Genomic DNA, 144,179 nt, shown 5'->3' with positions numbered 1-144,179 from the left:
TGGGGAATTTAGGGGAACACAGTGAGAGTTTATTTAGAAATAGAGGACTGGGGAATTTAGGCGAACACAGTGAGTGTTTAAGTAGAAATAGAGAACTGGGGAATGTAGTGGAACACAGTGAGTGTTTAATTAGAAATAGAGAACTGGGGAATTTAGGGGAACACAGTAGAGTTTAATTAGAAATAGAGAACTGGGGAATTTAGGGGAACACAGTGAGAGTTTAATTAGAAATAGAGAACTGGGGAATTTAGGGGAACACAGTGAGAGTTTAATTAGGAATAGAGGACTGGGGCATTTAGGGGAACACATTGAGTGTTCAATTAGAAATAGAGGACTGGGGAATTTAGGAGAAAACAGTGAGAGATTAATTAGAAATGGAGCACTGGGGAATTTAGGGGAACACAGTGAGAGTTTAATTAGAAATAGAGGACTGGGGAATTTAGGTGAACACAGTGAGTGATTAATTAGAAATACAGCACTGGGGAATTTAGGGGAACACAGTGAGAGTTTAATTAGAAATAGAGGACTGGGGAAATTAGGGGAACACAGTGAGTGTTTAATTAGAAATAGAGGACTGAGGAATTTAGGGGAACACAGTGAGTGTTTAATTAGAAATAGAAGACTGAGGAATTTAGGGGAACACAGTGAGTGTTTAATTAGAAATAGAGGACTGAGGAATTTAGGGGAACACAGTGAGTATTTAATTAGAAATAGAGGACTGAGGAATTTAGGGGAACACAGTGAGTATTTAATTAGAAATAGAGGACTGGGGAATTTAGGGGAACACAGTGAGAGTTTATTTAGAAATAGAGGACTGGGGAATTTAGGGGAACACAGTGAGTGTTTAATTAGAAATAGAGAACTGGGGAATTTAGGGGAACACAGTGAGAGTTTAATTAGAAATAGAGGACTGGGGAATTTAGGGGAACACAGTGAGTATTTAATTAGAAATAGAGGACTGGGGAATTTAGGGGAACATAGTGAGTATTTAATTAGAAATAGAGGACTGGGGAATTTAGGTGAACACAGTGAGAGTTTATTTAGAAATAGAGGACTGGGGAATTTAGGCGAACACAGTGAGTGTTTAATTAGAAATAGAGGACTGGGGAATTTAGGGGAACACAGTGAGAGTTTTATTAGAAATAGAGCACTGGGGAATTTAGGGGAACACAGTGAGAGTTTAATTAGAAATAGAGGACTGGGCAATTTAGGTGAACACAGTGAGTGTTTAATTAGAAATACAGCACTGGGGAATTTAGGGGAACACAGTGAGAGCTTAATTAGAAATAGAAAACTGGTGAATTTAGGGGAACTCAGTGAGAGTTTAATAAGAAATAGAGAACAGGGGAATTTAGGGGAACACAGTGAGAGTTCAATTAGAAATGTAGGACTGGGACATTTAGGGGAACACAGTGAGTGTTTAATGCGATATAGAGAACTGGGGAATTTAGGGGAACACAGTGATAGTTTAATTAGAAATAGAGAACTGGGGAATTTAGGGGCACACAGTGAGTGTTTAATTAGAAATAGAGGACTGGGGAATTTAGGGGAACACAGTGAGTGTTTAATTAGAAATAGGGAACTGGGGAATTTAGGGGAACACAGTGAGTGTTTAAATAGAAATAGAGGACTGGGGAATTTAGGGGAACACTGAGTGTTTAATTAGAAATAGAGGACTGGGGAATTTAGAGGAACACAGTGAGTGTTTAATTAGAAATAGAGGACTGGGGAATTTAGGGGAACACAGTGAGTGTTGAATTAGAAATAGAGGACTGAGGAATTTAGGGGAACACAGTGAGTATTTAATTAGAAATAGAGGACTGGGGAATTTCGGGGAACACAGTGAGAGTTTAATTAGAAATAGAGGACTGGGGAATTTAGGGGAACACAGTGAGTGTTTAATTAGAAATAGAGGACTGGGGAATTTAGGGGAACACAGTGAGAGTTTAATTAGAAATAGAGGACTCGGGAATTTAGAGGAACACAGTGAGAGTTTAATTAGAAATAGAGGACTGAGGAATTTAGGGGAACACATTGAGTGTTTAATTAGATATAGAGGACTGGGGAATTTAGGGGAACACAGTGAGAGCTTAATTAGAAATAGAGAACTGGGGAATTTAGGGGAACACAGTGAGAGTTTAATTAGAAATAGAGAACTGGGGAATTTAGGGGAACATAGTGAGTATTTAATTAGAAATAGAGGACTGGGGAATTTAGGGGAACACAGTGAGAGCTTAATGAGAAATAGAGAACTGGGGAATTTAGGGGAACACAGTGAGAGTTTAATTAGAAATAGAGAACTGGGGAATTTAGGGGAACACAGTGCGAGTTTTAATTAGAAATAGAGAACTGCCGAATTTAGGGGAACATAGTGAGTATTTAATTAGAAATAGAGGACTGGGGAATTTAGGCGAACACAGTGAGTGTTAAGTAGAAATAAAGAACTGGGGAATTTAGGGGAACACAGTGAGTGTTTAATTAGAAATAGAGGACATGGGAATTTAGGGAAACACAGTGAGTGTTTAATTAGAAATAGAGAACTGGGGAATTTAGGGGAACACAGTAGAGTTTAATTAGAAATAGAGAACTGGGGAATTAAGAGAACACAGTGAGAGTTTAATTAGAAATAGAGAACTGGGGAATTTAGGGGAACACAGTGAGAGTTTAATTAGAAATAGAGAACTGGGGAATTTAGGGGAACACAGTGAGAGTTTAATTAGAAATAGAGAACTGGGGAATTTAGGGGAACACAGTGAGAGCTTAATGAGAAATAGATAACTGGTGAATTTAGGGGAACACAGTGAGAGTTTAATTAGATATAGAAGACTGGGGAATTTAGGGGAACACAGTGAGTGTGTAATTAGAAATAGAGGACTGAGGAATTTAGGGGAACACAGTGAGTATTTAATTAGAAATAGAGGACTGGGGAATTTAGGGGAACATAGTGACTATTTAATTAGAAATAGAGGACTGGGGAATTTAGGGGAACACAGTGAGAGTTTATTTAGAAATAAAGGGCTGGGGAATTTAGGCGAACACAGTGAGAGTTTAATTAGAAATAGAGAACTGGGGAATTTAGGGGAACACAGTGAGTGTTTAAATAGAAATAGAGGACTGGGGAATTTAGGTGAACACAGTGAGTGTTTAATTCGATATAGAGAACTGGGGAATTTAGGGGAACACAGTGAGAGTTTAATTAGAAATAGAGAACTGGGGAATTTAGGGGAACACAGTGAGAGTTTAATTAGAAATAGAGCACTGGGGAATTTAGGGGAACACAGTGAGAGTTTAATTAGAAATAGAGGACTGGGGAATTTAGGTGAACACAGTGAGTGTTTAGTTAGAAATACAGCACTGGGGAATTTAGGGGAACACAGTGAGAGCTTAATTAGAAATAGAGAACTGGTGAATTTAGGGGAACACAGTGAGAGTTTAATTAGAAATAGAGAACTGGGGAATTTAGGGGAACACAGTGAGAGTTTAATTAGAAATAGAGGACTGGGGAATTTAGGGGAACACAGTGAGAGTTTATTTAGAAATAAAGGACTGGGGAATTTAGGCGAACACAGTGAGAGTTTAATTAGAAATAGAGAACTGGGGAATTTAGGGGAACACAGTGAGTGTTTAATTAGAAATAGGGAACTGGGGAATTTAGGGGCACACAGTGAGTGTTTAATTAGAAATAGAGGACTGGGGAATTTAGGGGAACACAGTGAGTGTTTAATTAGAAATAGGGAACTGGGGAATTTAGGGGAACACAGTGAGAGTTTAAATAGAAATAGAGGACTGGGGAATTTAGGGGAACACTGAGTGTTTAATAAGAAATAGAGGACTGGGGAATTTAGAGGAACACAGTGAGTGTTTAATTAGAAATAGAGGACTGGGGAATTTAGGGGAACACAGTGAGTGTTTAATTAGAAATAGAGGACTGAGGAATTTAGGGGAACACAGTGAGTATTTAATTAGAAATAGAGGACTGGGGAATTTAGGGGAACACAGTGAGAGTTTAATTAGAAATAGAGAACTGGGGAATTTAGGGGAACACAGTGAGAGTTTAATTAGAAATAGAGAACTGGGGAATTTAGGGGAACACAGTGAGAGTTTAATTAGAAATAGAGAACTGGGGAATTTAGGGGAACACAGTGAGAGTTTAATTAGGAATAGAGGACTGGGGAATATAGGGGAACACAGTGAGTGTTCAATTAGAAATAGAGGACTGGGGAATTTAGGGGAACACAGTGAGAGCTTAATAAGAAATAGATAACTGGTGAATTTAGGGGAACACAGTGAGAGTTTAATTAGAAATAGAGGACTGGGGAATTTAGGGAAACATAGTGAGTATTTAATTAGAAATAGAGGACTGGGGAATTTAGGGGAACACAGTGAGAGTTTATTTAGAAATAAAGGACTGGGGAATTTAGGCGAATACAGTGAGAGTTTAATTAGAAATAGAGAACTGGGGAATTTAGTGGAACACAGTGAGTGTTTAATTAGAAATAGGGAACTGGGGAATTTAGGGGAACACAGTGAGAGTTTAAATAGAAATAGAGGACTGGGGAATTTAGGTGAATACAGTGAGTGTTCAATTAGAAATAGAGAACTGGGGAATTTAGGGGAACACAGTGAGAGTTTAATTAGAAATAGAGCACTGGGGAATTTAGGGGAACACAGTGAGAGTTTAATTAGAAATAGAGCACTAGGGAATTTAGGGGAACACAGTGAGAGTTTAATTAGAAATAGAGAACTGGGGAATTTAGGGGAACACAGTGAGAGTTTAATTAGAAATAGAGCACTGGGGAATTTAGGGGAACACAGTGAGAGTTTAATTAGAAGTAGAGGACTGGGGAATTTAGGTGAACACAGTGAGTGTTTAATTAGAAATACAGCACTGGGGAATTTAGGGGAAGACAGTGAGAGCTTAATTAGATATAGGGAACTGGGGAATTTAGGGGAACACAGTGAGAGTTTAAATAGAAATAGAGGACTGGGGAATTTAGGGGAACACTGAGTGTTTAATAAGAAATAGAGGACTGGGGAATTTAGAGGAACACAGTGAGTGTTTAATTAGAAATAGAGGACTGGGGAATTTAGGGGAACACAGTGAGTGTTTAATTAGAAATAGAGGACTGAGGAATTTAGGGGAACACAGTGAGTATTTAATTAGAAATAGAGGACTGGGGAATTTAGGGGAACACAGTGAGAGTTTAATTAGAAATAGAGAACTGGGGAATTTAGGGGAACACAGTGAGAGTTTAATTAGAAATAGAGAACTGGGGAATTTAGGGGAACACAGTGAGAGTTTAATTAGAAATAGAGAACTGGGGAATTTAGGGGAACACAGTGAGAGTTTAATTAGGAATAGAGGACTGGGGAATTTAGTGGAACACAGTGAGTGTTTAATTAGATATAGGGAACTGGGGAATTTAGGGGAACACAGTGAGAGTTTAAATAGAAATAGAGGACTGGGGAATTTAGGTGAATACAGTGAGTGTTTAATTAGAAATAGAGAACTGGGGAATTTAGGGGAACACAGTGAGAGTTTAATTAGAAATAGAGCACTGGGGAATTTAGGGGAACACAGTGAGAGTTTAATTAGAAATAGAGGACTGGGGAATTTAGGCGAACACAGTGAGAGTTTAATTAGAAATAGAGAACTGGGGAATTTAGTGGAACACAGTGAGTGTTTAATTAGATATAGGGAACTGGGGAATTTAGGGGAACACAGTGAGAGTTTAAATAGAAATAGAGGACTGGGGAATTTAGGTGAATACAGTGAGTGTTTAATTAGAAATAGAGAACTGGGGAATTTAGGGGAACACAGTGAGATTTTAATTAGAAATAGAGCACTGGGGAATTTAGGGGAACACAGTGAGAGTTTAATTAGAAATAGAGCACTAGGGAATTTAGGGGAACACAGTGAGTGTTTAATTAGAAATAGAGAACTGGGGAATTTAGGGGAACACAGTGAGAGTTTAATTAGAAATAGAGCACTGGGGAATTTAGGGGAACACAGTGAGAGTTTAATTAGAAATAGAGCACTAGGGAATTTAGGGGAACACAGTGAGTGTTTAATTAGAAATAGAGGACTGGGGAATTTAGGGGAACAGAGTGAGTGTTTAATTAGAAATACAGCACGGGAATTTAGGGGAACACAGTGAGAGCTTAATTAGATATAGAGAACTGGTGAATTTAGGGGAACACAGTGAGTGTTTAATTAGAAATAGAGGACTGTGGAATTTAGGGGAACAGAGTGAGTGTTTAATTAGAAAAAAGGACTGGGGAATTTAGGGGAACACAGTGAGAGTTTAATTAGAAATAGAGCACTGGTGAATTTAGGGGAACACAGTGAGTTTTTAATTAGAAATAGAGGACTGGGGAATTTAGGGGAACACAGTGAGAGTTTAATTAGAAATAGAGGACTGGGGAATTTAGGGGAACACAGTGAGAGTTTACTTAGAAATAGAGAACTGGGGAATTTAGGGGCACACAGTGAGTGTTTAATTAGAAATAGAGGACTGGGGAATTTAGGGGAACACAGTGAGTGTTTAATTAGAAATAGGGAACTGGGGAATTTAGGGGAACACAGTGAGAGTTTAAATAGAAATAGAGGACTGGGGAATTTAGGGGAACACAGTGAGAGTTTAATTAGAAATAGACGGCTGGGGAATTTAGAGGAACACAGTGAGTGTTTAATTAGAAATAGAGAACTGGGGAATTTAGGGGAACACAGTGAGAGTTTAATTAGAAATAGAGAACTGGGGAATTTAGGGGAACACAGTGAGAGTTTTAATTAGAAATAGAGAACTGGGGAATTTAGGGGAAGACAGTGAGTGTTTAATTAGAAATAGAGGACTGGGGAATTTAGGGGAACACAGTGAGTGTTTAATTAGAAATAGGGAACTGGGGAATTTAGGGGAAAACAGTGAGAGTTTAATTAGAAATAGGGAACTGGGGAATTTAGGGGAACACAGTGAGTGTTTAATTAGAAATAGAGGACTGAGGAATTTAGGGGAACACAGTGAGTATTTATTTAGAAATAGAGGACTGGGGAATTTAGGGGAACACAGTGAGTGTTTAATTAGAAATAGAGGACTGAGGAATTTAGGGGAACACAGTGAGTGTTTAAAGAGAAATAGAGAACTGGGGAATTTAGGGGAACACAGTGAGAGTTTAATTAGAAATAGAGAACTGGGGAATTTAGGGGCACACAGTGAGTGTTTAATTAGAAATAGAGGACTGGGGAATTTAGGGGAACACAGTGAGTGTTTAATTAGAAATAGAGGACTGGGGAATTTAGGGGAACACAGTGAGAGTTTAAATAGAAATAGAGGACTGCGGAATTTAGGGGAACACAGTGAGAGTTTTAATTAGAAATAGAGAACTGGGGAATTTAGGGGAAACAGTGAGTGTTTAATTAGAAATAGAGGACTGGGGAATTTAGGGGAACACAGTGAGTGTTTAATTAGAAATAGAGGACTGAGGAATTTAGGGGAACACAGTGAGTATTTAATTAGAAATAGAGGACTGGGGAATTTAGGGGAACACAGTGAGAGTTTAATTAGAAATAGAGGACTGGGGAATTTAGGGGAACACAGTGAGTGTTTAATTAGAAATAGAGGATTGTGGAATTTAGGGGAACACAGTGAGTGTTTTATTAGAAATAGAGAACTGGGGAATTTAGGGGAACACAGTGAGTGTTTAATTAGAAATAGAGGACTGGGGAATTTAGGGGAACACAGTGAGAGTTTAATTAGAAATAGAGGACTGGGGAATTTAGGGGAACACAGTGAGAGTTTAATTAGAATTAGAGGACTGGGTAATTTTGAGGAACACAGTGAGAGTTTAATTAGAAATAGAGGACTGAGGAATTTAGGGGAACACATTGACTGTTTAATTAGAAATAGAGGACTGGGGAATTTAGGGGAACACAGTGAGTGTTTAATTAGAAATAGAGCACTGGGGAATTTAGGAGAACACAGTGAGAGTTTAATTAGAAATAGAGAACTGGGGAATTTAGGGGAACACAGTGAGAGCTTAATTAGAAATAGAGAACAGGGGAATTTAGGGGAACACAGTGAGAGTTTAATTAGAAATAGAGAACTGGGGAATTTTGGGGAACACAGTGAGAGTTTTAATTAGAAATAGAGAACTGGGGAATTTAGGGGAACAAAGTGAGTATTTAATTAGAAATAGAGGACTGGGGAATTTAGGGGAACACAGTGAGAGTTTATTTAGAAATAGAGGACTGGGGAATTTAGGCGAACACAGTGAGTGTTTAAGTAGAAATAGCGAACTGGGGAATTTAGGGGAACACAGTGAGTGTTTAATTAGAAATAGAGAACTGGGGAATTTAGGGGAACACAGTAGAGTTTAATTAGAAATAGAGAACTGGGGAATTTAGGGGAACACAGTGAGAGTTTAATTAGAAATAGAGAACTGGGGAATTTAGGGGATCACAGTGAGAGTTTAATTAGAAATAGAGGACTGAGGAATTTAGGGGAACACATTGAGTGTTTAATTTGAAATAGAGGACTGGGGAATTTAGGGGAACACAGTGAGTGTTTAATTAGAAATAGAGCACTGGGGAATTTAGGAGAACACAGTGAGAGTTTAATTAGAAATAGAGAACTGGGGAATTTACGGGAACACAGTGAGAGCTTAATTAGAAATAGAGAACTGGGGAATTTAGGGGAACACAGTGAGAGTTTAATTAGAAATAGAGAACTGGGGAATTTAGGGGAACACAGTGAGAGTTTTAATTAGAAATAGAGAACTGGGGAATTTAGGGGAACAAAGTGAGTATTTAATTAGAAATAGAGGACTGGGGAATTTAGGGGAACACAGTGAGAGTTTATTTAGAAATAGAGGACTGGGGAATTTAGGCGAACACAGTGAGTGTTTAAGTAGAAATAGAGAACTGGGGAATTTAGTGGAACACAGTGAGTGTTTAATTAGAAATAGAGAACTGGGGAATTTAGGGGAACACAGTAGAGTTTAATTAGAAATAGAGAACTGGGGAATTTAGGGGAACACAGTGAGAGTTTAATTAGAAATAGAGAACTGGGGAATTTAGGGGAACACAGTGAGAGTTTAATTAGGAATAGAGGACTGGGGCATTTAGGGGAACACAGTGAGTGTTCAATTAGAAATAGAGGACTGGGGAATTTAGGAGAAAACAGTGAGAGATTAATTAGAAATGGAGCACTGGGGAATTTAGGGGAACACAGTGAGAGTTTAATTAGAAATAGAGGACTGGGGAATTTAGGTGAACACAGTGAGTGTTTAATTAGAAATACAGCACTGGGGAATTTAGGGGAACACAGTGAGAGTTTAATTAGAAATAGAGGACTGGGGAAATTAGGGGAACACAGTGAGTGTTTAATTAGAAATAGAGGACTGAGGAATTTAGGGGAACACAGTGAGTGTTTAATTAGAAATAGAAGACTGAGGAATTTAGGGGAACACAGTGAGTGTTTAATTAGAAATAGAGGACTGAGGAATTTAGGGGAACACAGTGAGTATTTAATTAGAAATAGAGGACTGAGGAATTTAGGGGAACACAGTGAGTATTTAATTAGAAATAGAGGACTGGGGAATTTAGGGGAACACAGTGAGAGTTTATTTAGAAATAGAGGACTGGGGAATTTAGGGGAACACAGTGAGTGTTTAATTAGAAATAGAGAACTGGGGAATTTAGGGGAACACAGTGAGAGTTTAATTAGAAATAGAGGACTGGGGAATTTAGGGGAACACAGTGAGTATTTAATTAGAAATAGAGGACTGGGGAATTTAGGGGAACATAGTGAGTATTTAATTAGAAATAGAGGACTGGGGAATTTAGGGGAACACAGTGAGAGTTTAATTAGAAATAGAGAACTGGGGAATTTAGGCGAACACAGTGAGTGTTTAATTAGAAATAGAGGACTGGGGAATTTAGGGGAACACAGTGAGAGTTTTATTAGAAATAGAGCACTGGGGAATTTAGGGGAACACAGTGAGAGTTTAATTAGAAATAGAGGACTGGGCAATTTAGGTGAACACAGTGAGTGTTTAATTAGAAATACAGCACTGGGGAATTTAGGGGAACACAGTGAGAGCTTAATTAGAAATAGAAAACTGGTGAATTTAGGGGAACTCAGTGAGAGTTTAATAAGAAATAGAGAACTGGGGAATTTAGGGGAACACAGTGAGAGTTCAATTAGAAATGTAGGACTGGGACATTTAGGGGAACCCAGTGAGTGTTTCATGAGATATAGAGAACTGGGGAATTTAGGGGAACACAGTGATAGTTTAATTAGAAATAGAGAACTGGGGAATTTAGGGGCACACAGTGAGTGTTTAATTAGAAATAGAGGACTGGGGAATTTAGGGGAACACAGTGAGTGTTTAATTAGAAATAGGGAACTGGGGAATTTAGGGGAACACAGTGAGTGTTTAAATAGAAATAGAGGACTGGGGAATTTAGGGGAACACTGAGTGTTTAATTAGAAATAGAGGACTGGGGAATTTAGAGGAACACAGTGAGTGTTTAATTAGAAATAGAGGACTGGGGAATTTAGGGGAACACAGTGAGTGTTGAATTAGAAATAGAGGACTGGGGAATTTAGGGGAACACAGTGAGTATTTAATTAGAAATAGAGGACTGGGGAATTTCGGGGAACACAGTGAGAGTTTAATTAGAAATAGAGGACTGGGGAATTTAGGGGAACACAGTGAGTGTTTAATTAGAAATAGAGGACTGGGGAATTTAGGGGAACACAGTGAGAGTTTAATTAGAAATAGAGGACTCGGGAATTTAGAGGAACACAGTGAGAGTTTAATTAGAAATAGAGGACTGAGGAATTTAGGGGAACACATTGAGTGTTTAATTAGATATAGAGGACTGGGGAATTTAGGGGAACACAGTGAGAGCTTAATTAGAAATAGAGAACTGGGGAATTTAGGGGAACACAGTGAGAGTTTAATTAGAAATAGAGAACTGGGGAATTTAGGGGAACATAGTGAGTATTTAATTAGAAATAGAGGACTGGGGAATTCAGGGGAACACAGTGAGAGCTTAATTAGAAATAGAGAACTGGGGAATTTAGGGGAACACAGTGAGAGTTTAATTAGAAATAGAGAACTGGGGAATTTAGGGGAACACAGTGCGAGTTTTAATTAGAAATAGAGAACTGCGGAATTTAGGGGAACATAGTGAGTATTTAATTAGAAATAGAGGACTGGGGAATTTAGGCGAACACAGTGAGTGTTAAGTAGAAATAAAGAACTGGGGAATTTAGGGGAACACAGTGAGTGTTTAATTAGAAATAGAGGACTGGGGAATTTAGGGAAACACAGTGAGTGTTTAATTAGAAATAGAGAACTGGGGAATTTAGGGGAACACAGTAGAGTTTAATTAGAAATAGAGAACTGGGGAATTTAGGGGAACACAGTGAGAGTTTAATTAGAAATAGAGAACTGGGGAATTTAGGGGAACACAGTGAGAGTTTAATTAGAAATAGAGAACTGGGGAATTTAGGGGAACACAGTGAGAGTTTAATTAGAAATAGAGAACTGGGGAATTTAGGGGAACACAGTGAGAGCTTAATGAGAAATAGATAACTGGTGAATTTAGGGGAACACAGTGAGAGTTTAATTAGAAATAGAAGACTGGGGAATTTAGGGGAACACAGTGAGTGTGTAATTAGAAATAGAGGACTGAGGAATTTAGGGGAACACAGTGAGTATTTAATTAGAAATAGAGGACTGGGGAATTTAGGGGAACATAGTGACTATTTAATTAGAAATAGAGGACTGGGGAATTTAGGGGAACACAGTGAGAGTTTATTTAGAAATAAAGGGCTGGGGAATTTAGGCGAACACAGTGAGAGTTTAATTAGAAATAGAGAACTGGGGAATTTAGGGGAACACAGTGAGTGTTTAAATAGAAATAGAGGACTGGGGAATTTAGGTGAACACAGTGAGTGTTTAATTCGATATAGAGAACTGGTGAATTTAGGGGAACACAGTGAGAGTTTAATTAGAAATAGAGAACTGGGGAATTTAGGGGAACACAGTGAGAGTTTAATTAGAAATAGAGCACTGGGGAATTTAGGGGAACACAGTGAGAGTTTAATTAGAAATAGAGGACTGGGGAATTTAGGTGAACACAGTGAGTGTTTAATTAGAAATACAGCACTGGGGAATTTAGGGGAACACAGTGAGAGCTTAATTAGAAATAGAGAACTGGTGAATTTAGGGGAACACAGTGAGAGTTTAATTAGAAATAGAGAACTGGGGAATTTAGGGGAACACAGTGAGAGTTTAATTAGAAATAGAGGACTGGGGAATTTAGGGGAACACAGTGAGTGTTTAATTAGAAATAGAGGAATGAGGAATTTAGGGGAACACAGTGAGTGTTTAATTAGAAATAGAGGACTGGGGAATTTAGGGGATCAGAGTGAGAGTTTAATTAGAAATAGAGAACTGGGGAATTTAGGGGAACACAGTGAGAGTTCAATTAGAAATGTAGGACTGGGACATTTAGGGGAACACAGTGAGTGTTTAATGAGATATAGAGAACTGGGGAATTTAGGGGAACACAGTCATAGTTTAATTAGAAATAGAGAACTGGGGAATTTAGGGGCACACAGTGAGTGTTTAATTAGAAATAGAGGACTGGGGAATTTAGGGGAACACAGTGAGTGTTTAATTAGAAATAGGGAACTGGGGAATTTAGGGGAACACAGTGAGAGTTTAAATAGAAATAGAGGACTGGGGAATTTAGGGGAACACTGAGTGTTTAATTAGAAATAGAGGACTTGGGAATTTAGAGGAACACAGTGAGTGTTTAATTAGAAATAGAGGACTGGGGAATTTAGGGGAACACAGGGAGTGTTGAATTAGAAATAGAGGACTGAGGAATTTAGGGGAACACAGTGAGTATTTAATTAGAAATAGAGGACTGGGGAATTTAGGGGAACACAGTGAGAGTTTAATTAGAAATAGAGGACTGGGGAATTTAAGGGAACACAGTGAGTGTTTAATTAGAAATAGAGGACTGGGGAATTTAGGGGAACACAGTGAGAGTTTAATTAGAAATAGAGGACTCGGGAATTTAGAGGAACACAGTGAGAGTTTAATTAGAAATAGAGGACTGAGGAATTTAGGGGAACACATTGAGTGTTTAATTAGATATAGAGGACTGGGGAATTTAAGGGAACACAGTGAGAGCTTAATTAGAAATAGAGAACTGGGGAATTTAGGGGAACACAGTGAGAGCTTAATTAGAAATAGAGAACTGGGGAATTTAGGGGAACACAGTGAGAGTTTAATTAGAAATAGAGAACTGGGGAATTTAGGGGAACACAGTGCGAGTTTTAATTAGAAATAGAGAACTGGGGAATTTAGGGGAACATAGTGAGTATTTAATTAGAAATAGAGGACTGGGGAATTTAGGCGAACACAGTGAGTGTTAAGTAGAAATAGAGAACTGGGGAATTTAGGGGAACACAGTGAGTGTTTAATTAGAAATAGAGGACTGGGGAATTTAGGGAAACACAGTGTGTGTTTAATTAGAAATAGAGAACTGGGGAATTTAGGGGAACACAGTAGAGTTTAATTAGAAATAGAGAACTGGGGAATTTAGGGGAACACAGTGAGAGTTTAATTAGAAATAGAGAACTGGGGAATTTAGGGGAACACAGTGAGAGTTTAATTAGAAATAGAGAACTGGGAAATTTAGGGGAACACAGTGAGAGTTTAATTAGAAATAGAGAACTGGGGAATTTAGGGGAACACAGTGAGAGCTTAATTAGAAATAGATAACTGGTGAATTTAGGGGAACACAGTGAGTGTTAAGTAGAAATAAAGAACTGGGGAATTTAGGGGAACACAGTGAGTGTTTAATTAGAAATAGAGGACTGGGGAATTTAGGGAAACACAGTGAGTGTTTAATTAGAAATAGAGAACTGGGGAATTTAGGGGAACACAGTAGAGTTTAATTCGAAATAGAGAACTGGGGAATTTAGGGGAACATAGTGAGTATTTAATTAGAAATAGAGGACTGGGGAATTTAGGCGAACACAGTGAGTGTTAAGTAGAAATAAAGAACTGGGGAATTTAGGGGAACACAGTGAGTGTTTAATTAGAAATAGAGGACTGGGGAATTTAGGGAAACACAGTGAGTGTTTAATTAGAAATAGAGAACTGGGGAATTTAGGGGAACACAGTAGAGTTTAATTAGAAATAGAGAACTGGGGAATGTAGGGGAACACAGTGAGAGTTTAATTAGAAATAGAGAACTGGGGAATTTAGGGGAACACAGTGAGAGTTTAATAAGAAATAGAGAACTGGGGAATTTAGGGGAACACAGTGAGAGTTTAATTAGAAATAGAGAACTGGGGAATTTAGGGGAACACAGTGAGAGCTTAATTAGAAATAGATAACTGGTGAATTTAGGGGAACACAGTAAGAGTTTAATTAGAAATAGAAGACTGGGGAATTTAGGGGAACACAGTGAGTGTTTAATTAGAAATAGAGGACTGAGGAATTTAGGGGAACACAGTGAGTATTTAATTAGAAATAGAGGACTGGGGAATTTAGGGGAACATAGTGACTATTTAATTAGAAATAGAGGACTGGGGAATTTAGGGGAACACAGTGAGAGTTTATTTAGAAATAAAGGGCTGGGGAATTTAGGCGAACACAGTGAGAGTTTAATTAGAAATACAGCACTGGGGAATTTAGGGGAACACAGTGAGAGCTTAATTAGAAATAGAGAACTGGTGAATTTAGGGGAACACAGTGAGATTTTAATTAGAAATAGAGAACTGGGGAATTTAGGGGAACACAGTGAGAGTTTAATTAGAAATAGAGCACTGGGGAATTTAGGGGAACACAGTGAGAGTTTAATTAGAAATAGAGGACTGGGGAATTTAGGTGAACACAGTGAGTGTTTAATTAGAAATACAGCACTGGGGAATTTAGGGGAACACAGTGAGAGCTTAATTAGAAATAGAGAACTGGTGAATTTAGGGGAACACAGTGAGAGTTTAATTAGAAATAGAGGACTGAGGAATTTAGGGGAACACAGTGAGTGTTTAAAGAGAAATAGAGAACTGGGGAATTTAGGGGAACACAGTGAGAGTTTAATTAGAAATAGAGAACTGGGGAATTTAGGGGAACACAGTGAGTGTTTAATTAGAAATAGAGGACTGGGGAATTTAGGGGAACACAGTGAGTGTTTAATTAGAAATAGAGGACTGGGGAATTTAGGGGAACACAGTGAGAGTTTAAATAGAAATAGAGGACTGGGGAATTTAGGGGAACACAGTAGAGTTTAATTAGAAATAGAGAACTGGGGAATTTAGGGGAACACAGTGAGAGTTTAATTAGAAATAGAGAACTGGGGAATTTAGGGGATCACAGTGAGAGTTTAATTAGAAATAGAGGACTGAGGAATTTAGGGGAACACATTGAGTGTTTAATTAGAAATAGAGGACTGGGGAATTTAGGGGAACACAGTGAGTGTTTAATTAGAAATAGAGCACTGGGGAATTTAGGAGAACACAGTGAGAGTTTAATTAGAAATAGAGAACTGGGGAATTTACGGGAACACAGTGAGAGCTTAATTAGAAATAGAGAACTGGGGAATTTAGGGGAACACAGTGAGAGTTTAATTAGAAATAGAGAACTGGGGAATTTAGGGGAACACAGTGAGAGTTTTAATTAGAAATAGAGAACTGGGGAATTTAGGGGAACAAAGTGAGTATTTAATTAGAAATAGAGGACTGGGGAATTTAGGGGAACACAGTGAGAGTTTATTTAGAAATAGAGGACTGGGGAATTTAGGCGAACACAGTGAGTGTTTAAGTAGAAATAGAGAACTGGGGAATTTAGTGGAACACAGTGAGTGTTTAATTAGAAATAGAGAACTGGGGAATTTAGGGGAACACAGTGAGAGTTTAATTAGAAATAGAGAACTGGGGAATTTAGGGGAACACAGTGAGAGTTTAATTAGGAATAGAGGACTGGGGCATTTAGGGGAACACAGTGAGTGTTTAATTAGAAATAGAGGACTGAGGAATTTAGGGGAACACAGTGAGTGTTTAATTAGAAATAGAAGACTGAGGAATTTAGGGGAACACAGTGAGTGTTTAATTAGAAATAGATGACTGAGGAATTTAGGGGAACACAGTGAGTATTTAATTAGAAATAGAGGACTGAGGAATTTAGGGGAACACAGTGAGTATTTAATTAGAAATAGAGGACTGGGGAATTTAGGGGAACACAGTGAGAGTTTATTTAGAAATAGAGGACTGGGGAATTTAGGGGAACACAGTGAGTGTTTAATTAGAAATAGAGAACTGGGGAATTTAGGGGAACACAGTGAGAGTTTAATTAGAAATAGAGGACTGGGGAATTTAGGGGAACACAGTGAGTATTTAATTAGAAATAGAGGACTGGGGAATTTAGGGGAACATAGTGAGTATTTAATTAGAAATAGAGGACTGGGGAATTTAGGGGAACACAGTGAGAGTTTAATTAGAAATAGAGAACTGGGGAATTTAGGCGAACACAGTGAGTGTTTAATTAGAAATAGAGGACTGGGGAATTTAGGGGAACACAGTGAGAGTTTTATTAGAAATAGAGCACTGGGGAATTTAGGGGAACACAGTGAGAGTTTAATTAGAAATAGAGGACTGGGCAATTTAGGTGAACACAGTGAGTGTTTAATAAGAAATAGAGAACTGGGGAATTTAGGGGAACACAGTGAGAGTTCAATTAGAAATGTAGGACTGGGACATTTAGGGGAACCCAGTGAGTGTTTCATGAGATATAGAGAACTGGGGAATTTAGGGGAACACAGTGATAGTTTAATTAGAAATAGAGAACTGGGGAATTTAGGGGCACACAGTGAGTGTTTAATTAGAAATAGAGGACTGGGGAATTTAGGGGAACACAGTGAGTGTTTAATTAGAAATAGGGAACTGGGGAATTTAGGGGAACACAGTGAGTGTTTAAATAGAAATAGAGGACTGGGGAATTTAGGGGAACACTGAGTGTTTAATTAGAAATAGAGGACTGGGGAATTTCGGGGAACACAGTGAGAGTTTAATTAGAAATAGAGGACTGGGGAATTTAGGGGAACACAGTGAGTGTTTAATTAGAAATAGAGGACTGGGGAATTTAGGGGAACACAGTGAGTGTTGAATTAGAAATAGAGGACTGAGGAATTTAGGGGAACACAGTGATATTTAATTAGAAATAGAGGACTGGGGAATTTCGGGGAACACAGTGAGAGTTTAATTAGAAATAGAGGACTGGGGAATTTAGGGGAACACAGTGAGTGTTTAATTAGAAATAGAGGACTGGGGAATTTAGGGGAACACAGTGAGAGTTTAATTAGAAATAGAGGACTCGGGAATTTAGAGGAACACAGTGAGAGTTTAATTAGAAATAGAGGACTGAGGAATTTAGGGGAACACATTGAGTGTTTAATTAGATATAGAGGACTGGGGAATTTAGGGGAACACAGTGAGAGCTTAATTAGAAATAGAGAACTGGGGAATTTAGGGGAACACAGTGAGAGTTTAATTAGAAATAGAGAACTGGGGAATTTAGGGGAACATAGTGAGTATTTAATTAGAAATAGAGGACTGGGGAATTCAGGGGAACACAGTGAGAGCTTAATTAGAAATAGAGAACTGGGGAATTTAGGGGAACACAGTGAGAGTTTAATTAGAAATAGAGAACTGGGGAATTTAGGGGAACACAGTGCGAGTTTTAATTAGAAATAGAGAACTGCGGAATTTAGGGGAACATAGTGAGTATTTAATTAGAAATAGAGGACTGGGGAATTTAGGCGAACACAGTGAGTGTTAAGTAGAAATAAAGAACTGGGGAATTTAGGGGAACACAGTGAGTGTTTAATTAGAAATAGAGGACTGGGGAATTTAGGGAAACACAGTGAGTGTTTAATTAGAAATAGAGAACTGGGGAATTTAGGGGAACACAGTAGAGTTTAATTAGAAATAGAGAACTGGGGAATTTAGGGGAACACAGTGAGAGTTTAATTAGAAATAGAGAACTGGGGAATTTAGGGGAACACAGTGAGAGTTTAATTAGAAATAGAGAACTGGGGAATTTAGGGGAACACAGTGAGAGTTTAATTAGAAATAGAGAACTGGGGAATTTAGGGGAACACAGTGAGAGCTTAATGAGAAATAGATAACTGGTGAATTTAGGGGAACACAGTGAGAGTTTAATTAGAAATAGAAGACTGGGGAATTTAGGGGAACACAGTGAGTGTGTAATTAGAAATAGAGGACTGAGGAATTTAGGGGAACACAGTGAGTATTTAATTAGAAATAGAGGACAGGGGAATTTAGGGGAACATAGTGACTATTTAATTAGAAATAGAGGACTGGGGAATTTAGGGGAACACAGTGAGAGTTTATTTAGAAATAAAGGGCTGGGGAATTTAGGCGAACACAGTGAGAGTTTAATTAGAAATAGAGAACTGGGGAATTTAGGGGAACACAGTGAGTGTTTAAATAGAAATAGAGGACTGGGGAATTTAGGTGAACACAGTGAGTGTTTAATTCGATATAGAGAACTGGGGAATTTAGGGGAACACAGTGAGAGTTTAATTAGAAATAGAGAACTGGGGAATTTAGGGGAACACAGTGAGAGTTTAATTAGAAATAGAGCACTGGGGAATTTAGGGGAACACAGTGAGAGTTTAATTAGAAATAGAGGACTGGGGAATTTAGGTGAACACAGTGAGTGTTTAATTAGAAATACAGCACTGGGGAATTTAGGGGAACACAGTGAGAGCTTAATTAGAAATAGAGAACTGGTGAATTTAGGGGAACACAGTGAGAGTTTAATTAGAAATAGAGAACTGGGGAATTTAGGGTAACACAGTGAGAGTTTAATTAGAAATAGAGGACTGGGGAATTTAGGGGAACACAGTGAGTGTTTAATTAGAAATAGAGGAATGAGGAATTTAGGGGAACACAGTGAGTGTTTAATTAGAAATAGAGGACTGGGGAATTTAGGGGATCAGAGTGAGAGTTTAATTAGAAATAGAGAACTGGGGAATTTAGGGGAACACAGTGAGAGTTCAATTAGAAATGTAGGACTGGGACATTTAGGGGAACACAGTGAGTGTTTAATGAGATATAGAGAACTGGGGAATTTAGGGGAACACAGTCATAGTTTAATTAGAAATAGAGAACTGGGGAATTTAGGGGCACACAGTGAGTGTTTAATTAGAAATAGAGGACTGGGGAATTTAGGGGAACACAGTGAGTGTTTAATTAGAAATAGGGAACTGGGGAATTTAGGGGAACACAGTGAGAGTTTAAATAGAAATAGAGGACTGGGGAATTTAGGGGAACACTGAGTGTTTAATTAGAAATAGAGGACTTGGGAATTTAGAGGAACACAGTGAGTGTTTAATTAGAAATAGAGGACTGGGGAATTTAGGGGAACACAGGGAGTGTTGAATTAGAAATAGAGGACTGAGGAATTTAGGGGAACACAGTGAGTATTTAATTAGAAATAGAGGACTGGGGAATTTAGGGGAACACAGTGAGAGTTTAATTAGAAATAGAGGACTGGGGAATTTAAGGGAACACAGTGAGTGTTTAATTAGAAATAGAGGACTGGGGAATTTAGGGGAACACAGTGAGAGTTTAATTAGAAATAGAGGACTCGGGAATTTAGAGGAACACAGTGAGAGTTTAATTAGAAATAGAGGACTGAGGAATTTAGGGGAACACATTGAGTGTTTAATTAGATATAGAGGACTGGGGAATTTAAGGGAACACAGTGAGAGCTTAATTAGAAATAGAGAACTGGGGAATTTAGGGGAACACAGTGAGAGCTTAATTAGAAATAGAGAACTGGGGAATTTAGGGGAACACAGTGAGAGTTTAATTAGAAATAGAGAACTGGGGAATTTAGGGGAACACAGTGCGAGTTTTAATTAGAAATAGAGAACTGGGGAATTTAGGGGAACATAGTGAGTATTTAATTAGAAATAGAGGACTGGGGAATTTAGGCGAACACAGTGAGTGTTAAGTAGAAATAGAGAACTGGGGAATTTAGGGGAACACAGTGAGTGTTTAATTAGAAATAGAGGACTGGGGAATTTAGGGAAACACAGTGTGTGTTTAATTAGAAATAGAGAACTGGGGAATTTAGGGGAACACAGTAGAGTTTAATTAGAAATAGAGAACTGGGGAATTTAGGGGAACACAGTGAGAGTTTAATTAGAAATAGAGAACTGGGGAATTTAGGGGAACACAGTGAGAGTTTAATTAGAAATAGAGAACTGGGGAATTTAGGGGAACACAGTGAGAGTTTAATTAGAAATAGAGAACTGGGGAATTTAGGGGAACACAGTGAGAGCTTAATTAGAAATAGATAACTGGTGAATTTAGGGGAACACAGTGAGTGTTAAGTAGAAATAAAGAACTGGGGAATTTAGGGGAACACAGTGAGTGTTTAATTAGAAATAGAGGACTGGGGAATTTAGGGAAACACAGTGAGTGTTTAATTAGAAATAGAGAACTGGGGAATTTAGGGGAACACAGTAGAGTTTAATTCGAAATAGAGAACTGGGGAATTTAGGGGAACATAGTGAGTATTTAATTAGAAATAGAGGACTGGGGAATTTAGGCGAACACAGTGAGTGTTAAGTAGAAATAAAGAACTGGGGAATTTAGGGGAACACAGTGAGTGTTTAATTAGAAATAGAGGACTGGGGAATTTAGGGAAACACAGTGAGTGTTTAATTAGAAATAGAGAACTGGGGAATTTAGGGGAACACAGTAGAGTTTAATTAGAAATAGAGAACTGGGGAATGTAGGGGAACACAGTGAGAGTTTAATTAGAAATAGAGAACTGGGGAATTTAGGGGAACACAGTGAGAGTTTAATAAGAAATAGAGAACTGGGGAATTTAGGGGAACACAGTGAGAGTTTAATTAGAAATAGAGAACTGGGGAATTTAGGGGAACACAGTGAGAGCTTAATTAGAAATAGATAACTGGTGAATTTAGGGGAACACAGTGAGAGTTTAATTAGAAATAGAAGACTGGGGAATTTAGGGGAACACAGTGAGTGTTTAATTAGAAATAGAGGACTGAGGAATTTAGGGGAACACAGTGAGTATTTAATTAGAAATAGAGGACTGGGGAATTTAGGGGAACATAGTGACTATTTAATTAGAAATAGAGGACTGGGGAATTTAGGGGAACACAGTGAGAGTTTATTTAGAAATAAAGGGCTGGGGAATTTAGGCGAACACAGTGAGAGTTTAATTAGAAATACAGCACTGGGGAATTTAGGGGAACACAGTGAGAGCTTAATTAGAAATAGAGAACTGGTGAATTTAGGGGAACACAGTGAGATTTTAATTAGAAATAGAGAACTGGGGAATTTAGGGGAACACAGTGAGAGTTTAATTAGAAATAGAGCACTGGGGAATTTAGGGGAACACAGTGAGAGTTTAATTAGAAATAGAGGACTGGGGAATTTAGGTGAACACAGTGAGTGTTTAATTAGAAATACAGCACTGGGGAATTTAGGGGAACACAGTGAGAGCTTAATTAGAAATAGAGAACTGGTGAATTTAGGGGAACACAGTGAGAGTTTAATTAGAAATAGAGAACTGGGGAATTTAGGGGAACACAGTGAGAGTTTAATTAGAAATAGAGGACTGGGGAATTTAGGGGAACACAGTGAGTGTTTAATTAGAAATAGAGGAATGAGGAATTTAGGGGAACACAGTGAGTGTTTAATTAGAAATAGAGGACTGGGGAATTTAGGGGAACAGAGTGAGAGTTTAATTAGAAATAGAGAACTGGGGAATTTAGGGGAACACAGTGAGAGTTCAATTAGAAATGTAGGACTGGGACATTTAGGGGAACACAGTGAGTGTTTAATGAGATATAGAGAACTGGGGAATTTAGGGGAACACAGTCATAGTTTAATTAGAAATAGAGAACTGGGGAATTTAGGGGCACACAGTGAGTGTTTAATTAGAAATAGAGGACTGGGGAATTTTGGGGAACACAGTGAGTGTTTAATTAGAAATAGGGAACTGGGGAAATTAGGGGAACACAGTGAGAGTTTAAATAGAAATAGAGGACTGGGGAATTTAGGGGAACACTGAGTGTTTAATTAGAAATAGAGGACTGGGGAATTTAGAGGAACACAGTGAGTGTTTAATTAGAAATAGAGGACTGGGGAATTTAGGGGAACACAGTGAGTGTTGAATTAGAAATAGAGGACTGAGGAATTTAGGGGAACACAGTGAGTATTTAATTAGAAATAGAGGAGTGGGGAATTTCGGGGAACACAGTGAGAGTTTAATTAGAAATCGAGAACTGGGGAATTTAGGGGAACACAGTGAGAGTTTAATTAGAAATAGAGAACTGGGGAATTTAGGGGAACACAGTGAGAGTTTAATTAGAAATAGAGAACTGGGGAATTTAGGGGAACACAGTGAGAGCTTAATTAGAAATAGATAACTGGTGAATTTAGGGGAACACAGTGAGAGTTTAATTCGAAATAGAAGACTGGGGAATTTAGGGGAACACAGTGAGTGTTTAATTAGAAATAGAGGACTGAGGAATTTAGGGGAACACAGTGAGTATTTAATTAGAAATAGAGGACTGGGGAATTTAGGGGAACATAGTGACTATTTAATTAGAAATAGAGGACTGGGGAATTTAGGGGAACACAGTGAGAGTTTATTTAGAAATAAAGGGCTGGGGAATTTAGGCGAACACAGTGAGAGTTTAATTAGAAATAGAGAACTGGGGAATTTAGGGGAACACAGTGAGAGTTTAATTAGAAATAGAGCACTGGGGAATTTAGGGGAACACAGTGAGAGTTTAATTAGAAATAGAGGACTGGGGAATTTAGGTGAACACAGTGAGTGTTTAATTAGAAATACAGCACTGGGGAATTTAGGGGAACACAGTGAGAGCTTAATTAGAAATAGAGAACTGGTGAATTTAGGGGAACACAGTGAGAGTTTAATTAGAAATAGAGAACTGGGGAATTTAGGGGCACACAGTGAGTGTTTAATTAGAAATAGAGGACTGGGGAATTTAGGGGAACACAGTGAGTGTTTAATTAGAAATAGGGAACTGGGGAATTTAGGGGAACACAGTGAGAGTTTAAATAGAAATAGAGGACTGGGGAATTTAGGGGAACACTGAGTGTTTAATTAGAAATAGAGGACTGGGGAATTTAGAGGAACACAGTGAGTGTTTAATTAGAAATAGAGGACTGGGGAATTTAGGGGAACACAGTGAGTGTTGAATTAGAAATAGAGGACTGAGGAATTTAGGGGAACACAGTGAGTATTTAATTAGAAATAGAGGACTGGGGAATTTCGGGGAACACAGTGAGAGTTTAATTAGAAATAGAGGACTGGGGAATTTAGGGGAACACAGTGAGTGTTTAATTAGAAATAGAGGACTGGGGAATTTCGGAGAACACAGTGAGAGTTTAATTAGAAATAGAGGACTCGGGAATTTAGAGGAACACAGTGAGAGTTTAATTAGAAATAGAGGACTGAGGAATTTAGGGGAACACATTGAGTGTTTAATTAGATATAGAGGACTGGGGAATTTAGGGGAACACAGTGAGAGCTTAATTAGAAATAGAGAACTGGGGAATTTAGGGGAACACAGTGAGAGTTTAATTAGAAATAGAGAACTTGGGAATTTAGGGGAACATAGTGAGTATTTAATTAGAAATAGAGGACTGGGGAATTTAGGGGAACACAGTGAGAGCTTAATTAGAAATAGATAACTGGGGAATTTAGGGGAACACAGTGAGAGTTTAATTAGAAATAGAGAACTGGGGAATTTAGGGGAACACAGTGCGAGTTTTAATTAGAAATAGAGAACTGGGGAATTTAGGGGAACATAGTGAGTATTTAATTAGAAATAGAGGACTGGGGAATTTAGGCGAACACAGTGAGAGTTTAATTAGAAATAGAAGACTGGGGAATTTAGGGGAACACAGTGAGTGTTTAATTAGAAATAGAGAACTGGGGAATTTAGGGGAACACAGTGAGAGCTTAATTAGAAATAGATAACTGGTGAATTTAGGGGAACACAGTGAGAGTTTAATTAGAAATAGAAGACTGGGGAATTTAGGGGAACACAGTGAGTGTTTAATTAGAAATAGAGGACTGAGGAATTTAGGGGAACACAGTGAGTATTTAATTAGAAATAGAGGACTGGGGAATTTAGGGGAACATAGTGACTATTTAATTAGAAATAGAGGACTGGGGAATTTAGGGGAACACAGTGAGAGTTTATTTAGAAATAAAGGGCTGGGGAATTTAGGCGAACACAGTGAGAGTTTAATTAGAAATAGAGAACTGGGGAATTTAGGGGAACACAGTGAGAGTTTAATTAGAAATAGAGCACTGGGGAATTTAGGGGAACACAGTGAGAGTTTAATTAGAAATAGAGGACTGGGGAATTTAGGTGAACACAGTGAGTGTTTAATTAGAAATACAGCACTGGGGAATTTAGGGGAACACAGTGAGAGCTTAATTAGAAATAGAGAACTGGTGAATTTAGGGGAACACAGTGAGAGTTTAATTAGAAATAGAGAACTGGGGAATTTAGGGGAACACAGTGAGAGTTTAATTAGAAATAGAGGACTGGGGAATTTAGGGGAACACAGTGAGTGTTTAATTAGAAACAGAGGAATGAGGAATTTAGGGGAACACAGTGAGTGTTTAATTAGAAATAGAGGACTGGGGAATTTAGGGGAACAGAGTGAGAGTTTAATTAGAAATAGAGAACTGGGGAATTTAGGGGAACACAGTGAGAGTTCAATTAGAAATGTAGGACTGGGACATTTAGGGGAACACAGTGAGTGTTTAATGAGATATAGAGAACTGGGGAATTTAGGGGAACACAGTCATAGTTTAATTAGAAATAGAGAACTGGGGAATTTAGGGGCACACAGTGAGTGTTTAATTAGAAATAGAGGACTGGGGAATTTAGGGGAACACAGTGAGTGTTTAATTAGAAATAGGGAACTGGGGAATTTAGGGGAACACAGTGAGAGTTTAAATAGAAATAGAGGACTGGGGAATTTAGGGGAACACTGAGTGTTTAATTAGAAATAGAGGACTGGGGAATTTAGAGGAACACAGTGAGTGTTTAATTAGAAATAGAGGACTGGGGAATTTAGGGGAACACAGTGAGTGTTGAATTAGAAATAGAGGACTGAGGAATTTAGGGGAACACAGTGAGTATTTAATTAGAAATAGAGGACTGGGGAATTTCGGGGAACACAGTGAGAGTTTAATTAGAAATAGAGGACTGGGGAATTTAGGGGAACACAGTGAGTGTTTAATTAGAAATAGAGGACTGGGGAATTTAGGAGAACACAGTGAGAGTTTAATTAGAAATAGAGGACTCGGGAATTTAGAGGAACACAGTGAGAGTTTAATTAGAAATAGAGGACTGAGGAATTTAGGGGAACACATTGAGTGTTTAATTAGATATAGAGGACTGGGGAATTTAGGGGAACACAGTGAGAGCTTAATTAGAAATAGAGAACTGGGGAATTTAGGGGAACACAGTGAGAGTTTAATTAGAAATAGAGAACTTGGGAATTTAGGGGAACATAGTGAGTATTTAATTAGAAATAGAGGACTGGGGAATTTAGGGGAACACAGTGAGAGCTTAATTAGAAATAGAGAACTGGGGAATTTAGGGGAACACAGTGAGAGTTTAATTAGAAATAGAGAACTGGGGAATTTAGGGGAACACAGTGCGAGTTTTAATTAGAAATAGAGAACTGGGGAATTTAGGGGAACATAGTGAGTATTTAATTAGAAATAGAGGACTGGGGAATTTAGGCGAACACAGTGAGTGTTAAGTAGAAATAGAGAACTGGGGAATTTAGGGGAACACAGTGAGTGTTTAATTAGAAATAGAGGACTGGGGAATTTAGGGAAACACAGTGTTTGTTTAATTAGAAATAGAGAACTGGGGAATTTAGCGGAACACAGTGAGAGTTTAATTAGAAATAGAGAACTGGGGAATTTAGGGGAACACAGTGAGAGTTTAATTAGAAATAGAGAACTGGGGAATTTAGGGGAACACAGTGAGAGTTTAATTAGAAATAGAGAACTGGGGAATTTAGGGGAACACAGTGAGAGCTTAATTAGAAAAAGATAACTGGTGAATTTAGGGGAACACAGTGAGAGTTTAATTAGAAATAGAAGACTGGGGAATTTAGGGGAACACAGTGAGAGTTTAATTAGAAATAGAAGACTGGGGAATTTAGGGGAACACAGTGAGTGTTTAATTAGAAATAGAGGACTGAGGAATTTAGGGGAACACAGTGAGTATTTAATTAGAAATAGAGGACTGGGGAATTTAGGGGAACATAGTGACTATTTAATTAGAAATAGAGGATTGGGGAATTTAGGGGAACACAGTGAGAGTTTATTTAGAAATAAAGGGCTGGGGAATTTAGGCGAACACAGTGAGAGTTTAATTAGAAAGAGAGCACTGGGGAATTTAGGGGAACACAGTGAGTGCTTAAATAGAAATAGAGGACTGGGGAATTTAGGTGAACACAGTGAGTGTTTAATTAGATATAGAGAACTGGGGAATTTAGGGGAACACAGTGAGATTTTAATTAGAAATAGAGAACTGGGGAATTTAGGGGAACACAGTGAGAGTTTAATTAGAAATAGAGCACTGGGGAATTTAGGGGAACACAGTGAGAGTTTAATTAGAAATAGAGAACTGGGGAATTTAGGGGAACACAGTGAGAGTTTAATTAGAAATAGGGAACTGGGGAATTTAGGGGAACACAGTGAGAGTTTAATTAGAAATAGGGAACTGGGGAATTTAGGGGAACACAGTGAGTGTTTAATTAGAAATAGAGGACTGAGGAATTTAGGGGAACACAGTGAGTGTTTAATTAGAAATAGAGGACTGGGGAATTTAGGGGAACATAGTGAGTATTTAATTAGAAATAGAGGACTGGGGAATTTAGGGGAACACAGTGAGAGTTTATTTAGAAATAGAGGACTGGGGAATTTAGGCGAACACAGTGAGTGTTTAATTACAAATAGAGAACTGGGGAATTTAGGGGAACACAGTGAGAGTTTAATTAGAAATAGAGGACTGGGGAATTTAGGGGAACAGAGTGAGTGTTTAATTAGAAATAGAGGACTGGGGAATTTAGGGGAACACAGTGAGAGTTTAATTAGAAATAGAGCACTGGGGAATTTAGGGGAACACAATGAGAGTTTAATTAGAAATAGAGCACTGGGGAATTTAGGTGAACACAGTGAGAGTTTAAATAGAAATAGAGGACTGCGGAATTTAGGGGAACACTGAGTGTTTAATTAAAAATAGAGGACTGGGGAATTTAGAGGAACACAGTGAGTGTTTAATTAGAAATAGAGAACTGGGGAATTTAGGGGAACTCAGTGAGAGTTTAATTAGAAATAGAGAACTGGGGAATTTAGGGGAACACAGTGAGAGTTTTAATTAGAAATAGAGAACTGGGGAATTTAGGGGAACACAGTGAGTGTTTAATTAAACATAGAGGACTGGGGAATTTAGGGGAACACAGTGAGTGTTTAATTAGAAATAGAGGACTGAGGAATTTAGAGGAACACAGTGAGTATTTAATTAGAAATAGAGGACTGGGGAATTTCGGGGAACACAGTGAGAGTTTAATTAGAAATAGAGGACTGGGGAATTTAGGGGAACACAATGAGTGTTTAATTAGAAATAGAGGACTGTGGAATTTAGGGGAACACAGTGAGTGTTTAATTAGAAATTGTGAACTGGGGAATTTAGGGGAACACAGTGAGTGTTTAATTAGAAATAGAGGACTGGGGAATTTAGGGGAACACAGTGAGAGTTTAATTAGAAATAGAGAACTGGGGAATTTAGGGGAACACAGTGAGAGTTTTAATTAGAAATAGAGAACTGAGGAATTTAGGGGAACATAGTGAGTATTTAATTAGAAATAGAGGACTGGGTAATTTAGGGGAACACAGTGAGAGTTTATTTAGAAATAGAGGACTGGGGAATTTAGGCGAACACAGGTAGTGTTTAAGTAGAAATAGAGAACTGGGGAATTTAGGGGAACACAGTGAGAGTTTAATTAGAAATAGAGGACTGGGGAATTTAGGGAAACACAGTGAGTGTTTAATTAGAAATAGAGAACTGGGGAATTTAGCGAACACAGTAGAGTTTAATTAGAAATAGAGAACTGGGGAATTTAGGGGAACACAGTGAGAGTTTAATTAGAAATAGAGAACTGGGGAATTTAGGGGAACACAGTGAGAGCTTAATTAGAAATAGAGGACTGGGGAATTTAGGGGAACACAGTGAGAGTTTAATTAGAAATAGAGGACTGGGGAATTTAGGCGAACACAGTGAGTGTTAAGTAGAAATAGAGAACTGGGGAATTTAGGGGAACACAGTGAGTGTTTAATTAGAAATAGAGGACTGGGGAATTTAGGGAAACACAGTGTGTGTTTAATTAGAAATAGAGAACTGGTGAATTTAGGGGAACACAGTAGAGTTTAATTAGAAATAGAGAACTGGGGAATTTAGGGGAACACAGTGAGAGTTTAATTAGAAATAGAGAACTGGGGAATTTAGGGGAACACAGTGAGAGTTTAATTAGAAATAGAGAACTGGGGAATTTAGGGGAACACAGTGAGAGTTTAATTAGAAATAGAGAACTGGGGAATTTAGGGGAACACAGTGAGAGCTTAATTAGAAGTAGATAACTGGTGAATTTAGGGGAACACAGTGAGAGTTTAATTAGAAATAGAAGACTGGGGAATTTAGGGGAACACAGTGAGTGTTTAATTAGAAATAGAGGACTGAGGAATTTAGGGGAACACAGTGAGTATTTAATTAGAAATAGAGGACTGGGGAATTTAGGGGAACATAGTGACTATTTAATTAGAAATAGAGTATTGGGGAATTTAGGGGAACACAGTGAGAGTTTATTTAGAAATAAAGGGCTGGGGAATTTAGGCGAACACAGTGAGAGTTTAATTAGAAATAGAGCACTGGGGAATTTAGGGGAACACAGTGAGTGTTTAAATAGAAATAGAGGACTGGGGAATTTAGGTGAACACAGTGAGTGTTTAATTAGATATAGAGAACTGGGGAATTTAGGGGAACACAGTGAGAGTTTAATTAGAAATAGAGAACTGGGGAATTTAGGGGAACACAGTGAGAGTTTAATTAGAAATAGAGCACTGGGGAATTTAGGGGAACACAGTGAGAGTTTAATTAGAAATAGAGAACTGGGGAATTTAGGGGAACACAGTGAGAGTTTAATTAGAAATAGGGAACTGGGGAATTTAGGGGAACACAGTGAGAGTTTAATTAGAAACAGGGAACTGGGGAATTTAGGGGAACACAGTGAGTGTTTAATTAGAAATGGAGGACTGAGGAATTTAGGGGAACACAGTGAGTGTTTAATTAGAAATAGAGGACTGGGGAATTTAGGGGAACATAGTGAGTATTTAATTAGAAATAGAGGACTGGGGAATTTAGGGGAACACAGTGAGAGTTTATTTAGAAATAGAGGACTGGGGAATTTAGGCGAACACAGTGAGTGTTTAATTACAAATAGATAACTGGGGAATTTAGGGGAACACAGTGAGAGTTTAATTAGAAATAGAGGACTGGGGAATTTAGGGGAACAGAGTGAGTGTTTAATTAGAAATAGAGGACTGGGGAATTTAGGGGAACACAGTGAGAGTTTAATTAGAAATAGAGCACTGGGGAATTTAGGGGAACACAATGAGAGTTTAAATAGAAATAGAGGTGAGGGGAATTTAGGGGAACACTGAGTGTTTAATTAAAAATAGAGGACTGGGGAATTTAGAGGAACACAGTGAGTGTTTAATTAGAAATAGAGAACTGGGGAATTTAGGGGAACTCAGTGAGAGTTTAATTAGAAATAGAGAACTGGGGAATTTAGGGGAACACAGTGAGAGTTTTAATTAGAAATAGAGAACTGGGGAATTTAGGGGAACTCAGTGAGAGTTTAATTAGAAATAGAGAACTGGGGAATTTAGGGGAACACAGTGAGAGTTTTAATTAGAAATAGAGAACTGGGGAATTTAGGGGAACACAGTGAGTGTTTAATTAGAAATAGAGAACTGGGGAATTTAGGGGAACACAGTGAGAGTTTAATTAGAAATAGAGAACTGGGGAATTTAGGGGAACACAGTGAGAGCTTAATTAGAAATAGAGAACTGGTGAATTTAGGGGAACACAGTGAGAGTTTAATTAGAAATAGAGGACTGGGGAATTTAGGGGAACACTGAGTGTTTAATTAGAAATAGAGGACTGGGGAATTTAGAGGAACACAGTGAGTGTTTAATTAGAAATAGAGAACTGGGGAATTTAGGGGAACACAGTGAGAGTTTAATTAGAAATAGAGAACTGGGGAATTTAGGGGAACACAGTGAGAGTTTTAATTAGAAATAGAGAACTGGGGAATTTAGGGGAACACAGTGAGTGTTTAATTATAAATAGAGGACTGGAGAATTTAGGGGAACACAGTGAGTGTTTAATTAGAAATAGAGCACTGAGGAATTTAGGGGAACACAGTGAGAGTTTAATTAGAAATAGGGAACTGGGGAATTTAGGGGAACACAGTGAGAGTTTAATTAGAAATAGGGAACTGGGGAATTTAGGGGAACACAGTGAGTGTTTAATTAGAAATAGAGGACTGAGGAATTTAGGGGAACACAGTGAGTGTTTAATTAGAAATAGAGGACTGGGGAATTTAGGGGAACATAGTGAGTATTTAATTAGAAATAGAGGACTGGGGAATTTAGGGGAACACAGTGAGAGTTTATTTAGAAATAGAGGACTGGGGAATTTAGGCGAACACAGTGAGTGTTTAATTACAAATAGAGAAATGGGGAATTTAGGGGAACACAGTGAGAGTTTATTTAGAAATAGAGGACTGGGGAATTTAGGGGAACAGAGTGAGTGTTTAATTAGAAATAGAGGACTGGGGAATTTAGGGGAACACAGTGAGAGTTTAATTAGAAATAGAGCACTGGGGAATTTAGGGGAACACAGTGAGAGTTTAATTAGAAATAGAGCACTGGGGAATTTAGGTGAACACAGTGAGTGTTTAATTAGAAATACAGCACTGGGGAATTTAGGGGAACACAGTGCGAGCTTAATTAGATATAGAGAACTGGTGAATTTAGGGGAACACAGTAAGAGTTTAATTAGAAATAGAGAACTGGGGAATTTAGGGGAACATAGTGAGAGTTCAATTAGAAATGTAGGACTGGGAAATTTAGGGGAACACAGTGAGTGTTTAATGAGAAATAGAGAACTGGGGAATTTAGCGGAACACAGTGAGAGTTTAATTAGAAATAGAGAACTGGGGAATTTAGGGGCACACAGTGAGTGTTTAATTAGAAATAGAGGACTGGGGAATTTAGGGGAACACAGTGAGTGTTTAATTAGAAATAGGGAACTGGGGAATTTAGGGGAACACAGTGAGAGTTTAAATAGAAATAGAGGACTGGGGAATTTAGGGGAACACTGAGTGTTTAATTAGAAATAGAGGACTGGGGAATTTAGAGGAACACAGTGAGTGTTTAATTAGAAATAGAGAACTGGGGAATTTAGGGGAACACAGTGAGAGTTTAATTAGAAATAGAGAACTGGGGAATTTAGGGGAACACAGTGAGAGTTTTAATTAGAAATAGAGAACTGGGGAATTTAGGGGAACACAGTGAGTGTTTAATTAGAAATAGAGGACTGGGGAATTTAGGGGAACACAGTGAGTGTTTAATTAGAAATAGAGGACTGAGGAATTTAGGGGAACACAGTGAGTATTTAATTAGAAATAGAGGACTGGGGAATTTAGGGGAACACATTGAGAGTTTAATTAGAAATAGAGGACTGGGGAATTTAGGGGAACACAGTGAGTGTTTAATTAGAAATAGAGGACTGTGGAATTTAGGGGAACACAGTGAGTGTTTAATTAGAAATCGAGAACTGGGGAATTTAGGGGAACACAGTGAGTGTTTAATTAGAAATAGAGGACTGGGGAATTTAGGGGAACACAGTGAGAGTTTAATTAGAAATAGAGAACTGGGGAATTTAGGGGAACACAGTGAGAGTTTTAATTAGAAATAGAGAACTGGGGAATTTAGGGGAACATAGTGAGTATTTAATTACAAATAGAGGACTGGGGAATTTAGGGGAACACAGTGAGAGTTTATTTAGAAATAGAGGACTGGGGAATTTATGCGAACACAGTGAGTGTTTAAGTAGAAATAGAGAACTGGGGAATTTAGGGGAACACAGTGAGAGTTTAATTAGAAATAGAGGACTGGGGAATTTAGGGAAACACAGTGAGTGTTTAATTAGAAATCGAGAACTGGGGAATTTAGGGGAACACAGTAGAGTTTAATTAGAAATAGAGAACTGGGGAATTTAGGGGAACACAGTGAGAGTTTAATTAGAAATAGAGAACTGGGGAATTTAGGGGAACACAGTGAGAGTTTAATTAGAAATAGAGAACTGGGGAATTTAGGGGAACACAGTGAGAGTTTAATTAGCAATAGAGGACTGGAAAATTTAGGGGAACACAGTGAGTGTTCAATTAGAAATAGAGGACTGGGGAATTTAGGGGAACACAGTGAGAGTTTAATTAGAAACAGAGCACTGGGGAATTTAGGGGAACACAGTGAGAGTTTAATTAGAAATAGAGGACTGGTGAATTTGGGGGAACACAGTGAGAGTTTAATTAGAAATGGAGGACTGGGGAAATTAGTGGAACACAGTGAGTGTTTAATTAGAAATAGAGGACTGAGGAATTTAGGGGAACACAGTGAGTATTTAATTAGAAATAGAGGACTGGGGAATTTAGGGGAACATAGTGAGTATTTAATTAGAAATAGAGGACTGGGGAATTTAGGGGAACACAGTGAGAGTTTATTTAGAAATAAAGGACTGGGGAATTTAGGCGAACACAGTGAGTGTTTAATTAGAAATACAGCACTGGGGAATTTAGGGTAACACAGTGAGAGTTTAATTAGAAATAGAGAACTGGGGAATTTAGGGGAACACAGTGAGAGTTTAATTAGAAACAGAGCACTGGGGAATTTAGGGGAACACAGTGAGAGTTTAATTAGAAATAGAGGACTGGGGAATTTAGGTGAACACAGTGAGTGTTTAATTAGAAATACAGCACTGGGGAATTTAGGGGAACACAGTGAGAGCTTAATTAGAAATAGAGAACGGGTGAATTTAGGGGAACACAGTGAGAGTTTAATTAGAAATAGAGAACTGGGGAATTTCGGGGCATACAGTGAGTGTTTAATTAGAAATAGAGGACTGGGGAATTTAGGGGAACACAGTGAGTGTTTAATTAGAAATAGGGAACTGGGGAATTTAGGGGAACACAGTGAGAGTTTAAATAGAAATAGAGGACTGGGGAATTTAGGGGAACACTGAGTGTTTAATTAGAAATAGAGGACTGGGGAATTTAGAGGAACACAGTGAGTGTTTAATTAGAAATAGAGAACTGGGGAATTTAGGGGAACACAGTGAGAGTTTAATTAGAAATAGAGAACTGGGGAATTTAGGGGAACACAGTGAGAGTTTTAATTAGAAATAGAGAACTGGGGAATTTAGGGGAACACAGTGAGTGTTTAATCAGAAATAGAGGACTGGGGAATTTAGGGGAACACAGTGAGTGTTTAATTAGAAATAGAGGACTGAGGAATTTAGGGGAACACAGTGAGAGTTTAATTAGAAATAGGGAACTGGGGAATTTAGGGGAACACAGTGAGAGTTTAATTAGAAATAGGGAACTGGGGAATTTAGGGGAACACAGTGAGTGTTTAATTAGAAATAGAGGACTGAGGAATTTCGGGGAACACAGTGAGAGTTTAATTAGAAACAGGGAACTGGGGAATTTAGGGGAACACAGTGAGAGTTTAATTAGAAATAGGGAACTGGGGAATTTAGGGGAACACAGTGAGAGTTTAATTAGAAATAGAGAACTGGGGAATTTAGGGGAACACAGTGAGAGTTTAATTAGAAATAGAGAACTGGGGAATTTAGGGGAACACAGTGAGAGTTTAATTAGCAATAGAGGACTGGAAAATTTAGGGGAACACAGTGAGTGTTCAATTAGAAATAGAGGACTGGGGAATTTAGGGGAACACAGTGAGAGTTTAATTAGAAACAGAGCACTGGGGAATTTAGGGGAACACAGTGAGAGTTTAATTAGAAATAGAGGACTGGTGAATTTTGGGGGAACACAGTGAGAGTTTAATTAGAAATAGAGGACTGGGGAAATTAGGGGAACACAGTGAGTGTTTAATTAGAAATAGAGGACTGAGGAATTTAGGGGAACACAGTGAGTATTTAATTAGAAATAGAGGACTGGGGAATTTAGGGGAACATAGTGAGTATTTAATTGGAAATAGAGGACTGGGGAATTTAGGGGAACACAGTGAGAGTTTATTTAGAAATAAAGGACTGGGGAATTTAGGCGAACACAGTGAGTGTTTAATTAGAAATACAGCACTGGGGAATTTAGGGTAACACAGTGAGAGTTTAATTAGAAATAGAGAACTGGGGAATTTAGGGGAACACAGTGAGAGTTTAATTAGAAACAGAGCACTGGGGAATTTAGGGGAACACAGTGAGAGTTTAATTAGAAATAGAGGACTGGGGAATTTAGGTGAACACAGTGAGTGTTTAATTAGAAATACAGCACTGGGGAATTTAGGGGAACACAGTGAGAGCTTAATTAGAAATAGAGAACGGGTGAATTTAGGGGAACACAGTGAGAGTTTAATTAGAAATAGAGAACTGGAGAATTTAGGGGCATACAGTGAGTGTTTAATTAGAAATAGAGGACTGGGGAATTTAGGGGAACACAGTGAGTGTTTAATTAGAAATAGGGAACTGGGGAATTTAGGGGAACACAGTGAGAGTTTAAATAGAAATAGAGGACTGGGGAATTTAGGGGAACACTGAGTGTTTAATTAGAAATAGAGGACTGGGGAATTTAGAGGAACACAGTGAGTGTTTAATTAGAAATAGAGAACTGGGGAATTTAGGGGAACACAGTGAGAGTTTAATTAGAAATAGAGAACTGGGGAATTTAGGGGAACACAGTGAGAGTTTTAATTAGAAATAGAGAACTGGGGAATTTAGGGGAACACAGTGAGAGTTTAATTAGAAATAGAGAACTGGGGAATTTAGGGGAACACAGTGAGAGTTTAATTAGAAACAGAGCACTGGGGAATTTAGGGGAACACAGTGAGAGTTTAATTAGAAATAGAGGACTGGGGAATTTAGGTGAACACACTGAGTGTTTAATTAGAAATACAGCACTGGGGAATTTAGGGGAACACAGTGAGAGCTTAATTAAAAATAGAGAACGGGTGAATTTAGGGGAACACAGTGAGAGTTTAATTAGAAATAGAGAACTGGGGAATTTAGGGGCATACAGTGAGTGTTTAATTAGAAATAGAGGACTGGGGAATTTAGGGGAACACAGTGAGTGTTTAATTAGAAATAGGGAACTGGGGAATTTAGGGGAACACAGTGAGTGTTTAATTAGAAATAGAGGACTGAGCAATTTAGGGGAACACAGTGAGAGTTTAATTAGAAATAGGGAACTGGGGAATTTAGGGGAACACAGTGAGAGTTTAATTAGAAATAGGGAACTGGGGAATTTAGGGGAACACAGTGAGTGTTTAATTAGAAATAGAGGACTGAGGAATTTCGGGGAACACAGTGAGAGTTTAATTAGAAACAGGGAACTGGGGAATTTAGGGGAACACAGTGAGAGTTTAATTAGAAATAGGGAACTGGGGAATTTAGAGGAACACAGTGAGTGTTTAATTAGAAATAGAGGACTGAGGAATTTAGGGGAACACAGTGAGTGTTTAATTAGAAATAGAGGACTGGGGAATTTAGGGGAACATCGTGAGTATTTAATTAGAAATAGAGGACTGGGGAATTTAGGGGAACACAGTGAGAGTTTATTTAGAAATAGAGGACTGGGGAATTTAGGCGAACACAGTGAGTGTTTAATTACAAATAGAGAACTGGGGAATTTAGGGGAACACAGTGAGAGTTTAATTAGAAATAGAGGACTGGGGAATTTAGGGGAACAGAGTGAGTGTTTAATTAGAAATAGAGGACTGGGGAATTTAGGGGAACACAGTGAGAGTTTAATTAGAAATAGAGCACTGGGGAATTTAGGGGAACACAGTGAGAGTTTAATTAGAAATAGAGGACTGGGCAATTTAGGTGAACACAGTGAGTCTTTAATTAGAAATACAGCACTGGGGAATTTAGGGGAACACAGTGCGAGCTTAATTAGATATAGAGAACTGATGAATTTAGGGGAACACAGTGAGAGTTTAATTAGAAATAGAGAACTGGGGAATTTAGGGGAACATAGTGAGAGTTCAATTAGAAATGTAGGACTGGGAAATTTAGGGGAACACAGTGAGTGTTTAATGAGAAATAGAGAACTGGGGAATTTAGGAGAACACAGTGAGTGTTTAATGAGAAATAGAGAACTGGGGAATTTAGGGGCACACAGTGAGTGTTTAATTAGAAATAGAGGACTGGGGAATTTAGGGGAACACAGTGAGTGTTTAATTAGAAATAGGGAACTGGGGAATTTAGGGGAACACAGTGAGAGTTTAAATAGAAATAGAGGACTGGGGAATTTAGGGGAACACTGAGTGTTTAATTAGAAATAGAGGACTGGGGAATTTAGAGGAACACAGTGAGTGTTTAATTAGAAATAGAGAACTGGGGAATTTAGGGGAACACAGTGAGAGTTTAATTAGAAATAGAGAACTGGGGAATTTAGGGGAACACAGTGAGAGTTTTAATTTGAAATAGAGAACTGGGGAATTTAGGGGAACACAGTGAGTGTTTAATTAGAAATAGAGGACTGGGGAATTTAGGGGAACTCAGTGAGTGTTTAATTAGAAATAGAGGACTGAGCAATTTAGGGGAACACAGTGAATATTTAATTAGAAATAGAGGACTGGGGAATTTAGGGGAACACAGTGAGAGTTTAATTAGAAATAGAGGACTGGGGAATTTAGGGGAACAGAGTGAGTGTTTAATTAGAAATAGAGGACTGGGGAATTTAGGGGAACACAGTGAGAGTTTAATTAGAAATAGAGCACTGGGGAATTTAGGGGAACACAGTGAGAGTTTAATTAGAAATAGAGGACTGGGCAATTTAGGGGAACAGAGTGAGTGTTTAATTAGAAATAGAGGACTGGGGAATTTAGGGGAACACAGTGAGAGTTTAATTAGAAATAGAGCACTGGGGAATTTAGGGGAACACAGTGAGAGTTTAATTAGAAATAGAGGACTGGGCAATTTAGGTGAACACAGTGAGTGTTTAATTAGAAATACAGCACTGGGGAATTTAGGGGAACACAGTGCGAGCTTAATTAGATATAGAGAACTGGTGAATTTAGGGGAACACAGTGAGAGTTTAATTAGAAATAGAGAACTGGGGAATTTAGGGGAACACAGTGAGTGTTTAATTAGAAATAGAGGACTGGGGAATTTAGGGGAACACAGTGAGTGTTTAATTAGAAATAGGGAACTGGGGAATTTAGGGGAACACAGTGAGAGTTTAAATAGAAATAGAGGACTGGGGAATTTAGGGGAACACTGAGTGTTTAATTAGAAATAGAGGACTGGGGAATTTAGAGGAACACAGTGAGTGTTTAATTAGAAATAGAGAACTGGGGAATTTAGGGGAACACAGTGAGAGTTTAATTAGAAATAGAGAACTGGGGAATTTAGGGGAACACAGTGAGAGTTTAATTAGAAATAGAGGACTGAGGAATTTAGGGGAACACAGTGAGTATTTAATTAGAAATAGAGGACTGGGGAATTTAGGGGAACACAGTGAGAGTTTAATTAGAAATAGAGGACTGGGGAATTTAGGGGAACACAGTAAGTGTTTAATTAGAAATAGAGGACTGTGGAATTTAGGGGAACACAGTGAGTGTTTAATTAGAAATCGAGAACTGGGGAATTTAGGGGAACACAGTGAGTGTTTAATTAGAAATAGAGGACTGGGGAATTTAGGGGAACACAGTGAGAGTTTAATTAGAAATAGAGGACTGGGGAATTTTGAGGAACACAGTGAGAGTTTAATTAGAAATAGAGGACTGAGGAATTTAGGGGAACACATTGAGTGTTTAATTAGAAATAGAGGACTGGGGAATTTAGGAGAACACAGTGAGAGCTTAATTAGAAATAGAGAACTGGGGAATTTAGGGGAACACAGTGAGAGTTTAATTAGAAATAGAGAACTGGGGAATTTAGGGGAACACAGTGAGAGTTTTAATTAGAAATAGAGAACTGGGGAATTTAGGCGAACACAGTGAGTGTTTAATTACAAATAGAGAACTGGGGAATTTAGGGGAACACAGTGAGAGTTTAATTAGAAATAGAGGACTGGGGAATTTAGGGGAACAGAGTGAGTGTTTAATTAGAAATAGAGGACTGAGGAATTTAGGGGAACACAGTGAGAGTTCAATTAGAAATAGAGCACTGGGGAATTTAGGGGAACACAGTGAGAGTTTAATTAGAAATAGAGGACTGGGCAATTTAGGTGAACACAGTGAGTGTTTAATTAGAAATACAGCACTGGGGAATTTAGGGGAACACAGTGCGAGCTTAATTAGATATCGAGAACTGGTGAATTTAGGGGAACACAGTGAGAGTTTAAATAGAAATAGAGGACTGGGGAATTTAGGGGAACACTGAGTGTTTAATTAGAAATAGAGGACTGGGGAATTTAGAGGAACACAGTGAGTGTTTAATTAGAAATAGAGAACTGGGGAATTTAGGGGAACACAGTGAGAGTTTAATTAGAATAGAGAACTGGGGAATTTAGGGGAACACAGTGAGTGTTTAATTAGAAATAGAGGACTGGGGAATTTAGGGGAACACAGTGAGTGTTTAATTAGAAATAGAGGACTGAGGAATTTAGGGGAACACAGTGAGTATTTAATTAGAAATAGAGGACTGGGGAATTTAGGGGAACACAGTGAGAGTTTAATTAGAAATAGAGGACTGGGGAATTTAGGGGAACAGAGTGAGTGTTTAATTAGAAATAGAGGACTGAGGAATTTAGGGGAATACAGTGAGTGTTTAATTAGAAATAGAGGACTGGGGAATTTTGAGGAACACAGTGAGAGTTTAATTAGAAATAGAGGACTGGGGAATTTAGGGGAACACAGTGAGAGTTTAATTAGAAATAGAGGACTGGGGAATTTTGAGGAACACAGTGAGAGTTTAATTAGAAATAGAGGACTGAGGAATTTAGGGGAACACATTGAGTGTTTAATTAGAAATAGAGGACTGGGGAATTTAGCGGAACACAGTGAGTGTTTAATTAGAAATAGAGCACTGGGGAATTTAGGAGAACACAGTGAGAGCTTAATTAGAAATAGAGAACTGGGGAATTTAGGGGAACACAGTGAGAGTTTAATTAGAAATAGAGAACTGGCGAATTTAGGGGAACACAGTGAGAGTTTTAATTAGAAATAGAGAACTGGGGAATTTAGGCGAACACAGTGAGTGTTTACTTACAAATAGAGAACTGAGGAATTTAGGGGAACACAGTGAGAGTTTAATTAGAAATAGAGGACTGGGGAATTTAGGGGAACAGAGTGAGTGTTTAATTAGAAATAGAGGACTGGGGAATTTAGGGGAACACAGTGAGAGTTTAATTAGAAATAGAGCACTGGGGAATTTAGGGGAACACAGTGAGAGTTTAATTAGAAATAGAGGACTGGGCAATTTAGGTGAACACAGTGAGTGTTTAATTAGAAATACAGCACTGGGGAATTTAGGGGAACACAGTGCGAGCTTAATTAGATATCAAGAACTGGTGAATTTAGGGGAACACAGTGAGAGTTTAATTAGAAATAGAGAACTGGGGAATTTAGGGGAACATAGTGATAGTTCAATTAGAAATGTAGGACTGGGAAATTTTGGGGAACACAGTGAGTGTTTAATGAGAAATAGAGAACTGGGGAATTTAGGGGGACACAGTGAGAGTTTAATTAGAAATAGAGAACTGGGGAATTTAGGTGCACACAGTGAGTGTTTAATTAGAAATACAGCACTGGGGAATTTAGGGGAACACAGTGAGTGTTTAATTAGAAATAGGGAACTGGGGAATTTAGGGGAACACAGTGAGAGTTTAAATAGAAATAGAGGACTGGGGAATTTAGGGGAACACTGAGTGTTTAATTAGAAATAGAGGATTGGGGAATTTAGAGGAACACAGTGAGTGTTTAATTAGAAATAGAGAACTGGGGAATTTCGGGGAACACAGTGAGAGTTTAATTAGAAATAGAGAACTGGGGAATTTAGGGGAACACAGTGAGAGTTTTAATTAGAAATAGAGAACTGGGGAATTTAGGGGAACACAGTGAGTGTTTAATTAGAAATAGAGGACTGGGGAATTTAGGGGAACACAGTGAGTGTTTAATTAGAAATAGAGGACTGAGGAATTTAGGGGAACACAGTGAGTATTTAATTAGAAATCGAGAACTGGGGAATTTAGGGGAACACAGTGAGAGTTTTAATTAGAAATAGAGAACTGGGGAATTTAGGGGAACACAGTGAGTGTTTAATTAGAAATAGAGGACTGGGGAATTTAGGGGAACACAGTGAGTGTTTAATTAGAAATAGAGGACTGAGGAATTTAGGGGAACACAGTGAGTATTTAATTAGAAATCGAGAACTGGGGAATTTAGGGGAACACAGTGAGTGTTTAATTAGAAATAGAGGACTGGGCAATTTAGGGGAACACAGTGAGAGTTTAATTAGAAATAGAGGACTGGGGATTTAGGGGAACACAGTGAGAGTTTAATTAGAAATAGAGGACTGGGGAATTTTGAGGAAAACAGTGAGAGTTTAATTAGAAATAGAGGACTGAGGAATTTAGAGGAACACATTGAGTGTTTAATTAGAAATAGAGGACTGGGGAATTTAGGGGAACACAGTGAGTGTTTAATTAGAAATAGAGCACTGGGGAATTTAGGAGAACACAGTGAGAGCTTAATTAGAAATAGAGAACTGGGGAATTTAGGGGAACACAGTGAGAGTTTAATTAGAAATAGAGAACTGGGGAATTTAGGGGAACACAGTGAGAGTTTTAATTAGAAATAGAGAACTGGGGAATTTAGGGGAACATAGTGAGTATTTAATTAGAAATAGAGGACTGGGGAATTTAGGGGAACACAGTGAGAGTTTATTTAGAAATAGAGGACTGGGGAATTTAGGCGAACATAGTGAGTGTTTAAGAAGAAATAGAGAACTGGGGAATTTAGGGGAACACAGTGAGAGTTTAATTAGAAATAGAGGACTGGGGAATTTAGGGAAACACAGTGAGTGTTTAATTAGAAATAGAGAACTGGGGAATTAGAGGAACACAGTGAGAGGTTAATTAGAAATAGAGAACTGGGGAATTTAGGGGAACACAGTGAGAGTTTAATTAGAAATAGAGGACTGGGGAATTTAGGGGAACACAGTGAGAGTTTAATTAGAAATAGAGGACTGGGGAATTTAGGGGAACACAGTGAGTGTTTAATTCGAAATAGAGGACTGGGGAATTTAGGGGAACACAGTGAGTGTTTAATTAGAAATAGAGGACTGAGGAATTTAGGGCAACACAGTGAGTATTTAATTAGAAATAGAGGACTGGGGAATTTAGGGGAACACAGTGAGAGTTTAATTAGAAATAGAGGACTGGGGAATTTAGGGGAACACAGTGAGTGTTTAATTAGAAATAGAGGACTGTGGAATTTAGGGGAACACAGTGAGTGTTTAATTAGAAATCGAGAACTGGGGAATTTAGGGGAACACAGTGAGTATTTAATTAGAAATAGAGGACTGGGGAATTTAAAGGAACACAGTGAGAGTTTAATTAGAAATAGAGGACTGGGGAATTTAGGGGAACACAGTGAGTGTTTAATTAGAAATAGAGGACTGGGGAATTTTGAGGAACACAGTGAGAGTTTAATTAGAAATAGAGGACTGAGGAATTTAGGGGAACACAGTGAGTGTTTAATTAGAAATAGAGGACTGGGGAATTTTGAGGAACACAGTGAGAGTTTAATTAGAAATAGAGGACTGGGGAATTTAGGGGAACACAGTGAGAGTTTAATTAGAAATAGAGGACTGGGGAATTTTGAGGAACACAGTGAGAGTTTAATTAGAAATAGAGGACTGAGGAATTTAGGGGAACACATTGGGTGTTTAATTAGAAATAGAGGACTGGGGAATTTAGGGGAACACAGTGAGTGTTTAATTAGAAATTGAGCACTGGGGAATTTAGGGGAACACAGTGAGAGTTTAATTAGAAATAGAGAACTGGGGAATTTAGGGGAACACAGTGAGAGTTTTAATTAGAAATAGAGAACTGGGGAATTTAGGCGAACACAGTGAGTGTTTAATTACAAATAGAGAACTGAGGAATTTAGGGGAACACAGTGAGAGTTTAATTAGAAATAGAGGACTGGGGAATTTCGGGGAACAGAGTGAGTGGTTAATTAGAAATAGAGGACTGGGGAATTTAGGGGAACACAGTGAGAGTTTAATTAGAAATAGAGCACTGGGGTATTTAGGGGAACTCAGTGAGAGTTTAATTAGAAATAGAGGACTGGGCAATTTAGGTGAACACAGTGAGTGTTTAATGAGAAATAGAGAACTGGGGAATTTAGGGGAACACAGTGAGAGTTTAATTAGAAATAGAGAACTGGGGAATTTAGGTGCACACAGTGAGTGTTTAATTAGAAAGAGAGGACTGGGGAATTTAGGGGAACACAGTGAGTGTTTAATTCGAAATAGGGAACTGGGGAATTTAGGGGAACACAGTGTGAGTTTAAATAGAAATAGAGGACTGGGGAATTTAGGGGAACACTGAGTGTTTAATTAGAAATGGAGGATTGGGGAATTTAGAGGAACACAGTGAGTGTTTAATTAGAAATAGAGAACTGGGGAATTTAGGGGAACACAGTGAGAGTTTAATTAGAAATAGAGAACTGGGGAATTTAGGGGAACACAGTGAGAGTTTTAATTAGAAATAGAGAACTGGGGAATTTAGGGGAACACAGTGAGTGTTTAATTAGAAATAGAGGACTGGGGAATTTAGGGGAACACAGTGAGTGTTTAATTAGAAATAGAGGACTGAGGAATTTAGGGGAACACAGTGAGTATTTAATTAGAAATCGAGAACTGGGGAATTTAGAGGAACACAGTGAGAGTTTAATTAGAAATAGAGGACTGGGGATTTAGGGGAACACAGTGAGAGTTTAATTAGAAATAGAGGACTGGGGAATTTTGAGGAACGCAGTGAGAGTTTAATTAGAAATAGAGGACTGAGGAATTTAGGGGAACACATTGAGTGTTTAATTAGAAATAGAGGACTGGGGAATTTAGGGGAACACAGTGAGTGTTTAATTAGAAATAGAGCACTGGGGAATTTAGGAGAACACAGTGAGAGCTTAATTAGAAATAGAGAACTGGGGAATTTAGGGGAACACAGTGAGAGTTTAATTAGAAATAGAGAACTGGGGAATTTAGGGGAACACAGTGAGAGTTTTAATTAGAAATAGAGAACTGGGATATTTAGGGGAACATAGTGAGTATTTAATTAGAAATAGAGGACTGGGGAATTTAGGGGAACACAGTGAGAGTTTATTTAGAAATAGAGGACTGGGGAATTTAGGGGAACACAGTAGAGTTTAATTAGAAATAGAGAACTGGGGAATTTAGGGGAACACAGTGAGAGTTTAATTAGAAATAGAGAACTGGGGAATTTAGGGGAACACAGTGAGAGTTTAATTAGAAATAGAGCACTGGGGAATTTAGGGGGACACAGTGAGAGTTTAATTAGAAATAGAGGACTGGTGAATTTAGGTGAACACAGTGAGTGTTGAATTAGAAATACAGCACTGGGGAATTAAGGGGAACACAATGAGAGCTTAATTAGAAATAGAGAACGGGTGAATTTAGGGGAACACAGTGAGAGTTTAATTAGAAATAGAGAACTGGGGAATTTAGGGGAACACAGTGAGTCTTTAATTAGAAATAGAGGACTGAGGAATTTAGGGGAACACAGTGAGAGTTTAATTAGAAATAGAGGACTGGGGAATTTAGGTGAACACAGTGAGTGTTTAATTAGAAATACAGCACTGGGGAATTAAGGGGAACACAGTGAGAGCTTCATTAGAAATAGAGAACTGGTGAATTTAGGGGAACATAGTGAGTATTTAATTAGAAATAGAGGACTGGGGAATTTAGGGGAACACAGTGAGAGTTTATTTAGAAATAGAGGACTGGGGAATTTAGGCGAACAAAGTGAGTGTTTAAGAAGAAATAGAGAACTGGGGAATTTAGGGGAACACAGTGAGAGTTTAATTAGAAATACAGCACTGGGGAAATTAGGGGAACACAGTGATTGTTTAATTAGAAATAAGGACTGAGGAATTTAGGGGAACACAGTGAGTATTTAATTAGAAATAGAGGACCGGGGAATTTAGGGGAACATAGTGAGTATTTAATTAGAAATAGAGGACTGGGGAATTTAGGGGAACACAGTGAGAGTTTATTTAGAAATAAAGGACTGGGGAATTTAGGCGAACACAGTGAGTGTTTAATTAGAAATACAGCACTGGGGAATTTAGGGTAACACAGTGAGAGTTTAATTAGAAATGGAGAACTGGGGAATTTAGGGGAACACAGTGAGAGTTTTAATTAGAAATAGAGAACTGGGGAATTTAGGGGAACATAGTGAGTATTTAATTAGAAATAGAGGACTGGGGAATTTAGGGGAACACAGTCGAGTTTAATTAGAAATAGAGAACTGGGGAATTTAGGGGAACACATGAGAGTTTAATTAGAAATAGAGAACTGGGGAATTTAGGGGAACACAGTGAGAGTTTAATTAGAAATAGAGAACTGGGGAATTTAGGGGAACACAGTGAGAGTTTAATTCGGAATAGAGGACTGGGGAATTTAGGTGAACACAGTGAGTGTTTAATTAGAAATACAGCACTGGGGAATTTAGGGGAACACAGTGAGAGGTTAATTAGAAATACAGCACTGGGGAATTTAGGGGAACACAGTGAGAGTTTAATTAGAAATAGAGGACTGGGGAATTTAGGTGAACACAGTGAGAGTTTAATTAGAAATAGAGCACTGGGGAATTTAGGGGAACACAGTGAGAGTTTAATTAGAAATAGAGGACTGGGGAATTTAGGTGAACACAGTGAGTGTTTAATTAGAAATACAGCACTGGGGAATTAAGGGGAACACAGTGAGAGCTTAATTAGAAATAGAGAACGGGTGAATTTAGGGGAACATAGTGAGTATTTAATTAGAAATAGAGGACTGGGGAATTTAGGGGAACACAGTGAGAGTTTATTTAGAAATAGAGGACTGGGGAATTTAGGCGAACATAGTGAGTGTTTAAGAAGAAATAGAGAACTGGGGAATTTAGGGGAACACAGTGAGAGTTTAATTAGAAATAGAGGACTGGGGAATTTAGGTGAACACAGTGAGTGTTTAATTAGAAATACAGCACTGGGGAAATTAGGGGAACACAGTGAGTGTTTAATTAGAAATAGAGGACTGAGGAATTTAGGGGAACACAGTGAGAGTTTAATTAGAAATAGAGGACTGGGGAATTAAGGGGAACACAGTGAGAGCTTAATTAGAAATAGAGAACTGGTGAATTTAGGGGAACATAGTGAGTATTTAATTAGAAATAGAGGACTGGGGAATTTAGGGGAACACAGTGAGAGTTTATTTAGAAATAGAGGACTGGGGAATTTAGGCGAACATAGTGAGTGTTTAAGAAGAAATAGAGAACTGGGGAATTTAGGGGAACACAGTGAGAGTTTAATTAGAAATACAGCACTGGGGAAATTAGAGGAACACAGTGATTGTTTAATTAGAAATAGAGGACTGAGGAATTTAGGGGAACACAGTGAGTATTTAATTAGAAATAGAGGACTGGGGAATTTAGGGGAACATAGTGAGTATTTAATTAGAAATAGAGGACAGGGGAATTTAGGGGAACACAGTGAGAGTTTATTTAGAAATAAAGGACTGGGGAATTTAGGCGAACACAGTGAGTGTTTAATTAGAAATACAGCACTGGGGAATTTAGGGTAACACAGTGAGAGTTTAATTAGAAATAGAGAACTGGGGAATTTAGGGGAACACAGTGAGAGTTTAATTAGAAATAGAGCACTGGGGAATTTAGGGGAACACAGTGAGAGTTTAATTAGAAATAGAGGACTGGGGAATTTAGGTGAACACAGTGAGTGTTTAATTAGAAATACAGCACTGGGGAATTAAGGGGAACACAGTGAGAGCTTAATTAGAAATAGAGAACGGGTGAATTTTGGGGAACACAGTGAGAGTTTAATTAGAAATAGAGAACTGGGGAATTTAGGGGAACACAGTGAGAGTTTAATTAGAAATAGAACACTGGGGAACTTAGGGGCACACAGTGAGTGTTTAATTAGAAATAGAGGACTGGGGAATTTAGGGGAACACAGTGAGTGTTTAATTAGAAATAGGGAACTGGGGAATTTAGGGGAACACAGTGAGAGTTTAAATAGAAATAGAGGACTGGGGAATTTAGGGGAACAGAGTGTTTAATTAGAAATAGAGGACTGGGGAATTTAGAGGAACACAGTGAGTGTTTAATTAGAAATAGAGAACTGGGGAATTTAGGGGAACACAGTGAGAGTTTAATTAGAAATAGAGAACTGGGGAATTTAGGGGAACACATTGAGAGTTTTAATTCGAAATAGAGAACTGGGGAATTTAGGGGAACACAGTGAGTGTTTAATTAGAAATAGAGGACTGGGGAATTTAGGGGAACACAGTGAGTGTTTAATTAGAAATAGAGGACTGAGGAATTTAGGGGAACACAGCGAGAGTTTAATTAGAAATAGGGAACTGGGGAATTTAGGGGAACACAGTGAGAGTTTAATTAGAAATAGAGGACTGAGGAATTTAGGGGAACACAGTGAGTGTTTAATTAGAAATAGGGAACTGGGGAATTTAGGGGAACACAGTGAGAGTTTAAATAGAAATAGAGGACTGGGGAATTTAGGGGAACACTGAGTGTTTAATTAGAAATAGAGGATTGGGGAATTTAGAGGAACACAGTGAGTGTTTAATTAGAAATAGAGAACTGGGGAATTTAGGGGAACACAGTGAGAGTTTAATTAGAAATAGAGAACTGGGGAATTTAGGGGAACACAGTGAGAGTTTTAATTAGAAATAGAGAACTGGGGAATTTAGGGGAACACAGTGAGTGTTTAATTAGAAATAGAGGACTGGGGAATTTAGGGGAACACAGTGAGTGTTTAATTAGAAATAGAGGACTGAGGAATTTAGGGGAACACAGTGAGTATTTAATTAGAAATCGAGAACTGGGGAATTTAGAGGAACACAGTGAGAGTTTAATTAGAAATAGAGGACTGGGGATTTAGGGGAACACAGTGAGAGTTTAATTAGAAATAGAGGACTGGGGAATTTTGAGGAACACAGTGAGAGTTTAATTAGAAATAGAGGACTGAGGAATTTAGGGGAACACATTGAGTGTTTAATTAGAAATAGAGGACTGGGGAATTTAGGGGAATACAGTGAGTGTTTAATTAGAAATAGAGCACTGGGGAATTTAGGAGAACACAGTGAGAGCTTAATTAGAAATAGAGAACTGGGAAATTTAGGGGAACACAGTGAGAGTTTAATTAGAAATAGAGAACTGGAGAATTTAGGGGAACACAGTGAGAGTTTTAATTAGAAATAGAGAACTGGGATATTTAGGGGAACATAGTGAGTATTTAATTAGAAATAGAGGACTGGGGAATTTAGGGGAACACAGTGAGAGTTTATTTAGAAATAGAGGACTGGGGAATTTAGGGGAACACAGTAGAGTTTAATTAGAAATAGAGAACTGGGGAATTTAGGGGAACACAATGAGAGTTTAATTAGAAATAGAGAACTGGGGAATTTAGGGGAACACAGTGAGAGTTTAATTAGAAATAGAGCACTGGGGAATTTAGGGGGACACAGTGAGAGTTTAATTAGAAATAGAGGACTGGTGAATTTAGGTGAACACAGTGAGTGTTGAATTAGAAATACAGCACTGGGGAATTAAGGGGAACACAATGAGAGCTTAATTAGAAATAGAGAACGGGTGAATTTAGGGGAACACAGTGAGAGTTTAATTAGAAATAGAGAACTGGGGAATTTAGGGGAACACAGTGAGTGTTGAATTAGAAATAGAGGACTGAGGAATTTAGGGGAACACAGTGAGAGTTTAATTAGAAATAGAGGACTGGGGAATTTAGGTGAACACAGTGAGTGTTTAATTAGAAATACAGCACTGGGGAATTAAGGGGAACCCAGTGAGAGCTTAATTAGAAATAGAGAACTGGTGAATTTAGGGGAACATAGTGAGTATTTAATTAGAAATAGAGGACTGGGGAATTTAGGGGAACACAGTGAGAGTTTATTTAGAAATGGAGGACTGGGGAATTTAGGCGAACATAGTGAGTGTTTAAGAAGAAATAGAGAACTGGGGAATTTAGGGGAACACAGTGAGAGTTTAATTAGAAATACAGCACTGGGGAAATTAGGGGAACACAGTGATTGTTTAATTAGAAATAGAGGACTGAGGAATTTAGGGGAACACAGTGAGTATTTAATTAGAAATAGAGGACCGGGGAATTTAGGGGAACATAGTGAGTATTTAATTAGAAATAGAGGACTGGGGAATTTAGGGGAACACAGTGAGAGTTTATTTAGAAATAAAGGACTGGGGAATTTAGGCGAACACAGTGAGTGTTTAATGAGAAATACAGCACTGGGGAATTCAGGGTAACACAGTGAGAGTTTAATTAGAAATAGAGAACTGGGGAATTTAGGGGAACACAGTGAGAGTTTTAATTAGAAATAGAGAACTGGGGAATTTAGGGGAACATAGTGAGTATTTAATTAGAAATAGAGGACTGGGGAATTTAGGGGAACACAGTGAGAGTTTATTTAGAAATAGAGGACTGGGGAATTTAGGGGAACACAGTAGAGTTTAATTAGAAATAGAGAACTGGGGAATTTAGGGGAACACAGTGAGAGTTTAATTAGAAATAGAGAACTGGGGAATTTAGGGGAACACAGTGAGAGTTTAATTAGAAATAGAGAACTGGGGAATTTAGGGGAACACAGTGAGAGTTTAATTAGGAATAGAGGACTGGGGAATTTAGGTGAACACAGTGAGTGTTTAATTAGAAATACAGCACTGGGGAATTTAGGGGAACACAGTGAGAGCTTAATTAGAAATACAGCACTGGGGAATTTAGGGGAACACAGTGAGAGTTTAATTAGAAATAGAGGACTGGGGAATTTAGGTGAACACAGTGAGAGTTTAATTAGAAATAGAGCACTGGGGAATTTAGGGGAACACAGTGAGAGTTTAATTAGAAATAGAGGACTGGGGAATTTAGGTGAACACAGTGAGTGTTTAATTAGAAATACAGCACTGGGGAATTAAGGGGAACACAGTGAGAGCTTAATTAGAAATAGAGAACGGGTGAATTTAGGGGAACATAGTGAGTATTTAATTAGAAATAGAGGACTGGGGAATTTAGGGGAACACAGTGAGAGTTTATTTAGAAATAGAGGACTGGGGAATTTAGGCGTACATAGTGAGTGTTTAAGAAGAAATAGAGAACTGGGGAATTTAGGGGAACACAGTGAGAGTTTAATTAGAAATACAGCACTGGGGAAATTAGGGGAACACAGTGAGTGTTTAATTAGAAATAGAGGACTGAGGAATTTAGGGGAACACAGTGAGAGTTTAATTAGAAATAGAGGACTGGGGAATTTAGGTGAACACAGTGAGTGTTTAATTAGAAATACAGCACTGGGGAAATTAGGGGAACACAGTGAGTGTTTAATTAGAAATAGAGGACTGAGGAATTTAGGGGAACACAGTGAGAGTTTAATTAGAAATAGAGGACTGGGGAATTAAGGGGAACACAGTGAGAGCTTAATTAGAAATAGAGAACTGGTGAATTTAGGGGAACATAGTGAGTATTTAATTAGAAATAGAGGACTGGGGAATTTAGGGGAACACAGTGAGAGTTTATTTAGAAATAGAGGACTGGGGAATTTAGGCGAACATAGTGAGTGTTTAAGAAGAAATAGAGAACTGGGGAAATTAGGGGAACACAGTGAGAGTTTAATTAGAAATACAGCACTGGGGAAATTAGAGGAACACAGTGATTGTTTAATTAGAAATAGAGGACTGAGGAATTTAGGGGAACACAGTGAGTATTTAATTAGAAATAGAGGACTGGGGAATTTAGGGGAACATAGTGAGTATTTAATTAGAAATAGAGGACAGGGGAATTTAGGGGAACACAGTGAGAGTTTATTTAGAAATAAAGGACTGGGGAATTTAGGCGAACACAGTGAGTGTTTAATTAGAAATACAGCACTGGGGAATTTAGGGTAACACAGTGAGAGTTTAATTAGAAATAGAGAACTGGGGAATTTAGGGGAACACAGTGAGAGTTTAATTAGAAATAGAGCACTGGGGAATTTAGGGGAACACAGTGAGAGTTTAATTAGAAATAGAGGACTGGGGAATTTAGGTGAACACAGTGAGTGTTTAATTAGAAATACAGCACTGGGGAATTAAGGGGAACACAGTGAGAGCTTAATTAGAAATAGAGAACGGGTGAATTTTGGGGAACACAGTGAGAGTTTAATTAGAAATAGAGAACTGGGGAATTTAGGGGAACACAGTGAGAGTTTAATTAGAAATAGAACACTGGGGAACTTAGGGGCACACAGTGAGTGTTTAATTAGAAATAGAGGACTGGGGAATTTTGGGGAACACAGTGAGAGTTTAATTAGAAATAGAGAACTGGGGAATTTAGGGGAACACAGTGAGAGTTTAATTAGAAATAGAACACTGGGGAATTTAGGGGAAAACAGTGAGAGTTCAATTAGAAAAAGAACTGGGGAATTTAGGGGAACACAGTGAGAGTTTAATTAGAAATAGAGGACTGGGGAATTTAGGGGAACACAGTGAGAGTTTAATTAGAAATAGAGAACTGGGGAATTTAGGGGAACACAGTGAGATTTTAATTAGAAATAGAGCACTCGGGAATTTAGGGGAACATAGTGAGAGTTTAATTAGAAATAGAGAACTCCGTAATTTAGGGGAACACAGTGAGCGTTTAATTAGAAATAGAGAACTGGGGAATTTAGGGGAACACAGTGAGTGTTTAGTTAGAAATAGAGAACTGGGGAATTTAGGGGAACACAGTGAAAGTTTAATTAGAAATAGAGGACTGGGGAATTTACGGGAACACAGTGAGAGTTTAATTAGAAATAGAGAACTGGGGAATTTCGGGGAACACAGTGAGAGTTTAATTAGAAATAGAGCACTGGGGAATTTAGGGGAACACAGTGAGTGTTTAATTAGAAATAGAGAACTGGGGAATTTAGGGGAACACAGTGAGAGTTTAATTAGAAATAGAGAACTGGGGAATTTAGGGGAACACAGTGAGAGTTTAATTAGAAATAGAGAACTGGGGAATTTAGGGGAACACAGTGAAAGTTTAATTAGAAATAGAGCACTGGGGAATTTAGGGGAACACAGTGAGTGTTTAATTAGAAATAGAGAACTGGGGAATTTAGGGGAACACAGTGAGAGTTTAATTAGAAATAGAGAACTGGGGAATTTAGGGGAACACAGTGAGAGTTTTATTAGAAATAGAGAACTGGCGAATTTAGGGGAACACAGTGAGATTTTAATTAGAAATAGAGCACTGGGGAATTTAGGGGAACACAGTGAGAGTTTAATTAGAAATAGAGCACTGGGGAATTTAGGGGAACACAGTGAGTGTTTAATTAGAAATAGAGAACTGGGGAATTTAGGGGAACACAGTGAGAGATTAATTAGAAATAGAGAACTGGGGAATTTAGGGGAAAACAGTGAGAGTTTTATTAGAAATAGAGAACTGGGGAATTTAGGGGAACACAGTGAGATTTTAATTAGAAATAGAGCACTGGGGAATTTAGGGGAACACAGTGAGAGTTTAATTTGAAATAGAGCACTGGGGAATATAGGGGAAAAGAGTGAGTGTTTAATTAGAAATAGAGAACTGGGGAATTTAGGGGAACACAGTGAGAGTTTAATTAGAAATAGAGAACTGGGGAATTTAGGGGAACACAGTGAGAGTTTAATTAGAAATAGAGAACTGCGGAATTTAGGGGAACACAGTAAGTGTTTAATTAGAAATAGAGAAATGGGGAATTTAGGCGAACACAGTGAGAGTTTAATTAGAAATAGAGGAGTGGGGAATTTAGGGGAACACATTTAGAGTTTAATTTGAAATAGAGCACTGGGGAATATAGGGGAAAAGAGTGAGTGTTTAATTAGAAATAGAGAACTGGGGAATTTAGGGGAACACAGTGAGAGTTTAATTAGAAATAGAGAAATGGGGAATTTAGGGGAACACAGTGAGTGTTTAAATTGAAATAGAGAACTGGGGAATTTAGGGGAACACAGTGAGAGTTTAATTAGAAATAGAGGACTGGGGGATTTAGGGGAACACAGTAAGTGTTTAATTAGAAATAGAGAACTGGGGAATTTAGGGGAACACAGTGAGTGTTTAATTAGAAATAGAGAACTGGGGAATTTACGGGAACACAGTGAGTGTTTAATTAGAAATAGAGGACTGGGTAATTTAGGGGAACACAGTGAGAGTTTAATTAGAAAAAGAACTGGGGAATTTAGGGGAACACAGTGAGTGTTTAGTCAGAAATAGAGAACTGGGGAATTTAGGGGAACACAGTGAACGTTTAATTAGAAATAGAGGACTGGGGAATTTACGGGAACACAGTGAGATTTTAATTAGAAATAGAGGACTGGGGAATTTCGGGGAACTCAGTGAGAGTTTAATTAGAAATAGAGCACTGGGGAATTTAGGGGAACACAGTGAGTGTTTAATTAGAAATAGAGAACTGGGGAATTTAGGGGAACACAGTGAGAGTTTAATTAGAAATAGAGGTTTGGGGAATTTAGGGGAACACAGTGAAAGTTTAATTAGAAATAGAGAACTGGGGAATTTAGGGGAACACAGTGAGATTTTAATTAGAAATAGAGCACTGGGGAATTTAGGGGAAAATAGTGAGAGTTTAATTAGAAATAGAGAACTGCGTAATTTAGGGGAACACAGTGAGTGTTTAATTAGAAATAGAGAACTGGGGAATTTAGGGGAACACAGTGAGTGTTTAGTTAGAAATAGAGAACTGGGGAATTTAGGGGAACACAGTGAAAGTTTAATTAGAAATAGAGGACTGGGGAATTTACGGGAACACAGTGAGAGTTTAATTAGAAATAGAGAACTGGGGAATTTCGGGGAACACAGTGAGAGTTTAATTAGAAATAGAGCACTGGGGAATTTAGGGGAACACATTGAGTGTTTAATTAGAAATAGAGAACTGGGGAATTTAGGGGAACACAGTGAGAGTTTAATTAGAAATAGAGAACTGGGGAATTTAGGGGAACACAGTGAGAGTTTAATTAGAAATAGAGAACTGCGGAATTTAGGGGAACACAGTAAGTGTTTAATTAGAAATAGAGAAATGGGGAATTTAGGCGAACACAGTGAGAGTTTAATTAGAAATAGAGGAGTGGGGAATTTAGGGGAACACATTTAGAGTTTAATTTGAAATAGAGCACTGAGGAATATAGGGGAAAAGAGTGAGTGTTTAATTAGAAATAGAGAACTGGGGAATTTAGGGGAACACAGTGAGAGTTTAATTAGAAATAGAGAAATGGGGGATTTAGGGGAACACAGTAAGTGTTTAATTAGAAATAGAGAACTGGGGAATTTAGGGGAACACAGTGAGTGTTTAATTAGAAATAGAGAACTGGGGAATTTACGGGAACACAGTGAGTGTTTAATTAGAAATAGAGGACTGGGTAATTTAGGGGAACACAGTGAGAGTTTAATTAGAAAAAGAACTGGGGAATTCAGGGAAACACAGTGAGTGTTTAATTAGAAATAGAGAACTGGGGAATTTAGGGGAACACAGTGAGAGTTTAATTAGAAAAAGAACTGGGGAATTTAGGGGAACACAGTGAGTGTTTAGTCAGAAATAGAGAACTGGGGAATTTAGGGGAACACAGTGAACGTTTAATTAGAAATAGAGGACTGGGGAATTTACGGGAACACAGTGAGATTTTAATTAGAAATAGAGGACTGGGGAATTTCGGGAAACTCAGTGAGAGTTTAATTAGAAATAGAGCACTGGGGAATTTAGGGGAACACAGTGAGTGTTTAATTAGAAATAGAGAACTGGGGAATTTAGGGGAACACAGTGAGAGTTTAATTAGAAATAGAGGTTTGGGGAATTTAGGGGAACACAGTGAAAGTTTAATTAGAAATAGAGAACTGGGGAATTTAGGGGAACACAGTGAGATTTTAATTAGAAATAGAGCACTGGGGAATTTAGGGGAAAATAGTGAGAGTTTAATTAGAAATAGAGAACTGCGTAATTTAGGGGAACACAGTGAGTGTTTAATTAGAAATAGAGAACTGGGGAATTTAGGGGAACACAGTGAGTGTTTAGTTAGAAATAGAGAACTGGGGAATTTAGGGGAAAACAGTGAGAGTTTATTTAGAAATAGAGGACTGGGGAATTTAGGGGAACACAGTAGAGTTTAATTAGAAATAGAGAACTGGGGAATTTAGGGGAACACAGTGAGAGTTTAATTAGAAATAGAGAACTGGGGAATTTAGGGGAACACAGTGAGAGTTTAATTAGAAATAGAGAACTGGGGAATTTAGGGGAACACAGTGAGAGTTTAATTAGGAATAGAGGACTGGGGAATTTAGGTGAACACAGTGAGTGTTTAATTAGAAATACAGCACTGGGGAATTTAGGGGAACACAGTGAGAGCTTAATTAGAAATACAGCACTGGGGAATTTAGGGGAACACAGTGAGAGTTTAATTAGAAATAGAGGACTGGGGAATTTAGGTGAACACAGTGAGAGTTTAATTAGAAATAGAGCACTGGGGAATTTAGGGGAACACAGTGAGAGTTTAATTAGAAATAGAGGACTGGGGAATTTAGGTGAACACAGTGAGTGTTTAATTAGAAATACAGCACTGGGGAATTAAGGGGAACACAGTGAGAGCTTAATTAGAAATAGAGAACGGGTGAATTTAGGGGAACATAGTGAGTATTTAATTAGAAATAGAGGACTGGGGAATTTAGGGGAACACAGTGAGAGTTTATTTAGAAATAGAGGACTGGGGAATTTAGGCGTACATAGTGAGTGTTTAAGAAGAAATAGAGAACTGGGGAATTTAGGGGAACACAGTGAGAGTTTAATTAGAAATACAGCACTGGGGAAATTAGGGGAACACAGTGAGTGTTTAATTAGAAATAGAGGACTGAGGAATTTAGGGGAACACAGTGAGAGTTTAATTAGAAATAGAGGACTGGGGAATTTAGGTGAACACAGTGAGTGTTTAATTAGAAATACAGCACTGGGGAAATTAGGGGAACACAGTGAGTGTTTAATTAGAAATAGAGGACTGAGGAATTTAGGGGAACACAGTGAGAGTTTAATTAGAAATAGAGGACTGGGGAATTAAGGGGAACACAGTGAGAGCTTAATTAGAAATAGAGAACTGGTGAATTTAGGGGAACATAGTGAGTATTTAATTAGAAATAGAGGACTGGGGAATTTAGGGGAACACAGTGAGAGTTTATTTAGAAATAGAGGACTGGGGAATTTAGGCGAACATAGTGAGTGTTTAAGAAGAAATAGAGAACTGGGGAAATTAGGGGAACACAGTGAGAGTTTAATTAGAAATACAGCACTGGGGAAATTAGAGGAACACAGTGATTGTTTAATTAGAAATAGAGGACTGAGGAATTTAGGGGAACACAGTGAGTATTTAATTAGAAATAGAGGACTGGGGAATTTAGGGGAACATAGTGAGTATTTAATTAGAAATAGAGGACAGGGGAATTTAGGGGAACACAGTGAGAGTTTATTTAGAAATAAAGGACTGGGGAATTTAGGCGAACACAGTGAGTGTTTAATTAGAAATACAGCACTGGGGAATTTAGGGTAACACAGTGAGAGTTTAATTAGAAATAGAGAACTGGGGAATTTAGGGGAACACAGTGAGAGTTTAATTAGAAATAGAGCACTGGGGAATTTAGGGGAACACAGTGAGAGTTTAATTAGAAATAGAGGACTGGGGAATTTAGGTGAACACAGTGAGTGTTTAATTAGAAATACAGCACTGGGGAATTAAGGGGAACACAGTGAGAGCTTAATTAGAAATAGAGAACGGGTGAATTTTGGGGAACACAGTGAGAGTTTAATTAGAAATAGAGAACTGGGGAATTTAGGGGAACACAGTGAGAGTTTAATTAGAAATAGAACACTGGGGAACTTAGGGGCACACAGTGAGTGTTTAATTAGAAATAGAGGACTGGGGAATTTTGGGGAACACAGTGAGAGTTTAATTAGAAATAGAGAACTGGGGAATTTAGGGGAACACAGTGAGAGTTTAATTAGAAATAGAACACTGGGGAATTTAGGGGAAAACAGTGAGAGTTCAATTAGAAAAAGAACTGGGGAATTTAGGGGAACACAGTGAGAGTTTAATTAGAAATAGAGGACTGGGGAATTTAGGGGAACACAGTGAGAGTTTAATTAGAAATAGAGAACTGGGGAATTTAGGGGAACACAGTGAGATTTTAATTAGAAATAGAGCACTCGGGAATTTAGGGGAACATAGTGAGAGTTTAATTAGAAATAGAGAACTCCGTAATTTAGGGGAACACAGTGAGCGTTAATTAGAAATAGAGAACTGGGGAATTTAGGGGAACACAGTGAGTGTTTAGTTAGAAATAGAGAACTGGGGAATTTAGGGGAACACAGTGAAAGTTTAATTAGAAATAGAGGACTGGGGAATTTACGGGAACACAGTGAGAGTTTAATTAGAAATAGAGAACTGGGGAATTTCGGGGAACACAGTGAGAGTTTAATTAGAAATAGAGCACTGGGGAATTTAGGGGAACACAGTGAGTGTTTAATTAGAAATAGAGAACTGGGGAATTTAGGGGAACACAGTGAGAGTTTAATTAGAAATAGAGAACTGGGGAATTTAGGGGAACACAGTGAGAGTTTAATTAGAAATAGAGAACTGGGGAATTTAGGGGAACACAGTGAAAGTTTAATTAGAAATAAAGCACTGGGGAATTTAGGGGAACACAGTGAGTGTTTAATTAGAAATAGAGAACTGGGGAATTTAGGGGAACACAGTGAGAGTTTAATTAGAAATAGAGAACTGGGGAATTTAGGGGAACACAGTGAGAGTTTTATTAGAAATAGAGAACTGGCGAATTTAGGGGAACACAGTGAGATTTTAATTAGAAATAGAGCACTGGGGAATTTAGGGGAACACAGTGAGAGTTTAATTAGAAATAGAGCACTGGGGAATTTAGGGGAACACAGTGAGTGTTTAATTAGAAATAGAGAACTGGGGAATTTAGGGGAACACAGTGAGAGATTAATTAGAAATAGAGAACTGGGGAATTTAGGGGAAAACAGTGAGAGTTTTATTAGAAATAGAGAACTGGGGAATTTAGGGGAACACAGTGAGATTTTAATTAGAAATAGAGCACTGGGGAATTTAGGGGAACACAGTGAGAGTTTAATTTGAAATAGAGCACTGGGGAATATAGGGGAAAAGAGTGAGTGTTTAATTAGAAATAGAGAACTGGGGAATTTAGGGGAACACAGTGAGAGTTTAATTAGAAATAGAGAACTGGGGAATTTAGGGGAACACAGTGAGAGTTTAATTAGAAATAGAGAACTGCGGAATTTAGGGGAACACAGTAAGTGTTTAATTAGAAATAGAGAAATGGGGAATTTAGGCGAACACAGTGAGAGTTTAATTAGAAATAGAGGAGTGGGGAATTTAGGGGAACACATTTAGAGTTTAATTTGAAATAGAGCACTGGGGAATATAGGGGAAAAGAGTGAGTGTTTAATTAGAAATAGAGAACTGGGGAATTTAGGGGAACACAGTGAGAGTTTAATTAGAAATAGAGAAATGGGGAATTTAGGGGAACACAGTGAGTGTTTAAATTGAAATAGAGAACTGGGGAATTTAGGGGAACACAGTGAGAGTTTAATTAGAAATAGAGGACTGGGGGATTTAGGGGAACACAGTAAGTGTTTAATTAGAAATAGAGAACTGGGGAATTTAGGGGAACACAGTGAGTGTTTAATTAGAAATAGAGAACTGGGGAATTTACGGGAACACAGTGAGTGTTTAATTAGAAATAGAGGACTGGGTAATTTAGGGGAACACAGTGAGAGTTTAATTAGAAAAAGAACTGGGGAATTCAGGGAAACACAGTGAGTGTTTAATTAGAAATAGAGAACTGGGGAATTTAGGGGAACACAGTGAGAGTTTAATTAGAAAAAGAACTGGGGAATTTAGGGGAACACAGTGAGTGTTTAGTCAGAAATAGAGAACTGGGGAATTTAGGGGAACACAGTGAACGTTTAATTAGAAATAGAGGACTGGGGAATTTACGGGAACACAGTGAGATTTTAATTAGAAATAGAGGACTGGGGAATTTCGGGGAACTCAGTGAGAGTTTAATTAGAAATAGAGAACTGGGGAATTTAGGGGAACACAGTGAGAGTTTAATTAGAAATAGAACACTGGGGAATTTAGGGGAAAACAGTGAGAGTTCAATTAGAAAAAGAACTGGGGAATTTAGGGGAACACAGTGAGAGTTTAATTAGAAATAGAGGACTGGGGAATTTAGGGGAACACAGTGAGAGTTTAATTAGAAATAGAGAACTGGGGAATTTAGGGGAACACAGTGAGATTTTAATTAGAAATATAGCACTCGGGAATTTAGGGGAACATAGTGAGAGTTTAATTAGAAATAGAGAACTCCGTAATTTAGGGGAACACAGTGAGCGTTTAATTAGAAATAGAGAACTGGGGAATTTAGGGGAACACAGTGAGTGTTTAGTTAGAAATAGAGAACTGGGGAATTTAGGGGAACACAGTGAAAGTTTAATTAGAAATAGAGGACTGGGGAATTTACGGGAACACAGTGAGAGTTTAATTAGAAATAGAGAACTGGGGAATTTCGGGGAACACAGTGAGAGTTTAATTAGAAATAGAGCACTGGGGAATTTAGGGGAACACAGTGAGTGTTTAATTAGAAATAGAGAACTGGGGAATTTAGGGGAACACAGTGAGAGTTTAATTAGAAATAGAGAACTGGGGAATTTAGGGGAACACAGTGAGAGTTTAATTAGAAATAGAGAACTGGGGAATTTAGGGGAACACAGTGAAAGTTTAATTAGAAATAAAGCACTGGGGAATTTAGGGGAACACAGTGAGTGTTTAATTAGAAATAGAGAACTGGGGAATTTAGGGGAACACAGTGAGAGTTTAATTAGAAATAGAGAACTGGGGAATTTAGGGGAACACAGTGAGAGTTTTATTAGAAATAGAGAACTGGCGAATTTAGGGGAACACAGTGAGATTTTAATTAGAAATAGAGCACTGGGGAATTTAGGGGAACACAGTGAGAGTTTAATTAGAAATAGAGCACTGGGGAATTTAGGGGAGCACAGTGAGTGTTTAATTAGAAATAGAGAACTGGGGAATTTAGGGGAACACAGTGAGAGATTAATTAGAAATAGAGAACTGGGGAATTTAGGGGAAAACAGTGAGAGTTTTATTAGAAATAGAGAACTGGGGAATTTAGGGGAACACAGTGAGATTTTAATTAGAAATAGAGCACTGGGGAATTTAGGGGAACACAGTGAGAGTTTAATTTGAAATAGAGCACTGGGGAATATAGGGGAAAAGAGTGAGTGTTTAATTAGAAATAGAGAACTGGGGAATTTAGGGGAACACAGTGAGAGTTTAATTAGAAATAGAGAACTGGGGAATTTAGGGGAACACAGTGAGAGTTTAATTAGAAATAGAGAACTGCGGAATTTAGGGGAACACAGTAAGTGTTTAATTAGAAATAGAGAAATGGGGAATTTAGGCGAACACAGTGAGAGTTTAATTAGAAATAGAGGAGTGGGGAATTTAGGGGAACACATTTAGAGTTTAATTTGAAATAGAGCACTGGGGAATATAGGGGAAAAGAGTGAGTGTTTAATTAGAAATAGAGAACTGGGGAATTTAGGGGAACACAGTGAGAGTTTAATTAGAAATAGAGAAATGGGGAATTTAGGGGAACACAGTGAGTGTTTAAATTGAAATAGAGAACTGGGGAATTTAGGGGAACACAGTGAGAGTTTAATTAGAAATAGAGGACTGGGGGATTTAGGGGAACACAGTAAGTGTTTAATTAGAAATAGAGAACTGGGGAATTTAGGGGAACACAGTGAGTGTTTAATTAGAAATAGAGAACTGGGGAATTTACGGGAACACAGTGAGTGTTTAATTAGAAATAGAGGACTGGGTAATTTAGGGGAACACAGTGAGAGTTTAATTAGAAAAAGAACTGGGGAATTCAGGGAAACACAGTGAGTGTTTAATTAGAAATAGAGAACTGGGGAATTTAGGGGAACACAGTGAGAGTTTAATTAGAAAAAGAACTGGGGAATTTAGGGGAACACAGTGAGTGTTTAGTCAGAAATAGAGAACTGGGGAATTTAGGGGAACACAGTGAACGTTTAATTAGAAATAGAGGACTGGGGAATTTACGGGAACACAGTGAGATTTTAATTAGAAATAGAGGACTGGGGAATTTCGGGGAACTCAGTGAGAGTTTAATTAGAAATAGAGCACTGGGGAATTTAGGGGAACACAGTGAGTGTTTAATTAGAAATAGAGAACTGGGGAATTTAGGGGAACACAGTGAGAGTTTAATTAGAAATAGAGGTTTGGGGAATTTAGGGGAACACAGTGAAAGTTTAATTAGAAATAGAGAACTGGGGAATTTAGGGGAACACAGTGAGATTTTAATTAGAAATAGAGCACTGGGGAATTTAGGGGAAAATAGTGAGAGTTTAATTAGAAATAGAGAACTGCGTAATTTAGGGGAACACAGTGAGTGTTTAATTAGAAATAGAGAACTGGGGAATTTAGGGGAACACAGTGAGTGTTTAGTTAGAAATAGAGAACTGGGGAATTTAGGGGAACACAGTGAAAGTTTAATTAGAAATAGAGGACTGGGGAATTTACGGGAACACAGTGAGAGTTTAATTAGAAATAGAGAACTGGGGAATTTCGGGGAACACAGTGAGAGTTTAATTAGAAATAGAGCACTGGGGAATTTAGGGGAACACATTGAGTGTTTAATTAGAAATAGAGAACTGGGGAATTTAGGGGAACACAGTGAGAGTTTAATTAGAAATAGAGAACTGGGGAATTTAGGGGAACACAGTGAGAGTTTAATTAGAAATAGAGAACTGCGGAATTTAGGGGAACACAGTAAGTGTTTAATTAGAAATAGAGAAATGGGGAATTTAGGCGAACACAGTGAGAGTTTAATTAGAAATAGAGGAGTGGGGAATTTAGGGGAACACATTTAGAGTTTAATTTGAAATAGAGCACTGGGGAATATAGGGGAAAAGAGTGAGTGTTTAATTAGAAATAGAGAACTGGGGAATTTAGGGGAACACAGTGAGAGTTTAATTAGAAATAGAGAAATGGGGAATTTAGGGGAACACAGTGAGTGTTTAAATTGAAATAGAGAACTGGGGAATTTAGGGGAACACAGTGAGAGTTTAATTAGAAATAGAGGACTGGGGGATTTAGGGGAACACAGTAAGTGTTTAATTAGAAATAGAGAACTGGGGAATTTAGGGGAACACAGTGAGTGTTTAATTAGAAATAGAGAACTGGGGAATTTACGGGAACACAGTGAGTGTTTAATTAGAAATAGAGGACTGGGTAATTTAGGGGAACACAGTGAGAGTTTAATTAGAAAAAGAACTGGGGAATTCAGGGAAACACAGTGAGTGTTTAATTAGAAATAGAGAACTGGGGAATTTAGGGGAACACAGTGAGAGTTTAATTAGAAAAAGAACTGGGGAATTTAGGGGAACACAGTGAGTGTTTAGTCAGAAATAGAGAACTGGGGAATTTAGGGGAACACAGTGAACGTTTAATTAGAAATAGAGGACTGGGGAATTTACGGGAACACAGTGAGATTTTAATTAGAAATAGAGGACTGGGGAATTTCGGGAAACTCAGTGAGAGTTTAATTAGAAATAGAGCACTGGGGAATTTAGGGGAACACAGTGAGTGTTTAATTAGAAATAGAGAACTGGGGAATTTAGGGGAACACAGTGAGAGTTTAATTAGAAATAGAGGTTTGGGGAATTTAGGGGAACACAGTGAAAGTTTAATTAGAAATAGAGAACTGGGGAATTTAGGGGAACACAGTGAGATTTTAATTAGAAATAGAGCACTGGGGAATTTAGGGGAAAATAGTGAGAGTTTAATTAGAAATAGAGAACTGCGTAATTTAGGGGAACACAGTGAGTGTTTAATTAGAAATAGAGAACTGGGGAATTTAGGGGAACACAGTGAGTGTTTAATTAGAAATAGAGAACTGGGGAATTTAGGGGAACACAGTGAGAGTTTAATTAGAAATAGAGGTTTGGGGAATTTAGGGGAACACAGTGAAAGTTTAATTAGAAATAGAGAACTGGGGAATTTAGGGGAACACAGTGAGATTTTAATTAGAAATAGAGCACTGGGGAATTTAGGGGAAAATAGTGAGAGTTTAATTAGAAATAGAGAACTGCGTAATTTAGGGGAACACAGTGAGTGTTTAATTAGAAATAGAGAACTGGGGAATTTCGGGGAACACAGTGAGTGTTTAGTTCGAAATAGAGAACTGGGGAATTTAGGGGAACACAGTGAGAGTTTAATTAGAAATAGAGCACTGGGGAATTTAGGGGAACACAGTGAGTGTTTAATTAGAAATAGAGAACTGGGGAATTTTGGGGAACACAGTGAGAGTTTAATTAGAAATAGAGAACTGGGGAATTTAGGGGAACACAGTGAGAGTTTAATTAGAAATAGAGAACTGGGGAATTTAGGGGAACACAGTGAGATTTTAATTAGAAATAGAGCACTGGGGAATTTAGGGGAACAGAGTGAGAGTTTAATTAGAAATAGAGAACTGGGGAATTTAGGGGAACACAGTGAGAGTTTAATTAGAAATAGAGAACTGGGGAATTTAGGGGAACACAGTGAGATTTTAATTAGAAATAGAGCACTGGGGAATTTAGGGGAACACAGTGAGAGTTTAATTTGAAATAGAGCACTGGGGAATATAGGGGAAAAGAGTGAGTGTTTAATTAGAAATAGAGAACTGGGGAATTTAGGGGAACACAGTGAGAGTTTAATTAGAAATAGAGAACTGGGGAATTTAGGGGAACACAGTGAGAGTTTAATTAGAAATAGAGAACTGCGGAATTTAGGGGAACACAGTGAGAGTTTAATTAGAAATAGAGAACTGGGGAATTTAGGGGAACACAGTGAGAGTTTAATTAGAAATAGAGGAGTGGGGAATTTAGGTGAACACATTTAGAGTTTAATTTGAAATAGAGCACTGGGGAATATAGGGGAAAAGAATGAGTGTTTAATTAGAAATAGAGAACTGGGGAATTTAGGGGAACACAGTGAGAGTTTAATTAGAAATAGAGAAATGGGGAATTTAGTGGAAAACAGTGAGTGTTTAATTAGAAATAGGGAACTGGGAATTTAGGGGAACACAACGAGAGTTTAATTAGAAATAGAGGACTGGGGGATTTAGGGGAACACAGTAAGTGTTTAATTAGAAATAGAGAACTGGGGAATTTAGGGGAACACAGTGAGTGTTTAGTTAGAAATAGAGAACTGGGGAATTTAGGGGAACACAGTGAAAGTTTAATTAGAAATAGAGGACTGGGGAATTTAGGGGAACACAGTGAGAGTTTAATTAGAAATAGAGAACTGGGGAATTTCGGGGAACACAGTGAGAGTTTAATTAGAATTAGAGCACTGGGGAATTTAGGGGAACACAGTGAGTGTTTAATTAGAAATAGAGAACTGGGGAATTTAGGGGAACACAGTGAGAGTTTAATTAGAAATAGAGAACTGGGGAATTTAGGGGAACACAGTGAGAGTTTAATTAGAAATAGAGAACTGGGGAATTTAGGGGAACACAGTGAGATTTTAATTAGAAATAGAGCACTGGGGAATTTAGGGGAACACAGTGAGAGTTTAATTAGAAATAGAGAACATGCCGAATATAGGGGAACACAGTGAGAGTTTAATTAGAAATAGAGTACTGGGGAATTTAGGGGAACACAGTGAGAGTTTAATTAGAATTAGAGAACTGGGGAATTTCGGGGAACACAGTGAGAGTTTAATTAGAAATAGAGCACTGGGGAATTTAGGGGAACACATTGAGTGTTTAATTAGAAATAGAGAACTGGGGAATTTAGGGGAACACAGTGAGAGTTTAATTAGAAATAGAGAACTGGGGAATTTAGGGGAACACAGTGAGAGTTTAATTAGAAATAGAGAACTGCGGAATTTAGGGGAACACAGTAAGTGTTTAATTAGAAATAGAGAAATGGGGAATTTAGGCGAACACAGTGAGAGTTTAATTAGAAATAGAGGAGTGGGGAATTTAGGGGAACACATTTAGAGTTTAATTTGAAATAGAGCACTGGGGAATATAGGGGAAAAGAGTGAGTGTTTAATTAGAAATAGAGAACTGGGGAATTTAGGGGAACACAGTGAGAGTTTAATTAGAAATAGAGAAATGGGGAAATTAGGGGAACACAGTGAGTGTTTAAATTGAAATAGAGAACTGGGGAATTTAGAGGAACACAGTGAGAGTTTAATTAGAAATAGAGGACTGGGGGATTTAGGGGAACACAGTAAGTGTTTAATTAGAAATAGAGAACTGGGGAATTTAGGGGAACACAGTGAGTGTTTAATTAGAAATAGAGAACTGGGGAATTTACGGGAACACAGTGAGTGTTTAATTAGAAATAGAGGACTGGGTAATTTAGGGGAACACAGTGAGAGTTTAATTAGAAAAAGAACTGGGGAATTCAGGGAAACACAGTGAGTGTTTAATTAGAAATAGAGAACTGGGGAATTTAGGGGAACACAGTGAGAGTTTAATTAGAAAAAGAACTGGGGAATTTAGGGGAACACAGTGAGTGTTTAGTCAGAAATAGAGAACTGGGGAATTTAGGGGAACACAGTGAACGTTTAATTAGAAATAGAGGACTGGGGAATTTACGGGAACACAGTGAGATTTTAATTAGAAATAGAGGACTGGGGAATTTCGGGAAACTCAGTGAGAGTTTAATTAGAAATAGAGCACTGTGGAATTTAGGGGAACACAGTGAGTGTTTAATTAGAAATAGAGAACTGGGGAATTTAGGGGAACACAGTGAGAGTTTAATTAGAAATAGAGGTTTGGGGAATTTAGGGGAACATAGTGAAAGTTTAATTAGAAATAGAGAACTGGGGAATTTAGGGGAACACAGTGAGATTTTAATTAGAAATAGAGCACTGGGGAATTTAGGGGAAAATAGTGAGAGTTTAATTAGAAATAGAGAACTGCGTAATTTAGGGGAACACAGTGAGTGTTTAATTAGAAATAGAGAACTGGGGAATTTAGGGGAACACAGTGAGTGTTTAATTAGAAATAGAGAACTGGGGAATTTAGGGGAACACAGTGAGAGTTTAATTAGAAATAGAGGTTTGGGGAATTTAGGGGAACACAGTGAAAGTTTAATTAGAAATAGAGAACTGGGGAATTTAGGGGAACACAGTGAGATTTTAATTAGAAATAGAGCACTGGGGAATTTAGGGGAAAATAGTGAGATTTTAATTAGAAATAGAGAACTGCGTAATTTAGGGGAACACAGTGAGTGTTTAATTAGAAATAGAGAACTGGGGAATTTCGGGGAACACAGTGAGTGTTTAGTTCGAAATAGAGAACTGGGGAATTTAGGGGAACACAGTGAAAGTTTAATTAGAAATAGAGGACTGGGGAATTTACGGGAACACAGTGAGAGTTTAATTAGAAATAGAGAACTGGGGAATTTCGGGGAACACAGTGAGAGTTTAATTAGAAATAGAGCACTGGGGAATTTAGGGGAACACAGTGAGTGTTTAATTAGAAATAGAGAACTGGGGAATTTTGGGGAACACAGTGAGAGTTTAATTAGAAATAGAGAACTGGGGAATTTAGGGGAACACAGTGAGAGTTTAATTAGAAATAGAGAACTGGGGAATTTAGGGGAACACAGTGAGATTTTAATTAGAAATAGAGCACTGGGGAATTTAGGGGAACAGAGTGAGAGTTTAATTAGAAATAGAGAACTGGGGAATTTAGGGGAACACAGTGAGAGTTTAATTAGAAATAGAGAACTGGGGAATTTAGGGGAACACAGTGAGATTTTAATTAGAAATAGAGCACTAGGGAATTTAGGGGAACACAGTGAGAGTTTAATTTGAAATAGAGCACTGGGGAATATAGGGGAAAAGAGTGAGTGTTTAATTAGAAATAGAGAACTGGGGAATTTAGGGGAACACAGTGAGAGTTTAATTAGAAATAGAGAACTGGGGAATTTAGGGGAACACAGTGAGAGTTTAATTAGAAATAGAGAACTGCGGAATTTAGGGGAACACAGTGAGAGTTTAATTAGAAATAGAGAACTGGGGAATTTAGGGGAACACAGTGAGAGTTTAATTAGAAATAGAGGAGTGGGGAATTTAGGTGAACACATTTAGAGTTTAATTTGAAATAGAGCACTGGGGAATATAGGGGAAAAGAGTGAGTGTTTAATTAGAAATAGAGAACTGGGGAATTTAGGGGAACACAGTGAGAGTTTAATTAGAAATAGAGAAATGGGGAATTTAGTGGAAAACAGTGAGTGTTTAATTAGAAATAGGGAACTGGGAATTTAGGGGAACACAACGAGAGTTTAATTAGAAATAGAGGACTGGGGGATTTAGGGGAACACAGTAAGTGTTTAATTAGAAATAGAGAACTGGGGAATTTAGGGGAACACAGTGAGTGTTTAGTTAGAAATAGAGAACTGGGGAATTTAGGGGAACACAGTGAAAGTTTAATTAGAAATAGAGGACTGGGGAATTTAGGGGAACACAGTGAGAGTTTAATTAGAAATAGAGAACTGGGGAATTTCGGGGAACACAGTGAGAGTTTAATTAGAATTAGAGCACTGGGGAATTTAGGGGAACACAGTGAGTGTTTAATTAGAAATAGAGAACTGGGGAATTTAGGGGAACACAGTGAGAGTTTAATTAGAAATAGAGAACTGGGGAATTTAGGGGAACACAGTGAGAGTTTAATTAGAAATAGAGAACTGGGGAATTTAGGGGAACACAGTGAGATTTTAATTAGAAATAGAGCACTGGGGAATTTAGGGGAACACAGTGAGAGTTTAATTAGAAATAGATAACATGCCGAATATAGGGGAACACAGTGAGAGTTTAATTAGAAATAGAGTACTGGGGAATTTAGGGGAACACAGTGAGAGTTTAATTAGAAATAGAGAACTGGGGAATTTAGGGGAACACAGTGAGAGTTTAATTAGAAATAGAGCACTGGGGAATTTAGGGGAACACAGTGAGTGTTTAATTATAATAGAGGACTGGAGAATTTAGAGGAATACATTGAGTGTTTAATTAGAAATAGAGAACTGGGGAATTTAGGGGAACACAGTGAGAGTTTAATTAGAAATAGAGGTCTGGGGAATTTAGGGGAAAACAGTGAGTGTTTAATTAGAAATAGGGAACTGGGAATTTAGGGGAACACAGTGAGATTTTAATTCGAAATAGAGGACTGGGAGATTTAGGGGAACACAGTAAGTGTTTAATTAGAAATAGAGAACTGGGGAATTTAGGGGAACACAGTGAGTGTTTAATTAGAAATAGAGAACTGGGGAATTTACGGGAACACAGTGAGTGTTCAATTAGAAATAGAGGACTGGGGAATTTAGGGAAACACAGTGAGTGTTTAATTACAAATAGAGAACTGGGGAATTTAGGGGAACACAGTGAGAGTTTAATTAGAAATAGAGAACTGGGGAATTTAGGGGAACACAGTGAGTGTTTAATTAGAAATAGAGAACTGGGGAATTTAGGGGAACACAGTGAGATTTTAATTAGAAATAGAGCAATGGGCAATTTAGGGGAACATAGTGAGAGTTTAATTAGAAATAGAGAACTCCGTAATTTAGGGGAACACAGTGAGAGTTTAATTAGAAATAGAGAACTGGGGAATTTAGGGGAACACAGTGAGTGTTTAGTTAGAAATAGAGAACTGGGAAATTTAGGGGAACACAGTGAAAGTTTAATTAGAAATAGAGGACTGGGGAATTTACGGGAACACAGTGAGAGTTTAATTAGAAATAGAGAACTGGGGAATTTCGGGGAACACAGTGAGAGTTTAATTAGAAATAGAGCACTGGGGAATTTAGGGGAACACAGTGAGTGTTTAATTAGAAATAGAGAACTGGGGAATTTAGGGGAACACAGTGAGAGTTTAATTAGAAATAGAGAACTGGGGAATTTAGGGGAACACAGTGAGAGTTTTATTAGAAATAGAGAACTGGCGAATTTAGGGGAACACAGTGAGATTTTAATTAGAAATAGAGCACTGGGGAATTTAGGGGAACACAGTGAGAGTTTAATTAGAAATAGAGCACTGGGGAATTTAGGGGAACACAGTGAGTGTTTAATTAGAAATAGAGAACTGGGGAATTTAGGGGAACACAGTGAGAGTTTAATTAGAAATAGAGAACTGGGGAATTTAGGGGAACACAGTGAGAGTTTTATTAGAAATAGAGAACTGGGGAATTTAGGGGAACACAGTGAGATTTTAATTAGAAATAGAGCACTGGGGAATTTAGGGGAACACAGTGAGAGTTTAATTTGAAATAGAGCACTGGGGAATATAGGGGAAAAGAGTGAGTGTTTAATTAGAAATAGAGAACTGGGGAATTTAGGGGAACACAGTGAGAGTTTAATTAGAAATAGAGAACTGGGGAATTTAGGGGAACACAGTGAGAGTTTAATTAGAAATAGAGAACTGCGGAATTTAGGGGAACACAGTAAGTGTTTAATTAGAAATAGAGAAATGGGGAATTTAGGCGAACACAGTGAGAGTTTAATTAGAAATAGAGGAGTGGGGAATTTAGGGGAACACATTTAGAGTTTAATTTGAAATAGAGCACTGGGGAATATAGGGGAAAAGAGTGAGTGTTTAATTAGAAATAGAGAACTGGGGAATTTAGGTGAACACAGTGAGAGTTTAATTAGAAATAGAGAAATGGGGAATTTAGGGGAACACAGTGAGTGTTTAAATTGAAATAGAGAACTGGGGAATTTAGGGGAACACAGTGAGAGTTTAATTAGAAATAGAGGACTGGGGGATTTAGGGGAACACAGTAAGTGTTTAATTAGAAATAGAGAACTGGGGAATTTAGGGGAACACAGTGAGTGTTTAATTAGAAATAGAGAACTGGGGAATTTACGGGAACACAGTGAGTGTTTAATTAGAAATAGAGGACTGGGTAATTTAGGGGAACACAGTGAGAGTTTAATTAGAAAAAGAACTGGGGAATTCAGGGAAACACAGTGAGTGTTTAATTAGAAATAGAGAACTGGGGAATTTAGGGGAACACAGTGAGAGTTTAATTAGAAAAAGAACTGGGGAATTTAGGGGAACACAGTGAGTGTTTAGTCAGAAATAGAGAACTGGGGAATTTAGGGGAACACAGTGAACGTTTAATTAGAAATAGAGGACTGGGGAATTTACGGGAACACAGTGAGATTTTAATTAGAAATAGAGGACTGGGGAATTTCGGGGAACTCAGTGAGAGTTTAATTAGAAATAGAGCACTGGGGAATTTAGGGGAACACAGTGAGTGTTTAATTAGAAATAGAGAACTGGGGAATTTAGGGGAACACAGTGAGAGTTTAATTAGAAATAGAGGTTTGGGGAATTTAGGGGAACACAGTGAAAGTTTAATTAGAAATAGAGAACTGGGGAATTTAGGGGAACACAGTGAGATTTTAATTAGAAATAGAGCACTGGGGAATTTAGGGGAAAATAGTGAGAGTTTAATTGGAAATAGAGAACTGCGTAATTTAGGGGAACACAGTGAGTGTTTAATTAGAAATAGAGAACTGGGGAATTTAGGGGAACACAGTGAGTGTTTAATTAGAAATAGAGAACTGGGGAATGTAGGGGAACACAGTGAGAGTTTAATTAGAAATAGAGGTTTGGGGAATTTAGGGGAACACAGTGAAAGTTTAATTAGAAATAGAGAACTGGGGAATTTAGGGGAACACAGTGAGATTTTAATTAGAAATAGAGCACTGGGGAATTTAGGGGAAAATAGTGAGAGTTTAATTAGAAATAGAGAACTGCGTAATTTAGGGGAACACAGTGAGTGTTTAATTAGAAATAGAGAACTGGGGAATTTAGGGGAACACAGTGAGTGTTTAGTTAGAAATAGAGAACTGGGGAATTTAGGGGAACACAGTGAAAGTTTAATTAGAAATAGAGGACTGGGGAATTTACGGGAACACAGTGAGAGTTTAATTAGAAATAGAGAACTGGGGAATTTCGGGGAACACAGTGAGAGTTTAATTAGAAATAGAGCACTGGGGAATTTAGGGGAACACAGTGAGTGTTTAATTAGAAATAGAGAACTGGGGAATTTAGGGGAACACAGTGAGAGTTTAATTAGAAATAGAGAACTGGGGAATTTAGGGGAACACAAGTGAGAGTTTAATTAGAAATAGAGAACTGGGGAATTTAGGGGAACACAGTGAGATTTTAATTAGAAACAGAGCACTGGGGAATTTAGGGGAACAGAGTGAGAGTTTAATTAGAAATAGAGAACTGGGGAATTTAGGGGAACACAGTGAGAGTTTAATTAGAAATAGAGAACTGGGGAATTTAGGGGAACACAGTGAGATTTTAATTAGAAATAGAGCACTGGGGAATTTAGGGGAACACAGTGAGAGTTTAATTTGAAATAGAGCACTGGGGAATATAGGGGAAAAGAGTGAGTGTTTAATTAGAAATAGAGAACTGGGGAATTTAGGGGAACACAGTGAGAGTTTAATTAGAAATAGAGAACTGGGGAATTTAGGGGAACACAGTGAGAGTTTAATTAGAAATCGAGAACTGCGGAATTTAGGGGAACACAGTGAGAGTTTAATTAGAAATAGAGAACTGGGGAATTTAGGGGAACACAGTGAGAGTTTAATTAGAAATAGAGGAGTGGGGAATTTAGGGGAACACATTTAGAGTTTAATTTGAAATAGAGCACTGGGGAATATAGGGGAAAAGAGTGAGTGTTTAATTAGAAATAGAGAACTGGGGAATTTAGGGGAACACAGTGAGAGTTTAATTAGAAATAGAGAAATGGGGAATTTAGTGGAAAACAGTGAGTGTTTAATTAGAAATAGGGAACTGGGAATTTAGGGGAACACAACGAGAGTTTAATTAGAAATAGAGGACTGGGGGATTTAGGGGAACACAGTAAGTGTTTAATTAGAAATAGAGAACTGGGGAATTTAGGGGAACACAGTGAGTGTTTAGTTAGAAATAGAGAACTGGGGAATTTAGGGGAACACAGTGAAAGTTTAATTAGAAATAGAGGACTGGGGAATTTAGGGGAACACAGTGAAAGTTTAATTAGAAATAGAGAACTGGGGAATTTCGGGGAACACAGTGAGAGTTTAATTAGAATTAGAGCACTGGGGAATTTAGGGGAACACAGTGAGAGTTTAATTAGAAATAGAGAACTGGGTAATTTAGGGGAACACAGTGAGAGTTTAATTAGAAATAGAGAACTGGGGAATTTAGGGGAACACAGTGAGAGTTTAATTAGAAATAGAGCACTGGGGAATTTAGGGGAACACAGTGAGTGTTTAATTAGAAATAGAGAACTGGGGAATTTAGGGGAACACAGTGAGAGTTTAATTAGAAATAGAGAACTGGGGAATTTAGGGGAACACAGTGAGAGTTTTATTAGAAATAGAGAACTGGGGAATTTAGGGGAACACAGTGAGATTTTAATTAGAAATAGAGCACTGGGGAATTTAGGGGAACACAGTGAGAGTTTAATTTGAAATAGAGCACTGGGGAATATAGGGGAAAAGAGTGAGTGTTTAATTAGAAATAGAGAACTGGGGAATTTAGGGGAACACAGTGAGAGTTTAATTAGAAATAGAGAACTGGGGAATTTAGGGGAACACAGTGAGAGTTTAATTAGAAATAGAGAACTGCGGAATTTAGGGGAACACAGTAAGTGTTTAATTAGAAATAGAGAAATGGGGAATTTAGGCGAACACAGTGAGAGTTTAATTAGAAATAGAGAAATGGGGAATTTAGTGGAAAACAGTGAGTGTTTAATTAGAAATAGGGAACTGGGAATTTAGGGGAACACAACGAGAGTTTAATTAGAAATAGAGGACTGGGGGATTTAGGGGAAAAGAGTGAGTGTTTAATTAGAAATAGAGAACTGGGGAATTTAGGGGAACACAGTGAGAGTTTAATTAGAAATAGAGAACTGGGGAATTTAGGGGAACACAGTGAGAGTTTAATTTGAAATAGAGCACTGGGGAATATAGGGGAAAAGAGTGAGTGTTTAATTAGAAATAGAGAACTGGGGAATTTAGGGGAACACAGTGAGAGTTTAATTAGAAATAGAGAAATGGGGAATTTAGTGGAAAACAGTGAGTGTTTAATTAGAAATAGGGAACTGGGAATTTAGGGGAACACAACGAGAGTTTAATTAGAAATAGAGGACTGGGGGATTTAGGGGAACACAGTAAGTGTTTAATTAGAAATAGAGAACTGGGGAATTTAGGGGAACACAGTGAGTGTTTAGTTAGAAATAGAGAACTGGGGAATTTAGGGGAACACAGTGAAAGTTTAATTAGAAATAGAGGACTGGGGAATTTAGGGGAACACAGTGAGAGTTTAATTTGAAATAGAGCACTGGGGAATATAGGGGAAAAGAGTGAGTGTTTAATTAGAAATAGAGAACTGGGGAATTTAGGGGAACACAGTGAGAGTTTAATTAGAAATAGAGAACTGGGGAATTTAGGGGAACACAGTGAGAGTTTAATTTGAAATAGAGCACTGGGGAATATAGGGGAAAAGAGTGAGTGTTTAATTAGAAATAGAGAACTGGGGAATTTAGGGGAACACAGTGAGAGTTTAATTAGAAATAGAGAAATGGGGAATTTAGTGGAAAACAGTGAGTGTTTAATTAGAAATAGGGAACTGGGAATTTAGGGGAACACAACGAGAGTTTAATTAGAAATAGAGGACTGGGGGATTTAGGGGAACACAGTAAGTGTTTAATTAGAAATAGAGAACTGGGGAATTTAGGGGAACACAGTGAGTGTTTAGTTAGAAATAGAGAACTGGGGAATTTAGGGGAACACAGTGAAAGTTTAATTAGAAATAGAGGACTGGGGAATTTAGGGGAACACAGTGAAAGTTTAATTAGAAATAGAGAACTGGGGAATTTCGGGGAACACAGTGAGAGTTTAATTAGAATTAGAGCACTGGGGAATTTAGGGGAACACAGTGAGAGTTTAATTAGAAATAGAGAACTGGGTAATTTAGGGGAACACAGTGAGAGTTTAATTAGAAATAGAGAACTGGGGAATTTAGGGGAACACAGTGAGAGTTTAATTAGAAATAGAGCACTGGGGAATTTAGGGGAACACAGTGAGTGTTTAATTAGAAATAGAGAACTGGGGAATTTAGGGGAACACAGTGAGAGTTTAATTAGAAATAGAGAACTGGGGAATTTAGGGGAACACAGTGAGAGTTTTATTAGAAATAGAGAACTGGGGAATTTAGGGGAACACAGTGAGATTTTAATTAGAAATAGAGCACTGGGGAATTTAGGGGAACACAGTGAGAGTTTAATTTGAAATAGAGCACTGGGGAATATAGGGGAAAAGAGTGAGTGTTTAATTAGAAATAGAGAACTGGGGAATTTAGGGGAACACAGTGAGAGTTTAATTAGAAATAGAGAACTGGGGAATTTAGGGGAACACAGTGAGAGTTTAATTAGAAATAGAGAACTGCGGAATTTAGGGGAACACAGTAAGTGTTTAATTAGAAATAGAGAAATGGGGAATTTAGGCGAACACAGTGAGAGTTTAATTAGAAATAGAGGAGTGGGGAATTTTGGGGAACACATTTAGAGTTTAATTTGAAATAGAGCACTGGGGAATATAGGGGAAAAGAGTGAGTGTTTAATTAGAAATAGAGAACTGGGGAATTTAGGGGAACACAGTGAGAGTTTAATTAGAAATAGAGAAATGGGGAATTTAGGGGAACACAGTGAGTGTTTAAATTGAAATAGAGAACTGGGGAATTTAGGGGAACACAGTGAGAGTTTAATTAGAAATAGAGGACTCGGGGATTTAGGGGAACACAGTAAGTGTTTAATTAGAAATAGAGAACTGGGGAATTTAGGGGAACACAGTGAGTGTTTAATTAGAAATAGAGAACTGGGGAATTTACGGGAACACAGTGAGTGTTTAATTAGAAATAGAGGACTGGGTAATTTAGGGGAACACAGTGAGAGTTTAATTAGAAAAAGAACTGGGGAATTCAGGGAAACACAGTGAGTGTTTAATTAGAAATAGAGAACTGGGGAATTTAGGGGAACACAGTGAGAGTTTAATTAGAAAAAGAACTGGGGAATTTAGGGGAACACAGTGAGTGTTTAGTCAGAAATAGAGAACTGGGGAATTTAGGGGAACACAGTGAACGTTTAATTAGAAATAGAGGACTGGGGAATTTACGGGAACACAGTGAGATTTTAATTAGAAATAGAGGACTGGGGAATTTCGGGGAACTCAGTGAGAGTTTAATTAGAAATAGAGCACTGGGGAATTTAGGGGAACACAGTGAGTGTTTAATTAGAAATAGAGAACTGGGGAATTTAGGGGAACACAGTGAGAGTTTAATTAGAAATAGAGGTTTGGGGAATTTAGGGGAACACAGTGAAAGTTTAATTAGAAATAGAGAACTGGGGAATTTAGGGGAACACAGTGAGATTTTAATTAGAAATAGAGCACTGGGGAATTTAGGGGAAAATAGTGAGAGTTTAATTAGAAATAGAGAACTGCGTAATTTAGGGGAACACAGTGAGTGTTTAATTAGAAATAGAGAACTGGGGAATTTAGGGGAACACAGTGAGTGTTTAATTAGAAATAGAGAACTGGGGAATTTAGGGGAACACAGTGAGAGTTTAATTAGAAATAGAGGTTTGGGGAATTTAGGGGAACACAGTGAAAGTTTAATTAGAAATAGAGAACTGGGGAATTTAGGGGAACACAGTGAGATTTTAATTAGAAATAGAGCACTGGGGAATTTAGGGGAAAATAGTGAGAGTTTAATTAGAAATAGAGAACTGCGTAATTTAGGGGAACACAGTGAGTGTTTAATTAGAAATACAGAACTGGGGAATTTAGGGGAACACAGTGAGTGTTTAGTTAGAAATAGAGAACTGGGGAATTTAGGGGAACACAGTGAAAGTTTAATTAGAAATAGAGGACTGGGGAATTTACGGGAACACAGTGTGAGTTTAATTAGAAATAGAGAACTGGGGAATTTAGGGGAACACAGTGAGAGTTTAATTAGAAATAGAGCATTGGGAATTTAGGGGAACACAGTGAGTGTTTAATTATAATAGAGGACTGGGGAATTTAGGGGAATACATTGAGTGTTTAATTAGAAATAGAGAACTGGGGAATTTAGGGGAACACAGTGAGTGTTTAATTAGAAATAGAGGACTGGGGAATTTAGGGGAACACAGTGAGTGTTTAATTAGAAATAGTGAAATGGGGAATTTAGGGGAACACAGTGAGTGTTTCATTAGAAATAGTGAACTGGGGAATTTAGGGGAACACAGTGAGTATTTAATTAGAAATAGAGAACTGGGGAATTTAGGGGAACACAGTGAGAGTTTATTTAGGAATAGAGAACTGTGGAATTTAGGGGAACACATTGAGTATTTAATTAGAAATGGAGAACTGGGGAATTTAGGGGAACACAGTGAGTATTTAATTAGAAATGGAGAACTGGGGAATTTAGGGGAACACAGTGAGCATTTAATTCGAAATAGAGTACTGGGGAATTTAGGGGAACACATTGATATTTTAATTAGAAATAGAGAACTGGGGAATTTAGGGGAAAACAGTGAGTGTTTAATTAGAAATAGGGAACTGGGAATTTAGGGGAACACAGTGAGATTTTAATTCGAAATAGAGGACTGGGAGATTTAGGGGAACACAGTAAGTGTTTAATTAGAAATAGAGAACTGGGGAATTTAGGGGAACACAGTGAGTGTTTAATTAGAAATAGAGAACTGGGGAATTTACGGGAACACAGTGAGTGTTCAATTAGAAATAGAGGACTGGGTAATTTAGGGGAACACAGTGAGAGTTTAATTAGGAAAAGCACTGGGGAATTTAGGGAAACACAGTGAGTGTTTAATTACAAATAGAGAACTGGGGAATTTAGGGGAAAACAGTGAGAGTTTAATTAGAAATAGAGAACTGGGGAATTTAGGGGAACACAGTGAGTGTTTAATTAGAAATAGAGAACTGGGGAATTTAGGGGAACACAGTGAGATTTTAATTAGAAATAGAGCACTGGGCAATTTAGGGGAACATAGTGAGAGTTTAATTAGAAATAGAGAACTCCGTAATTTAGGGGAACACAGTGAGAGTTTAATTAGAAATAGAGAACTGGGGAATTTAGGGGAACACAGTGAGTGTTTAGTTAGAAATAGAGAACTGGGAAATTTAGGGGAACACAGTGAAAGTTTAATTAGAAATAGAGGACTGGGGAATTTACGGGAACACAGTGAGAATTTAATTAGAAATAAAGAACTGGGGAATTTAGGGGAACACAGTGAGAGTTTAATTAGAAATAGAGAACTGGTGAATTTAGGGGAACATAGTGAGAGTTTAATTAGAAATAGAGGACTGTGGAATTTAGGGAACACAGTGAGTGTTTAATTAGAAATAGAGTACTGGGGAATTTAGGGGAACACAGTGAGTGTTTAATTAGAAATAGAGAACTGAGGAATTTAGGGGAACACAGTGAAAGTTTAATTGGAAATAGAGGACTGGGGAATTTAGGGGAACACAGTGAGAGTTTAATTAGAAATAGAGCATTGGGAATTTAGGGGAACACAGTGAGTGTTTAATTATAATAGAGGACTGGGGAATTTAGGGGAATACATTGAGTGTTTAATTAGAAATAGAGAACTGGGGAATTTAGGGGAACACAGTGAGTGTTTATTTAGGAATAGAGAACTGTGGAATTTAGGGGAACACATTGAGTATTTAATTAGAAATGGAGAACTGGGGAATTTAGGGGAACACAGTGAGTATTTAATTAGAAATGGAGAACTGGGGAATTTAGGGGAACACAGTGAGTATTTAATTAGAAATGGAGAACTGGGGAATTTAGGGGAACACAGTGAGTATTTAATTAGAAATGGAGAACTGGGGAATTTAGGGGAACACAGTGAGCATTTAATTCAAAATAGAGTACTGGGGAATTTAGGGGAACACATTGATATTTTAATTAGAAATAGAGAACTGGGGAATTTAGGGGAACAGGGAGAGTGTTTAATTAAAATAGAGAACTGGGGAATTTAGGGGAACAGGGAGATTGTTTAATTAGAAATTGAGGACTGGTGAATTTAGGGGAACAGGGAGAGTGTTTAATTAGAAATAGAGGACTGGGAAATTTCGGGGAACAGGGAGAGTGTTTAATTAAAAATCGAGGACTGGGGAATTTAGGTGAACACAGTGAGAGTTTAATTAGAAATAGAGAACTGGGGAATTTAGGGGAACACAGTGAGAGTTTAATTAGAAATAGAGAACTGGGGAATTTACGGGAACACAGTGAGAGTTTAATTAGAAATAGAGAACTGGGGAATTTTGGGGAACACAGTGAGTATATAATTAGAAATAGAGAACTGGGGAATTTACGGGAACACAGTGAGAGTTTCATTAGAAATAGAGGACTGGGGAATTTAGGGGAACACAGTGAGAGTTTAATTAGAAATAGAGAACTGGGGAATTTAGGGGAACACAGTGAGAGTTTAATTAGAAATAGAGCACTGGGGAATTTAGGGGAACACAGTGAGAGTTTAATTAGAAATAGAGAACTGGTGAATTTTGGGGAACACAGTGAGAGTTTAATTAGAAATAGAGGACTGGGGAATTTAGGGAACACAGTGAGTGTTTAATTAGAAATAGAGGACTGGGGAATTTAGGGGAATACAGTGAGTGTTTAATTAGAAATAGAGAACTGGGGAATTTAGGGGAACAGAGTGAGAGTTTAATTAGAAATAGAGAACTGGGGAATTTAGGGGAAAACAGTGAGTTTTTAATTAGAAATAGGGAACTGGGAATTTAGGGGAAGACAGTGAGAGTTTAATTAGAAATAGAGAACTGGGGAATTTAGCGGAACACAGTGAAAGTTTAATTAGAAATAGAGAACTGGGGAATTTAGGGGAACACAGTGAGTATTTAATTAGAAATGGAGAACTGGGGAATTTAGGGGAACACAGTGAGAGTTTAATTAGAAATAGAGCACTGGGGAATTTAGGGGAACACAGTGAGTATTTAATTAGAAATAGAGTACTGGGGAATTTAGGGGAACACATTGATATTTTAATTAGAAATAGAGAACTGGGGAATTTAGGGGAACAGGGAGAGTGTTTAATTAGAAATAGAGAACTGGGGAATTTAGGGGAACAGGGAGAGTGTTTAATTAAAAATCGAGGACTGGGGAATTTAGGGGAACAGGGAGAGTGTTTACTTAAATATCGAGGACTGGGGAATTTAGGTGAACACAGTGAGAGTTTAATTAGAAATAGAGAACTGGGGAATTTAGGGGAACACAGTGAGAGTTTAATTAGAAATAGAGAACTGGGGAATTTACGGGAACACAGTGAGTGTTTAATTAGAAATAGAGGACTGCGGAATTTAGGGGAACACAGTGTCAGTTTAATTAGAAATAGAGAACTGGGGAATTTACGGGAACACAGTGAGTGTTTAATTAGAAATAGAGAACTGGGGAATTTAGGGGAACACAGTGAGAGTTTAATTAGCAATAGAGAACTGGGGAATTTAGGGGAACACAGTGAGAGTTTAATTAGAAATAGAGCACTGGGGAATTTAGGGGAACACAGTGAGAGTTTAATTAGAAATAGAGAACTGGTGAATTTTGGGGAACACAGTGAGAGTTTAATTAGAAATAGAGGACTGGGGAATTTAGGGAACACAGTGAGTGTTTAATTAGAAATAGAGGACTGGGGAATTTAGGGGAACACAGTGAGTATTTAATTAGAAATAGAGTACTGGGGAATTTAGGGGAACACATTGATATTTTAATTAGAAATAGAGAACTGGGGAATTTAGGGGAACAGGGAGAGTGTTTAATTAGAAATAGAGAACTGGGGAATTTAGGGGAACAGGGAGAGTGTTTAATTAAAAATCGAGGACTGGGGAATTTAGGGTAACAGGGAGAGTGTTTACTTAAATATCGAGGACTGGGGAATTTAGGTGAACACAGTGAGAGTTTAATTAGAAATAGAGAACTGGGGAATTTAGGGGAACACAGTGAGAGTTTAATTAGAAATAGAGAACTGGGGAATTTACGGGAACACAGTGAGTGTTTAATTAGAAATAGAGGACTGCGGAATTTAGGGGAACACAGTGTCAGTTTAATTAGAAATAGAGAACTGGGGAATTTACGGGAACACAGTGAGTGTTTAATTAGAAATAGAGAACTGGGGAATTTAGGGGAACACAGTGAGAGTTTAATTAGCAATAGAGAACTGGGGAATTTAGGGGAACACAGTGAGAGTTTAATTAGAAATAGAGCACTGGGGAATTTAGGGGAACACAGTGAGAGTTTAATTAGAAATAGAGAACTGGTGAATTTTGGGGAACACAGTGAGAGTTTAATTAGAAATAGAGGACTGGGGAATTTAGGGAACACAGTGAGTGTTTAATTAGAAATAGAGGACTGGGGAATTTAGGGGAATACAGTGAGTGTTTAATTAGAAATAGAGAACTGGGGAATTTAGGGGAACACAGTGAGAGTTTAATTAGAAATAGAGAACTGGGGAATTTAGGGGAAAACAGTGAGTTTTTAATTAGAAATAGGGAACTGGGAATTTAGGGGAACACAGTGAGAGTTTAATTAGAAATAGAGGACTGGTGGATTTAGGGGAACACTGTAAGTGTTTAATTAGAAATAGAGAACTGGGGAATTTAGGGGAACACAGTGAGTGTTTAATTAGAATTAGAGGACTGGGGAATTTAGGGGAACACGGTGAGTGTTTAATTAGAAATAGAGATCTGGGGAATTTACGGGAACACAGTGAGTGTTTAATTAGAAATAGAGGACTGCGGAATTTAGGGGAACACAGTGACAGTTTAATTAGAAATAGAGAACTGGGGAATTTACGGGAACACAGTGAGTGTTTAATTAGAAATAGAGAACTGGGGAATTTAGGGGAACACATTGAGAGTTTAATTAGAAATAGAGAACTGGGGAATTTAGGGGAACACAGTGAGAGTTTAATTAGAAATAGAGCACTGGGGAATTTAGGGGAACACAGTGAGAGTTTAATTAGAAATAGAGAACTGGTGAATTTTGGGGAACACAGTGAGAGTTTAATTAGAAATAGAGGACTGGGGAATTTAGGGAACACAGTGAGTGTTTAATTAGAAATAGAGGACTGGGGAATTTAGGGGAATACAGTGAGTTTTTAATTAGAAATAGGGAACTGGGAATTTAGGGGAACACAGTGTGAGTTTAATTAGAAATAGAGGACTGGTGGATTTAGGGGAACACTGTAAGTGTTTAATTAGAAATAGAGAACTGGGGAATTTAGGGGAACACAGTGAGTGTTTAATTAGAATTAGAGGACTGGGGAATTTAGGGGAACACGGTGAGTGTTTAATTAGAAATAGAGGACTGGGGAATTTACGGGAACACAGTGAGAGTTTAATTAGAAATAGAGAACAGTGGAATTTCGGGGAACACAGTGAGAGTTTAATTAGAAATAGAGCACTGGGGAATTTAGGGGAACACAGTGAGTGTTTAATTAGAAATAGAGAACTGGGGAATTTAGGGGAACACAGTGAGAGTTTAATTAGAAATAGAGCACTGGGGAATTTAGGGGAACACAGTGAGTGTTTAATTAGAAATAGAGAACTGGGGAATTTAGGGGAACACAGTGAGAGTTTGAATAGAAATAGAGGACCGGGGAATTTAGGGGAACACTGAGTGTTTAATTAGAAATAGAGGACTGGGGAATTTGGGGAACACAGTGACAGTTGAATTAGAAATAGAGAACTGAGGAATTTAGGGGAACACAGTGAGAGTTTAATTAGAAAGAGAGAACTGGGGAATTTAAGGGAACACAGTGAGAGTTTAATTAGAAATAGAGAACTGTTGAATTTAGGGGAACATAGTGAGAGTTTAATTAGAAATAGAGGACTGGGAAATTTAGGGAACACAGTGAGAGTTTAATTAGAAATAGAGAACTGGGGAATTTAGGGGAACACAGTGAGAGTTTAATTAGAAATAGAGCACTGGGGAATTTAGGGGAACACAGTGAGTGTTTAATTATAATAGAGGACTCGGGAATTTAGGGGAATACATTGAGTGTTTAATTAGAAATAGAGAACTGGGGAATTTCGGGGAACAGGGAGAGTGTTTAATTAAAAATCGAGGACTGGGGAATTTAGGGGAACAGGGAGAGTGTTTAATTAAAAATCGCGGACTGGGGAATTTAGGTGAACACAGTGAGAGTTTAATTAGAAATAGAGAACTGGGGAATTTAGGGGAACACAGTGAGAGTTTAATTAGAAATAGAGAACTGGGGAATTTACGGGAACACAGTGAGTGTTTAATTAGAAATAGAGGACTGCGGAATTTAGGGGAACACAGTGACAGTTTAATTAGAAATAGAGAACTGGGGAATTTACGGGAACACAGTGAGTGTTTAATTAGAAATAGAGAACTGGGGAATTTAGGGGAACACAGTGAGTATTTAATTAGAAATAGAGAACTGGAGAATTTACGGGAACACAGTGAGAGTTTAATTAGAAATAGAGGACTGGGGAATTTAGGGGAACACAGTGAGAGTTTAATTAGAAATAGAGAACTGGGGAATTTAGGGGAACACAGTGAGAGTTTAATTAGAAATAGAGCACTGGGGAATTTAGGGGAACACAGTGAGAATTTAATTAGAAATAGAGAACTGGTGAATTTTGGGGAACACAGTGAGAGTTTAATTAGAAATAGAGGACTGGGGAATTTAGGGAACACAGTGCATGTTTAATTAGAAATAGAGGACTGGGGAATTTAGGGGAATACAGTGAGTGTTTAATTAGAAATAGAGAACTGGGGAATTTAGGGGAACACAGTGAGAGTTTAATTAGAAATAGAGAACTGGGGAATTTAGGGGAAAACAGTGAGTTTTTAATTAGAAATAGGGAACTGGGAATTTAGGGGAACACAGTGAGAGTTTAATTAGAAATAGAGGACTGGTGGATTTAGGGGAACACAGTAAGTGTTTAATTAGAAATAGAGAACTGGGGAATTTAGGGGAACACAGTGAGTGTTTAATTAGAATTAGAGGACTGGGGAATTTAGGGGAACACGGTGAGTGTTTAATTAGAAATAGTGAACTGGGGAATGTAGGGGAACACTGAGAGTTTAATTAGAAATGGAGGAATGGGTAATTTAGGGGAACACAGTGAAAGTTTAATTAGAAATAGAGAACTGGGGAATTTAGGGGAACACAGTGAGTATTTAATTAGAATTAGAGGACTGGGGAATTTAGGGGAACACGGTGAGTGTTTAATTAGAAATAGAGGACTGGGGAATTTACGGGAACACAGTGAGAGTTTAATTAGAAATAGAGAACAGTGGAATTTCGGGAAACACAGTGAGAGTTTAATTAGAAATAGAGAACTGGGGAATTTAAGGGAACACAGTGAGAGTTTAATTAGAAATAGAGAACTGTTGAATTTAGGGGAACATAGTGAGAGTTTAATTAGAAATAGAGGACTGGGAAATTTAGGGAACACAGTGAGAGTTTAATTAGAAATAGAGAACTGGGGAATTTAGGGGAACACAGTGAGAGTTTGATTAGAAATACAGCACTGGGGAATTTAGGGGAACACAGTGAGTGTTTAATTATAATAGAGGACTCGGGAATTTAGGGGAATACATTGAGTGTTTAATTAGAAATAGAGAACTGGGGAATTTCGGGGAACAGGGAGAGTGTTTAATTAAAAATCGAGGACTGGGGAATTTAGGGGAACAGGGAGAGTGTTTAATTAAAAATCGAGGACTGGGGAATTTAGGTGAACACAGTGAGAGTTTAATTAGAAATAGAGAACTGGGGAATTTAGGGGAACACAGTGAGAGTTTAATTAGAAATAGAGAACTGGGGAATTTACGGGAACACAGTGAGTGTTTAATTAGAAATAGAGGACTGGGGAATTTAGGGGAACACAGTGACAGTTTAATTAGAAATAGAGAACTGGGGAATTTACGGGAACACAGTGAGTGTTTAATTAGAAATAGAGAACTGGGGAATTTAGGGGAACACAGTGAGTATTTAATTAGAAATAGAGAACTGGGGAATTTACGGGAACACAGTGAGAGTTTAATTAGAAATAGAGGACTGGGGAATTTAGGGGAACACAGTGAGAGTTTAATTAGAAATAGAGAACTGGGGAATTTAGGGGAACACAGTGAGAGTTTAATTAGAAATAGAGCACTGGGGAATTTAGGGGAACACAGTGAGAATTTAATTAGAAATAGAGAACTGGTGAATTTTGGGGAACACAGTGAGAGTTTAATTAGAAATAGAGGACTGGGGAATTTAGGGAACACAGTGTGTGTTTAATTAGAAATAGAGGACTGGGGAATTTAGGGGAATACAGTGAGTGTTTAATTAGAAATAGAGAACTGGGGAATTTAGGGGAACACAGTGAGAGTTTAATTAGAAATAGAGAACTGGGGAATTTAGGGGAAAACAGTGAGTTTTTAATTAGAAATAGGGAACTGGGAATTTAGGGGAACACAGTGAGAGTTTAATTAGAAATAGAGGACTGGTGGATTTAGGGGAACACAGTAAGTGTTTAATTAGAAATGGAGAACTGGGGAATTTAGGGGAACACAGTGAGTGTTTAATTAGAATTAGAGGACTGGGGAATTTAGGGGAACACGGTGAGTGTTTAATTAGAAATAGTGAACTGGGGAATGTAGGGGAACACTGAGAGTTTAATTAGAAATGGAGGAATGGGTAATTTAGGGGAACACAGTGAAAGTTTAATTAGAAATAGAGAACTGGGGAATTTAGGGGAACACAGTGAGTATTTAATTAGAAATGGAGAACTGGGGAATTTAGGGGTACACAGTGAGTATTTAATTAGAAATGGAGAACTGGGGAATTTAGGGGAACACAGTGAGCATTTAATTCGAAATAGAGCACTGGGGAATTTAGGGGAACACAGTGAGTATTTAATTAGAAATAGAGTACTGGGGAATTTAGGGGAACACATTGATATTTTAATTAGAAATAGAGAACTGGGGAATTTAGGGGAACAGGGAGAGTGTTTAATTAGAAATAGAGAACTGGGGAATTTAGGGGAACAGGGAGAGTGTTTAATTAGAAATTGAGGACTGGTGAATTTAGGGGAACAGGGAGAGTGTTTAATTAGAAATAGAGGACTGGGAAATTTCGGGGAACAGGGAGAGTGTTTAATTAAAAATCGAGGACTGGGGAATTTAGGGGAACAGGGAGAGTGTTTAATTAAAAATCGAGGACTGGGGAATTTAGGTGAACACAGTGAGAGTTTAATTAGAAATAGAGAACTGGGGAATTTAGGGGAACACAGTGAGAGTTTAATTAGAAATAGAGAACTGGGGAATTTACGGGAACACAGTGCGTGTTTAATTAGAAATAGAGGACTGGGGAATTTAGGGGAATACAGTGAGTGTTTAATTAGAAATAGAGAACTGGGGAATTTAGGGGAACACAGTGAGAGTTTAATTAGAAATAGAGGACTGGTGGATTTAGGGGAACACTGTAAGTGTTTAATTAGAAATAGAGAACTGGGGAATTTACGGGAACACAGTGCGTGTTTAATTAGAAATAGAGGACTGGGGAATTTAGGGGAATACAGTGAGTTTTTAATTAGAAATAGGGAACTGGGAATTTAGGGGAACACAGTGAGAGTTTAATTAGAAATAGAGGACTGGTGGATTTAGGGGAACACTGTAAGTGTTTAATTAGAAATAGAGAACTGGGGAATTTAGGGGAACACAGTGAGTGTTTAATTAGAATTAGAGGACTGGGGAATTTAGGGGAACACGGTGAGTGTTTAATTAGAAATAGAGGACTGGGGAATTTACGGGAACACAGTGAGAGTTTAATTAGAAATAGAGAACTGGGGAATTTAGGGGAACACAGTGAAAGCTTAATTAGAAATAGAGGACTGGGGAATTTATGGGAACACAGTGAGAATTTAATTAGAAATAGAGAACAGTGGAATTTCGGTGAACACAGTGAGAGTTTAATTAGAAATAGAGCACTGGGGAATTTAGGGGAACACAGTGAGTGTTTAATTAGAAATAGAGAACTGGGGAATTTAGGGGAACACAGTGAGAGTTTAAATAGAAATAGAGGACTGGGGAATTTAGGGGAACACTGAGCGTTTAATTAGAAATAGATGACTGGGGAATTTGGGGAACACAGTGACAGTTGAATTAGAAATAGAGAACTGAGGAATTTAGGGGAACACAGTGAGAGTTTAATTAGAAAGAGAGAACTGGGGAATTTAAGGGAACACAGTGAGAGTTTAATTAGAAATAGAGAACTGGTGAATTTAGGGGAACATAGTGAGAGTTTAATTAGAAATAGAGGACTGGGAAATTTAGGGAACACAGTGAGAGTTTAATTAGAAATAGAGAACTGGGGAATTTAGGGGAACACAGTGAGAGTTTAATTAGAAATAGAGCACTGGGGAATTTAGGGGAACACAGTGAGTGTTTAATTATAATAGAGGACTCGGGAATTTAGGGGAATACATTGAGTGTTTAATTAGATATAGAGAACTGGGGAATTTCGGGGAACAGGGAGAGTGTTTAATTAAAAATCGAGGACTGGGGAATTTAGGGGAACAGGGAGAGTGTTTAATTAAAAATCGAGGACTGGGAATTTAGGTGAACACAGTGAGAGTTTAATTAGAAATAGAGAACTGGGGAATTTAGGGAACACAGTGCGTGTTTAATTAGAAATAGAGGACTGTGGAATTTAGGGGAATACAGTGAGTGTTTAATTAGAAATAGAGAACTGGGGAATTTAGGGGAACACAGTGAGAGTTTAATTAGAAATAGAGAACTGGGGAATTTAGGTGAAAACAGTGAGTTTTTAATTAGAAATAGGGAACTGGGAATTTAGGGGAACACAGTGAGAGTTTAATTAGAAATAGAGGACTGGTGGATTTAGGGGAACACAGTAAGTGTTTAATTAGAAATAGAGAACTGGGGAATTTAGGGGAACACAGTGAGTGTTTAATTAGAATTAGAGGACTGGGGAATTTAGGGGAACACGGTGAGTGTTTAATTAGAAATAGTGAACTGGGGAATGTAGGGGAACACTGAGTGTTTAATTAGAAATGGAGGAATGGGTAATTTAGGGGAACACAGTGAGAGTTTAATTAGAAATAGAGAACTGGGGAATTTAGGGGAACACAGTGAGTATTTAATTAGCAATGGAGAACTGGGGAATTTAGGGGAACACAGTGAGTATTTAATTAGAAATAGAGGACTGGGGAATTTAGGGAACACAGTGAGTGTTTAATTAGAAATAGAGGACTGGGGAATTTAGGGGAAAACAGTGAGTTTTTAATTAGAAATAGGGAACTGGGAATTTAGGGGAACACAGTGAGAGTTTAATTAGAAATAGAGGACTGGTGGATTTAGGGGAACACAGTAAGTGTTTAATTAGAAATAGAGAACTGGGGAATTTAGGGGAACACAGTGAGTGTTTAATTAGAATTAGAGGACTGGGGAATTTAGGGGAACACGGTGAGTGTTTAATTAGAAATAGAGGACTGGGGAATTTACGGGAACACAGTGAGAGTTTAATTAGAAATAGAGAACTGGGGAATTTAGGGGAACACAGTGAAAGCTTAATTAGAAATAGAGGACTGGGGAATTTATGGGAACACAGTGAGAGTTTAATTAGAAATAGAGAACAGTGGAATTTCGGGGAACACAGTGAGAATTTAATTAGAAATAGAGCACTGGGGAATTTAGGGGAACACAGTGAGTGTTTAATTAGAAATAGAGAACTGGGGAATTTAGGGGAACACAGTGAGAGTTTAAATAGAAATAGAGGACTGGGGAATTTAGGGGAACACTGAGCGTTTAATTAGAAATAGAGGACTGGGGAATTTGGGGAACACAGTGACAGTTGAATTAGAAATAGAGAACTGAGGAATTTAGGGGAACACAGTGAGAGTTTAATTAGAAAGAGAGAACTGGGGAATTTAAGGGAACACAGTGAGAGTTTAATTAGAAATAGAGAACTGGTGAATTTAGGGGAACATAGTGAGAGTTTAATTAGAAATAGAGGACTGGGAAATTTAGGGAACACAGTGAGAGTTTAATTAGAAATAGAGAACTGGGGAATTTAGGGGAACACAGTGAGAGTTTAATTAGAAATAGAGCACTGGGGAATTTAGGGGAACACAGTGAGTGTTTAATTATAATAGAGGACTCGGGAATTTAGGGGAATACATTGAGTGTTTAATTAGAAATAGAGAACTGGGGAATTTCGGGGAACAGGGAGAGTGTTTAATTAAAAATCGAGGACTGGGGAATTTAGGGGAACAGGGAGAGTGTTTAATTAAAAATCGAGGACTGGGGAATTTAGGTGAACACAGTGAGAGTTTAATTAGAAATAGAGAACTGGGGAATTTAGGGGAACACAGTGAGAGTTTAATTAGAAATAGAGAACTGGGGAATTTACGGGAACACAGTGAGTGTTTAATTAGAAATAGAGGACTGCGGAATTTAGGGGAACACAGTGACAGTTTAATTAGAAATAGAGAACTGGGGAATTTACGGGAACACAGTGAGTGTTTAATTAGAAATAGAGAACTGGGGAATTTAGAGGAACACAGTGAGTATTTAATTAGAAATAGAGAACTGGGGAATTTACGGGAACACAGTGAGAGTTTAATTAGAAATAGAGGACTGGGGAATTTAGGGGAACACAGTGAGAGTTTAATTAGAAATAGAGAACTGGGGAATTTAGGGGAACACAGTGAGAGTTTAATTAGAAATAGAGCACTGGGGAATTTAGGGGAACACAGTGAGAATTTAATTAGAAATAGAGAACTGGTGAATTTTGGGGAACACAGTGAGAGTTTAATTAGAAATAGTGAACTGGGGAATGTAGGGGAACACTGAGTGTTTAATTAGAAATGGAGGAATGGGTAATTTAGGGGAACACAGTGAGAGTTTAATTAGAAATAGAGAACTGGGGAATTTAGGGGAACACAGTGAGTATTTAATTAGCAATGGAGAACTGGGGAATTTAGGGGAACACAGTGAGTATTTAATTAGAAATAGAGGACTGGGGAATTTAGGGAACACAGTGAGTGTTTAATTAGAAATAGAGGACTGGGGAATTTAGGGGAAAACAGTGAGTTTTTAATTAGAAATAGGGAACTGGGAATTTAGGGGAACACAGTGAGAGTTTAATTAGAAATAGAGGACTGGTGGATTTAGGGGAACACAGTAAGTGTTTAATTAGAAATAGAGAACTGGGGAATTTAGGGGAACACAGTGAGTGTTTAATTAGAATTAGAGGACTGGGGAATTTAGGGGAACACGGTGAGTGTTTAATTAGAAATAGAGGACTGGGGAATTTACGGGAACACAGTGAGAGTTTAATTAGAAATAGAGAACTGGGGAATTTAGGGGAACACAGTGAAAGCTTAATTAGAAATAGAGGACTGGGGAATTTATGGGAACACAGTGAGAGTTTAATTAGAAATAGAGAACAGTGGAATTTCGGGGAACACAGTGAGAGTTTAATTAGAAATAGAGCACTGGGGAATTTAGGGGAACACAGTGAGTGTTTAATTAGAAATAGAGAACTGGGGAATTTAGGGGAACACAGTGAGAGTTTAAATAGAAATAGAGGACTGGGGAATTTAGGGGAACACTGAGCGTTTAATTAGAAATAGAGGACTGGGGAATTTGGGGAACACAGTGACAGTTGAATTAGAAATAGAGAACTGAGGAATTTAGGGGAACACAGTGAGAGTTTAATTAGAAAGAGAGAACTGGGGAATTTAAGGGAACACAGTGAGAGTTTAATTAGAAATAGAGAACTGGTGAATTTAGGGGAACATAGTGAGAGTTTAATTAGAAATAGAGGACTGGGAAATTTAGGGAACACAGTGAGAGTTTAATTAGAAATAGAGAACTGGGGAATTTAGGGGAACACAGTGAGAGTTTAATTAGAAATAGAGCACTGGGGAATTTAGGGGAACACAGTGAGTGTTTAATTATAATAGAGGACTCGGGAATTTAGGGGAATACATTGAGTGTTTAATTAGAAATAGAGAACTGGGGAATTTCGGGGAACAGGGAGAGTGTTTAATTAAAAATCGAGGACTGGGGAATTTAGGGGAACAGGGAGAGTGTTTAATTAAAAATCGAGGACTGGGAATTTAGGTGAACACAGTGAGAGTTTAATTAGAAATAGAGAACTGGGGAATTTAGGGAACACAGTGCGTGTTTAATTAGAAATAGAGGACTGTGGAATTTAGGGGAATACAGTGAGTATTTAATTAGAAATAGAGAACTGGGGAATTTAGGGGAACACAGTGAGAGTTTAATTAGAAATAGAGAACTGGGGAATTTAGAGGAAAACAGTGAGTTTTTAATTAGAAATAGGGAACTGGGAATTTAGGGGAACACAGTGAGAGTTTAATTAGAAATAGAGGACTGGTGGATTTAGGGGAACACAGTAAGTGTTTAATTAGAAATAGAGAACTGGGGAATTTAGGGGAACACAGTGAGTGTTTAATTAGAATTAGAGGACTGGGGAATTTAGGGGAACACGGTGAGTGTTTAATTAGAAATAGAGAACTGGGGAATGTAGGGGAACACTGAGTGTTTAATTAGAAATGGAGGAATGGGTAATTTAGGGGAACACAGTGAGAGTTTAATTAGAAATAGAGAACTGGGGAATTTAGGGGAACACAGTGAGTATTTAATTAGCAATGGAGAACTGGGGAATTTAGGGGAACACAGTGAGTATTTAATTAGAAATGGAGAACTGGGGAATTTAGGGGAACACAGTGAGCATTTAATTCGAAATAGAGCACTGGGGAATTTAGGGGAACACAGTGAGTATTTAATTAGAAATAGAGTACTGGGGAATTTAGGGGAACACATTGATATTTTAATTAGAAATAGAGAACTGGGGAATTTAGGGGAACAGGGAGAGTGTTTAATTAGAAATAGAGAACTGGGGAATTTAGGGGAACAGGGAGAGTGTTTAATTAGAAATTGAGGACTGGTGAATTTAGGGGAACAGGGAGAGTGTTTAATTAGAAATAGAGGACTGGGAAATTTCGGGGAACAGGGAGAGTGTTTAATTAAAAATAGAGGACTGGGGAATTTAGGGGAACAGGGAGAGTGTTTAATTAAAAATCGAGGACTGGGGAATTTAGGTGAACACAGTGAGAGTTTAATTAGAAATAGAGAACTGGGGAATTTAGGGGAACACTGTAAGTGTTTAATTAGAAATAGAGAACTGGGGAATTTAGGGGAACACAGTGAGTGTTTAATTAGAAATAGAGGACTGGGGAATTTACGGGAACACAGTGAGAGTTTAATTAGAAATAGAGAACTGGGGAATTTAGGGGAACACAGTGAAAGCTTAATTAGAAATAGAGGACTGGGGAATTTACGGGAACACAGTGAGAGTTTAATTAGAAATAGAGAACAGTGGAATTTCCGGGAACACAGTGAGAGTTTAATTAGAAATAGAGCACTGGGGAATTTAGGGGAACACAGTGAATGTTTAATTAGAAATAGAGAACTGGGGAATTTAGGGGAACACAGTGAGAGTTTAAATAGAAATAGAGGACTGGGGAATTTAGGGGAACACTGAGTGTTTAATTAGAAATAGAGGACTCGGGAATTTGGGGAACACAGTGACAGTTGAATTAGAAATAGAGAACTGAGGAATTTAGGGGAACACAGTGAGAGTTTAATTAGAAAGAGAGAACTGGGGAATTTAAGGGAACACAGTGAGAGTTTAATTAGAAATAGAGAACTGTTGAATTTAGGGGAACATAGTGAGAGTTTAATTAGAAATAGAGGACTGGGAAATTTAGGGAACACAGTGAGAGTTTAATTAGAAATAGAGAACTGGGGTATTTCGGGGAACACAGTGAGAGTTTAATTAGAAATAGAGCACTGGGGAATTTAGGGGAACACAGTGAGTGTTTAATTATAATAGAGGACTCGGGAATTTAGGGGAATACATTGAGTGTTTAATTAGAAATAGAGAACTGGGGAATTTCGGGGAACAGGGAGAGTGTTTAATTAAAAATCGAGGACTGGGGAATTTAGGGGAACAGGGAGAGTGTTTAATTAAAAATCGAGGACTGGGGAATTTAGGTGAACACAGTGAGAGTTTAATTAGAAATAGAGAACTGGGGAATTTAGGGGAACACAGTGAGAGTTTAATTAGAAATAGAGAACTGGGGAATTTACGGGAATACAGTGAGTATTTAATTAGAAATAGAGGACTGCGGAATTTAGGGGAACACAGTGACAGTTTAATTAGAAATAGAGAACTGGGGAATTTACGGGAACACAGTGAGTGTTTAATTAGAAATAGAGAACTGGCGAATTTAGGGGAACACAGTGAGTATTTAATTAGAAATAGAGAACTGGGGAATTTACGGGAACACAGTGAGAGTTTAATTAGAAATAGAGGACTGGGGAATTTAGGGGAACACAGTGAGAGTTTAATTAGAAATAGAGAACTGGGGAATTTAGGGGAACACAGTGAGAGTTTAATTAGAAATAGAGCACTGGGGAATTTAGGGGAACACAGTGAGAATTTAATTAGAAATAGAGAACTGGTGAATTTTGGGGAACACAGTGAGAGTTTAATTAGAAATAGAGGACTGGGGAATTTAGGGAACACAGTGCGTGTTTATTTAGAAATAGAGGACTGGGGAATTTAGGGGAATACAGTGAGTGTTTAATTAGAAATAGAGAACTGGGGAATTTAGGGGAACACAGTGAGAGTTTAATTAGAAATAGAGAACTGGGGAATTTAGGGGAAAACAGTGAGTTTTTAATTAGAAATAGGGAACTGGGAATTTAGGGGAACACAGTGAGAGTTTAATTAGAAATAGAGGACTGGTGGATTTAGGGGAACACAGTAAGTGTTTAATTAGAAATAGAGAACTGGGGAATTTAGGGGAACACAGTGAGTGTTTAATTAGAATTAGAGGACTGGGGAATTTAGGGGAACACGGTGAGTGTTTAATTAGAAATAGTGAACTGGGGAATGTAGGGGAACACTGAGTGTTTAATTAGAAATGGAGGAATGGGTAATTTAGGGGAACACAGTGAGAGTTTAATTAGAAATAGAGAACTGGGGAATTTAGGGGAACACAGTGAGTATTTAATTAGCAATGGAGAACTGGGGAATTTAGGGGAACACAGTGAGTATTTAATTAGAAATGGAGAACTGGGGAATTTAGGGGAACACAGTGAGCATTTAATTCGAAATAGAGCACTGGGGAATTTAGGGGAACACAGTGAGTATTTAATTAGAAATAGAGTACTGGGGAATTTAGGGGAACACATTGATATTTTAATTAGAAATAGAGAACTGGGGAATTTAGGGGAACAGGGAGAGTGTTTAATTAGAAATAGAGAACTGGGGAATTTAGGGGAACAGGGAGAGTGTTTAATTAGAAATTGAGGACTGGTGAATTTAGGGGAACAGGGAGAGTGTTTAATTAGAAATAGAGGACTGGGAAATTTCGGGGAACAGGGAGAGTGTTTAATTAAAAATCGAGGACTGGGGAATTTAGGGGAACAGGGAGAGTGTTTAATTAAAAATCGAGGACTGGGGAATTTAGGTGAACACAGTGAGAGTTTAATTAGAAATAGAGAACTGGGGAATTTAGGGGAACACTGTAAGTGTTTAATTAGAAATAGAGAACTGGGGAATTTAGGGGAACACAGTGAGTGTTTAATTAGAAATAGAGGACTGGGGAATTTACGGGAACACAGTGAGAGTTTAATTAGAAATAGAGAACTGGGGAATTTAGGGGAACACAGTGAAAGCTTAATTAGAAATAGAGGACTGGGGAATTTACGGGAACACAGTGAGAGTTTAATTAGAAATAGAGAACAGTGGAATTTCCGGGAACACAGTGAGAGTTTAATTAGAAATAGAGCACTGGGGAATTTAGGGGAACACAGTGAATGTTTAATTAGAAATAGAGAACTGGGGAATTTAGGGGAACACAGTGAGAGTTTAAATAGAAATAGAGGACTGGGGAATTTAGGGGAACACTGAGTGTTTAATTAGAAATAGAGGACTCGGGAATTTGGGGAACACAGTGACAGTTGAATTAGAAATAGAGAACTGAGGAATTTAGGGGAACACAGTGAGAGTTTAATTAGAAAGAGAGAACTGGGGAATTTAAGGGAACACAGTGAGAGTTTAATTAGAAATAGAGAACTGTTGAATTTAGGGGAACATAGTGAGAGTTTAATCAGAAATAGAGGACTGGGAAATTTAGGGAACACAGTGAGAGTTTAATTAGAAATAGAGAACTGGGGTATTTCGGGGAACACAGTGAGAGTTTAATTAGAAATAGAGCACTGGGGAATTTAGGGGAACACAGTGAGTGTTTAATTATAATAGAGGACTCGGGAATTTAGGGGAATACATTGAGTGTTTAATTAGAAATAGAGAACTGGGGAATTTCGGGGAACAGGGAGAGTGTTTAATTAAAAATCGAGGACTGGGGAATTTAGGGGAACAGGGAGAGTGTTTAATTAAAAATCGAGGACTGGGGAATTTAGGTGAACACAGTGAGAGTTTAATTAGAAATAGAGAACTGGGGAATTTAGGGGAACACAGTGAGAGTTTAATTAGAAATAGAGAACTGGGGAATTTACGGGAATACAGTGAGTATTTAATTAGAAATAGAGGACTGCGGAATTTAGGGGAACACAGTGACAGTTTAATTAGAAATAGAGAACTGGGGAATTTACGGGAACACAGTGAGTGTTTAATTAGAAATAGAGAACTGGCGAATTTAGGGGAACACAGTGAGTATTTAATTAGAAATAGAGAACTGGGGAATTTACGGGAACACAGTGAGAGTTTAATTAGAAATAGAGGACTGGGGAATTTAGGGGAACACAGTGAGAGTTTAATTAGAAATAGAGAACTGGGGAATTTAGGGGAACACAGTGAGAGTTTAATTAGAAATAGAGCACTGGGGAATTTAGGGGAACACAGTGAGAATTTAATTAGAAATAGAGAACTGGCGAATTTTGGGGAACACAGTGAGAGTTTAATTAGAAATAGAGGACTGGGGAATTTAGGGGAACACTGAGTGTTTAATTCGAAATGGAGGAATTGGTAATTTAGGGGAACACAGTGAGAGTTTAATTAGAAATAGAGAACTGGGGTATTTCGGGGAACACAGTGAGAGTTTAATTAGAAATAGAGCACTGGGGAATTTAGGGGAACACAGTGAGTGTTTAATTATAATAGAGGACTCGGGAATTTAGGGGAATACATTGAGTGTTTAATTAGAAATAGAGAACTGGGGAATTTCGGGGAACAGGGAGAGTGTTTAATTAAAAATCGAGGACTGGGGAATTTAGGGGAACAGGGAGAGTGTTTAATTAAAAATCGAGGACTGGGGAATTTAGGTGAACACAGTGAGAGTTTAATTAGAAATAGAGAACTGGGGAATTTAGGGGAACACAGTGAGAGTTTAATTAGAAATAGAGAACTGGGGAATTTACGGGAATACAGTGAGTATTTAATTAGAAATAGAGGACTGCGGAATTTAGGGGAACACAGTGACAGTTTAATTAGAAATAGAGAACTGGGGAATTTACGGGAACACAGTGAGTGTTTAATTAGAAATAGAGAACTGGCGAATTTAGGGGAACACAGTGAGTATTTATTTAGAAATAGAGGACTGGGGAATTTAGGGGAATACAGTGAGTGTTTAATTAGAAATAGAGAACTGGGGAATTTAGGGGAACACAGTGAGAGTTTAATTAGAAATAGAGAACTGGGGAATTTAGGGGAAAACAGTGAGTTTTTAATTAGAAATAGGGAACTGGGAATTTAGGGGAACACAGTGAGAGTTTAATTAGAAATAGAGGACTGGTGGATTTAGTGGAACACAGTAAGTGTTTAATTAGAAATAGAGTACTGGGGAATTTAGGGGAACACTGAGTGTTTAATTCGAAATGGAGGAATGGGTAATTTAGGGGAACACAGTGAGAGTTTAATTAGAAATAGAGAACTGGGGAATTTAGGGGAACACAGTGAGTATTTAATTAGAAATGGAGAACTGGGGAATTTAGGGGAACACAGTGAGTATTTAATTAGAAATGGAGAACTGGGGAATTTAGGGGAACACAGTGAGCATTTAATTCGAAATAGAGCACTGGGGAATTTAGGGGAACACAGTGAGTATTTAATTAGAAATAGAGTACTGGGGAATTTAGGGGAACACATTGATATTTTAATTAGAAATAGAGAACTGGGGAATTTAGGGGAACAGGGAGAGTGTTTAATTAGAAATAGAGAACTGGGGAATTTAGGGGAACAGGGAGAGTGTTTAATTAGAAATTGAGGACTGGTGAATTTAGGGGAACAGGGAGAGTGTTTAATTGGAAATAGAGGACTGGGAAATTTCGGGGAACAGGGAGAGTGTTTAATTAAAATTCGAGGACTGGGGAATTTAGGGGAACAGGGAGAGTGTTTAATTAAAAATCGAGGACTGGGGAATTTAGGTGAACACAGTGAGAGTTTAATTAGAAATAGAGACTGGGGAATTTAGGGGAACACAGTGAGAGTTTAATTAGAAATAGAGAACTGGGGAATTTACGGGAACACAGTGAGTGTTTAATTAGAAATAGAGGACTGCGGAATTTAGGGGAACACAGTGACAGTTTAATTAGAAATCGAGAACTGGGGAATTTACGGGAACACAGTGAGTGTTTAATTAGAAATAGAGAACTGGGGAATTTAGGGGAACACAGTGAGTATTTAATTAGAAATAGAGAACTGGGGAATTTACGGGAACACAGTGAGAGTTTAATTAGAAATAGAGGACTGGGGAATTTAGGGGAACACAGTGAGTATTTAATGAGAAATAGAGAACTGGGGAATTTACGGGAACACAGTGAGAGTTTAATTAGAAATAGAGGACTGGGGAATTTAGGGGAACACAGTGAGAGTTTAATTAGAAATAGAGCACTGGGGAATTTAGGGGAACACAGTGAGAGTTTAATTAGAAATAGAGAACTGGTGAATTTTGGGGAACACAGTGAGAGTTTAATTAGAAATAGAGGACTGGGGAATTTAGGGAACACAGTGAGTTTTTAATTAGAAATAGTGAACTGGGAATTTAGGGGAACACAGTGAGAGTTTAATTAGAAATAGAGGACTGGTGGATTTAGGGGAACACAGTAAGTGTTTAATTAGAAATAGAGAACTGGGGAACTTAGGGAACACAGTGAGTGTTTAATTAGAAATAGAGGAATGGGGAATTGAGGGGAACACAGTGAGTGTTTAATTAGAAATAGAGAAACGGAGGAATTTAGGGGAACACAGTGAATGTTTAATTGGAAATAGAGGACTGGGGAATTTACGGGAACACAGTGAGAGTTTAATTAGAAACACAGAACTGGGGAATTTAGGGGAACACAGTGAGAATTTAATTCGAAATAGAGCACTGGGGAATTTAGGGGAACACAGTGAGTGTTTAATTATAATAGAGGACTGGGGAATTGAGGGGAATACATTGAGTGTTTAATTAGAAATAGAGAACTGGGGAATTTACGGGAACACAGTGAGAGTTTAATTAGAAATAAAGAACTGGGGAATTTAGGGGAACACAGTGAGTATTTAATTAGAAATAGAGAACTGGGGAATTTACGGGAACACAGTGAGAGTTTAATTAGAAATAGAGGACTGGGGAATTTAGGGGAACACAGTGAGTATTTAATTAGAAATAGAGAACTGGGGAATTTACGGGAACACAGTGAGAGTTTAATTAGAAATAGAGGACTGGGGAATTTAGGGGAACACAGTGAGAGTTTAATTAGAAATAGAGCACTGGGGAATTTAGGGGAACACAGTGAGAGTTTAATTAGAAATAGAGAACTGGTGAATTTTGGGGAACACAGTGAGAGTTTAATTAGAAATAGAGGACTGGGGAATTTAGGGGAACACAGTGAGAGTTTAATTAGAAATAGAGCACTGGGGAATTTAGGGGAACACAGTGAGAGTTTAATTAGAAATAGAGAACTGGGGAATTTAGGGGAAAACAGTGAGTTTTTAATTAGAAATAGGGAACTGGGAATTTAGGGGAACACAGTGAGAGTTTAATTAGAAATAGAGGACTGGTGGATTTAGGGGAACACAGTTAGTGTTTAATTAGAAATAGAGAACTGGGGAATTTAGGGGAACACAGTAAGTGTTTAATTAGAATTAGAGGACTGGGGAATTTAGGGGAACACGGTGAGTGTTTAATTAGAAATAGAGGACTGGGGAATTTACGGGAACACAGTGAGAGTTTAATTAGAAATAGAGAACTGGGGAATTTAGGGGAACACAGTGAAAGCTTAATTAGAAATAGAGGACTGGGGAATTTACGGGAACACAGTGAGAGTTTAATTAGAAATAGAGAACAGTGGAATTTCGGGGAACACAGTGAGAGTTTAATTAGAAATAGAGCACTGGGGAATTTAGGGGAACACAGTGAGTGTTTAATTAGAAATAGAGAACTGGGGAATTTAGGTGAACACAGTGAGAGTTTAAATAGAAATAGAGCACTGGGGAATTTAGGGGAACACAGTGAGTATTTAATTAGAAATAGAGCACTGCGGAATTTAGGGGAACACAATGAGTATTTAATTAGAAATAGAGCACTGGGGAGTTTAGGGGAACACAGTGAGCATTTAATTAGAAATAGAGAACAGGGGAATTTACGGGAACACTTTGAGAGGTTAATTAGAAATAGAGAACTGGGGAATTTAGGGGAACACGTTGAGTGTTGAATTAGAAATAGAGAACTGGGGAATTAAGGGGAACAGGGAGAGTGTTTAATTAGAAATAGAGGACTTGGGAATTTAGGGGAACAGGGTGAGTGTTTAATTAGAAATAGAGGACTGGGGAATTTAAGGGAACATATTTAGAGTTTAATTTGAAATAGAGCACTGGGGAATATAGGGGAAAATTGTGAGTGTTTAATTAGAAATAGAGAACTGGGGAATTTAGGGGAACACAGTGAGAGTTTAATTAGAAATAGAGAACTGGGGAATTTAGGGGAACACAGTGAGTGTTTAATTAGAAATAGAGAACTGGGGAATTTAGTGGAACACAGTGAGTGTTTAATTAGAAATTGAGGACTGGGGAATTTAGGGGAAAACAGTGAGTATTTAATTAGAAATAGAGAACTGGGGAATTTAGGGGAACACAGTGAGAGTTTAATTAGAAATAGAGAACTGGGGAATTTAGGGGAACACAGTCAGAGTTTAATTAGAAATTATGATCTGGGGAATTTAGGGGAACACAGTGAGAGTTTAATTAGAAATAGAGGACTGGGGAATTTAGGGGAACACAGTTAGAGTTTAATTAGAAATAGAGAACTAGGAAATTTACGGGAACACTGAGTGTTTAATTAGAAATAGAGGACTGGGGAATTTAGGGGAACACAGTGAGTGTTTAATTAGAAATTATGAACTGGGGAATTTAGGGGAACACAGTGAGAGTTTAATTAGAAATAGAGGACTGGGGAATTTAGGGGAACACAGTTAGAGTTTAATTAGAAATAGAGCAGTGAGGAATTTAGGGGAACACAGTGAGTATTTAATTACAAATAGAGAACTGGAGAATTTAGGGGAACACAGTGAGTGTTTAATTAGAAATAGAGAACTGGGGAATTTAGGGGAACACAGTGAGTATTTAATTAGAAATAGAGAACTGGGGAATTTACGGGAACACAGTGAGAGTTTAATTAGAAATAGAGGACTGGGGAATTTAGGGGAACACAGTGAGTATTTAATGAGAAATAGAGAACTGGGGAATTTACGGGAACACAGTGAGAGTTTAATTAGAAATAGAGGACTGGGGAATTTAGGGGAACACAGTGAGAGTTTAATTAGAAATAGAGCACTGGGGAATTTAGGGGAACACAGTGAGAGTTTAATTAGAAATAGAGAACTGGTGAATTTTGGGGAACACAGTGAGAGTTTAATTAGAAATAGAGGACTGGGGAATTTAGGGAACACAGTGAGTTTTTAATTAGAAATAGTGAACTGGGAATTTAGGGGAACACAGTGAGAGTTTAATTAGAAATAGAGGACTGGTGGATTTAGGGGAACACAGTAAGTGTTTAATTAGAAATAGAGAACTGGGGAACTTAGGGAACACAGTGAGTGTTTAATTAGAAATAGAGGAATGGGGAATTGAGGGGAACACAGTGAGTGTTTAATTAGAAATAGAGAAACGGAGGAATTTAGGGGAACACAGTGAATGTTTAATTGGAAATAGAGGACTAGGGAATTTACGGGAACACAGTGAGAGTTTAATTAGAAACAGAGAACTGGGGAATTTAGGGGAACACAGTGAGAATTTAATTCGAAATAGAGCACTGGGGAATTTAGGGGAACACAGTGAGTGTTTAATTATAATAGAGGACTGGGGAATTGAGGGGAATACATTGAGTGTTTAATTAGAAATAGAGAACTGGGGAATTTACGGGAACACAGTGAGAGTTTAATTAGAAATAAAGAACTGGGGAATTTAGGGGAACACAGTGAGTATTTAATTAGAAATAGAGAACTGGGTAATTTACGGGAACACAGTGAGAGTTTAATTAGAAATAGAGGACTGGGGAATTTAGGGGAACACAGTGAGTATTTAATTAGAAATAGAGAACTGGGGAATTTACGGGAACACAGTGAGAGTTTAATTAGAAATAGAGGACTGGGGAATTTAGGGGAACACAGTGAGAGTTTAATTAGAAATAGAGCACTGGGGAATTTAGGGGAACACAGTGAGAGTTTAATTAGAAATAGAGAACTGGTGAATTTTGGGGAACACAATGAGAGTTTAATTAGAAATAGAGGACTGGGGAATTTAGGGGAACACAGTGAGAGTTTAATTAGAAATAGAGCACTGGGGAATTTAGGGGAACACAGTGAGAGTTTAATTAGAAATAGAGAACTGGGGAATTTAGGGGAAAACAGTGAGTTTTTAATTAGAAATAGGGAACTGGGAATTTAGGGGAACACAGTGAGAGTTTAATTAGAAATAGAGGACTGGTGGATTTAGGGGAACACAGTTAGTGTTTAATTAGAAATAGAGAACTGGGGAATTTAGGGGAACACAGTGAGTGTTTAATTAGAATTAGAGGACTGGGGAATTTAGGGGAACACGGTGAGTGTTTAATTAGAAATAGAGGACTGGGGAATTTACGGGAACACAGTGAGAGTTTAATTAGAAATAGAGAACTGGGGAATTTAGGGGAACACAGTGAAAGCTTAATTAGAAATAGAGGACTGGGGAATTTACGGGAACACAGTGAGAGTTTAATTAGAAATAGAGAACAGTGGAATTTCGGGGAACACAGTGAGAGTTTAATTAGAAATAGAGCACTGGGGAATTTAGGGGAACACAGTGAGTGTTTAATTAGAAATAGAGAACTGGGGAATTTAGGTGAACACAGTGAGAGTTTAAATAGAAATAGAGCACTGGGGAATTTAGGGGAACACTGAGTGTTTAATTAGAAATAGAGGACTGGGGAATTTGGGGAACACAGTGACAGTTGAATTAGAAATAGTGAACTGAGGAATTTAGGGGAACACAGTGAGAGTTTAATTAGAAAGAGAGAACTGGGGAATTTAGGGGAACACAGTGAGAGTTTAATTAGAAATAGAGAACTGGTGAATTTAGGGGAACATAGTGAGAGTTTAATTAGAAATAGAGGACTGGGAAATTTAGGGAACACAGTGAGAGTTTAATTAGAAATAGAGAACTGGGGAATTTAGGGGAACACAGTGAGAGTTTAATTAGAAATAGAGCACTGGGGAATTTAGGGGAACACAGTGAGTGTTTAATTATAATAGAGGACTCGGGAATTTAGGGGAATACATTGAGTGTTTAATTAGAAATAGAGAACTGGGGAATTTAGGGGAACACAGTGAGAGTTTCATTTGAAATAGAGGACTGGGGAATTTAGGGGAACACAGTGAGAGTTTAATTAGAAATAGAGGACTGGGGAATTTAGGGGAACACAGTGAGAATTATTTAGAAATAGAGCACTGGGGAAATTAGGGGAACACATTGAGTATTTAATTAGAAATCGAGAACTGGGGAATTTAGGGGAACACAATGAGTGTTTCATTAGAAATAAAGAACAGGGGAATTTCCGGGAACACATTGAGAAGTTAATTAGAAATAGAGAACTGGGGAATTTAGGGGAACACGTTGAGTGTTTAATTAGAAATAGAGGACTGGGGAATTTAGGGGAACAGAGATAGTGTTTAATTAGAAATAGAGAACTGGGGAATTTAGGGAAACAGGGAGAGTGTTTAATTAGAAATAGAGGACTGGGGAATTTAGGGGAACAGGGTGAGTGTTTAATTAGAAATAGAGGACTGGGGAATTTAGGGGAACATATTTAGAGTTTAATTTGTAATAGAGCACTGGGGAATATTGGGGAAAAGAGTGAGTGTTTAATTAGAAATAGAGCACTGGGGAATTTAGGGGAACACAGTGAGAGTTTAATTAGAAATAGAGAACTGGGGAATTTAGGGGAACACAGTGAGTGTTTAATTAGAAATAGAGAACTGGGGAATTTAGTGGAACACAGTGAGTGTTTAATTAGAAATAGAGGACTGGGGAATTTAGGCGAAAACAGTGAGTGTTTAACTAGAAATAGAGAACTGGGGAATTTAGGGGAACACAGTGAGTGATTAATTAGAAATAGAGAACTGGGGAATTTAGGGGAACACAGTGAGTGTTTAATTAGAAATAGTGAACTGGGGAATTTAGGGGAACACAGTGAGAGTTTAATTAGAAATAGAGGACTGGGGAATTTAGGGGAACACAGTGAGAGTTTGATTAGAAATAGAGTTCTGGGGAATTTCGGGGAACACAGTTAGAGTTTAATTAGAAATAGAGAACTGGGGAATTTAGGGGAACACAGTGAGAGTTTAATTAGAAATGGAGAACTGGGGAATTTAGGGGAACACACTGAGTATTTAATTAGAAATAGAGAACTGGAGAATTTACGGGAACACAGTGAAAGTTTAATTAGAAATAGAGGACTGGGCAATTTAGGGGAACACAGTGAGAGTTTAATTAGAAATAGAGAACTGGGGAATTTAGGGGAACACAGTGAGAGTTTAATTAGAAATAGAGAACTGGGGAATTTAGGTGAACACAGTGAGACTTTAATTAGAAATAGAGAACTGGTGAATTTAGGGGGACATAGTGAGAGTTTAATTAGAAATAGAGGACTGGGGAATTTAGGGAACACAGTGAGTGTTTAATTAGAAATAGAGGAATGGGGAATTGAGGGGAGCATAGTGAGTGTTTAATTGGAAATAGAGAACTGAGGAATTTAGGGGAACACAGTGAATGTTTAATTGGAAATAGAGGACTGGGGATTTACGGGAACACAGTGAGAGTTTAATTAGAAATAGAGAACTGGGGAATTTAGGGGAACACAGTGAGAGTTTAATTCGAAATAGAGCACTGGGGAATTTAGGGGAACACAGTGAGTGCTTAATTATAATAGAGGACTGGGGAATTGAGGGGAATACATTGAGTGTTTAATTAGAAATAGAGAACTGGGGAATTTAGGGGAACACAGTGAGAGTTTAATTCGAAATAGAGGACTGGGGAATTTAGGGGAACACAGTGAGAGTTTAATTAGAAATAGAGGACTGGGGAATTTAGGGGAACACAGTGAGAATTTAATTAGAAATAGAGCACTGGGGAATTTAGGGGAACACAGTGAGTATTTAATTAGAAATAGAGCACTGCGGAATTTAGGGGAACACAATGAGTATTTAATTAGAAATAGAGCACTGGGGAGTTTAGGGGAACACAGTGAGCATTGAATTAGAAATAGAGAACAGGGGAATTTACGGGAACACTTTGAGAGGTTAATTAGAAATAGAGAACTGGGGAATTTAGGGGAACACGTTGAGTGTTGAATTAGAAATAGAGGACTTGGGAATTTAGGGGAACAGGGTGAGTGTTTAATTAGAAATAGAGGACTGGGGAATTTAAGGGAACATATTTAGAGTTTAATTTGAAATAGAGCACTGGGGAATATAGGGGAAAATTGTGAGTGTTTAATTAGAAATAGAGAACTGGGGAATTTAGGGGAACACAGTGAGAGTTTAATTAGAAATAGAGAACTGGGGAATTTAGGGGAACACAGTGAGTGTTTAATTAGAAATAGAGAACTGGGGAATTTAGTGGAACACAGTGAGTGTTTAATTAGAAATTGAGGACTGGGGAATTTAGGGGAAAACAGTGAGTATTTAATTAGAAATAGAGAACTGGGGAATTTAGGGGAACACAGTGAGAATTTAAATAGAAATTGAGAACTGGGGAATTTAGGGGAACACAGTCAGAGTTTAATTAGAAATTATGAACTGGGGAATTTAGGGGAACACAGTGAGAGTTTAATTAGAAATAGAGGACTGGGGAATTTAGGGGAACACAGTTAGAGTTTAATTAGAAATAGAGAACTAGGAAATTTACGGGAACACTGAGTGTTTAATTAGAAATAGAGGACTGGGGAATTTAGGGGAACACAGTGAGTGTTTAATTAGAAATTATGAACTGGGGAATTTAGGGGAACACAGTGAGAGTTTAATTAGAAATAGAGGACTGGGGAATTTAGGGGAACACAGTTAGAGTTTAATTAGAAATAGAGCAGTGAGGAATTTAGGGGAACACAGTGAGTATTTAATTACAAATAGAGAACTGGAGAATTTAGGGGAACACAGTGAGTATTTAATTAGAAATAGAGCACTGGGGAATTTAGGGGAACACAGTGAGTATTTAATTAGAAATAGAGGACTGGGGAATTTCGGGGAACACAGTGAGAGTTTAATTAGAAATAGAGAACTGGGGAATTTAGGGGAACACAGAGAGAGTTTAATTAGAAATAGAGAACTGGGGAATTTAGGGGAACACAGTGAGAGTTTAATTAGAAATAGAGAACTGGGGAATTTAGGGGAACAAAGTGAGAGTTTAATTAGAAATAGAGAACTGGGGAATTTAGGAGAACAGAGTGAGATTTTAATTAGAAATAGAGAACTGGGGAATTTAGTGGAACAAAGTGAGTGTTTAATTAGAAATAGAGGACTGGGGAATTTAGGGGAAAACATTGTGTGTTTAATTAGAAATAGAGAACTGGGGAATTTAGGGGAACACAGTGAGTGTTAAATTAGAAATAGTGAACTGGGGAATTTAGGGGAACACAGTGAGAGTTTAATTACAAATAGAGGACTGGGGAATTTAGGGGAACACAGTGAGAGTTTAATTATAAATAGAGAACTGGGGAATTTAGGGGAACACTGAGTGTTTAATTAGAAATAGAGGACTGGGTAATTTAGGGGAACACAGTGAAAGTTTAATTCGAAATAGAGCAGTGAGGAATTTAGGGGAACACAGTGAGTATTTAATTAGAAATAGAGACCTGGAGAATTTAGGGGAACACAGTGAGTATTTAATTAGAAATAGAGCACTGGGGAATTTAGGGGAACAGAGTGAGTATTTAATTAGAAATAGAGGACTGGGGAATTTCGGCGAACACAGTGAGAGTTTAATTAGAAATAGAGAACTGGGGAATTTAGGGGAACACATTGTGAGTTTAATTAGAAATAGTGAACTGGGGAATTTAGGGGAACACAGTGAGAGTTTAATTAGAAATAGAGAACTGGGGAATTTAGGGGAACACAGTGAGAGTTTAATTAGAAATAGAGAACTGGGGAATTTAGGGGAACACAGTGAGATTTTAATTAGAAATGGAGAACTGGGGAACTTAGGGGAACACAGTGAGAGTTTAATTAGAAATAGAGAACTGGGGAATTTAGGGGAACACAGTGAGAGTTTAATTAGAAATAGAGAACTGGGGAATTTAGGGGAACACAGTGAGAGTTTAATTAGAAATAGAAAACTGGGGAATTTAGGGGAACACAGTGAGAGTTTAATTAGAAATAGAGAACTGGGGAATTTAGCGGAACACAGTGAGTGTTTAATTAGAAATAGTGAACTGGGAAATTTAGGGGAACACAGTGAGTGTTTAATTAGAAATAGTGAACTGGGAAATTTAGGGAAACACAGTGAGTGTTTAATTAGAAATAAAGAACTGGGGAATTTAGGGGAACACAGTGAGTGTTTAATTAGAAATAGAGAACTAGTGAATTTAGGGGAACACAGTGAGAGTTTAATTAGAAATAGAGGACTGGGGGATTTAGGGGAACACAGTAAGTGTTTAATTAGAAATAGAGAACTGGGGAATTTAGGGGAACACAGTGAGAGTTTAATTAGAAATAGAGAACTTGGGAATTTAGGGGAACACAGTGAGTGTTTAATTAGAATTAGAGAACTGTGGAATTTAGGGGAACACAGTGAGTGTTTAATTAGAAATAGAGGACCAGGGAATTTAGCGGAACACAGTGAGTGTTTAATTGGAAATAGAGAACTGGGGAATTTAGTGGAACACAGTGTGAGTTTAATTAGAAATAGAGAACTGGGGAAATTAGGGGAACACAGTGAGTGTTTAATTAGAAATAGTGAACTGGGGAATTTAGGGGAACACTGAGTGTTTAATTAGAAATAGAGGACTGGGTAATTTAGGGGAACACAGTGAGAGTTTAATTAGAAATAGGGAACTGTGGAATTTAGGGGAACACAGTGAGAGATTAATTAGAAATAGAGCACTGGGGAATTTAGGGGAAAACAGTGAGATTTTAATCAGAAATGGAGAACTGGGGAACTTAGGGGAACACAGTGAGAGTTTAATTAGAAATAGAGAACTTGGGAATTTAGGGGAACACAGAGAGAGTTTAATTGGAAATAGAGAACTGGGGAATTTAGGGGAACACAGTGAGAGTTTAATTAGAAATAGAGAACTGGGGAATTTAGGGGAACACAGTGAGAGTTTAATTAGAAATAGAGAACTGGGGAATTTAGGAGAACAGAGTGAGATTTTAATTAGAAATAGAGAACTGGGGAATTTAGTGGAACAAAGTGAGTGTTTAATTAGAAATAGAGGACTGGGGAATTTAGGGGAAAACATTGTGTGTTTAATTAGAAATAGAGAACTGGGGAATTTAGGGGAACACAGTGAGTGTTTAATTAGAAATAGAGAACTGGGGAATTTAGGGGAACACTGAGTGTTTAATTAGAAATAGAGGACTGGGTAATTTAGGGGAACACAGTGAAAGTTTAATTAGAAATAGAGCAGTGAGGAATTTAGGGGAACACAGTGAGTATTTAATTAGAAATATAGAACTGGAGAATTTAGGGGAACGCAGTGAGTATTTAATTAGAAACAGAGCACTGGGGAATTTAGGGGAACAGAGTGAGTATTTAATTAGAAATAGAGGACTGGGGAATTTCGGCGAACACAGTGAGAGTTTAATTAGAAATAGAGAACTGGGGAATTTAGGGGAACACATTGTGAGTTTAATTAGAAATAGTGAACTGGGGAATTTAGGGGAACACAGTGAGAGTTTAATTAGAAATAGAGAACTGGGGAATTTAGGGGAACACAGTGAGAGTTTAATTAGAAATAGAGAACTGGGGAATTTAGGGGAACACAGTGAGATTTTAATTAGAAATGGAGAACTGGGGAACTTAGGGGAACACAGTGAGAGTTTAATTAGAAATAGAGAACTGGGGAATTTAGGGGAACACAGTGAGAGTTTAATTAGAAATAGAGAACTGGGGAATTTAGGGGAACACAGTGAGAGTTTAATTAGAAATAGAAAACTGGGGAATTTAGGGGAACACAGTGAGAGTTTAATTAGAAATAGAGAACTGGGGAATTTAGCGGAACACAGTGAGTGTTTAATTAGAAATAGTGAACTGGGAAATTTAGGGGAACACAGTGAGTGTTTAATTAGAAATAGTGAACTGGGAAATTTAGGGAAACACAGTGAGTGTTTAATTAGAAATAAAGAACTGGGGCATTTAGGGGAACACAGTGAGTGTTTAATTAGAAATAGAGAACTAGTGAATTTAGGGGAACACAGTGAGAGTTTAATTAGAAATAGAGGACTGGGGGATTTAGGGGAACACAGTAAGTGTTTAATTAGAAATAGAGAACTGGGGAATTTAGAGGAACACAGTGAGAGTTTAATTAGAAATAGAGAACTTGGGAATTTAGGGGAACACAGTGAGTGTTTAATTAGAATTAGAGAACTGTGGAATTTAGGGGAACACAGTGAGTGTTTAATTAGAAATAGAGGACTGGGGAATTTAGGGGAACACAGTGAGTGTTTAATTAGAAATAGAGGACCAGGGAATTTAGCGGAACACAGTGAGTGTTTAATTGGAAATAGAGAACTGGGGAATTTAGTGGAACACAGTGTGAGTTTAATTAGAAATAGAGAACTGGGGAATTTAGGGGAACACAGTGAGTGTTTAATTAGAAATAGTGAACTGGGGAATTTAGGGGAACACTGAGTGTTTAATTAGAAATAGAGGACTGGGTAATTTAGGGGAACACAGTGAGAGTTTAATTAGAAATAGGGAACTGTGGAATTTAGGGGAACACAGTGAGAGATTAATTAGAAATAGAGCACTGGGGAATTTAGGGGAAAACAGTGAGATTTTAATTAGAAATGGAGAACTGGGGAACTTAGGGGAACACAGTGAGAGTTTAATTAGAAATAGAGAACTTGGGAATTTAGGGGAACAAAGAGAGAGTTTAATTGGAAATAGAGAACTGGGGAATTTAGGGGAACACAGTGAGAGTTTAATTAGAAATAGAGAACTGGGGAATTTAGGGGAACACAGTGAGAGTTTAATTAGAAATAGAGAACTGGGGAATTTAGGGGAACACAGTGAGAGTTTAATTAGAAAGAGAGAACTGGGGAATTTAGGGGAACACAGTGAGAGTTTAATTAGAAATAGAGAACTGGGGAATTTAGGGGAACACAGTGAGATTTTAATTTGAAATGTAGAACTGGGGAATTTAGGGGAACACAGTGAGAGTTTAATTAGAAATAGAGAACTGTGGAATTTAGGGGAACACAGTGAGTGTTTAATTAGAAATAGAGAACTGGGGAATTTAGCGGAACACAGTGAGTGTTTAATTAGAAATAGTGAACTGGGAAATTTAGGGGAACACAGTGAGTGTTTAATTAGAAATAGTGAACTGGGAAATTTAGGGAAACACAGTGAGTGTTTAATTAGAAATAGAGAACTGGGCAATTTAGGGGAACACAGTGAGTGTTTAATTAGAAATAGAGAACTGGGGAATTTCGGGGAACACAGTGAGTGTTTAATTAGAAATAGAGACTAGGGAATTTAGGGGAACACAGTGAGAGTTTAATTAGAAATAGAGGACTGGGGGATTTAGGGGAACACAGTAAGTGTTTAATTAGAAATAGAGAACTGGGGAATTTAGGGGAACACAGTGAGAGTTCAATTAGAAATAGAGAACTGGGGAATTTAGTGGAACACAGTGTGAGTTGAATTAGAAATAGAGAACTGGGGAATTTAGGGGAACACAGTGAGTGTTTAATAAGAAATAGTGAACTGGGGAATTTAGGGGAACACTGAGTGTTTAATTAGAAATAGAGGACTGGGTAATTTAGGGGAACACAGTGAGAGTTTAATTAGAAATAGAGAACTGGGGAATTTAGGGGAACACGGTGAGTGTTTAATTAGAAATAGAGAACTGGGGAATGTAGGGGAACACTGAGTGTTTAATTCGAAATGGAGGAATTGGTAATTTAGGGGAACACAGTGAGAGTTTAATTAGAAATAGAGAACTGGGGTATTTCGGGGAACACAGTGAGAGTTTAATTAGAAATAGAGCACTGGGGAATTTAGGGGAACACAGTGAGTGTTTAATTATAATAGAGGACTCGGGAATTTAGGGGAATACATTGAGTGTTTAATTAGAAATAGAGAACTGGGGAATTTCGGGGAACAGGGAGAGTGTTTAATTAAAAATCGAGGACTGGGGAATTTAGGGGAACAGGGAGAGTGTTTAATTAAAAATCGAGGACTGGGGAATTTAGGTGAACACAGTGAGAGTTTAATTAGAAATAGAGAACTGGGGAATTTAGGGGAACACAGTGAGAGTTTAATTAGAAATAGAGAACTGGGGAATTTACGGGAATACAGTGAGTATTTAATTAGAAATAGAGGACTGCGGAATTTAGGGGAACACAGTGACAGTTTAATTAGAAATAGAGAACTGGGGAATTTACGGGAACACAGTGAGTGTTTAATTAGAAATAGAGAACTGGCGAATTTAGGGGAACACAGTGAGTATTTATTTAGAAATAGAGGACTGGGGAATTTAGGGGAATACAGTGAGTGTTTAATTAGAAATAGAGAACTGGGGAATTTAGGGGAACACAGTGAGAGTTTAATTAGAAATAGAGAACTGGGGAATTTAGGGGAAAACAGTGAGTTTTTAATTAGAAATAGGGAACTGGGAATTTAGGGGAACACAGTGAGAGTTTAATTAGAAATAGAGGACTGGTGGATTTAGTGGAACACAGTAAGTGTTTAATTAGAAATAGAGTACTGGGGAATTTAGGGGAACACTGAGTGTTTAATTCGAAATGGAGGAATGGGTAATTTAGGGGAACACAGTGAGAGTTTAATTAGAAATAGAGAACTGGGGAATTTAGGGGAACACAGTGAGTATTTAATTAGAAATGGAGAACTGGGGAATTTAGGGGAACACAGTGAGTATTTAATTAGAAATGGAGAACTGGGGAATTTAGGGGAACACAGTGAGCATTTAATTCGAAATAGAGCACTGGGGAATTTAGGGGAACACAGTGAGTATTTAATTAGAAATAGAGTACTGGGGAATTTAGGGGAACACATTGATATTTTAATTAGAAATAGAGAACTGGGGAATTTAGGGGAACAGGGAGAGTGTTTAATTAGAAATAGAGAACTGGGGAATTTAGGGGAACAGGGAGAGTGTTTAATTAGAAATTGAGGACTGGTGAATTTAGGGGAACAGGGAGAGTGTTTAATTAGAAATAGAGGACTGGGAAATTTCGGGGAACAGGGAGAGTGTTTAATTAAAATTCGAGGACTGGGGAATTTAGGGGAACAGGGAGAGTGTTTAATTAAAAATCGAGGACTGGGGAATTTAGGTGAACACAGTGAGAGTTTAATTAGAAATAGAGACTGGGGAATTTAGGGGAACACAGTGAGAGTTTAATTAGAAATAGAGAACTGGGGAATTTACGGGAACACAGTGAGTGTTTAATTAGAAATAGAGGACTGCGGAATTTAGGGGAACACAGTGACAGTTTAATTAGAAATCGAGAACTGGGGAATTTACGGGAACACAGTGAGTGTTTAATTAGAAATAGAGAACTGGGGAATTTAGGGGAACACAGTGAGTATTTAATTAGAAATAGAGAACTGGGGAATTTACGGGAACACAGTGAGAGTTTAATTAGAAATAGAGGACTGGGGAATTTAGGGGAACACAGTGAGTATTTAATGAGAAATAGAGAACTGGGGAATTTACGGGAACACAGTGAGAGTTTAATTAGAAATAGAGGACTGGGGAATTTAGGGGAACACAGTGAGAGTTTAATTAGAAATAGAGCACTGGGGAATTTAGGGGAACACAGTGAGAGTTTAATTAGAAATAGAGAACTGGTGAATTTTGGGGAACACAGTGAGAGTTTAATTAGAAATAGAGGACTGGGGAATTTAGGGAACACAGTGAGTTTTTAATTAGAAATAGTGAACTGGGAATTTAGGGGAACACAGTGAGAGTTTAATTAGAAATAGAGGACTGGTGGATTTAGGGGAACACAGTAAGTGTTTAATTAGAAATAGAGAACTGGGGAACTTAGGGAACACAGTGAGTGTTTAATTAGAAATAGAGGAATGGGGAATTGAGGGGAACACAGTGAGTGTTTAATTAGAAATAGAGAAACGGAGGAATTTAGGGGAACACAGTGAATGTTTAATTGGAAATAGAGGACTGGGGAATTTACGGGAACACAGTGAGAGTTTAATTAGAAACACAGAACTGGGGAATTTAGGGGAACACAGTGAGAATTTAATTCGAAATAGAGCACTGGGGAATTTAGGGGAACACAGTGAGTGTTTAATTATAATAGAGGACTGGGGAATTGAGGGGAATACATTGAGTGTTTAATTAGAAATAGAGAACTGGGGAATTTACGGGAACACAGTGAGAGTTTAATTAGAAATAAAGAACTGGGGAATTTAGGGGAACACAGTGAGTATTTAATTAGAAATAGAGAACTGGGGAATTTACGGGAACACAGTGAGAGTTTAATTAGAAATAGAGGACTGGGGAATTTAGGGGAACACAGTGAGTATTTAATTAGAAATAGAGAACTGGGGAATTTACGGGAACACAGTGAGAGTTTAATTAGAAATAGAGGACTGGGGAATTTAGGGGAACACAGTGAGAGTTTAATTAGAAATAGAGCACTGGGGAATTTAGGGGAACACAGTGAGAGTTTAATTAGAAATAGAGAACTGGTGAATTTTGGGGAACACAGTGAGAGTTTAATTAGAAATAGAGGACTGGGGAATTTAGGGGAACACAGTGAGAGTTTAATTAGAAATAGAGCACTGGGGAATTTAGGGGAACACAGTGAGAGTTTAATTAGAAATAGAGAACTGGGGAATTTAGGGGAAAACAGTGAGTTTTTAATTAGAAATAGGGAACTGGGAATTTAGGGGAACACAGTGAGAGTTTAATTAGAAATAGAGGACTGGTGGATTTAGGGGAACACAGTTAGTGTTTAATTAGAAATAGAGAACTGGGGAATTTAGGGGAACACAGTAAGTGTTTAATTAGAATTAGAGGACTGGGGAATTTAGGGGAACACGGTGAGTGTTTAATTAGAAATAGAGGACTGGGGAATTTACGGGAACACAGTGAGAGTTTAATTAGAAATAGAGAACTGGGGAATTTAGGGGAACACAGTGAAAGCTTAATTAGAAATAGAGGACTGGGGAATTTACGGGAACACAGTGAGAGTTTAATTAGAAATAGAGAACAGTGGAATTTCGGGGAACACAGTGAGAGTTTAATTAGAAATAGAGCACTGGGGAATTTAGGGGAACACAGTGAGTGTTTAATTAGAAATAGAGAACTGGGGAATTTAGGTGAACACAGTGAGAGTTTAAATAGAAATAGAGCACTGGGGAATTTAGGGGAACACAGTGAGTATTTAATTAGAAATAGAGCACTGCGGAATTTAGGGGAACACAATGAGTATTTAATTAGAAATAGAGCACTGGGGAGTTTAGGGGAACACAGTGAGCATTTAATTAGAAATAGAGAACAGGGGAATTTACGGGAACACTTTGAGAGGTTAATTAGAAATAGAGAACTGGGGAATTTAGGGGAACACGTTGAGTGTTGAATTAGAAATAGAGAACTGGGGAATTAAGGGGAACAGGGAGAGTGTTTAATTAGAAATAGAGGACTTGGGAATTTAGGGGAACAGGGTGAGTGTTTAATTAGAAATAGAGGACTGGGGAATTTAAGGGAACATATTTAGAGTTTAATTTGAAATAGAGCACTGGGGAATATAGGGGAAAATTGTGAGTGTTTAATTAGAAATAGAGAACTGGGGAATTTAGGGGAACACAGTGAGAGTTTAATTAGAAATAGAGAACTGGGGAATTTAGGGGAACACAGTGAGTGTTTAATTAGAAATAGAGAACTGGGGAATTTAGTGGAACACAGTGAGTGTTTAATTAGAAATTGAGGACTGGGGAATTTAGGGGAAAACAGTGAGTATTTAATTAGAAATAGAGAACTGGGGAATTTAGGGGAACACAGTGAGAGTTTAATTAGAAATAGAGAACTGGGGAATTTAGGGGAACACAGTCAGAGTTTAATTAGAAATTATGATCTGGGGAATTTAGGGGAACACAGTGAGAGTTTAATTAGAAATAGAGGACTGGGGAATTTAGGGGAACACAGTTAGAGTTTAATTAGAAATAGAGAACTAGGAAATTTACGGGAACACTGAGTGTTTAATTAGAAATAGAGGACTGGGGAATTTAGGGGAACACAGTGAGTGTTTAATTAGAAATTATGAACTGGGGAATTTAGGGGAACACAGTGAGAGTTTAATTAGAAATAGAGGACTGGGGAATTTAGGGGAACACAGTTAGAGTTTAATTAGAAATAGAGCAGTGAGGAATTTAGGGGAACACAGTGAGTATTTAATTACAAATAGAGAACTGGAGAATTTAGGGGAACACAGTGAGTGTTTAATTAGAAATAGAGAACTGGGGAATTTAGGGGAACACAGTGAGTATTTAATTAGAAATAGAGAACTGGGGAATTTACGGGAACACAGTGAGAGTTTAATTAGAAATAGAGGACTGGGGAATTTAGGGGAACACAGTGAGTATTTAATGAGAAATAGAGAACTGGGGAATTTACGGGAACACAGTGAGAGTTTAATTAGAAATAGAGGACTGGGGAATTTAGGGGAACACAGTGAGAGTTTAATTAGAAATAGAGCACTGGGGAATTTAGGGGAACACAGTGAGAGTTTAATTAGAAATAGAGAACTGGTGAATTTTGGGGAACACAGTGAGAGTTTAATTAGAAATAGAGGACTGGGGAATTTAGGGAACACAGTGAGTTTTTAATTAGAAATAGTGAACTGGGAATTTAGGGGAACACAGTGAGAGTTTAATTAGAAATAGAGGACTGGTGGATTTAGGGGAACACAGTAAGTGTTTAATTAGAAATAGAGAACTGGGGAACTTAGGGAACACAGTGAGTGTTTAATTAGAAATAGAGGAATGGGGAATTGAGGGGAACACAGTGAGTGTTTAATTAGAAATAGAGAAACGGAGGAATTTAGGGGAACACAGTGAATGTTTAATTGGAAATAGAGGACTAGGGAATTTACGGGAACACAGTGAGAGTTTAATTAGAAACAGAGAACTGGGGAATTTAGGGGAACACAGTGAGAATTTAATTCGAAATAGAGCACTGGGGAATTTAGGGGAACACAGTGAGTGTTTAATTATAATAGAGGACTGGGGAATTGAGGGGAATACATTGAGTGTTTAATTAGAAATAGAGAACTGGGGAATTTACGGGAACACAGTGAGAGTTTAATTAGAAATAAAGAACTGGGGAATTTAGGGGAACACAGTGAGTATTTAATTAGAAATAGAGAACTGGGTAATTTACGGGAACACAGTGAGAGTTTAATTAGAAATAGAGGACTGGGGAATTTAGGGGAACACAGTGAGTATTTAATTAGAAATAGAGAACTGGGGAATTTACGGGAACACAGTGAGAGTTTAATTAGAAATAGAGGACTGGGGAATTTAGGGGAACACAGTGAGAGTTTAATTAGAAATAGAGCACTGGGGAATTTAGGGGAACACAGTGAGAGTTTAATTAGAAATAGAGAACTGGTGAATTTTGGGGAACACAATGAGAGTTTAATTAGAAATAGAGGACTGGGGAATTTAGGGGAACACAGTGAGAGTTTAATTAGAAATAGAGCACTGGGGAATTTAGGGGAACACAGTGAGAGTTTAATTAGAAATAGAGAACTGGGGAATTTAGGGGAAAACAGTGAGTTTTTAATTAGAAATAGGGAACTGGGAATTTAGGGGAACACAGTGAGAGTTTAATTAGAAATAGAGGACTGGTGGATTTAGGGGAACACAGTTAGTGTTTAATTAGAAATAGAGAACTGGGGAATTTAGGGGAACACAGTGAGTGTTTAATTAGAATTAGAGGACTGGGGAATTTAGGGGAACACGGTGAGTGTTTAATTAGAAATAGAGGACTGGGGAATTTACGGGAACACAGTGAGAGTTTAATTAGAAATAGAGAACTGGGGAATTTAGGGGAACACAGTGAAAGCTTAATTAGAAATAGAGGACTGGGGAATTTACGGGAACACAGTGAGAGTTTAATTAGAAATAGAGAACAGTGGAATTTCGGGGAACACAGTGAGAGTTTAATTAGAAATAGAGCACTGGGGAATTTAGGGGAACACAGTGAGTGTTTAATTAGAAATAGAGAACTGGGGAATTTAGGTGAACACAGTGAGAGTTTAAATAGAAATAGAGCACTGGGGAATTTAGGGGAACACTGAGTGTTTAATTAGAAATAGAGGACTGGGGAATTTGGGGAACACAGTGACAGTTGAATTAGAAATAGTGAACTGAGGAATTTAGGGGAACACAGTGAGAGTTTAATTAGAAAGAGAGAACTGGGGAATTTAGGGGAACACAGTGAGAGTTTAATTAGAAATAGAGAACTGGTGAATTTAGGGGAACATAGTGAGAGTTTAATTAGAAATAGAGGACTGGGAAATTTAGGGAACACAGTGAGAGTTTAATTAGAAATAGAGAACTGGGGAATTTAGGGGAACACAGTGAGAGTTTAATTAGAAATAGAGCACTGGGGAATTTAGGGGAACACAGTGAGTGTTTAATTATAATAGAGGACTCGGGAATTTAGGGGAATACATTGAGTGTTTAATTAGAAATAGAGAACTGGGGAATTTAGGGGAACACAGTGAGAGTTTCATTTGAAATAGAGGACTGGGGAATTTAGGGGAACACAGTGAGAGTTTAATTAGAAATAGAGGACTGGGGAATTTAGGGGAACACAGTGAGAATTATTTAGAAATAGAGCACTGGGGAAATTAGGGGAACACATTGAGTATTTAATTAGAAATCGAGAACTGGGGAATTTAGGGGAACACAATGAGTGTTTCATTAGAAATAAAGAACAGGGGAATTTCCGGGAACACATTGAGAAGTTAATTAGAAATAGAGAACTGGGGAATTTAGGGGAACACGTTGAGTGTTTAATTAGAAATAGAGGACTGGGGAATTTAGGGGAACAGAGATAGTGTTTAATTAGAAATAGAGAACTGGGGAATTTAGGGAAACAGGGAGAGTGTTTAATTAGAAATAGAGGACTGGGGAATTTAGGGGAACAGGGTGAGTGTTTAATTAGAAATAGAGGACTGGGGAATTTAGGGGAACATATTTAGAGTTTAATTTGTAATAGAGCACTGGGGAATATTGGGGAAAAGAGTGAGTGTTTAATTAGAAATAGAGCACTGGGGAATTTAGGGGAACACAGTGAGAGTTTAATTAGAAATAGAGAACTGGGGAATTTAGGGGAACACAGTGAGTGTTTAATTAGAAATAGAGAACTGGGGAATTTAGTGGAACACAGTGAGTGTTTAATTAGAAATAGAGGACTGGGGAATTTAGGCGAAAACAGTGAGTGTTTAACTAGAAATAGAGAACTGGGGAATTTAGGGGAACACAGTGAGTGATTAATTAGAAATAGAGAACTGGGGAATTTAGGGGAACACAGTGAGTGTTTAATTAGAAATAGTGAACTGGGGAATTTAGGGGAACACAGTGAGAGTTTAATTAGAAATAGAGGACTGGGGAATTTAGGGGAACACAGTGAGAGTTTGATTAGAAATAGAGTTCTGGGGAATTTCGGGGAACACAGTTAGAGTTTAATTAGAAATAGAGAACTGGGGAATTTAGGGGAACACAGTGAGAGTTTAATTAGAAATGGAGAACTGGGGAATTTAGGGGAACACACTGAGTATTTAATTAGAAATAGAGAACTGGAGAATTTACGGGAACACAGTGAAAGTTTAATTAGAAATAGAGGACTGGGCAATTTAGGGGAACACAGTGAGAGTTTAATTAGAAATAGAGAACTGGGGAATTTAGGGGAACACAGTGAGAGTTTAATTAGAAATAGAGAACTGGGGAATTTAGGTGAACACAGTGAGACTTTAATTAGAAATAGAGAACTGGTGAATTTAGGGGGACATAGTGAGAGTTTAATTAGAAATAGAGGACTGGGGAATTTAGGGAACACAGTGAGTGTTTAATTAGAAATAGAGGAATGGGGAATTGAGGGGAGCATAGTGAGTGTTTAATTGGAAATAGAGAACTGAGGAATTTAGGGGAACACAGTGAATGTTTAATTGGAAATAGAGGACTGGGGATTTACGGGAACACAGTGAGAGTTTAATTAGAAATAGAGAACTGGGGAATTTAGGGGAACACAGTGAGAGTTTAATTCGAAATAGAGCACTGGGGAATTTAGGGGAACACAGTGAGTGCTTAATTATAATAGAGGACTGGGGAATTGAGGGGAATACATTGAGTGTTTAATTAGAAATAGAGAACTGGGGAATTTAGGGGAACACAGTGAGAGTTTAATTCGAAATAGAGGACTGGGGAATTTAGGGGAACACAGTGAGAGTTTAATTAGAAATAGAGGACTGGGGAATTTAGGGGAACACAGTGAGAATTTAATTAGAAATAGAGCACTGGGGAATTTAGGGGAACACAGTGAGTATTTAATTAGAAATAGAGCACTGCGGAGTTTAGGGGAACACAGTGAGCATTGAATTAGAAATAGAGAACAGGGGAATTTACGGGAACACTTTGAGAGGTTAATTAGAAATAGAGAACTGGGGAATTTAGGGGAACACGTTGAGTGTTGAATTAGAAATAGAGGACTTGGGAATTTAGGGGAACAGGGTGAGTGTTTAATTAGAAATAGAGGACTGGGGAATTTAAGGGAACATATTTAGAGTTTAATTTGAAATAGAGCACTGGGGAATATAGGGGAAAATTGTGAGTGTTTAATTAGAAATAGAGAACTGGGGAATTTAGGGGAACACAGTGAGAGTTTAATTAGAAATAGAGAACTGGGGAATTTAGGGGAACACAGTGAGTGTTTAATTAGAAATAGAGAACTGGGGAATTTAGTGGAACACAGTGAGTGTTTAATTAGAAATTGAGGACTGGGGAATTTAGGGGAAAACAGTGAGTATTTAATTAGAAATAGAGAACTGGGGAATTTAGGGGAACACAGTGAGAATTTAAATAGAAATTGAGAACTGGGGAATTTAGGGGAACACAGTCAGAGTTTAATTAGAAATTATGAACTGGGGAATTTAGGGGAACACAGTGAGAGTTTAATTAGAAATAGAGGACTGGGGAATTTAGGGGAACACAGTTAGAGTTTAATTAGAAATAGAGAACTAGGAAATTTACGGGAACACTGAGTGTTTAATTAGAAATAGAGGACTGGGGAATTTAGGGGAACACAGTGAGTGTTTAATTAGAAATTATGAACTGGGGAATTTAGGGGAACACAGTGAGAGTTTAATTAGAAATAGAGGACTGGGGAATTTAGGGGAACACAGTTAGAGTTTAATTAGAAATAGAGCAGTGAGGAATTTAGGGGAACACAGTGAGTATTTAATTACAAATAGAGAACTGGAGAATTTAGGGGAACACAGTGAGTATTTAATTAGAAATAGAGCACTGGGGAATTTAGGGGAACACAGTGAGTATTTAATTAGAAATAGAGGACTGGGGAATTTCGGGGAACACAGTGAGAGTTTAATTAGAAATAGAGAACTGGGGAATTTAGGGGAACACAGAGAGAGTTTAATTAGAAATAGAGAACTGGGGAATTTAGGGGAACACAGTGAGAGTTTAATTAGAAATAGAGAACTGGGGAATTTAGGGGAACAAAGTGAGAGTTTAATTAGAAATAGAGAACTGGGGAATTTAGGAGAACAGAGTGAGATTTTAATTAGAAATAGAGAACTGGGGAATTTAGTGGAACAAAGTGAGTGTTTAATTAGAAATAGAGGACTGGGGAATTTAGGGGAAAACATTGTGTGTTTAATTAGAAATAGAGAACTGGGGAATTTAGGGGAACACAGTGAGTGTTAAATTAGAAATAGTGAACTGGGGAATTTAGGGGAACACAGTGAGAGTTTAATTACAAATAGAGGACTGGGGAATTTAGGGGAACACAGTGAGAGTTTAATTATAAATAGAGAACTGGGGAATTTAGGGGAACACTGAGTGTTTAATTAGAAATAGAGGACTGGGTAATTTAGGGGAACACAGTGAAAGTTTAATTCGAAATAGAGCAGTGAGGAATTTAGGGGAACACAGTGAGTATTTAATTAGAAATAGAGACCTGGAGAATTTAGGGGAACACAGTGAGTATTTAATTAGAAATAGAGCACTGGGGAATTTAGGGGAACAGAGTGAGTATTTAATTAGAAATAGAGGACTGGGGAATTTCGGCGAACACAGTGAGAGTTTAATTAGAAATAGAGAACTGGGGAATTTAGGGGAACACATTGTGAGTTTAATTAGAAATAGTGAACTGGGGAATTTAGGGGAACACAGTGAGAGTTTAATTAGAAATAGAGAACTGGGGAATTTAGGGGAACACAGTGAGAGTTTAATTAGAAATAGAGAACTGGGGAATTTAGGGGAACACAGTGAGATTTTAATTAGAAATGGAGAACTGGGGAACTTAGGGGAACACAGTGAGAGTTTAATTAGAAATAGAGAACTGGGGAATTTAGGGGAACACAGTGAGAGTTTAATTAGAAATAGAGAACTGGGGAATTTAGGGGAACACAGTGAGAGTTTAATTAGAAATAGAAAACTGGGGAATTTAGGGGAACACAGTGAGAGTTTAATTAGAAATAGAGAACTGGGGAATTTAGCGGAACACAGTGAGTGTTTAATTAGAAATAGTGAACTGGGAAATTTAGGGGAACACAGTGAGTGTTTAATTAGAAATAGTGAACTGGGAAATTTAGGGAAACACAGTGAGTGTTTAATTAGAAATAAAGAACTGGGGAATTTAGGGGAACACAGTGAGTGTTTAATTAGAAATAGAGAACTAGTGAATTTAGGGGAACACAGTGAGAGTTTAATTAGAAATAGAGGACTGGGGGATTTAGGGGAACACAGTAAGTGTTTAATTAGAAATAGAGAACTGGGGAATTTAGGGGAACACAGTGAGAGTTTAATTAGAAATAGAGAACTTGGGAATTTAGGGGAACACAGTGAGTGTTTAATTAGAATTAGAGAACTGTGGAATTTAGGGGAACACAGTGAGTGTTTAATTAGAAATAGAGGACCAGGGAATTTAGCGGAACACAGTGAGTGTTTAATTGGAAATAGAGAACTGGGGAATTTAGTGGAACACAGTGTGAGTTTAATTAGAAATAGAGAACTGGGGAAATTAGGGGAACACAGTGAGTGTTTAATTAGAAATAGTGAACTGGGGAATTTAGGGGAACACTGAGTGTTTAATTAGAAATAGAGGACTGGGTAATTTAGGGGAACACAGTGAGAGTTTAATTAGAAATAGGGAACTGTGGAATTTAGGGGAACACAGTGAGAGATTAATTAGAAATAGAGCACTGGGGAATTTAGGGGAAAACAGTGAGATTTTAATCAGAAATGGAGAACTGGGGAACTTAGGGGAACACAGTGAGAGTTTAATTAGAAATAGAGAACTTGGGAATTTAGGGGAACACAGAGAGAGTTTAATTGGAAATAGAGAACTGGGGAATTTAGGGGAACACAGTGAGAGTTTAATTAGAAATAGAGAACTGGGGAATTTAGGGGAACACAGTGAGAGTTTAATTAGAAATAGAGAACTGGGGAATTTAGGAGAACAGAGTGAGATTTTAATTAGAAATAGAGAACTGGGGAATTTAGTGGAACAAAGTGAGTGTTTAATTAGAAATAGAGGACTGGGGAATTTAGGGGAAAACATTGTGTGTTTAATTAGAAATAGAGAACTGGGGAATTTAGGGGAACACAGTGAGTGTTTAATTAGAAATAGAGAACTGGGGAATTTAGGGGAACACTGAGTGTTTAATTAGAAATAGAGGACTGGGTAATTTAGGGGAACACAGTGAAAGTTTAATTAGAAATAGAGCAGTGAGGAATTTAGGGGAACACAGTGAGTATTTAATTAGAAATATAGAACTGGAGAATTTAGGGGAACGCAGTGAGTATTTAATTAGAAACAGAGCACTGGGGAATTTAGGGGAACAGAGTGAGTATTTAATTAGAAATAGAGGACTGGGGAATTTCGGCGAACACAGTGAGAGTTTAATTAGAAATAGAGAACTGGGGAATTTAGGGGAACACATTGTGAGTTTAATTAGAAATAGTGAACTGGGGAATTTAGGGGAACACAGTGAGAGTTTAATTAGAAATAGAGAACTGGGGAATTTAGGGGAACACAGTGAGAGTTTAATTAGAAATAGAGAACTGGGGAATTTAGGGGAACACAGTGAGATTTTAATTAGAAATGGAGAACTGGGGAACTTAGGGGAACACAGTGAGAGTTTAATTAGAAATAGAGAACTGGGGAATTTAGGGGAACACAGTGAGAGTTTAATTAGAAATAGAGAACTGGGGAATTTAGGGGAACACAGTGAGAGTTTAATTAGAAATAGAAAACTGGGGAATTTAGGGGAACACAGTGAGAGTTTAATTAGAAATAGAGAACTGGGGAATTTAGCGGAACACAGTGAGTGTTTAATTAGAAATAGTGAACTGGGAAATTTAGGGGAACACAGTGAGTGTTTAATTAGAAATAGTGAACTGGGAAATTTAGGGAAACACAGTGAGTGTTTAATTAGAAATAAAGAACTGGGGCATTTAGGGGAACACAGTGAGTGTTTAATTAGAAATAGAGAACTAGTGAATTTAGGGGAACACAGTGAGAGTTTAATTAGAAATAGAGGACTGGGGGATTTAGGGGAACACAGTAAGTGTTTAATTAGAAATAGAGAACTGGGGAATTTAGGGGAACACAGTGAGAGTTTAATTAGAAATAGAGAACTTGGGAATTTAGGGGAACACAGTGAGTGTTTAATTAGAATTAGAGAACTGTGGAATTTAGGGGAACACAGTGAGTGTTTAATTAGAAATAGAGGACTGGGGAATTTAGGGGAACACAGTGAGTGTTTAATTAGAAATAGAGGACCAGGGAATTTAGCGGAACACAGTGAGTGTTTAATTGGAAATAGAGAACTGGGGAATTTAGTGGAACACAGTGTGAGTTTAATTAGAAATAGAGAACTGGGGAATTTAGGGGAACACAGTGAGTGTTTAATTAGAAATAGTGAACTGGGGAATTTAGGGGAACACTGAGTGTTTAATTAGAAATAGAGGACTGGGTAATTTAGGGGAACACAGTGAGAGTTTAATTAGAAATAGGGAACTGTGGAATTTAGGGGAACACAGTGAGAGATTAATTAGAAATAGAGCACTGGGGAATTTAGGGGAAAACAGTGAGATTTTAATTAGAAATGGAGAACTGGGGAACTTAGGGGAACACAGTGAGAGTTTAATTAGAAATAGAGAACTTGGGAATTTAGGGGAACAAAGAGAGAGTTTAATTGGAAATAGAGAACTGGGGAATTTAGGGGAACACAGTGAGAGTTTAATTAGAAATAGAGAACTGGGGAATTTAGGGGAACACAGTGAGAGTTTAATTAGAAATAGAGAACTGGGGAATTTAGGGGAACACAGTGAGAGTTTAATTAGAAAGAGAGAACTGGGGAATTTAGGGGAACACAGTGAGAGTTTAATTAGAAATAGAGAACTGGGGAATTTAGGGGAACACAGTGAGATTTTAATTTGAAATGTAGAACTGGGGAATTTAGGGGAACACAGTGAGAGTTTAATTAGAAATAGAGAACTGTGGAATTTAGGGGAACACAGTGAGTGTTTAATTAGAAATAGAGAACTGGGGAATTTAGCGGAACACAGTGAGTGTTTAATTAGAAATAGTGAACTGGGAAATTTAGGGGAACACAGTGAGTGTTTAATTAGAAATAGTGAACTGGGAAATTTAGGGAAACACAGTGAGTGTTTAATTAGAAATAGAGAACTGGGCAATTTAGGGGAACACAGTGAGTGTTTAATTAGAAATAGAGAACTGGGGAATTTCGGGGAACACAGTGAGTGTTTAATTAGAAATAGAGACTAGGGAATTTAGGGGAACACAGTGAGAGTTTAATTAGAAATAGAGGACTGGGGGATTTAGGGGAACACAGTAAGTGTTTAATTAGAAATAGAGAACTGGGGAATTTAGGGGAACACAGTGAGAGTTCAATTAGAAATAGAGAACTGGGGAATTTAGTGGAACACAGTGTGAGTTGAATTAGAAATAGAGAACTGGGGAATTTAGGGGAACACAGTGAGTGTTTAATAAGAAATAGTGAACTGGGGAATTTAGGGGAACACTGAGTGTTTAATTAGAAATAGAGGACTGGGTAATTTAGGGGAACACAGTGAGAGTTTAATTAGAAATAGAGAACTGGGGAATTTAGGGGAACACAGTGAGTGTTTAATTAGAAATAGAGAACTGGGGAATTTAGGGGAACACAGTGAGAGTTTAATTAGAAATAGAGAACTGGGGAATTTAGGGGAACACAATGAGCGTTTAATTAGAAATAGAGAACTGGGGAATTTAGGGGAACGCAGTGAGTTATTCATTAGAAATAGAGGACTGGGGAATTTAGGGGAACACAGTGAGTGTTTAATTAGAAATAGAGGACCGGGGAATTTAGGGGAACACAGTGAGTGTTTATTTAGAAATAGAGGACTGGGGAATTTAGGGGAACACAGTGAGTGTTTAATTAGAAATAGTGAACTGGGGAATTTAGGGGAACACAGTGAGTATTTAATTAGAAATGGAGAACTGGGGAATTTAGAGGGAACACAGTGAGTATTTAAGTAGAAATAGAGCACTGGGGAATTTAGGGGAACACAGTGAGTATTTAATTAGAAATCGAGTACTGGGGAATTTAGGGGAACACATTGAGTGTTTAATTAGAAATAGAGAACTGTAGAATATAGGGGAACAGGGAGAGTGTTTAATTAGAAATAGAGAACTGGGGAATTTAGGGGAACAGAGAGAGTGTTTAATTAGAAATTGAGGACAGGTGAATTTAGAGGAACAGGGAGTGTGTTTAATTAGAAATAGAGGACTGGGGAATTTAGGGGAACAGGGTGAGTGTTTAATTAGAAATTGAGGACTGGGGAATTTACGTGAACACAGTGAGAGTTTAATTAGAAATAGAGAACTGGGGAATTTAGGGGAACACAGTGAGATTTTAATTAGAAATGGAGAACTGGGGAACTTAGGGGAACACAGTGAGAGTTTAATTAGAAATAGAGAACTGGGGAATTTAGGGGAACACAGAGAGAGTTTAATTAGAAATAGAGAACTGGGGAATTTAGGGGAACCCAGTGAGAGTTTAATTAGAAATAGAGAACTGGGGAATTTAGGGGAACACAGTGAGAGTTGAATTGGAAATAGAGAACTGGGGAATTTAGGGGAACACAGTGAGAGTTTAATTAGAAATAGAGAACTGGGGAATTTAGGGGAACACAGTGAGAGTTTAATTAGAAATAGAGAACTGGGGAATTTAGGGGAACACAGTGAGATTTTAATTTGAAATGTAGAACTGGGTAATTTAGGGGAACACAGTGAGAGTTTAATTAGAAATAGAGAACTGTGGAATTTAGGGGAACACAGTGAGTGTTTAATTAGAAATAGAGAACTGGGGAATTTAGCGGAACACAGTGAGTGTTTAATTAGAAATAGTGAACTGGGAAATTTAGGGGAACACAGTGAGTGTTTAATTAGAAATAGTGAACTGGGAAATTTAGGGAAACACAGTGAGTGTTTAATTAGTAATAGAGAACTGGGCAATTTAGGGGAACACAGTGAGTGTTTAATTAGAAATAGAGAACTGGGGAATTTAGGGGAACACAGTGAGTGTTTAATTAGAAATAGGGACTAGGGAATTTAGGGGAACACAGTGAGAGTTTAATTGGAAATAGAGGACTGGGGGATTTAGGGGAACACAGTAAGTGTTTAATTAGAAATAGAGAACTGGGGAATTTAGGGGAACACAGTGAGAGTTTAATTAGAAATAGAGAACTGGGGAATTTAGGGGAACACAGTGAGTGTTTAATTAGAAATAGAGGACTGGGGAATTTAGGGGAACACAGTGAGTGTTTAATTAGAAATAGAGGACCAGGGAATTTAGCGGATCACAGTGAGTGTTTAATTAGAAATAGAGAACTGGGAATTTAGAGGAACACAGTGAGAGTTTAATTAGAAATAGAGAACTGGGGAATTTAGGGGAACACAGTGAGATTTTAATTAGAAATGGAGAACTGGGGAACTTAGGGGAACACAGTGAGAGTTTAATTAGAAATAGAGAACTGGGGATTTTGGGGAACACAGAGAGAGTTTAATTAGAAATAGAGAACTGGGGACTTTAGGGGAACACAGTGAGAGTTTAATTAGAAATAGAGAACTGGGGAATTTAGGGGAACACAGTGAGAGTTTAATTAGAAATAGAAAACTGGGGAATTTAGGGGAACACAGTGAGAGTTTAATTAGAAATAGAGAACTGGGGAATTTAGGGGAACACAGTGAAAGTTTAATTAGAAATAGAGAACTGGGGAATTTAGGGGAACACAGTGAGATTTTAATTTGAAATGTAGAACTGGGGAATTTAGGGGAACACAGTGAGAGTTTAATTAGAAATAGTGAACTGGGGACTTTAGTGGAACACAGTGAGTGTTTAATTAGAAATAGTGAACTGCGAAATTTAGGGGAACACAGTGAGTGTTTAATTAGAAATAGAGGGCTGGGGGATTTAGGAGAACACAGTAAGTGTTTAATTAGAAATAGAGAACTGGGGAATTTAGGGGAACACAGTGAGAGTTTAATTAGAAATAGAGAACTGGGGAATTTAGGGGAACACAGTGAGTGTTTAATTAGAAATAGAGAACTGGGGAATTTAGGGCAACGCAGTGAGTGTTTCATTAGAAATAGAGGACTGGGGAATTCAGGGGAACACAGTGAGTGTTTAATTAGAAATAGAGGACCGGGGAATTTAGGGGAACACAGTGAGTGTTTAATTAGAAATAGAGAACTGGGGAATTTAGGGGAACACAGTGAGTGTTTAATTAGAAATAGTGAACTGGGGAATTTAGGGGAACACAGTGAGTATTTAATTAGAAATGGAGAACTGGGGAATTTGGAGGGAACACAGTGAGTATTTAAGTAGAAATAGAGCACTGGGGAATTTAGGGGAACACAGTGAGTATTTAATTAGAAATCGAGTACTGGGGAATTTAGGGGAACACATTGAGTGTTTAATTAGAAATAGAGAACTGGGGAATTTAGGGGAACAGGGAGAGTGTTTAATTAGAAATTGAGGACAGGTGAATTTAGAGGAACAGGGAGTGTGTTTAATTAGAAATAGAGGACTGGGGAATTTAGGGGAACAGGGTGAGTGTTTAATTAGAAATTGAGGACTGGGGAATTTACGTGAACACAGTGAGAGTTTAATTAGAAATAGAGAACTGGGGAATTTAGGGGAACACAGTGAGAGTTTAATTAGAAATAGAGAACTGGGGAATTTAGGGGAACACAGTGAGATTTTAATTAGAAATGGAGAACTGGGGAATTTAGGGGAACACAGTGAGAGTTTAATTAGAAATAGAGAACTGGAAAATTTAGGGGAACACAGTGAGTATTTAATTAGAAATAGAGGACTGGGGAATTTAGGGGAACACAGTGAGTATTTAATTAGAAATAGAGGACTGGGGAATTTCGGGGAACACAGTGAGTGTTTAATTAGAAATCGAGAACTGGGGAATTTAGGAGAACACAGTGAGAGTTTAATTAGAAATAGAGAACTGGGGAATTTAGGGGAACATAGTGAGAGTTTAATTAGAAATAGAGAACTGGGGAATTTAGTGGAACACAGTGAGATTTTAATTAGAAATAGAGAACTGGGGAATTTAGGGGAAAACAGTGAGATTTTAATTAGAAATGGAGAACTGGGGAATTTAGGGGAACACAGTGAGTGTTTAATTAGAAATAGTGAACTGGGGAATTTAGGGGAACACAGTGAGAGTTTAATTAGAAATAGAGGACTGGGTAATTTAGGGGAACACAGTGAGAGTTTAATTAGAAATAGAGCAGTGAGGAATTTAGGGGAACACAGTGAGTATTTAATTAGAAATAGAGAACTGGTGAATTTAGGGGAACAGAGTGAGTATTTAATTAGAAATAGAGGACTGGGGAATTTCCGGGAAAACAGTGAGAGTTTAATTAGAAATAGAGAACTGGGGAATTTCGGGGAACACAGTGAGAGTTTAATTAGAAATAGAGAACTGTGGAATTTAGAGGAACACAGTGAGAGTTTAATTAGAAATAGAGAACTGGGGAATTTAGGGGAACACAGTGAGAGTTTAATTAGAAATAGTGAACTGGGGAATTTAGGGGAACACTGAGTGTTTAATTAGAAATAGTGAACTGGGGAATTTAGGGGAACACGGTGAGTGTTTAATTAGAAATAGTGAACTGGGGAATTTAGGGGAACACTGAGTGTTTAATTAGAAATAGTGAACTGGGGAATTTAGGGGAACACTGAGTGTTTAATTAGAAACAGAGAACTGGGGAATTTAGGGGAACACATTGAGAGTTTAATTAGAAATAGTGAACTGGGGAATTTAGGGGAACACTGAGTATTTAATTAGAAATAGTGAACTGGGGAATTTAGGGGAACACTGAGTATTTAATTAGAAATAGTGAACTGGGGAATTTAGGGGAACACTGAGTATTTAATTAGAAATAGAGCACTGGGGAATTTAGGGGAACACAGTGAGAGTTTAATTAGAAATAGAGAACTGGGGAATTTAGGGGAACACAGAAGTGTTTAATTAGAAATAGAGGACTGGGGAATATAGGGGAATAGGGAGAGTGTTTAACAAGAAATAGAGAACTGGGGAATTTAGGGGAACAGGGAGAGTGTTTAATTAGAAATAGAGGACTGGGGAATTTAGGGGAACAGGGTGAGTGTTTAATTAGAAATCGAGGACTGGGGAATTTAGGTGAACACAGTGAGACTTTAATTGGAAATAGAGAACTGGGGAATTTAGGGGAACACAGTGAGAGTTTAATTAGAAATAGAGAACTGGGGAATTTAGGGGAACACAGTGAATATTTAATTAGAAATAGAGAACTGGGGAATTTAGGGGAACACAGTGAGTGTTTAATTAGAAATAGAGGACTGGGGAATTTAGGGGAACACAGTGACATTTTAATTAGAAATAGAGAACTGGGGAATTTACGGGAACACAGTGAGAATTTAATTAGAAATAGAGAACTGGGGAATTTAGGGGAACACAGTGAGTATTTAATTAGAAATAGAGAACTGGGGAATTTATGGGAACACAGTGAGAGTTTAATTAGAAATAGAGAACTGGGGAATTTAGGGGAACACAGTGAGAGTTTAATTAGAAATAGAGCACTGGGGAATTTAGTGGAACACAGTGAGTGTTTAATTAGAAATAGAGACCTGGGGAATTTAGGGGAACACAGTGAGTGTTTAATTAGAAATAGTGAACTGGGGAATTTAGGGGAACACAGTGAGAGTTTAATTAGAAATAGAGAACTGGGGAATTTAGGGGAACACAGTGAGATTTTAATTAGAAATGGAGAACTGGGGAACTTAGAGGAACACAGTGAGAGTTTAATTAGAAATAGAGAACTGGGGAATTTAAGGGAACACAATGAGAGTTTAATTAGAAATAGAGAACTGAGGAATTTAGGGGAACACAGTGAGAGTTTAATTAGAAATAGAGAACTGGGGAATTTAGGGGAACACAGTGAGAGTTTAATTAGCAATAGAGAACTGGGGAATTTAGGGGAACGCAGTGAGAGTTTAATTAGAAATAGAGAACTGGGGAATTTAGGGGAACACAGTGAGAGTTTAATTAGAAATAGAGAACTGGGGAATTTAGGGGAACACAGTGAGATTTTAATTTGAAATGGAGAACTGGGGAATTTAGGGGAACACAGTGAGAGTTTAATTATAAATAGAGAACTGTGGAATTTAGGGGAACACAGTGAGAGTTTAATTAGAAATAGAGACCTGGGGAATTTAGCGGAACACAGTGAGTGTTTAATTAGAAATAGTGAACTGGGAAATTTAGGGGAACACAGTGAGTGTTTAATTAGAAATAGAGAACTGGGAAATTTAGGGGAACACAGTGAGTTTTTAATTAGAAATAGAGAACTGGGGAATTTCGGGGAACACAGTGAGATTTTAATTAGAAATAGAGGACTGGGGGATTTAGGGGAACACAGTAAGTGTTTAATTAGAAATAGAGAACTGGGGAATTTAGGGGAACACAGTGAGAGTTTAATTAGAAATAGAGAACTTGGGTATTTAGGGGAACACAGTGAGTGTTTAATTAGAAATAGAGAACTGGGGAATTTAGGGGAACACAGTGAGTGTTTAATTAGAAATAGAGGACTGGGGAATTTAGGGGAACACAGTGAGTGTTTAATTAGAAATAGTGAACTGGGGAATTTAGGGGAACACTGAGTGTTTAATTAGAAATAGAGAACTGGGTAATTTAGGGGAACACAGTGAGAGTTTAATTAGAAATAGAGAACTGTGGAATTTAGGGGAACACAGTGAGAGTTTAATTAGAAATAGAGCACTGGGGAATTGAGGGGAACACAGTGAGAGTTTAATTAGAAATAGAGAACTGGGGAATTTAGCGGAACACAGTGAGTGTTTAATTAGAAATAGTGAACTGGGAAATTTAGGGGAACACAGTGTGTGTTTAATTAGAAATAGTGAACTGGGAAATTTAGGGAAACACAGTGAGTGTTTAATTAGAAATAGAGAACTGGGTAATTTAGGGGAACACAGTGAGTTTTTAATTAGAAATAGAGAACTGGGGAATTTAGGGGAACACAGTGAGTGTTTAATTAGAAATAGAGAACTAGGGAATTTAGGGGAACACAGTGAGAGTTTAATTAGAAATAGAGGACTGGGGTATTTAGGGGAACACAGTAAGTGTTTAATTAGAAATAGAGAACTGGGGAATTTAGGGGAACACAGTGAGTGTTTAATTAGAAATAGAGAACTGGGGAATTTAGGGGAACACAGTGAGTGTTTAATTAGAAATAGAGAACTTGGGAATTTAGGGGAACACAGTGAGTGTTTAATTAGAAATAGAGAACTGGGGAATTTAGGGGAACACAGTGAGTGTTTAATTAGAAATAGAGGACTGGGGAATTTAGGGGAACACAGTGAGTGTTTAATTAGAAATAGAGGACCAGGGAATTTAGGGGAACACAGTGAGTGTTTAATTAGAAATAGAGAACTGTTGAAGTTAGGGGAATACAGTGAGTGTTTAATTAGAAATAGTGAACTGGGGAATTTAGGGGAACACAGTGAGTGTTTAATTAGAAATAGAGAACTGGGGAATTTAGTGGAACACAGTGTGAGTTTAATTAGAAATAGAGAACTGGGGAATTTAGGGGAACACAGTGAGTGTTTAATTAGAAATAGTGAACTGGGGAATTTAGGGGAACACTGAGTGTTTAATTAGAAATAGAGGACTGGGTAATTTAGGGGAACACAGTGAGAGTTTAATTAGAAATAGAGAACTGTGGAATTTAGGGGAACACAGTGAGAGTTTGATTAGAAATAGAGCACCGGGGAATTTAGGGGAACACAGTGAGTGTTTAATTAGAAATAGAGAACTGGGGAATTTAGGGGAACACAGTGAGTGTTTAATTAGAAATAGTGAACTGGGGAATTTAGGGGAACACAGTGAGTGTTTAATTAGAAATTGTGAACTGGGGAATTTAGGGGAACACAGTGAGTGTTTAATTAGAAATAGAGAACTGGGGAATTTCGGGGAACACAGTGTGAGTTTAATTAGAAATAGGGAACTGGGGAATTTAGGGGAACACAGTGAGTGTTTAATTAGAAATAGAGAACTGGGGAATTAGGGGAACACAGTGAGTGTTTAATTAGAAATAGAGAACTGGGGAATTTAGGGGATCACAGTGAGAGTTTAATTAGAAATAGAGGGCTGGGGGATTTAGGGGAACACAGTAAGTGTTTAATTAGAAATAGAGAACTGGGGAATTTAGGGGAACACAGTGAGAGTTTAATTAGAAATAGAGAACTGGGGAATTTAGGGGAACACAGTGAGTGTTTAATTAGAAATAGAGAACTGGGGAATTTAGGGGAACGCAGTGAGTGTTTACTTAGAAATAGAGGACTGGGGAATTTAGGGGAACACAGTGAGTGTTTAATTAGAAACAGAGGACCGGGGAATTTAGCGGAACACAGTGAGTGTTTAATTAGAAATAGAGAACTGGGGAATTTAGGGGAACACAGTGAGTGTTTAATTAGAAATAGAGAACTGGGGAATTTCGGGGAACACAGTGTGAGTTTAATTAGAAATAGGGAACTGGGGAATTTAGGGGAACACAGTGAGTGTTTAATTAGAAATAGTGAACTGGGGAATTTAGGGGAACACTGAGTGTTTAATTAGAAATAGAGGACTAGGTAATTTAGGGGAACAGAGTGAGAGTTTAATTAGAAATAGTGAACTGTGGAATTTAGGGGAACACAGTGAGTGTTTAATTAGAAATGGAGAACTGGGAAATTTAGGGGAACACAGTGAGTATTTACTTAGAAATGGAGAACTGGGGAATTTAGGGGAACACAGTGAGTATTTAATTAGAAATAGAGCACTGGGGAATTTAGGGGAACACAGTGAGTATTTAATTAGAAATCGAGTACTGGGGAATTTAGGGGAACTCATTGAGTGTTTAATTAGAAATAGAAAACTGGGGAATTTAGGGGAACACAGTGAGTCTTTAATTCGAAAGAGAGGACTGGGGAATATAGGGGAACAGGGAGAGTGTTTAATTAGAAATAGAGAACTTGGGAATTTGGGGGAACAGGGAGAGTGTTTAATTAGAAATTGAGGACTGGTGAATTTAGGGGAACAGGGAGAGTGTTTAATTAGAAATAGAGGACTGGGGAATTTAGGGGAACAGGGTGAGTGTTTAATTAGAAATCGAGGACTGGGTAATTTAGGTGAACATAGTGAGAGTTTAATTAGAAATAGAGAACTGGAAAATTTAGGGGAACACAGTGAGTGTTCAATTAGAAATAGAGAAGTGGGGAATTTAGGGGAACACAGTGAGTATTTAATTAGAAATAGAGAACTGGGGAATTTAGGGGAACACAGTGAGAGTTTAATTAGAAATAGAGAACTGTGGAATTTACGGGAACACAGTGAGATTTTAATTAGAATTAGAGAACTGGGGTATTTAGGGGAACACAGTGAGTGTTTAATTAGAAATAGTGAACTGGGGAATTTAGCGGAACACAGTGAGTATTTAATTAGAAATAGTGAACTGGGAAATTTCGGGAAACACAGTGAGTGTTTAATTAGAAATAGAGAACTGGGGAATTTAGGGGAACACAGTGAGTGTATAATTAGAAATAGAGAACTGGGGAATTTAGGGGAACACAGTGAGTGTTTAATTAGAAATAGAGAACTAGGGAATTTAGGGGAACACAGTGAGAGTTTAATTAGAAATAGAGGACTGGGGAATTTAGGGGAACACAGTGAGTGTTTAATTCGAAATAGAGAACTGGGGAATTTAGGGGAACACAGTGAGAGTTTAATTAGAAATAGAGAACTGGGGAATTTAGGGGAACACAGTGAGTATTTAATTAGAAATAGTGAACTGGGGAATTTAGGGGAACACTGTGAGTGTTTAATTAGAAATAGTGAACTGGGGAATTTAGGGGAACAAAGTGAGTGTTTAATTAGAAATAGTGAACTGGGGAATTTTGGGGAACACTGAGTGTTTAATTAGAAATAGAGGTCTGGGTAATTTAGGGGAACACAGTGAGAGTTTAATTAGAAATAGTGAACTGGGGAATTTAGGGGAACACTGCGTGTTTAATTAGAAATAGAGAACTGGGGAATTTAGGGGAACACAGTGAGAGTTTAATTAGAAATAGAAAACTGTGGAATTTAGGGGAACACAGTGAGAGTTTAATTAGAAATAGAGAACTGGGGAATTTAGCGGAACACAGTGAGTGTTTAATTAGAAATAGTGAACTGGGAAATTTAGGGGAACACAGTGAGTGTTTAATTAGAAATAGTGAACTGGGAAATTTAGGGGATCACAGTGAGAGTTTAATTAGAAATAGAGGGCTGGGGGATTTAGGGGAACACAGTAAGTGTTTAATTAGAAATAGAGAACTGGGGAATTTAGGGGAACACAGTGAGAGTTTAATTAGAAATAGAGAACTGGGGAATTTAGGGGAACACAGTGAGTGTTTAATTAGAAATAGAGAACTGGGGAATTTAGGGGAACGCAGTGAGTGTTTAATTAGAAATAGAGGACTGGGGAATTTAGGGGAACACAGTGAGTGTTTAATTAGAAATAGAGGACCGGGGAATTTAGGGGAACACAGTGAGTGTTTAATTAGAAATAGAGAACTGGGGTATTTAGGGGAACACAGTGAGTGTTTAATTAGAAATAGTGAACTGGGGAATTTAGGGGAACACAGTGAGTGTTTAATTAGAAATTGTGAACTGGGGAATTTAGGGAAACACAGTGAGTGTTTAATTAGAAATAGAGAACTGGGGAATTTCGGGGAACACAGTGTGAGTTTAATTAGAAATAGGGAACTGGGGAATTTAGGGGAACACAGTGAGTGTTTAATTAGAAATAGAGAACTGGTGAATTAGAGGAACACAGTGAGTGTTTAATTAGAAATAGAGAACTGGGGAATTTAGGGGATCACAGTGAGAGTTTAATTAGAAATAGAGGGCTGGGGGATTTAGGGGAACACAGTAAGTGTTTAATTAGAAATAGAGAACTGGGGAATTTAGGGGAACACAGTGAGAGTTTAATTAGAAATAGAGAACTGGGGAATTTAGGGGAACACAGTGAGTGTTTAATTAGAAATAGAGAACTGGGGAATTTAGGGGAACGCAGTGAGTGTTTACTTAGAAATAGAGGACTGGGGAATTTAGGGGAATACAGTGAGTGTTTAATTAGAAATAGAGGACCGGGGAACTTAGCGGAACACAGTGAGTGTTTCATTAGAAATAGAGAACTGGGTAATTTAGGGGAACACAGTGAGTGTTTAATTAGAAATAGAGAACTGGGGAATTTCGGGGAACACAGTGTGAGTTTAATTAGAAATAGGGAACTGGGGAATTTAGGGGAACACAGTGAGTGTTTAATTAGAAATAGTGAACTGGGGAATTTAGGGGAACACTGAGTGTTTAATTAGAAATAGAGGACTGGGTAATTTAGGGGAACAGAGTGAGAGTTTAATTAGAAATAGTGAACTGTGGAATTTAGGGGAACACAGTGAGTGTTTAATTAGAAATGGAGAACTGGGAAATTTAGGGGAACACAGTGAGTATTTACTTAGAAATGGAGAAGTGGGGAATTTAGGGGAACACAGTGAGTATTTAATTAGGAATAGAGCAATGGGGAATTTAGGGGAACACAGTGAGTATTTAATTAGAAATCGAGTACTGGGGAATTTAGGGGAACACATTGAGTGTTTAATTAGAAATAGAAAACTGGGGAATTTAGGGGAACACAGTGAGTCTTTAATTCGAAAGAGAGGACTGGGCAATATAGGGGAACAGGGAGAGTGTTTAATTAGAAATAGAGAACTGGGGAATTTAGGGGAACAGGGAGAGTGTTTAATTAGAAATTGAGGACTGGTGAATTTAGGGGAACAGGGAGAGTGTTTAATTAGAAATAGAGGACTGGGGAATTTAGGGGAACAGGGTGAGTGTTTAATTAGAAATCGAGGACTGGGGAATTTAGGTGAACATAGTGAGAGTTTAATTAGAAATAGAGAACTGGAAAATTTAGGGGAACACAGTGAGTATTTAATTAGAAATAGAGCACTGGGGAATTTAGGGGAACACAGTGAGTATTTAATTAGAAATAGAGGACTGGGGAATTTTGGGGAACACAGTGAGAGTTTAATTAGAAATAGAGAACTGGCGAATTTAGGGGAACACAGTGAGAGTTTAATTAGAATTAGAGAACTGGGGAATTTAGGGGAACACAGTGAGAGTTTAATTAGAAATAGAGGACTGGGGAATATAGGGGAACAGGGAGAGTGTTTAATTAGAAATTGAGGACTGGTGAATTTAGGGGAACAGGGAGAGTGTTTAATTAGAAATAGAGGACTGGGGAATTTAGGGGAACAGGGTGAGTGTTTAATTAGAAATCGAGGACTGGGGAATTTAGGTGAACACAGTGAGATTTTAATTAGAAATAGAGAACTGGGGAATTTAGGGGAACACAGTGAGAGTTTAATTAGAAATAGAGAAGTGGGGAATTTAGGGGAACACAGTGAGTATTTAATTAGAAATAGAGAACTGGGGAATTTAGGGGAACACAGTGAGAGTTTAATTAGAAATAGAGAACTGTGGAATTTAGGGGAACACAGTGAGATTTTAATTAGAAATAGAGAACTGGGGTATTTAGGGGAACACAGTGAGTGTTTAATTAGAAATAGTGAACTGGGGAATTTAGCGGAACACAGTGAGTATTTAATTAGAAATAGTGAACTGGGAAATTTCGGGAAACACAGTGAGTGTTTAATTAGAAATAGAGAACTGGGGAATTTAGGGGAATACAGTGAGTGTATAATTAGAAATAGAGAACTGGGGAATTTAGGGGAACACAGTGAGTGTTTAATTAGAAATAGAGAACTAGGGAATTTAGGGGAACACAGTGAGAGTTTAATTAGAAATAGAGGACTGGGGGATTTAGGGGAACACTGAGTGTTTAATTAGAAATAGAGGACTGGGTAATTTAGGGGAACAGAGTGAGAGTTTAATTAGAAATAGTGAACTGTGGAATTTAGGGGAACACAGTGAGTGTTTAATTAGAAATGGAGAACTGGGAAATTTAGGGGAACACAGTGAGTATTTACTTAGAAATGGAGAAGTGGGGAATTTAGGGGAACACAGTGAGTATTTAATTAGGAATAGAGCAATGGGGAATTTAGGGGAACACAGTGAGTATTTAATTAGAAATCGAGTACTGGGGAATTTAGGGGAACACATTGAGTGTTTAATTAGAAATAGAAAACTGGGGAATTTAGGGGAACACAGTGAGTCTTTAATTCGAAAGAGAGGACTGGGCAATATAGGGGAACAGGGAGAGTGTTTAATTAGAAATAGAGAACTGGGGAATTTAGGGGAACAGGGAGAGTGTTTAATTAGAAATTGAGGACTGGTGAATTTAGGGGAACAGGGAGAGTGTTTAATTAGAAATAGAGGACTGGGGAATTTAGGGGAACAGGGTGAGTGTTTAATTAGAAATCGAGGACTGGGGAATTTAGGTGAACATAGTGAGAGTTTAATTAGAAATAGAGAACTGGAAAATTTAGGGGAACACAGTGAGTATTTAATTAGAAATAGAGCACTGGGGAATTTAGGGGAACACAGTGAGTATTTAATTAGAAATAGAGGACTGGGGAATTTTGGGGAACACAGTGAGAGTTTAATTAGAAATAGAGAACTGGCGAATTTAGGGGAACACAGTGAGAGTTTAATTAGAATTAGAGAACTGGGGAATTTAGGGGAACACAGTGAGAGTTTAATTAGAAATAGAGGACTGGGGAATATAGGGGAACAGGGAGAGTGTTTAATTAGAAATTGAGGACTGGTGAATTTAGGGGAACAGGGAGAGTGTTTAATTAGAAATAGAGGACTGGGGAATTTAGGGGAACAGGGTGAGTGTTTAATTAGAAATCGAGGACTGGGGAATTTAGGTGAACACAGTGAGATTTTAATTAGAAATAGAGAACTGGGGAATTTAGGGGAACACAGTGAGAGTTTAATTAGAAATAGAGAAGTGGGGAATTTAGGGGAACACAGTGAGTATTTAATTAGAAATAGAGAACTGGGGAATTTAGGGGAACACAGTGAGAGTTTAATTAGAAATAGAGAACTGTGGAATTTAGGGGAACACAGTGAGATTTTAATTAGAAATAGAGAACTGGGGTATTTAGGGGAACACAGTGAGTGTTTAATTAGAAATAGTGAACTGGGGAATTTAGCGGAACACAGTGAGTATTTAATTAGAAATAGTGAACTGGGAAATTTCGGGAAACACAGTGAGTGTTTAATTAGAAATAGAGAACTGGGGAATTTAGGGGAATACAGTGAGTGTATAATTAGAAATAGAGAACTGGGGAATTTAGGGGAACACAGTGAGTGTTTAATTAGAAATAGAGAACTAGGGAATTTAGGGGAACACAGTGAGAGTTTAATTAGAAATAGAGGACTGGGGGATTTAGGGGAACACAGTAAGTGTTTAATTTGAAATAGAGAACTGGGGAATTTAGGGGAACAGGGAGAGTGTTTAATTAGAAATAGAGAACTGGGGAATTTAGGGGAACACAGTGAGTATTTAATTAGAAATAGAAAACTGGGGAATTTAGGGGAACACAGTGAGTCTTTAATTCGAAAGAGAGGACTGGGGAATATAGGGGAACAGGGAGAGTGTTTAATTAGAAATAGAGAACTGGGGAATTTAGGGGAACAGGGAGAGTGTTTAATTAGAAATTGAGGACTGGTGAATTTAGGGGAACAGGGAGAGTGTTTAATTAGAAATAGAGGACTGGGGAATTTAGGGGAACAGGGTGAGTGTTTAATTAGAAATCGAGGACTGGGGAATTTAGGTGAACATAGTGAGAGTTTAATTAGAAATAGAGAACTGGAAAATTTAGGGGAACACAGTGAGTATTTAATTAGAAATAGAGCACTGGGGAATTTCGGGGAACACAGTGAGTATTTAATTAGAAATAGAGGACTGGGGAATTTTGGGGAACACAGTGAGAGTTTAATTAGAAATAGAGAACTGGGGAATTTAGGGGAACACAGTGAGAGTTTAATTAGAATTAGAGAACTGGGGAATTTCGGGGAACACAGTGAGAGTTTAATTAGAAATAGAGAACTGGGGAATTTAGGGGAACACAGTGAGAGTTTAATTAGAAATAGAGAACTGGGGAATTTAGTGGAACACAGTGAGATTTTAATTAGAAATAGAGAACTGGGGAATTTAGGGGAAAACAGTGAGATTTTAATTAGAAATAGAGAACTGTGGAATTTAGGGGAAAACATTGTGAGTTCAATTAGAAATAGAGAACTGGTGAATTTAGGGGAACACAGTGAGTGTTTAATTAGAAATAGTGAACTGGGGAATTTAGGGGAACACTGAGTGTTTAATTCGAAATAGAGGACTGGGGAATTTAGGGGAACACAGTGAGTATTTAATTAGCAATAGAGCACTGGGGAATTTAGGGGGACACAGTGAGTATTTAATTAGAAATAGAGTACTGGGGAATTTAGGGGAACACATTGAGTGTTTAATTAGAAATAGAGAACTGGGGAATTTAGGGGAACACAGTGAGTGTTTAATTAGAAATAGAGGACTGGGGAATATAGGGGAACAGGGAGAGTGTTTAATTAGAAATTGAGTACTGGTGAATTTAGGGGAACAGGGAGAGTGTTTAATTAGAAATAGAGGACTGGGGAATTTAGGGGAACAGGGTGAGTGTTTAATTAGAAATCGAGGACTGAGGAATTTAGGTGAAGACAGTGAGATTTTAATTAGAAATAGAGAACTGGGGAATTTAGGGGAACACAGTGAGTGTATAATTAGAAATAGAGAACTGGGGAATTTAGGGGAACACAGTGAGTGTTTGATTAGAAATAGAGAACTGGGGAATTTAGGGGAACGCAGTGAGTGTTTAATTAGAAATAGAGGACTGGGGAATTTAGGGGAACACAGTGAGTGTTTAATTAGAAATAGAGGACCGGGGAATTTAGGGGAACACAATGAGTGTTTAATTAGAAATAGAGAACTGGGGAATTTAGGGGAACACAGTGAGTGTTTAATTAGAAATAGTGAACTGGGGAATTTAGAGGAACACAGTGAGTGTTTAATTAGAAATTGTGAACTGGGGAATTTAGCGGAACACAGTGAGTGTTTAATTAGAAATAGAGAACTGGGAAATTTTGGGGAACACAGTGTGAGTTTAATTAGAAATAGGGAACTGGGGAATTTAGGGGAACACAGTGAGTGTTTAATTAGAAATAGTGAACTGGGGAATTTAGGGGAACACTGAGTGTTTAATTAGAAATAGAGGACTGGGTAATTTAGGGGAACAGAGTGAGAGTTCAATTAGAAATAGTGAACTGGGGAATTTAGGGGAACACAGTGAGTGTTTAATTAGAAATGGAGAACTGGGAAATTTAGGGGAACACAGTGAGTATTTAATTAGAAATGGAGAACTGGGGAATTTAGGGGAACACAGTGAGTATTTAATTAGAAATAGAGCACTGGGGAATTTAAGGGAACACTGTGAGTATTTAATTAGAAATCGAGTACTGGGGAATTTCGGGGAACACATTGAGTGTTTAATTAGAAATAGAGGACTGGGGGATTTAGGGGAACACAGTAAGTGTTTAATTTGAAATAGAGAACTGGGGAATTTAGGGGAACACAGTGAGAGTTGAATTAGAAATAGAGAACTGGGGAATTTAGGGGAACACAGTGAGTAATTAATTAGAAGTAGAGAACTGGGGAATTTAGTGGAACACAGTGAGTGTTTAATTAGAAATAGAGGACTGGGGAATTTAGGGGAACACAGTGAGTGTTTAATTAGAAATAGAGGACCGGGGAATTTAGGGGAACACAGTGAGTGTTCAATTAGAAATAGAGAACTGGGGAATTTAGGGGAACACAGTGAGTGTTTAATTAGAAATAGTGAACTGGGGAATTTCGGGGAACACAGTGAATGTTTAATTAGAAATAGTGAACTGGGGAATTTAGGGGAACACAGTGAGTGTTTAATTAGAAATAGAGAACTGGGAAATTTAGGGGAACACAGTATGAGTTTAATTAGAAATAGAGAACTGGGGAATTTAGGGGAACATAGTGAGTGTTTAATTAGAAATAGTGAACTGTGGAATTTAGGGGAACACTGAGTGTTTGATTAGAAATAGAGGTCTGGGTAATTTAGGGGAACACAGTGAGAGTTTATTTAGAAATAGTGAACTGGGGAATTTAGGGGAACACTGAGTGTTTAATTAGAAATAGAGAACTGGGGAATTTAGGGGAACACAGTGAAAGTTTAATTAGAAATAGAGAACTGGGGAATTTAGCGGAACACAGTGAGTGTTTAATTAGAAATAGTGAACTGGGAAATTTAGGGGAACACAGTGAGTGTTTAATTAGAAATAGTGAACTGGGAAATTTAGGGAAACACAGTGAGTGTTTAATTAGAAATAGAGAACTGGGGAATTTAGGGGAACACAGTGAGTGTTTAATTAGAAATAGAGAACTGGGGAATTTAGGGGAACACAGTGAGTGTTTAATTAGAAATAGAGAACTAGCGAATTTAGGGTAACACAGTGAGAATTTAATTAGAAATAGAGGACTGGGGTATTTAGGGGAACACAGTAAGTGTTTAATTAGAAATAGAGAAATAGGGAATTTAGGGGAACACAGTGAGAGTTTAATTAGAAATAGAGAACTTGGGAATTTAGGGGAACACAGTGAGTGTTTAATTAGAAATAGAGAACTGGGGAATTTAGGGGAACACAGTGAGTGTTTAATTAGAAATAGAGGACTGGGGAATTTAGGGGAACACAGTGAGTGTTTAATTAGAAATAGAGAACTGGGGAATTTAGGGGAACACAGTGAGTGTTTAATTAGAAAAAGTGAACTGGGGAATTTAGGGGACCACAGTGAGTGTTTAATTAGAAATAGTGAACTGGGGAATTTAGGGGAACACAGTGAGTGTTTAATTAGAAATAGAGAACTGGGGAATTTAGGGGAACACAGTGAGTGTTTAATTAGAAATAGTGAACTGGGGAATTTAGGGGACCACAGTGAGTGTTTAATTAGAAATAGTGAACTGGGGAATTTAGGGGAACACAGTGAGTGTTTAATTAGAAATAGAGTACCAGGGAATTTAGTGGAACGCAGTGTGAGTTTAATTAGAAATTGAGAACTGGGGAATTTAGGGGAACACAGTGAGTGTTTAATTAGAAATAGAGTACCAGGGAATTTAGTGGAACACAGTGTGAGTTTAATTAGAAATAGAGAACTGGGGAATTTAGGGGAACACAGTGAGTGTTTAATTAGAAATAGTGAACTGGTGAATTTAGGGGACCACAGTGAGTGTTTAATTAGAAATAGTGAACTGGGGAATGTAGGGGAACACAGTGAGTGTTTAATTGGAAATAGAGAACTAGGGAATTTAGTGGAACACAGTGTGAGTTTAATTAGAAATAGAGAACTGGGGAATTTAGGGGAACACAGTGAGTGTTTAATTAGAAATAGTGAACTGGGGAATTTAGTGGAACACAGTGTGAGTTTAATTAGAAATAGAGAACTGGGAAATTTAGGGGAACACAGTGAGTTTTTAATTAGAAATAGTGAACTGGGGAATTTAGTGGAACACAGTGAGTGTTTAATTAGAAATAGAGAACTGGGGAATTTAGTGGAACACAGTGTGAGTTTAATTAGAAATAGAGAACTGGGGAATTTAGGGGAACACAGTGAGTGTTTAATTAGAAATAGTGAACTGGGGAATTTAGTGGAACACAGTGAGTGTTTAATTAGAAATAGGGAACTGGGGAATTTAGGGGAACACAGTGAGTGTTTAATTAGAAATAGTGAACTGGGGAATTTAGTGGAACACAGTGAGTGTTTAATTAGAAATAGGGAACTGGGGAATTTAGGGGAACACAGTGAGAGTTTAATTAGAAATAGAGGGCTGGGGGATTTCGGGGAACACAGTAAGTGTTTAATTAGAAATAGAGAACTGGGGAATTTAGGGGAACACAGTGAGAGTTTAATTAGAAATAGAGAACTGGGGAATTTAGGGGAACACAGTGAGTGTTTAATTAGAAATAGAGAACTGGGGAATTTAGGGGAACGCAGTGAGTGTTTAATTAGAAATAGAGGACTGGGGAATTTAGGGGAACACAGTGAGTGTTTAATTAGAAATAGAGTACCGGGGAATTTAGGGGAACACAGTGAGTGTTTAATTAGAAATAGAGAACTGGGGAATTTAGGGAAACACAGTGAGTGTTCAATTAGAAATTGTGAACTCGGGAATTTAGGGGAACACAGTGAGTGTTTAATTAGAAATAGAGAACTGGGGAATTTAGGGGAACACAGTGAGTGTTTAATTAGAAATGGAGGACCGGGGAATTTAGGGGAACACAGTGAGAGTTTAATTAGAAATAGAGGGCTGGGGGATTTAGGGGAACACAGTAAGTGTTTAATTAGAAATAGAGAACTGGGGAATTTAGGGGAACACAGTGAGAGTTTAATTAGAAATAGAGAACTGGGGAATTTAGGGGAACGCAGTGAGTGTTTAATTAGGAATAGAGGACTGGGGAATTTAGGGGAACACAGTGAGTGTTTAATTAGAAATAGAGTACCGGGGAATTTAGGGGAACACAGTGAGTGTTTAATTAGAAATAGAGAACTGGGGAATTTAGGGGAACACAGTGAGTGTTTAATTAGAAATTGTGAACTGGGGAATTTAGGGGAACACAGTGAGTGTTTAATTAGAAATAGAGAACTGGGGAATTTAGGGGAACACAGTGAGTGTTTAATTAGAAATGGAGGACCGGGGAATTTAGGGGAATACAGTGAGTGTTTAATTAGAAATAGAGGACTGGGGAATTTAGGGGAACACAGTGAGTGTTTAATTAGAAATAGAGGACCGGGGAATTTAGGGGAACACAGTGAGTGTTTAATTAGAAATAGAGAACTGGGGAATTTAGGGGAACACCGTGAGTGTTTAATTAGAAATTGTGAACTGGGGAATTTAGGGGAACACAGTGAGTGTTTAATTAGAAATAGAGAACTGGGGAATTTAGGGGAACACAGTATGAGTTTAATTAGAAATAGAGAACTGGGGAATTTAGGGGAACATAGTGAGTGTTTAATTAGAAATAGTGAACTGGGGAATTTAGGGGAACACTGAGTGTTTAATTAGAAATAGAGAACTGGGGCATTTAGAGGAACACAGTGAGAGTTTAATTAGAAATAGAGAACTGGGGAATTTAGCGGAACACAGTGAGTGTTTAATTAGAAATAGTGAACTGGGAAATTTAGGGGAACACAGTGAGTGTTTAATTAGAAATAGTGAACTGGGAAATTTAGGGAAACACAGTGAGTGTTTAATTAGAAATAGAGAACTGGGGAATTTAGGGGAACACAGTGAGTGTTTAATTAGAAATAGAGAACTGGGGAATTTAGGGGAACACAGTGAGTGTTTAATTAGAAATAGAGCACTAGCGAATTTAGGGTAACACAGTGAGAGTTTAATTAGAAATAGAGGACTGTGGGATTTAGGGGAACACAGTAAGTGTTTAATTAGAAATAGAGAACTGGGGAATTTAGGGGAACACAGTGAGTGTTTAATTAGAAATA

This window comes from Pristiophorus japonicus, unplaced genomic scaffold (genome assembly GCF_044704955.1).
Source record: "Pristiophorus japonicus isolate sPriJap1 unplaced genomic scaffold, sPriJap1.hap1 HAP1_SCAFFOLD_378, whole genome shotgun sequence".
NCBI classification, from domain to species: Eukaryota; Metazoa; Chordata; class Chondrichthyes; family Pristiophoridae; genus Pristiophorus; species Pristiophorus japonicus.
The sequence above is the reverse complement of the archived record's forward strand: the minus strand, read 5'-3'. Positions refer to the sequence as shown.